Source organism: Melanerpes formicivorus, unplaced genomic scaffold (assembly GCF_026170545.1).
Source record: "Melanerpes formicivorus ecotype bairdi unplaced genomic scaffold, bMelFor1.0.p_v2 SCAF_58, whole genome shotgun sequence".
Taxonomy (NCBI): domain Eukaryota; kingdom Metazoa; phylum Chordata; class Aves; order Piciformes; family Picidae; genus Melanerpes; species Melanerpes formicivorus.
The window spans coordinates 1941745-2082546 of NW_027142410.1; the positions used below are offsets into that span (position 1 = coordinate 1941745).

Below are 140802 nucleotides of genomic sequence, written 5' to 3' on the forward strand. Positions count from 1 at the left end.
CTAGCACAGGTCACACAGGAACACATCCAGATGGGTGTCTTTTTCCACCACTGAGCTTAACCCTCTGCTTCTCCAGTTTACATAGCTTGGTGGCAACAGGGGAATGGGGAGAAGCCAGGGATCTAGCTGGGATCTTGCTGGTGGTGAGCATCAACACTCCAGCCCTGCAGGCTGAGGTGGTTTCTCATCCCAAGGGGTAAGTCAGCATCATGTGCTGCAGTGGGTCTGTCGTAGGAGCATTCAGTTCTCCCACCAGAAGCTGCACCCCTGTGGGGCTGACCAGGAGAGAGGCTGGGAAGATGCTGCCTGAGCAGTGAAAACGGGGTTTGAGCAGAACTGCAGAGCCCTGCCTGCTGCCCTTTGCTGGGCTGCCTGCCTGAGGAGCACCTTGTGCCTGAAGACAGCTGGTGCCCACCGCTGCCGGAGCTGCTGGGGTGGCTCTCTGGAGCACTGGGGCAGGCTGGGAGGCAGGAGGAGTGCTCAGAGCTTCAGAAAGTGCACATTCATCGTCCCTGCCAGTGAGCCAGAGAGTGCCCAGGGCAGGCTGCTGACGCATGGCACACCTGAGATCATTTTCATGGGAATAGACCCGTGAGAGACCGCGGGAGGAAGAGTCAGGGAAACTCTCCCAAGCTTCAGTCGCTGTCAGCATTCACAGGGCAGATTTCACAAGATAAACAAAAGCCTTTAATAACCACACTGAAGGGAGGCTTTGAAACCCTGTGAAACCTCTGCCAGGGAAGAAGAGTGGCAGGCTCCTCGCAGAGCACCAATGCCACCAGCCAGCCAAAGACTCGGGTGGCCACAGAGGGGAAAAAACCAAGGCTTGCAAGAACCAAACAGTGCAGATCCCAGTGTGGGGAGCTGAGCTGCACTCCCAGCTTTGGAGAGTAGCACACACGGTGCTATATATAGCCCTGATGAATATTCACTCCTCCTGCAAAGGGGTTTTCACAACATGGAGCAGATGAAAGATGTCAACCACCCTGGGATGTTATCTGGGCAGCAGTGTATACACTGAAGGGAGGGTGGGAGAAGTTATCTAATGCTGTGATAGCTCCTGTGGGATGATTTGGTTTACTTCTTGTAAGCCAAACAAGTCTGTAGACTAACAACAGTTAGAAACATCCAACAGTTAGTTACAAACATCCCACAGTTACAAACACCCCACAGTAACGTCTTAGATGTATGAGACTCCTGTCAAAGGATGCTAAGCCTGAAATATGGGGGCTTGTGCTATGCAATAAAATAAAACCATGCCTTGGGGAGGAACAGGACAGCTTGCAGCACCTGCTTGGCTGCCTTATAGGTACCAGGAACAGTGGTATCCAACCTTTCCATGCAGTGCATTTACTCACGATCTCCAAACATCTCTGTTCAGATGATGAAGGCACTGCATTAGGTGCTGGGAGAGAGAGTGAGTCTAAACACAGTTTAGATCACCAGAAACCTGGAAGTGCTAACCCAGGCTTTAACATAATTTCCCTGTGTGGTTTTGGGCGAATGACTTTCCTTTTTCCATTTGCAAAAGGGAGCTCCCTCGCCTCCATGGGGTGTGATGCTCATTTATTAACTGGTGTTCACAGCATGCCATAGCAGGGGAAGGGTTATCATAGAATGATAGAGAGTTGTTTTGGCTGGAAAAAACCTTCCAGGTCATCAAGCCCAACCATTATTTAACTCTGCCAAGTCTGGTGTTAAACCATGTCCCTCAGCATCACACCCCTCTGTATTTTAAACACCTCCATGGATGGGGATTCACTCACAGAATCACAGAATCAATCACCAAGGTTGGAAGAGACCTCAAAGATCATCAAGTCCAACCTGTCACCACAGACCTCATGACTAAACCATGCACCAAGTGCCACGTCCAATCCCCTCTTGAACACCTCCAGGGATGGTGACTCCACCACCTCCCTGGGCAGCACATTCCAATGGCTAATGAAGAACTTTCTCCTCACCTCCCTTGGTGCAGCTTGAGACTGTGCTCTCTTGTTCTGGTGTTGGTTGCCTGGGAGAAGAGACCAACTGCCTCCTGGCTACAACCACCTCCCTGGGGAGCTTATTCCAGTGTTTGAGAACCCTTTCAGTGAAGAAGTTTCTCCTAATATCCAGTCCAAACCTCTCTTGCTGCAACTTGAGGCCATTTCCTCTAATCCTGCCACTTGTTGCTAGAGTATTGCCAGGAACACCACAGAGCCTATCCTCATAGTTCTCAAAATGGAACAAAAGATCTGAGATGTGTCCAGACACCAGTATCCATTATTGTCTTCTGTGAGCTTCCAGAGAGACCTGGAAAACCAAACTCTGCAATTACAGCTCGAGCTCTGGGGTTGAGGCAGCTAAGGGAGACATTCAGTATCATTTTAGAGCAAATGTTTCCCACTTTCAAAGCTGCTGAAGGAAACATGAAACCCCATGGGCTGGAAAAATGTTGATGATTAAAAGGAGACTACATGTTGCTGCTTAAATGGTACAAACCTTGGTGATGTGGTGGGAGAGGAGAAAGAATGAACATGGTGTCTTCCTACAGCTAGTACTATGAAGTCTCCAAAGGCAAGTTAAGAGGTGGATCCAAAGAGCAGAATGGGAGACATTCCTGTCTGGCTCCACTGCTCCCACTGCTTGTAGCACAGCCAGAATTATCTGAGCACAACCACAGCCCAGGTGGATGAGGAGGTCTGGAAGCCCAGCAGCAGCAGGAACCATTAGTGAACAGGACTTAGAACTAACTTTACTTATGGGTGGAGAAACAGTATCCCACCCATAGGATAGGATGGGGAGAGGAGGAAGAGGTGTTCTGACTATTGAGACACTTCTGCATAGTTCAGCAGAGAAGGTCAACCAGGCAGGAGCAGCACACTTTTCCAAGGCCAGCTCTCTAGGTAAGCACCTGATGGCCCAGGCAGGCATGCCCAAGCCCATGCTGATGTCTGTGCAGCTGGGCTCTCATGGTACCCAAAGTGACTGGATGGTGCAAGCTCACCACCACCAAGCTCTGATCAAGCTTTCTAACTGAGGTGCAGATAGACTTCCAGATGCAAAAGGATGCCCCTGAAGGACTTGAAAGCCTCCTGCTGCCACTTGCTACCAGGAATATCATAGAATCACGGTATCATAGAATCAATAAGGCTGGAAAAGACCTCAGAGATCATCAAGTCCAATCTATTGCCTAATACCCAACACCTCATGACAACTAAACCATGGCTCCAAGTGCCACATCCAATCCCTTTTTGAACACCTCCAGGGACAGTGACTCCATCACCTCCCTGGGCAGCACATTCCAATGGCTAACAACTCTCTCTGGGAAGAACTTTCTCCTCATCTCCAGCCTAAACTTCCCCTGGCACAGCTTGAGACTGTGTCCTCTTGTTCTGGTGCTGGTTGCCTGGGAGAAGAGACCAACCCCCTCCTGGCTACAACCTCCCTTCAGGTAGTAGTAGAGAGCAATGAGGTCTCCCCTGAGCCTCCTCTTCTCCAGGCTAAACCACTCCAGCTCCCTCAGCCTCTCCTCACAGGGCTGTGCTCAAGGCCTCTCCCCAGCCTTGTTGCCATTCTCTGGACACATTCAAGAGTCTCAATGTCCTTCCTAAACTGAGGGGCCATTTTGCCCTTCCTCTTCCAGAGGTGAGACCAGGATGGGGCTTCTGAGCACCTGGGGTGTTCACTGAGGGGTAGCAGCAGAGTCCAGAGTTCAGCCTTCCTCCTGCCTCCTCTGAATGAATCACCATCCAGTACAGGGGTAGTTTTGCTTCCACTGAATATCAGTGCTAGCTTCTCTGATGCTGCCCTTCTGTGGTTTATTGGCACTTATTGGAAACCTCTGGCCATGTCTGTGGCCTAAACAACTACAACCTGCCAGCCAGAAGGAGCAACACAAGCTTTCAAAGGTTGCAAATGGGACTCTGCAACAAGCACTGGATGCTCTTCCCTAAACTCCTTTCTATATGTCAGGGAGCATAAAAGAGTAGGGAGAGACTGAGCTCTGCTCCCAACCCTCCATCCCAGAGCCTGGCTTTATTGGTAATTAAAAACTACATCTCAGCTTAATTTTCTTCCCACACTTGGCTATACTCTATCTTACCCCCATCTCAAAGAGGCATGGCAGTCCTTTCATATCCTCACTGGAGTTCACAGGGGTTTGCCAGCATTAATCAGAGGCAATTACCTCCGGCTCTTTAGGCAGGGATATCAGCCCTGAGCCTAGGGGTGACTCATCTCAAGTTCACTTCCCCCTGCAAGGTTCTTCCAGACATCTCCTTTGCCTGGAGACCTCAGCTGCCTTTGGTCATTCCCTGCCTGGGAAACTCTCCTGGCAAAGGAGCAAGCCCCAACTACTATCCAGCCCTGTGTACTCCACATCTCTGTCTTTTTACCTCGCCTGGTAGAACTGATAAGAGGGTCACAGGCTGGGCTGTAGCTCTAACCAGAGTTTTCACATTTTGATAGATTAGCTTTTTTTCAGTGGATTTTTGGGTGGAATAGTCCTGTCAATGCAGCCAGGACTGCTGGACCACAGGCTTGTTCTCTGCAGCGGGTCGAGATGGAACCTTGGAGCAACCAAGCCACACGGACCGCTCCTCACTTGGACATCTCCAAGATTGCCACCTTCCTGCTGAGAAGAAATGAGTCACAGCATCACCTTTTGTAGCTCTGATGCCCTAAGAGCCCTGGCTGGAAGGGTGGGAACTATGGGAACTCTAACTTGTTTTGGTTTTTTTTGTAGTTAAAAATCTAAGGATTGTTGCTCTGTTGCCTGTGAGCTGCAGTAGTGGCAGGGGGGTGGGTGGTAGGTATGATCAGTCCTGGGACCCATCTTGTTCAACATCTTTGTGGGTGCCATGGACAGTGGCATGGAGTGCACCCTCAGCAAGTTTGCTGATGACACCAAGCTGTGTGGTGCAGCAGACACGCTGGAGGGAAGGGAGGCCATCCAGAGGGACCTTGACAGGCTGGAGAGGTGGGCACAGGCCAACCTCATGAGGTTCAACAAGACCAAGTGCAGGGTCCTGCATCTGGGTCGAGGCAATCCCAGGCACAAATCCAGGCTGGGCAGTGACTGGCTGGAAAGCAGCCCTGAGGAGAGAGACTTGGGGGTGCTGGTGGATCAGAAGCTCAACATGAGCTCTCAGTGTGCACTTGCAGCCCACAAAGCCAATCAGATCCTGGGCTGCATCAAGAGAAGTGGTGAGGTGGTTGGGGTGCTGTTCCTGGAGGTGTTTAAGCCCAGGCTGGATGAGGCTCTGGCCAGCCTGATCTAGTGTGGGGTGTCCCTGCCCATGGCAGGGGGTTGGAACTAGCTGATCCTTGTGGTCCCTTCCAAGCCTGACTGATACTATGATCCCAGTAAGGTGAAACCAGCCAGTTTGTCCCAGGTCTGTGGTGACAGGTTGGACTCGATGATCCTCGAGGTCTCTTCCAACCTAAGTGATACTGTGATACTGTGATTAGATGCCTTTACTGTTTAAAAGCACTCCCTGCACCATGCTTCAGGATTCAAAGGTGTTTGTTAATACTTGCCCTTCCATCCAAAGCTGTTCCATCCAGTATTCTGCTTCCCCTGATCCCAGAGTACTCACATTGAGGCTATTTATCATGCAAAAGTTAATGGAGCTGTCCTGTCTGTTTCCCAGCATTGCTTGCCCTGCCTGCTTGGGACAAAAAAATAACAGGTAAAGAGTTTATCAAGGGCCTTAATGAGCATTTGGTGCCATGTTTATGGTTCAATGTCTACAACTACCTGAAGGGAGGTTGCAGGCAGCAGGGGGCTGGTTTCTTCTCCCAGGCAACCAGCAGCAGAACAAGAGGACACAGACTCAAGCTGCACCAGGGGAAGTTTAGGCTGGAGGTGAGGAGAAAGTTCTTCACCGAGAGAGTCATCAGCCATTGGAATGTGCTGCCCAGGGAGGTGGTGGAGTCACCATCCCTGGAGGTGTTCAAGAGGGGATTGGATGTGGCACTTGGTGCCATGGTCTAGTCATGAGGTCTGTGGTGACAGGTTGGACTTGATGATCTTTGAGGTCTCTCCAACCTTGGTGATTGTGTGTGATCATAGATCTCATGCCTTGCTTTCCACAGGTATGCCTTTTGAGATCTCTTGGCTTTGTGGGAAGGGAGATTACTTCTATAGAAATACCAGGGTTCAGAGCAGGTCATAACAAAAATCTGCTTTGAAACATTTTGCCAGAAATAGTCCAAAACTAGTAGGACTGCATGTCCCAGAGAAGAAATTCAGTTTCAGCAAAGCTGTAGCACTTGGAAATAGCTTGAACTTTAATTGGTATCATGCACAATATGAAGGAGCTTATTAATAAATGGTTTTGCTATTAAACTCAGCCTACAGCCAACTCTTTGAGTCCTGCCTGTAGGCCCTTCCCACTAAAGCCCTCATCAACCTCATGGGGATCCAGACTCTGCAAATAAGCACTCAGGTGGACTTGGCCATCAACCTGCACATACATCCAGTGCTCCAAACAAGTTTGCTGGAAAGCAAAAGAAATTGGAATGGAATGGAATGGAACGGAACGGAACGGAACGGAACAGAACAGAACAGAACAGAATAGAATAGAATAGAATAGGTGAGGGGTTTGGAGCACAGTCCTACGAGGAGAGGCTGAGGGAGCTGGGGTTGCTTAGCCTGGAGAAGAGGAGGCTCAGGGGAGACCTTATTGCTGTCTACAACTGCCTGAAGGGAGGTTGTAGCCAGGTGGGGGTTGGTCTCTTCTCCCAGGCAACCAGCACCAGAACAAGAGGACTCAGTCTCAAGCTGCACCAGGGGAGGTTTAGGCTGGAGGTTAGGAAGAAGTTCTTCAGAGAAAGAGAGATTTGCCATTGGAATGTGCTGCCCAGGGAGGTGGTGGAGTCACCATCACTGGAGGTGTTTAGGAAGAGACTGGATGGGGTGCTTGGTGCCATGGTTTAGTTGATTATATAGTGTTGCATGGTAGGTTGGACTTGATGATCTCAAAGCTATCTTCCAACCTGGTCTGGTCTGGTCTAGTCTATTCTATTCTACTCTACTCTACTCTACTCTACTCTACTCTACTCTACTCTACTCTACTCTACTCTACTCTACTCTACTCTATTCTATTCTATTCTATTCTGAAAGGGCCTAAGCTTCCAGCACAACCTCTCTATCTGGTCAAGAAGCAGAGCATTTCACATTGCACTTTCCATCCTATGAAATAAGGCTGGAGAAGTACCAGTGATAGAGGCCTGCAGGGATAAGTCTGTGATCATCACTGCTTTTCTATTTCTTCCCTTCCCCTCCCAGCATCCCACCAGCTAGGAGAGATTTCTGCTGCTCTGCAGTCATTTGGATGCATTGTCTGGAGAGCTGGATTTAGGATGCTGCTGTGCAGGTACAGTGGATTGATGTTCTGAGGATGGGGAGGAAAAATGAGCAGGAAGCAAAGCAACTGACTGAAAACAAACCACATCTCAGTCCACTTATGGAAGGAGTCACTAAGGGCTAAGCTAGCTCTGTGCAGAAGAGCTGGAGCCCTTGAAAACTCAGGGAGCTGGAAAAGGGCTTGCCTCTCACAAGGACTGGGGAGCTCCTGAGGGGGAGTCACTCCACATGTGGAGTGCTGCCCTCAGAACTCTGCCTCCCGGCTGCTGACTGAGCAGGGAGGGCATGAGTGCTGTGCTCAAAGCATTTCCCTGTGAAATAAACACCATGCTGGCTGGAAGGAAGCTGCCTGGCCATAATATGCATTGCTGGTTGCAAAGCTGCACAAGGAGAAGCTGGTTTTGAAGCTGGTGAGAGTGGCTCACTGAGCAGCCTGAAACAGGCAGGCGGCAGCTCAGGTCCCACAGACGGTGCTGAACACAGACTTGTTTTCCAAGGCTGAACCTCCACTCAGTGAGCATAAAGAAAGGGAAAATGGACACCAGGCAAAAATATTGTTGTCTTCTGTGTGCTCCTTCAGGACCTGCACAGATGTGCCCAACTGCTGTCAGTGAGGGCAAACCAAATGAGCTGTCGCTTCCATCTCCAGCACTGTCAGTAACAGGAGAACCTTCTGATACTAGGAACAGATTTCCACTTCAATTTTTACTACAATCTCTTTTCATCTTCTAAGCCAACTTGTACATCCCTTGCTCCTGTTCCTAAAGGGTGGTCAGCAGGCTCCTTACTGGTAGGAATTAGCTCAGTGTTATGAAGAGGACAGAGACATGAAAAGCAGGCTTATCTGACAGGGCAAGCCCTTCCATCACTGCAAAACACTGCGGTGCAAACCAGCCTGCAACACTGTTTTGGTGCCCATTGTTCCTTTGCATAAAAGCCTTTGAACCAGAGTTAGTAATTATGGGAGCTGCACTGTGCACAGCTCCTCAGCTGCTGATATGTTTATCAGTAGAGCATCAGTCTGACTTGCTTCCAGGAGGTTTAGAAGGCATGGGGTCATGCTTACATCAGCTAATAAGCTCCTCAGAGCTGGGATGAACTCTTTCTTTTGTATCTGCGAAGCAGACAGCATGAATAGAGTCCCCATCCCTGATTTAAATAGCTGCCTCAATTCAGCAATGACAAGGTGTGAGGCTTTCAGGCAGGGGGCTGGAGAAGCATGGCAAAGGTGCAGGGGTGCTTCCTAGCAGCTTCAAGAGGCTGAAAACAAAGGGTCTTTGAAACTAAATGAACAAACAGGCTTGCTATGAAAGAACTGACTTCCAGCTTTTGCTTTCCTCTCACCCTGCCTGAACTTTTGCTAAGTACTGCTGGACAACTTTGAAACAGTCTCTAACCACAGCAGGGTCCTCTTTGACATCTGCCCTTTCCTGGAAGGAGCAGGGATGCTTGGGCAGCAGGGCAGCCCTTCTGATTTGTCCTGTGGTGAATCAGAAAGTCTCAGCTTCATCAGATACCCTAAGGAGTTCTGAAAGCTCTCCTGTTTTGTGAGACTTGTTGCTAATGGAGCTAGAAGATCCAGTGCTGTAACCATCAGATAGGTGAATGATTGCAGTTTGGCAGCCTGCAAGGAGCGGCTGCGACATAGCCACTGGCCATCCTCCTGAAGAGATTCTCAGCTTGCTCATCTTCGGGATAGAAAAGGCCCTTTTAAGGCAAAATAAAAAAAGAGAGACAATTTTGGACACAATTTAAATGAGTGCAAACTGGACAAGATCCAAGACAGGTTGGAAAGCAGAAAATGGTTTTATTTTTGGTCACAAAACCCAGAGAGCTGGCACAGTGTGAGAACAAGCCCTCCCCCTGCAGACAGAGCATGTCTTGTTTTCATCTTGTAGATGAAAAAGTTGTCTAAAATAGAAGGTAAGTGGACATGAGTCAGGAGGCCCCTTCCAGCCCTGCCTTCAAAAGCAGTTTCAAAGGGCTGACGTACCTTACAATTACAATCACACTGAGGATGGCTCCCAAGCATTGCCCAGCTCCACACTACTCATCTCTCTGAGAAATTTGGACCATTCTCTGTGCAGCATGGATTGTTCCACTCTAATTGCAGAGCAGACAAGCATAGACTTGGTTAGGAACTGAGTGCAGCGTGTCTCATTGCTCCCAGTGGCCAGGGGAGGTTTAGGCTGGATGTTAGGAAGAAGTTCTTCAGAGAAAGAGAGATTGGCCATTGGAATGTGCTGCCCAGGGAGGTGCTGGAGTCACCATCACTGGAGGTGTTTAAGAAGAGACTGGATGAGGCATTTGGTGCCATGGGTTAATTGGTTAGATGGTGTTGGGTGATAGCTTGGATGTGATGATCTCCAAGGTCTTTTCCAACCTGGTCTATCCTATCCTATCCTATCCTATCCTATCCTATCCTATCCTATCCTATCCTATCCTATCCTATCCTATCCTATCCTATCCTATCCCATCCCATCCCATCCCATCCCATTCCATTCCATTCCATTCTTTCAAGAAGCAGCCATGCATTGGCTCATCCCTCACAGCAGAGTCCTTAGGCAGGAGCCTGGCCTTCCAACCATCTTTCTTTTTGTCTCGAGACAGCTGGGCAAGGAACTGATCTCCTCTCTGACTGAGCAGGGACAAGGACTCTGCCACCACCAGACACCCACAGTTTTAAAAGCTGGAGAGCAAAAGTGCAGGGCTGCTTGGGTCCCCAAGAAAGTGGAGAGGGGAGTGTAGCACCTCAGCAGACATCCCTGACCCCATGTCACAGAGGCTGCAGCCTGGTCATGAGGAGGTGATAGCTCAAACTTTGAACTTATCAAGGAAGAGTTGTTTTGTCTTCTGCTCCAAAGAGATGAAAGACAAACTGGAGAGGACATTGCAGTTCAGCTTTGCTCAAAAGGGCACAAAACAGGGGCTCAAAAGCCCCATTGAGCTGGATGAGAAGATAACCAGGTTGTTTTCACTTCCACACAGCTGCTGGAGGTCCTCCATGGATAGGAGCTGGACTATGGGTATCATATAGATACACTGGGGTGAGCATTTTCTTATAGATAGGATGGAATAGAATAGATAGAATAAACCAGGTTGGAAGAGACCTTTAAGATCATCGTGTCCAACCTATCAACCAATCCAACCCACCTAAACAACTAAACCGTGGCACCAAGCACCCCATCAAGTCTCCTCCTGAACACCTCCAGGGATGGTGACTCCACCACCTCCTGGGGCAGCACATTCCAATGGCAAATCACTCTTTCTATGAAGAACTTCTTCCTAACATCCAGCCTAAACCTCCCCTGGTGCAGCCTGAGACTGTGTCCTCTTGTTCTGGTGCTGGCTGCCTGGGAGAAGAGACCAACATCTGCCTGTCTACAACCCCCTTCAGGTAGTTGTAGAAGGCAATAAGGTCTCCCCTGAGCCTCCTCTTCTCCAGGCTAAGCAACCCCAGCTCCCTCAGCCTCTCCTCATAGGGCTTGTGTTCTGAATCCTGAATCTTCCTGTAGAACACTCACCCCAGGCTGGCTCTCTTGGAGGCAGAGGAACTGTTTGTTACAGTCGAGGCACATTTACAATCCTAGGTGTTTCCTACGGTGCATTCTGCAAGGTTTCCAAGCATCCCACTCAGACTGCTCTTGGAGTGCTTTCCACAAAAATCTCTTCAGTGCTTCAAACTGGGGAAAATTATTACCACTTCCATTCCTGACACTGTCATGCAGAAAGTCTACAGGGCCCCAGGGACACACAGAGAGATGTGGTGCTCCTGTGACTGGAGAAAGATGCTATCTCCTGCCTGATGCTGTAATATTTGGATTGTGTCATGGTCTGGTGGTTCCAGACACCTTGTGATGCATGTCAGAAGTCAATGGAGGGGAAAAAAAAAAGAAAGACAGGAAAGAAGGGTGTGCTGGGAGTCAAACAAAGGTAGAGTTTATGGGAAAGTGAAGGGGAGGGGGGCAAACAAGAGCAAGAGGAAGTCAAGCTTTGAACAAGCCCAGTCATGCCTCAGGTACCAGTTTTACCTGCCTACCACCTGACCACAGCCCAGTCTGCCCAGTGACTGCAGTGGGAGCTGGGGTGCAGAGCAGCACCGAGTGAGCAGGGTTTGTTTGCCAGGGGTGTTCCTATGGAGGGCAGGCAGCTGGGACACGCTGCCATGGCTGCGTCAGCTGGCAGCCTTTGCCAGAGGCCCCAGAAGTGCCTCTGCAGAGGACATCTCCACATGACATCTCTGCTGCAGGGCTTGATTGTGGGGCAGTGACCAAAGAGAGGACCTCTGCAGCTGACCTCAGGGTACATCTGGATGCCAAAAGAGGTGGCAGAGGAGGTGCTGGTGACAGGAATAGTTATGTCATGAGTCATTGCAGCTTAGCATCATCCTCTCTTTACAGAAGAGGAACAACTCCCCCCTGCCCAGAACATCTGCCTTTCTCCTGTCCCACAGGGTGTAAGGACCTGGCCAAGCTCTGAGCTTGGTGAGAAGAGGCAGCACTCAGCTGCAACAGCAAACACTTGGGCACATGAGCGCTTCTCCATTTTGAAACAGGAGCTGCATACTCCAAAGCAAATTGCAGGCTGAGATTAACTGTTCTGGATTTCATTAGCTATGTATCAATTAGTTCATCCCTGGAGGAAAAGTCATTAGAAGCTATTGAGTAGAAAGGGCATTAGCTGGATGGAGCCACCTAAGACAGTTATCTCCCTGGGAAGGACAAGCATCCAGTGCTTCCCACCATCCTCATTTCCCTGGCTGCTTCTCAAGGCCTGGAGACACCAACTGTGCGTTTCTGCTTTGTCCTTGCTGAAGGGAGCAAGCAGAAGGGAGACTTGAGCAAGGGCTCTGCAGGTCATCTGAGATTTCTGAGCATCTCAGCTACAAAAACCTCCTGGAGGAACATCACTGGAGCAGAGGGAGTGGAGCAGGGCCACAGGGTTTGGTTCCCTCCAGCCTAGAAACCCGCCGAGCTCTTCAGAGCTACCAAAGCAAACAAAAAAACCCTAAACAGTTTGCTGCCATCACCTGTCTGGGTGTTTGGTTGGGTTTTCTCTTTTTTTCACCCAGAGGGAAATGATGCCCGAATGGCCTTTTGCACCCACTGCAGGGATGATGCAACGAGCCTGTGGACAAAACACCAGAGCGCCTGGGTGCAGGGGTGCAGTCCCCATGAGCCGGGGCTCGGGGCAGCCCTCGCTGCCTGTGGGAGACCTGCTGGTGGTCATACACACACACAAACACACACACACACACACACACACACACCCCCTGGCCGGCAGTCCTCGGTCTGCTGTCTCGCATGACTTATGCCAAACGAGCGTCCGCAGCTGCCCCCAGCACAGGTCCTGCTGGAGGCTGTGTTCCTGGGCCGTCGCAGCCTACTCCCAGTGCTGTCAAAACCCGGGCTGAAGGGAGAAGCTTCACCAGCTTTACATGTGGGTTTCACCACCACCGTTTCCCGGCTCGTCCCTCCCGGCCTCCTTGGAACAGGCTGTCAGAAGAGTTTCCAGCCCACAGCCGGTTAATCACGCACAATTAACATAAACCCGAGCTCCGTGGGGAATAAATGAGAGCTGGGAAAGCCCCCTCTTCTCAGCAGCTGGAGGAGGCAATTTGCTGCGAGCCTGGAGGCATGGGAAAGCAGGAGCCTTTCATGAGGTTGCAGGTCCCTGTGAAAGGGCGGATGAGGGCAGTTTGGGGCAGCACTCCTGGCCTCCTCAGCTCCAGAGGCATAGGCAAGGCAGGACAGCCAGTGAGCTGCCTGCCCCAGCCACCAGCCCCTGCAAATGGTGCAGGGGAAAGGTCCCTGAACCACCGGGAGGGCTGTGAAGTGAGATGTCAGTGGTAATGCCAATACCCGGAGCGGGGACCTGACTTGCAGGACAACAAGCAAGAGCTGGACACAGATTTCTAGAGCCTCAGCTCAGTGCTGCAGAGCCAGGGCACACAGGGCTAGGGGAGATGTCAGGGCTGATAGGTATGGTTTGACATTTCTGGGTTAGCTTCCCTCAAAGATGCTCTCCAACAGGCATGCTCCTGTAGGTTTTCTCCTGCCAGTGCTGGTGCTCAGCTGATGCCCTGAGGAGTTGCTTCCAAAATCTGCACTAGCAGGAAAAAATAATCCCTGAAAAGAGAGTAGGTTTTTGCCAGGATGTTTCAGGTGGGACAGCGCTGTGAAGAAAGCAACCTGTGGGGCAGACTGCCTTGGAATGCTGAGCTGCTCCCTAGAGCTCAACTTTCACCATCAGCTCTGCAGGCTGCTGCTCATACCGGGGCCCTGCCCTGTTTTGTGCCCTTGTCTGGAGGCTCCCATTAACACAGAAAAGCAGCACAGCTGAAAGCTCAGCCAGCAGAGAATCAGAAGGTCCCTTCCAGCCTGCTCCATCAGGCAGACCTGGCTGGTGCTTGGTGAGAGGGGGGACCAGTGCCCACATCACAGTACATTAGAGGCTGGAAGGGACTTCCAGAGATTATCGGGTCCAAACCCCGCTGCCAAAACAGGATCACCCAAGGCAGTCTCCACAGGAATGCATCCAGGTGGGTTTTGAATGCGTCCAGAGAAGGAGACTCTGTCACAACCTCTCTGGGCAGCCTGTTTCAGTGCTCTGCCACCCTCACTGTAAAGAAGTTTCTCCTCATGTTGAGTTTCCCCTTCTGCTGAGGAGCCTAACTCTCCCCCCGTGCGTGGAGACAAACACTTTTGGCAGTCTGGGAGAAGCTGAAGTGCGTTGTGAAACATCAGCTGCGAGGTAGCTCACCCAAGATCTTAGATCAGCTCCTTGCAGCCAGAGCCACCTGGAGGCAGAAAAGCCTAAAGGTGAAAAAATACTGATAAAAACAAACGGCTGTTTTCCTGGGATTTTGGCCTTCCTTCTGGACCTCACCCATTGCCCAGAGGTTGGCCAACAGTGGAAGTTTCCCCAGTACACAATGCTTTTCATATTCAAATGGCAGTATTTGCCTTCCTCGACCATTTCCAAACAAAGTCCTCCAGAGGCTTACTCATTTTCTTGATGGCCAGTTATTTGCATGGGTTTTACCACCTTGTGTGCTTAAGACAGTGAGGTGATGCGAATGCAACAGAAAAGGAAGCAGATAAAGCCTTAGTGGCTGAGAATGTTCATACATTAGGCATAGGAGGTGATGGGAAGAATGATACTGGGCGTACACGGCTGTGCCACCTCTTCCCTGCTTTATCTAGGGGGTGTGCTGCGAGCAGATCCTGTCTCTGACGGGTCTCTTAGCAGCTGAAGGGGGAGATAAGTGGCAGGAGGAGGGTGGGAATTTTCGTTGCTGGGAAGCAGAGGGGTGGTGCAAGGATCAATTAGCAGAAGACAAGTCGGGCAAGAGGCCATTCCTGAGCAAGCCTCTTTTTCATTTATAACAGATGAGCTCAGACCTGGGGAAAGGCAAAAAGACCTCCCCCTCTCCCCGAGCGCTAAGGACCAGAGGGAAAGGAAGCTTTGTTGACAGGGTGTAATTCTACAGCATAAGCAGGGATAGTTTCTAAATATGAGAGAGAGCCAGCTCAAACTGGTTCAACAGAAACTTTGTGCACCAAAAACCTCTAGCAAGGACATTAGAATAAAGACACTTGCATCCTCAGCAGCAGCTCCCATCTGCTCAGCTGCGGAGCCACAGGGTCCATGCAGCAAACCCACAGCTCCCCAAAGTATCTGCCTCTGTCTTTAAACCTCCCCAAGTGTCCCTTCATCCTCTGGTGTAGATTTGCTGCCACCCCCAAGGCAAAGGGTTGTGTGATGAGGCTTGGAAGACACAGCTACCAGCTTCAGAATGTGATGACACTCTACAAAAGGGCTTGCTTTGCTTTTAATGAAGTCTCTGCTGCCTCTGATTACAGGGGAAATGGGGGAAAAACAACTAACCAAGCTGTTATTTCTTTATATATATATATATATATAGTGTGTGTGTGTTGGGGAGAGGAGTGGAACCCAGCAAAAAACGTCTGGGAAACTGATGTATATAGATTAAAAAAAACAAGAGAAAGAAGCACCCAGATGCTGCTGCTTTTTAAAAGAAAAAGAAGACTCTCACTGGCAAGTTTTTCCTGCTGGCTTAGTGACTCCAGAAGCTGGAGCTGGCTCTGATTAACCCATACAAAACCAAGGAAATGCAGATCCAGGGCACAGAGGAGCCACAAGAGGCTTGGAAAACTCAATTTTCTGTTCTTCTGAAGGTTGTATCAGCCATCAGCTCTCCCCGCCTCTCAGCTGGCTATGAGGCTTTGAGTATGATCACAGAATCACCAAGGTTGGAAGAGACCTCAAAGATCATCGAGTCCAACCTGTCACCACAGACCTCATGACTAAACCATGGCACCAAGTGCCACATCCAATCCCCTCTTGAACACCTCCAGGGATGGTGACTCCACCACCTCCCTGGGCAGCACATTCCAATGGCCAATCTCTCTTTCCATGAAGAAGTTCTTCCTAACGTCCAGCCTAAACCTCCCCTGGCACACCTTGAGACTGTGTCCTCTTGTTCTGGTGCTGGTTGTCTGGGGGAAGAGACCAACCCCCACCTGGCTACAACCTCCCTTCAGGTAGTTGTAGAGGGCAATGAGGTCTCCCCTGAGCCTCCTCTTCTCCAGGCTAAGCAACCCCAGCTCCCTCAGCCTCTCCTCACAGGGCTGTGCTCAAGGCCTCTCCCCAGCCTCATTGCCCTTCTCTGGACACATTCAAGTGTCTCAATGTCCTTCTTAAACTGAGGGGCCCAGAACTGAACACAGTACTCAAGGTGTGGCCTAACCAGTGCTGAGTACAGGGCAGATTGACCTCCCTGCTCCTGCTGGCTATGATAATGTGGAACACAACATCACTGTAAATGGGGATGAAGTGAACAGGACCTTGCATCTTATGGACCTCATAGAAGCCTAGGGCATGTCACAGCTTAGCATCGAGCTCCAGCAGTGCACAATGTCCCTGCTGGTTTGGCAGTACAGTGACCAAGGTGACACTAGCTGGGATATTAGGATATTGCTGCCCCCTCTTGTGGAAGTTTCAAAGGAGCTGGCAAACCACATTGGGCAGCTGCTCTGGCTGAACATGAATCATAGAATGGTTTGGACTGGAAGGCACCATAAAAATCGTCTAGTTCCAAACCTCCTGCCATGGGCAGGGACATCTTCAGCTATTTCAGGTTGTTCAAAGCCCCATCTACCCTGGCCTTGAACACTTCCAGGGAGGGAGCATTACGCATCTTCTCTGGGCAATCTGTTCCAGTGCCTCAACACCCTCACAGTAAAGAATTTCTTCCTGATATCTAATCTAAATCTAGAAGTGGGTAGATTCAGATTGGATGTGAGGAAGAAGTTCTTCCCCGTGAGGGTGGTGACACACTGGAACAGGTTGCCCAGGGAGGTGGTGGAAGCCTCATCCCTGGAAATTTTTAAGGCCAGGCTGGATGTGGCTGTGAGTAACCTGCTCTAGTGTGAGGTGTGCCTGCCCACGGCAGGAGGGTTGGAAGTGGATGATCCTTGAGGTCCCTTCAACACTGACAATTCTATGATTCTAATTCCATGATTCTTTCAGTTTGAAATGATAACACCTCATCCTACCACTGCACTCCCTGATAGAGCCCTCTCCATCTTTCCTCCTTCAAGCACTGCAACAGTAACCAAAAGAAAAGCGGAGCAGTGCAGCCCATAGCCATTGGTGGAGGCACAGGCAGCAGGCAGGCAGCAGAGCTTGGATCCCTCCTGGGAGTGGAGGTTGGTGAGGGAAGGGCTCCCAGGTTGGTGAGGGAAGGGCTCCCACGGTGCCTAAGTGCGAGGGACACTCTCATTTAATGTAAAGAAGAGTTTCTGGCTGGGGGAGCGCCAGCAGCTCAAATTCCTGGGCCAGTGCTTCACTAGGCAGACTGGTCACAAATATTTGTGAAGATTCCTGAAGCAGTCAGCATGTGGGTCAGGTGTGTCAGGGAAGAGAACAAAGAAGACACAGACACTTTGTCTTGTGGAAACTTTCCCCTCTTCTTGCCGGAGCGCCTGGCTGGCTCCAGCCGGGCTCCTGGCCTCTGCAGCTCCTGTCAACTGCTCGCTGTCATTTGTATATCCTCTCATGTAGGCTGGCTCTGGGCAACTCAGAGAAGATGGTAATTAAATGTTGAGTCTGCCCTCTGCAGAATCTCCTGGAGCTGTTAACAGGAACCAATGGTGAGTTTCAGGACTCCTGACACAGCTGGAGATGAGGACATCTCTGACAGGCAGCCACGGACTGAGTGCGACAGAAATTCTGCCATGCCTCAGGTGGCAGCTTGCCCAGGAAACACTCATTTGCTTGTGACACTGGTCAGTCAAGGTTCCTCCATGGCCACAGAAGATTGGATCTGCCACAATTTCTATAGCTGACTGTACTTCTCCACGTCACCAGCTATTACAGTGACAGGCAGTTCTATACTTGATGACCTCATGGGGTTCAACAAGACCAAATGCAAAGTCCTGCATCTGGGTCAGGGCAATCCCAAGCACTGATGTAGGCTGGGCAGGGACTGGCTGGAGAGCAGCCCTGAAGAAAAAGAGTTGGGAGTGCTGGTGGATGAGAAGCTCAACATGAGCCAGCAGTGTGCACTTGCAGCCTAGAAAGCCAATCACATCCTGGGCTGCATTAAGAGAAGCACAGCCAGCAGGTCGAGGGAGGTGAGTCTCCTCCTCTACTCTGCTCTGGTGAGACCCCACCTGGAGTACTGCATCCAGTTCTGGAGACCCTATTACAAGAGGGATCTGGAGGTGCTGGAAGGTGTCCAGAGAAGGGCCACGAGGATGATCAGAGGGCTGGAGCACCTCTCCTATGAGGACAGACTGAAGGAGTTGGGGCTGTTCAGTCTGCAGAAGAGAAGGCTCCGAGGTGACCTCATTGTGGCCTTCCAGTATCTGAAGGGGGCTACAAGAAAGCTGGGGAGGGACTTTTTAGGGTGTCAGGGAGTAGGTGTCATAGAACTAGGGGGAATGGGAAAAAAAAAAAAGAAATGGGTAGATTCAGACTGGATGTTAGGAAGAAGTTCTTCCCCATGAAGGTGGTGAGACACTGGCACAGGTTGCCCAGGGAGGTGGTGGAACCCTGAAGGTTTTGAGGGCCAGGCTGGATGTGGCTCTGGGCAATGTGATCTAATGTGAGGTGTCCCTGCCCACGGCAGGGGGTTTGGAACTAGATGATCCTTGAGGTCCATTCCAACCCTGACAATTCTGTGATTCTCTGATTCTATGACCAGGGGAAAGTATGTCCAATGCCTCTCTCTGTTCCTTCAAGGAGAGAAAATAACCCCAACACAACAAAAACCCAACAACAAACCAACCAAACAAACCAAGAGTGTCTGGGAAGATTGAACAGGCTATTTCCCACACAGGTGCTACTTTAGTGAGCAATGTTTTCTTACCACATTCTGGTGCAGCTGTGGCACTTCAAATCTGCATCTGTTCTCTTTAGGAGGCTCAAAGCACACTTCAGTAGAAGCAAGTCAGGTCATTCCTAAGGCTTGCAGTAAGGGGCAGGAAAAATTGCATTCAAGATTGCTCTTTCCATTCTGCAGAGCTTGCAGACAACTCCCATCCCTCCTTCCCCCCAGCTTTAGAACTTGCTTTTTAACCTGAATGAACTGTCTGACCTCAAAGACAAAAGTATTTCTTCCTTAAGCAATAAATTAGGCAGGAGGGCTAAAGTAACATCAGGAAGGATCACACCACCACAGCTTTTGTGCAGGGGACAATATTCTGGCCTGCCACTGTGGAGTCATCCCTTGTCATGCAGAAGCAGCTGCTGTGTTTATTTGCAGAGCCATTGTGCCAAGGGCACCTGGGGACACCCAATATTTAGCTGTGAGCAAATGCTTGCTGCATCCAGCCCAGCAGCCACACAAATCCTGAGAGGTCCCCTCCAGCCTGCTGGGATTAACTCAGCCAAAAGCTTGGGCAAGCCCCTCATCCTGATGGCTGGAGCAAGGTAGGTCAAAGTTTTGCTGGCCAGGAACAGCTGAGAAGCTTGATGGACTTCCTTCTGCAGAGGTGGATGTTACCAACAAGTCAGATTAGACACTTCTGAAGCAGCAGCAGGTTTCTTTCACTGGAGCAACCCAGTGGGCAGAATCTCCCAGTCTTGGAGAGCCTTGCCTTATAGAGCCTTGCTCTGTGAGCTGTCTAAACAATACCCCTGAAAACACTGACCTGGGTGGGAAGAATATTGCCAGCACCCACTGTAAGGACAAGGGGCCAACCCCAGACCTCCTGTGCTACAGAGAGGTTGCACTGGGGCGTTGGGATCAAAGGACATAGCCTGGGGAGCTCCACACCACGAGTAGCAGCTCTGCCCCAAAATGACCAACACTTCATATAACTGCTTGCTTCTGGGCACAGCTGGGGCAGTAGCAGGGACTTGCTCGTTGCCAAGCACAGTGAAACCAGGCAGTGCACTTTGCACTGACAGCAGTTCCTTGATCAGCTGTTCTGGCTCTTGAGGAGTGGGATCTCTGCAAGTCTGCAGGAAGCTTCAAAAGCTGGACTCCTGTTGCCACCTGAACAACAAAGTCATTTGAAAGAGCTGAGATTTCCTGGAGAGCAGAAACCCTGGTTTGTGGCATGGAGTGGAGGGGGTGTGAAGGCTGAAGGCAGGTGGGAGCCCTGGGGGTGCAGCGCCTTTCCCCTGCCACCCCAGGCAGGAGCTGCTGGCACAGCCTGAGCGACACCACACGGCAGAACCCAGGGAATGCTGACACCCGGAGTCTGTGGTTACAGGTATGGGTGTGTGGCCCTGGTGCCAGCCCAGTGTCTGAACTTCCCTGGGTCTCCTGGTACCAAACTGGTGGCACTCCCCACAGCCCCTCTCCCCCTGTGCCCGGGAGCAGCAGCTCGCCTTGCAGCAGAGGGGGCCTGATGGGGTCTGGCCCCTTCACCTGCAGCTGTGTCCCCTCTGTCTTTTTGGGCAGAAGGAGCTTTCCAGGCTGCAAAGCAAAGGAGAGAGCTCAGGCTGTGCATGCAGGCACCACCAGGGCCCTATCTAACACCAGGAGACATAAAGATGTGCTCTAGGTGAAAGACGCTGTAAGACACATAGCCTTCTCTCTCTGAAGACTATCAAGAGAAGCAGCCACGGTTTCTAACAGCACCCTCTTGCCCCATGGGCAGATCATGGCTCAGCAGGGAGCTGCTCCTGGGGCAGCTTTCAGGGCACATGGGGGATAATGTAGGTGTAAATAGCTAGAAACAAACCAGTGGGACTGGTGTAGAGAGGTGGCAGTGACAGAGCAAAACCCCCCAGAGCAGAGGGCAGAAAGCCTTCCAGCTACGGAGCAGCGTTTGGAGGCCCAGCACTGCCAGGTCAGTGGTGCTGGGGTAGGTCCATCTGGTTCCCATATATACCCACTGCTGATTAGCCAAATTTACATTTAACTAACTTTACATTGCAGTGCCTAAGCCATCACCTGCCTGGAGACACAGCTAGAGCAACTCCTGCTTGAAGAACACTGTCTGCTTTTGGTTTCAGACCCAAACCCCAAACCAGTCTGACCAGCTGGAGCCCAGTTTCAGGTTACACCCTGCTTGCTCTCTGGGTGACTTAGTGAGTAATGATCTCACTCCTAGCACACTGAGTAAGGCAGTTGCCTCTGCAGGTATCCACAGATGTTACGTCCCCCACTTCCAGACCTTCCCAAGCCACGGGACTGCAACACCTGAGAGCTCTCCCCTGAGCGACCACAGCCTGGGCAGATGAAAGGGTGTGAGATAGCAGGCATGGGAAACTTACCTCCCTCCTCTGCAGGTCATTGCTTCCCAGACACCACTCCCAAGTCAGATAAGACAAACAATTCCTCTTTATTATCAGAGTGAGCACGCAAAAAAATGAATCAAGATGTTAGGTTTATTGCATAGACCATGATAGGCTGTGGCAAAACCAAAGAGATGGAAGAAATGATACAAGGCAGATCAGGATGGTTGGATTCAATGATCTTAAAGGGTCTGTTCCAACCTAAACAACTCTATGAAAAGCCATGGAGGAATCTGACCAGCCCCAGGGACACTGAGGCAGATGCCTGTGATTGGGAGAAGCGTGCAGTCAGATTGCCAGCAGGCTGTGGGCAGCAGTTTCTTCCCTTCCATCCCAAGCATCAGCCCAATAAGGCAGCTCTCCTGGAGCTTGAGAACCATGCCCTGAGCTTCACCAGAGCCTTCCAAAGCCACATTGCTCTTGGCCCTGAAAGGGTCCAAGCATTGAAACTGAAGTCTGTACATAGATTTATGTTTCTCACACACACACATGCAAACACACACACACTGGTTTACTCTCTCTTCACAGCAGGAGTTTTTCCAAGAGCAGCAGGCACTGGAAGTTTGGGGACTGGTGCCAACCCCACAGCCAACAAAGTGTACCAGGCACTTCAGAAATAGCAGCTTCTGCCCATAACAGCAGTCCTCAGCTCCCAGAAGTACAAGCCTGGACCACAGAGATGCAGCAGTACAAGGATGAGAAGCACCTCACTGCAAACAGCCTATGGGGGAACACACCAGATCTTGCTGAAGTGAGAATGTCACACCTTGCCACGGGGCCAGCACCTCCCAGTGCTGGGCTCATCTTGCACTGGGAGAGACAGGCCAGAAGAAGCAAGGAAGCCCCAGAACATTAGCTGGTGATGTCCAGCTCAGTCCTGTGTTCCAGGAGCTGCCACAGACTCAGGTCAGGCTGTGTTCTTGGAGGGGAGCACAGTAAAATCAAAGCTGCAGCAACGGTTCAACTGCAAGGGAGCTGAGTCCTTCCACCCTTCAGTTCCCATTGTCAGGAGGAGTAGGGACATTTCCTTTCCTTTCATGTGAGAATAAATAGTTATTTTCTCAATGTGTTTGAGGTCAGATTGAACGCTAGAAAAGCAATCAAGGCAACTCACACGGGGAAAATGGTGCACATGTAGGAGGCTGTAATGTGCCAGCCAGGCAGAAAAAAAACCCTAGGTGTGCTTTTCTCTTGAAAAGCGAAGCCTAGTGATTAATGCAGGTATTTCTGTTTCCTTCCATCTTGAAAACAGGAACCACTGGAGAGTGCCACAGGGCCCTTGGAGCAGTTCTGGATGGTTACGTGAATCTCACAGCCCTCAAGAGGCTCACACGGCCAGGAGGAGGGCTGGGAGGCAGGGTCACCCTGCAGAGGACTGGGCAAAGGGAGGAAAACACAAGGCTGGGTGGAATAAGTGGCACTGCCAACAAAAAATTGTTGACTCTGGTGAGCTTGCACCACTCACCAGTGTGAATGCTACCCAGATCCAGTCCCAGGGTCCATCGGTAAGTTGAGCAGAGTTGTGCTCTGGGCTTGAGCAGGAAGAAAGATGCAATTCAGAGTTTCACTGGATGGTTTGGGCTTAGGAAGGGATAGACATCAGTGAACATCAAAATGCTCCCAGAACCTCACTTTCCAGGGCAGCCCTTTAGCCAAGACAATCACAAACACTAGTACTGCCAAATCACGGCTAGATCTTGGCCTCTTGCTACAAATGTCTTCAAAGAGAAACAGTCCTTCAGACACAGACCCGTGCCTAGCAACAGCACTGCAGAAGTGCTGGGGAATGCCCCAGTGCTGGGCTGCAGAGAGAGGCTGCAGGTCAGACTGGTTTGGTGGCACTGCTGTAAAACAGATGCTCAGTGTCCTCCGTGGTGGAGAGGGTCGAGTTGGTAGCAGTGGCTGGCTGACGGCGGCGGCTGTTCTTCTTCCTGTTCTTCAGGAAGAAGTAGCCAATGATCACCAGGACCACCATGATGCAGATCCCCAGGAGCACAGCAATCACAACCTCAAAGGCACCTGTGGGGGATACATGAACACATCAGAAGGGCTGCCCCCCAAGCTCTGGTGCAGCAGGAGTGCTCAGGAAGAAGCAGGCACAAAAGCTGCTGCAGAAGCTGTGCTGGCAAAGAGAAGAGGTGGGCAACAGCTGGCCTGACAGCAGGATGGGCAAAGAAGAAAGAAGGGAACTGCTTGGCATAACGGCATGGGCAGGGCATAGCCAGCCTGTCTCTCCCAGCTGATGGTTCTCATCCTTTCCCAGATGCACCACGCCCTCTAAAGGCTATGTGGTGACTTCGGCAGGCTTGGCCATTTGACACCCCTAGGAATTTGAAGCTCTCTGCAATGCTGGCCTTGCTTTCTTATGCCAACAGGCAAGCCACCAAGGGGTGGTCTCAGAAAGAACCTCTTGTTTGGGATGTCAGAGTGAGCTGTGCTGGACAGGCTGTGGGGAAAGGAGAAGAGGAGGCTCAGGGGAGATCTTATTGCTCTCTACAACTCCTGGTTGTAGCCAGGAGGGGGTTGGTCTCTTCTCCCAGGCAACCAGCACCAGAATAAGAGGACACAGTCTCAAGCTGCGCCAGGGGAAGTTTAGGCTGGAGGTGAGGAGAAAGTTCTTCACTGAGAGAGTTGTTAGCCATTGGGATGTGCTGCCCAGGGAGGTGGTGGAGTCACCATCACTGGAGGTGTTCAAGAGGGACCGGACGTGGCACTTGGTGCCATGGTTTAGTAGTCATGAGGTCTGTGGTGACAGGTTAGACTTGATGATCTCTGAGGTCTTTTCCAACCTTGTTGATTGTATGACTCTATGAAAGAGCTTGTAGCAGTGCTGTGAGCACTTGTTCTTCCACAGCTATCAAACTCCTGCATCATCAGTGGAGACAGTCACACAGGCTGCACATGAGAGCAGATGTGAATCTCAGGCTTAAAGCAGTCTCTGGGGTTGAAGAATGGAGGTGGATAATTTCAGGAGTTCTCTACTGAAGAAAGAGGCCTTACAGCCCTGTGGTAAAAGGCAGCAACCTTGATGCAACATTGTTTTAAGAACTTCCAATTCCAAGCTTTGGTGTTTGTTACAGTGGTAGAGGGGATGTTTAGGGTCATCAGATTTCCCCATAGCCTAGCACCCAACATTACTCCCATACCAATCTGAGCCTCCTTTCTTGCAGCAGTGAGTGGTCCTTATGTGACCTTGGCACTTAGCAAGAATTTTACATGCCTTTTTCTGAGGTTGAACATGCAAGTTGATGGAAGGAAAATCAGGAGCTTCTTAATCATAGAATCATTAAGATTGGAAAAGACCTCTAAGAACATCAAATCCAACCTCCTACCCAACACCTCCACGACCACTGAGACACAGACAAAGGAGAAGCTGGACCACAGAAGCACCTCAGGTTGGACTTGATGATCTTTGAGGTCTCTTCCAACCTTGGTGATACTGTCATACCTCTTGTCACTGCTAGCATCCCACAAATCCCACACTGCTCCCTCAGAATGAAAAGCAGGGAGAGAGATAAGACTACTATTTGCAAGGAAAGACCAAATGTTTTTCAGGACAGGGTAAAAGCAACAAGTAAGATCTGTAGGGAAAAAAAAATGTCACTTACTTAAGGTATCATTCTGGGATTCAAATTCCCACCGCCGGCCAATGACATCCGCTTCTGAATTGGGAGCACAGAGGGAGAAAAAACTGTTACAAAGAAGGCTGGGAACAAGGCACATGACAGGCTTCTGGGGAGCATACTTGTGGTGCTCTGAAGTAGCTGAATAGATAAGAGCATCCCTCTTGACAGCCATGGCACACAGCTCTCGGGGCAGGCTGTGAGGCAGAGTGGAGCTGAGGGCGACACTTCAAGGCAAGCAACAGTTTGCCTCTTAAGAGACACAGTTTGGCAGAATTCCTCCTGTTTCAGCTGCTGGACTCCACAGCAACACACACAAAACTCTACAGTGTAGACCTTTCCCTCTTGTTTCTTCAAAACTTCTGCCTAGTATGTGCTGTTGAGGATTTTCTTACTCGACCCACTCCCACGTGGGGAGAGCTGGAGCCAAGCGGGAAAGCTAAGATTCTTTCCAGAGAGGCCACACAGTATCCCCGGTTGTTTTGTCACCATCTTCTATCCCTTTTGCCACACCGGCACCCAAAATGTTTTCCAGCTCTGAGACATGACAGGCTGCACTGCAGGAAGAGGCTATAGGCACATACTGCTCCCTGTAAGCCCTTGGTCATGCTGAAGAGCGCTGTGATGCATGGCCAGGGATTGAGGGCAGAGCTGTTCTGACTGAAAGCCACTGTGCCTCTTTGGGACCACAGAATTTCACCTGGAGTGATGAAAACTCCAATAGAATCCCAGCTTACTTGTGATGCCTGAACATGATTTCATACACTCTTCCTCCTCTAGAAAGTTGTTGTTGTTGCCACCACAGCCCCCATAGGTGAAGGGGTCACACTTCTCAGAGAATGGGTTATAGTACCAGCGGGGGATGCTCTCAGTGCACTGTCCAGTATCAGGCAAGTCCACACAGTGACCTGGCAAGGGAAAGGAGAGGTGTTCTAATGCAAGCAACATCTTCTGCTGACAAGAGAAGAGCACAAGCACTATTGGCAAAGGGAATCCCATGGCCAGAGCAGTGGCTCTCAGGTCCCCTCTGCCCAGCTGCCTGCTGCTCAAACCTTGCCAAGGTGGGCTGCCACCTGCCCATAAACCAAATTTACAAGGAGGAGAAAGAACCATCAGGCTGTGTGGTGATGCTAGGCCTTGGATTCAATGCCCTGCAGAAATGACCTGTCCTTCTGGGCAGGCAAAAGGGCAAATGGAAGAGCCTGGATTCACAGAAACCACAGTTTGGCTCAGGTGTCCTCTAGCAGAAAGCTTCATTTAAGCTGACTGGGGTGTTATGGGTTTAAGAGCCCTAGAGAAGAAAAGTTCTCCAGGGACTAGATAGCCCAGGAAGTGGACACTGGAAAAAATACAACTTTTTGTTATTTCATCCCATAATTCCTGCATCTGCCCTTTATAAACAGACAGCACAGCAAGAAAGCCAAAGGCATCCTGGCTTGTATCAGCAATGCTGTGTCCAGCAGGAGTAGGGAGGTAATTGTCCCCTTGTACTCTGCTCTGGTGAGGCCACACCTTGAGTATTGTGTCCAGTTTTGGGCACCTCACTACAGGAGAGATGTGGAGGTGCTGGAGCCAGTGCAGAGGAGGGCAAGGAAGCTGGAGAAGGGCCTGGGGAATAAATCTGATGAAAAGCAACTGAGTGAGCTGGGGATGGTTACTTTGAGGGGAGACCTCATTGCTGTCTACAACTACCTGAAAGGACATTGTGGAGAGGCTGGTGCTGGTCTCTTCTCACAGGTAATTAGTAGTTGAACAAGGGGGAATGGCCTCAGGCTGTGGCTGGGTAGGCTTAGACTGGATATTAGGAAAAAAATGTTCACAGCAAGAGTGGTCAGGCACTGGGAGTGAGCTGCCCAGGGAGGTGGTTGAGTCACTGGATGTGTTTCAAGGTGGTTTGGATGTGGTGCCTGGGGATATGGTTTAGGGGTGACCCTTGTAGAGTAGGGTTAATAGTTGGACTTGGTGATCCTGAGGCTCTTTTCCAACCTGAATGTTTCTGTGATTCTTCTCCTTTTCTCCCTCTCTCTGCTCCCAGGTGGACTTTACCTCTTTTGGGGGAGGTTTGGCTTCAGCCTTGGCAGAGATAATTTTTACTGTGTCATTCAGGTCATGGGGGTGGGGGGTGTTGAGGCCTGGGATCGAGGACTGGTTGCAGGGGGAAGGTTTTGGGAAGGTTCTGGCCTAGTGAGATCTTGGTAAAGCCAGGATGGGATAGAACTGGGATGAGGCTAACGATGGATTTGTGTATTTTGTATGGTTTTGTGGTGTTGTATATAGTTGTGAACAGTACTTCCATTTAAACTGCCAATCCTGTGTGGAGTGTTTTCTTTTACTCCTTTGGGGAGGGGTAAGAGACCTTCTGTCCACTCCCTAAACCCAGAGCACTGGGGATATGCTCTCTCAGCCTGGTGACAGGGTCATTGTCTACAGCAGTACAAACCAGACAAAGGTATGGGATCAAGCACAGGAGCACAAGAACTCATGTGATGCTACTGTTGGAGACCTGCTGGGGTGGAAATTGTTTGGGCAGGGGAGTGTAAACCTGCTCTAAACAGCTGTCCTCAAGGTCACAGAACAGGCCCTTGCTCATTTTTAGTACAGGGACTATCCAGATCCCAAACCACCTGGTTTTGGCATTATAGAGGGAAGCAGTTTTACCATAACACAACAGACAAGAAGAAGCCCAAAGCTGGTAGATGTCAGCCCAGGTTCTCTGAGCACTCCATACCTTGCTTGTGTGTGACATTGAGTTTCTGCAGCCTGTTGAACTCACGAGCATCTGCAAGAGAAACATTTCATGTTAAAACTTCTCTCTGAAGACAGAAGCAATGTCTCCATCTATACAGACATGGGCAGGCAGGGCTTTCTTGCTCATTGCTTTGCTCTCAGATGCTAGAGAAAAGTGAGGTACATTTTGAGGTTCTGGAATATCTCAAAGCTATCAGAGGAACCTGGGAGAAATAAAATGTAATAACAAGGAGCTACTCCAAATTTCCAGCCCACAATTACAGAGACTAAAATAAGGAAAACAAAGGATGCTTCCTTGTTTTTTTTTTCCCATCAGAAAGTAAGGGGAAACTGCTCTCACTCCAGGTTTTAAGAGGTGTGACAGAGCACTAGTGTAAGAGAGGGCAAGAGAGACTTAAATTGTGTGCTTGCAACATAAAAAGGCAACAAAACACCCACATATAGGAAAAGGGTGATGAGGTGGGAAGAGAGGTGGGAAGAGAGGTGGAGGAAGGGGTGATTGAGGACTTGGACAGCTTGCCACTGTGCATTTACATTAGCATAGTGTGAGGATGGTAAGGGGACTGTGGCACTGGATAGACTGAGGGAGATCATGGTTTCATTTCCTGTCTCCCAACTCTAGGAGAAAAAGAATATTGGAAGAGGAGGGGAGGACAAGCTCTGAATTCTTACTGACAGGTGCAGAGAAGGGAGTTGAAGGTATTTAAAAAGCAGGAAACATCCCAGAGGGAAGATCAGCTGTGGCAGTCAGCAGGGATGTGGGAGCTGGCAGAACCAGTAAATATAATGCTGCTGAAAGAGGTAAGAACAGAAGGCACCAAGAATAGAATAGAATAGAATAGAATAGAATAGAATAGAATAGAATAGAATAGAATAGAATAGAATAGAATAGAATAGAATAGAATAGAATAGAATAGAATAGAACAGAACAGAATAGAACAGAACCGAACCAAACCAGGTTGGAAGAGACCTTCAAGATCATCGCGTCCAACCCATCAACCAATCCAACACCACCTAATCAACTAAACCATGGCATCAAGCACCCCATCAAGTCTCTTCCTGAACACCTCCCATGATGGTGATTCCACCACCACCTCGGGCAGCCCATTCCAATGGGCAATCACTCTCTCTGTATAGAACTTCTTCCTACATTCAGCCTAAATCTCCCCTGGTACAGCCTGAGACTGTGTCTTCTTGTTCTGGTGCTGGCTGCCTGGGAGAAGAGACCAACCTCTGCCCTTCAGGTAGTTGTAGAGAGCAATAAGGTCACCCCTGAGCCTCCTCTTCTCCAGGCTAAACAACCCCAGCTCCCTCAGCCTCTCCTCATAGGGCTTGTGTTCCAAACCCCTCACCAACTTTGTTGCCCTTCTCTGGACTCATTCCAGCAAGTCAACCTCCTTCCTAAACTGAGGGGCCCAGAACTGGACGCAGTACTCAAGGTGTGGCCTAACCAGTGCAGCATACAACACCTGTAACTGACACTGTACCCAGCCCTGGGCAGATACTAAGTCGTCTAAGCCAGAATGTGAAGCACTTACATCGTTCACAGAACATCTCATCCGATCCATCAGCGCAGTCAAGAGTTTCATCACACTCCAGATAGGCATCAATGCAGCAGCCATCCTTGCATCTGAAGAAGGGGGACTGGCACTTCCCATTGCACACTGCATCAGAAACAGTTCAAATAGCTCATTAAAATTCATTACTTCTGCTTGCCACACAGATGCTTTATGAAGGACTTAAAAGCTTCTGACAGGGCCGGCAAACAAGAAAGGTTACAGCATCTCTTCAGTGCCACCCTAGACTCAAAAAAAAGAGAATATTGTTGTTCATAAAGGAAGCATTGCTCTAGGAACAGCCATGCTTCCTCTCACAGAAGTACAGAAGAAAGAATGAGCTACTCAGGAAGAATATGGAGACGTTGCCCAAGCAAGCATGAGGGATTACATTAGGAAAGCCAAACTGAAACGTGCAGACCGGGCTGAGAGAGCCAATGGAGAAGAGCAGTTATCCCCCTCTGCTCCACAGGTGGTCCCAAGTGCTGAGTACTGTGCCCAGTTCTGAGCTCCACAGTACACAAGACATTAGTACACTGGAGTGGATCCAGCAGAGGCTCAGCAAGGGGCTGCAGCACAAGTTTGATCACAAAGTTATGGAAAAGACAGAGGTAGACTCATTTTGGAGGTGCACAGAAATAGAATGAGAGACATGAGTTGTGACAAGGGAAAGTGATTCAATAATAAGGGAGGGAAATGTTAACAAGGGTCATAGAATCAATAAGGTTGGAAGAGACCTCAGAGATCATCAAGTCCAACCTGTCACCCAATGCCTCATGACTACTAAACCATGGCACCAAGTGCCACATCCAATCCCCTCTTGAACACCTCCAGGGACGGTGACTCCACCACTCCCGTAGGCAGCACATTCCAATGGCTAACAACTCTCTCTGGGAAGAGCTTTCTCCTCAGCTCCAGATTAAAATTCCCCTGGTGCAGCTTGGACACAGTACTCAAGGTGTAGCCTAACCAGTGCTGAGCCCAGGGCAGAAGGACTTCTCTGCTCCTGCTGGCCACACTATTCCTGATGCAGGTCAGGATGTCATTGGCCTTCTTGGCCACCTGGGCACACTGCTGGCTCATGTTCATCTAGCTGCCAATCAGTACCCCCAGGCCCCTTTTTGCCTGGCTGCTCTCCAGCCACTCTGACCCCAGCCTATAGCACTGCATGGGGTTGCCATGGCCAAAGTGCAGCACCTGGCACTTGGACTTGTTGAATGTCATCCTGTTGGAGTCTGCCTATCTGCCCAGCCGGTCATCAAACACTGGCACAGTATGAGCAGAGAAAGCATCAAATCTCCTTTGTCAGAGATACCCAAAAACAGACTGAATGCAGTCCTGAGCAATCCAATATGACTCAAAGCTGGTCCTGCTTTGAGTAGTGGGCTGGAGCAGTTGACCTCCAGAGGTAAGCCCCGACCTGAATTACCCTATGGCATGGAAGTGAAAGGCTCAGTAAAGGAATTAGACTCCAGTGCTTCACTTTCCACTCTGACTGAGTGCCACAGGAATGGATGTGAGACAGTGAGCCTGAGCTCACAGCAGGATTACATAGGGGTACAGGAGGCTCACCTGGCTCTTGTCGCCCACCAACAGAACCTGAAGAGACAAGGGGGAAAAGAAAACAAAATTATCACCACAGCCTTTTGTCATCTGAAGATCAGCTGTATTTTACCTGCCCATCTCACCTAAGAAGTGCATATTTTCTGGAAGCAAGACCTCTAAGAGCTTGGGTGGGGAAATAGAGATTCCCACCACCCACAGACCCCAGATGAGTAGTACCCATGTAAGGCAGGCCTGGAGGAAGACAGGGGAACTTCCCACCACTAGAAAGACCATTCCAGAAGATCTTTCTCTTCCAAAAGTTTTGCCTCCTCCTCCTTAAGCTGTTTACCACAAAGGGGTTGGCAGAGCCCATTTATTTCAGGCAGCACTAACTCACTGTGGAGACTTGGCTGAGAGGGTGCTAAGGATGAACATCATTTTCATTTTGAGAGCGAAGCACTTCTAGCACACACACAGAGCACACACACAACACAGCACAACGCAGCACAACACAGCACAACACAACACAGCACAGCACAACACAACACAGCACAACACAGCACAACACAGCACAACACAGCACAACACAACACAGCACAACACAACACAACACAGCACAACACAGCACAGCACAACACAGCACAACACAACACAACACAACACAGCACAACACAGCACAGCACAACACAGCACAACACAACACAACACAGCACAGCACAACACAACACAACACAGCACAACACAGCACAACACAACACAGCACAACACAGCACAACACAACACAACACAGCACAACACAACACAACACAACACAACACAACACAGCACAACACAGCACAACACAACACAGCACAGCACAGCACAACACAACACAGCACAGCACAGCACAGCACAACACAACACAGCACAACACAACACAGCACAACACAACACTCTCTTTAAGTTTAGGTTTCAGATCTGACACAAATATTTGGTGAGGGTTTTTGCGGTCAGGGACACTGTCCAGGAGAGCAGTGTTCCAGGAGCTGGGTCAGCTGTGGTGGCAGTGTAAGACTAGGACTCCCCATCCCTAATTAGCCTGGCCTCCTGAGTTCTCTGAGCTCTAAATAGCCAAGAAGCTGCCTGACCTGCCCACACAATCATCCCAATGCTATGAGAAAGAGTGGGCTGATTTTCGAAGAAGACTCACCTCTGACATTCTTGCAGGCAAGCTGACACTCCTCCTCTCGTAAGTAGTTATTCTTGTTGGGCTTGCAGCCACCAAAAACGAACTCCTCACACTGCTGAAGGCTGGGGTTGTAAAACCAACGTGGAAAAGACCCTCGGCACCAACCCACCTTCTTAGGAGTCAGGCAGTGCTCTGTAGGAAGGTTAACATAAAAGCCTCTGCTTAGCTTCCTTTGCCTTCACTACCCAAAGGAGAAAACCTTCCAAATGGAAGTTTGTGAAGAGTGTGGACACTTGTCTGAAGGGATTTATAACAGCTTAAGTGGCATGGAGAAGGTGAGTAGGGAATCAGTGTGTGTGTTTTCTTATATGAAAGGCAGGGTCATAAAATCAAATTAGAAGGTGCCACATCCCTAAAGCAAAAGGAGCTGCTTCTTCACACAGCACGTAGTTAAACTGTGAAACTCTTTGCTTCAGGATGCTGATGCTGCTGTCCAAAGATTGCATGAGGTCAAAAAGGGATTAATCCATGGCTATTAAACACAAAGACACTGGCTTCTGCTTAAAAAACATCTCCCAGTTACATATTGTCTGGGGACTAGCCAAGTATAGTAGAGGTTTACTGATAGCTTGTCATGTTCTTGTACTCTTACCAAAGTGTCAGCCCTTGGCCACTGTTGGACACTGTTAGAATAGAATAGAATAAACCAGGTTGGAAGAGGCTCCACCACCTCCCTGGGCAGCACATTCCAATAGCTAATGACGCTCACTGGGAAGAACTTTCTCTTCACCTCCAGCCTAAACCTCCCCTGGCACAGCTTGAGACTGTGTCCTCTTGTTCTGGTCCTGGTTACCTGGGAGAAGAGACCAACCCCCACCTGGCTACAACCTCCCTTCAGGTAGTTGTAGACAGCAAGAAGTTCTCCCCTGAGCCTCCTCTCTCCAGGCTAAACAACCCCAGCTCCCTCAGCCTCTCCTCACAGGGCTGTGCTCAAGGCCTCTCCCCAGCCTTGTTGCCCTTCTCTGGACACATTCAAGAGTCTCAATGTCCTTCCTAAACCAACAGACCCAGAACTGGACACAGGACTCAAGGTGTGGCCTAACCAGTGCTGAGTACAGGGGCACAATGACTTCCCTGCTCCTGAGGACCACACTATTCCTGCTGCAGGCCAGGATGCCATTGGCCTTCTTGGCCACCCTGAGCACACTGCTGGCTCATGTTCAGCCAGCTGTCAACCAGTACCCCTAGGTCCCTTTCTGTCTGGCTGCTCTCCAGCCACTCTGACCCCAGCCTGTAGCACTGCACTTTCCACAGATCTCGAGTAAAGAAGTGGTAGAATGTAAATAAATTACCATTGGATGCAAAAGGGGAAATAATGATAAGGTCCAAATAACCCCATTGGTCTGACTGCTAACATAAGGTTAGTTGTGTAAAGCAATTTTCTCTCTTTTCAGTTTCCTCACTCTAGCAGATACCAGCTGTTACTTCTGTTGGCTTTGCTGGCCTTGGCTGCATCTCTTTGCTCTGGCTAAGTACTAACAGCTACTCTTTGCTCTTCTTTCTCTTGTCCCATGTACAGGGGAAAGGTGTGGGGAGAGGAGGAAGCTGATGGTAAGCCCCTGGTCTTGTAAATACGTGCAAATATTTGTACATATTCATTGCATTCCATATTCCTAGATTGCAGTGTGCTTGTAAATACAGCTTCCTTTGCTTTCAGCTGAGCTGGTCTGGCAATTTTGTGTTGGGGGGAATTTCAACCCACCACAAGCTTTCAGGCTCTTCTGCGTCCTACACCCTCAGCTGCACCCCCAGGCTTCAGCCACCCTGGCGTCACCCAGCAGAGGGCACTGACATGCAGAAAGGAAGGAGTTATTGCAAGACATTTCTTCTGCAGAAAGGCACAAAAAAGGCTAAAATAGACCCCCATGGATCAGGAAACATCCCACTACTGGTCAGGTGCAGGCTTTCCCTGGGAAAAGTTGACATGCAGCTCTAGTCTCTTGGTTGTGCTCGTTTCTCATCTACCCCATCAAGAAGACCACTGGTAACACAAGAGCAGAGCAGCACCCAGGCTTGGGGACTCCAGCTAGACACCCATGGGCTGAGGCTCACCTTCAGTCTGCTCAGAATTCAGCACCATGATGGTGATGTTGGTAAAGTCTTGCTGTTGTGCAGTGTCCGTGACAGTAAGCTGGAAGACGTAAGTCCCCGCCTGCAGGTTGGAGATTTCTACCTGATCTTCTTCGTGATTCTGAGAACACAAAAGAGAGGTTTATGCAGAAGAAGGTACCTCCAAAGAGTCAGTGAGTGAAGCCATGCAAGGGATAGGATAGGATAGGATAGGATAGGATAGGATAGGATAGGATAGGATAGGATAGGATAGGATAGGATAGGATAGGATAGGATAGGATAGGATAGGATAGGATAGGATAGGATAGGATAGGATAGGATGGGATAGGATGGGATAGGATGGGATAGGGCAGGGCAGGGCAGGGCAGCACAGGACAGGACAGGACAGAATAGAATAGAATAGAATAGAATAGAATAGGCCAGGTTGGAAAAGACCTTTGAGATCATCAAGTCCAACCTATCACCCAACACTAATCAACTAAACCATGGCACCAAGCACCCCATCCAGTCTCTTCCTAAACACCTCCAGTGATGGTGACTCCACCACCTCCCTGGGCAGCACATTCCAATAGCCAATCACTCTTTCTGTGAAGAGCTTCTTCCTAACATCCAGCCTAAACCTCTCCTGGCACAGCTTGAGACTGTGTCCTCTTGTTCTGGTGCTGCTTGCCTGGGAGAAGAGACCAATCCCCACCTGGCTACAACCTCCCTTCAGGTAGTTGTAGACAGCAATAAGGTCTCCTCTGATCCTGCATTTGGAGGAAAGGAGTTTGGCTGGAAACCCCCAAGCTGATGTCTGGCATGAAAAATATCTCAGTGCTATACATTCCTCCCAAATCCATGGGCTGGTTCCAAGCTGGAACAGCAGAGTGGAAGAGTACCTCAAGCATCATCAGGTAGTTCATATTTTGGGGCACTGTGAAGGCATGAGTGGAAATAAAAATCATAGGAGTGGACTGAAATACCTGCAGCTTCTATTTTAATTTGTAAAGAATGAAATCTATTGTGAATCATTTACTTAGTGCATATGAGCTGGGTGTATTTAAGAAACACAAACCCTTTCATTTTTTACTAGGACATGGGTATTTCACTGCCAAGAAGGAAATGAGTGCCTATTTCTTTGCTTGCTTAGAAGTTTCTGGAAGACTGAATTGCTGAACTCCTGGCCAAGCTGTCAGCCCATGGCTTGGACAGCAGCACTCTGAGCTGGGTTAGGAACTGGCTGGAGGGCTGAGCCCAGAGACTGGTGGTGAATGGTGCCACATCCAGCTGGCAGCCAGGCACCATTGGTGTTCCCCAGGGATCAATGCTGGGCCCCATCCTGTTCAATATCTTTATTAAAGATCTAGATGAGGGGAATGAGTCAGTCATCAGTAAATCTGCAGATGACACCAAGTTGGGAGCAGGAGTTGATCTGTTAGAGGGCAGAAGGGCTCCGCAGATGGGCAGAGTCCAAGATGATGGCATTTAACAAGTCCAAGTGCTGGGTGCTGTACTTTGGGCACAACAACCCCATGCAGTGCTGCAGGCTGGGAACAGAGTGGCTGGAGAGCAGCCAAACAGAGAGGGACGTGGGGGTACTGGTTGACAGCTGGCTGAACATGAGCCAGCAGTGTGCCCAGGTGGCCAAGAAGGCCAATTGCATCCTGGCCTGCATCAGAAATAGTGTGGCCAGCAGGAGCAGGGAAGTCATTGTGCCCCTGTACTCAGCACTGGTTAGGCCACATCTTGAGTCCTGTGTCCAGTTCTGGGCCCCTCAGTTTAGGAAGGACATTGAGACTCTTGAATGTGCCCAGAGAAGGGCAACAAAGCTGGGGAGAGGCCTTGAGCACAGCCCTGTGAGGAGAGGCTGAGGGAGCTGGGGTTGTTTAGCCTGGAGAAGAGGAGGCTCAAGGGAGACCTCATTGCTCTCTACAACTACCCAAAGGGAGGTTGTGGCCAGGAGGGGTTGGTCTCTTCTCTCAGGCAATCAGCACCGGAACAAGAGGACACAGTCTGAAGCTGCACCACGGGAAGTTTAGGCTGGAGGTGAGGAGAAAGTTCTTCACAGAGAGAGTTGTTAGCCATTGGAATGTGCTGCCCAGGGAGGTGGTGGAGTCACCATCCCTGGAGGTGTTCAAGAGGGGATTGGATGTGGCACTTGGTGCCATGGTTTAGTAGTCATGAGGTGTTGGGTGACAGGTTGGACTTGATGATCTTTGTGGTCCCTTCCAACCTTATTGATTCTATGATGATTCTATCGTTTTGGCAGAACAGAAAGCTGTGTTATTATTGACAGAACCCTTTTTTCCCCCTTGTGTTTCCTAAAATTATTTGGTCACCATTTCCATGCTGTCTGCCTTTTTGGTTAGGTTTCAAGAGAATAGAGTGTTGCCACATGTCATCTTAATGTAGTTAACATAATACTAGAGGATTCTTTCCTTTCCCTGCCTGCTCTCCCCCCAGCCAAAAACATAGTTAAAAAAATCCTTTGGTTGGGCTGGGTGGAAGGGAAAAGCAAAAGAGCGCTGCCAGATTTCTACAGCCCCTTAGCACCCAGTCATTGCTGGTATTCAACTCAGCTGTGGGACTGATGCAACCATTTGCTAATTCTCCCACAAAGGTGTCACAAAAGCTCAGTATGACACCACCCCCCCACCCCCCCCAAGGCTTTCCAGAGCATTTTGCAGAAGCTTAACAGCGATCACTTGCCCTTTTAAAGCCACAATTCACATTCAACATCTATCAGATAGGCCAGGTTCACACCTCGCAGATCTTGGAGGTGTCAGGAGACCGTGACTCCTGCTCCTGCTCAGATAAAATAGGAGGAGCCACCTATCCTCTGAACGGAGATGAAAGTCCAGGAAAAGCCCCATGAGGTCAGAAGCAAGAGCCCGACTGCACTGCTTGGAGTCAAAGGAGAAGAAGCACCAGAATGGAGCAGAGCAAAGCTAAGGGCAGGCCCCCCCAGGGAGCTACAGGAGCTTGAAAGCAGAGGCAGCCCTCTCGCTGAAGCTGCTGCTCCCACTCAGGCAGATCAGGAAAGTTTGAGATGGAACCGTGGTGCAGGGAGCCTGAGTCCCAGCACCTCCCAGCAGTGCGGGAGAGGCTGGCGTCCAACAGGAGGAGCGCTCCCAGGCTCCTGGGAACAGGCTGGTGGGAGGGCTGGCTCCAGGAAGGAAGGACAAGGTGACCTGCGAGTCAGTGGCTGTCACAGCAGAGCAGTGCAGATCAGAGGTGACGGTGAGCAAGCTGCCTCCTCCCTGCAGCTCCCTACCTTCATCTCCACAGAGGTGTCACCAAGGATCTGCTTCCATTCGTATCTGACTATCCCTCGGTCGTCTGTGCTCTCTGTGCCCCTCAGCAACACCGGCTCCCCAGGCTGCACCCTCATGTCCTTGCCAGTGCGGGCGATGGGAGGATGGTCATCTGCAGAGCAAATATAGAACAAGGCTTGGGTAAGAGGCTGAAGGCTCCAGTCCTTATCTCTGTGACAGCAAGACAAGGATTCTTCAAGGCTAAATCAGACCTGAGCCACTGAAAGGAAAACACTTTTACAGGGCAGAGCTTCTTGCAGCTGTTACAGAACACAGAATTAACCAGGTCAGAAAAGACCTCAGAGATCATCAAATTCCACCTGTCACCCAACACCATCTAATCAACTAAACCATGGCACCAAGTGCCTCATCCAGTCTCTTTTTAAACACTTCCAGTGATGGTGACTCCACCACCTCAGAATCACAGTATCACCAAGGTTGGAAGAGTCCTCAAAGACCATCAAGTCCAACCTGTCAAATCATATTCCCACAACATTATGTTCCCACAGGGCTTGCCTTTGACAACCAGGAGGGGGAAACATGTCTCTAGGGGCTCTCAATAAATCCCAGAATCCCATGAGGCTACACAAGGCAGGAGCAGAGGTACAGAAGGAAGCAGCAAAAATTGAAACTCTGGACACCAGAATGATAGAATCAATAAGGTTGGAAAAGACCTCAGAGATCAAGTCCAACCTGTCACCACAGACCTCATGACTAGACCATGGCACCAAGAGCCACGTCCAATCCCCTCTTGAACACCACCAAGGACAGTGACTCCACCACCTCCCTGGGCAGCACATTCCAATGGCCAATCTCTCTTTCTGTGAAGAATTTCTTCCTAGCACCCAACCTAAACCTCCCCTGGTGCAGCTTGAGACTGCGTCCTCTTGCTCTGTCACAGGTTGCCTGGGAGAAGAGACCAACCCCCACCTGGCTACAACCTCCCTTCAGTTAGTTGTAGATGGCAATAAGGTCTCTCCTGAGCCTCCTCTTCTCCAGGCTAAGCAACCCCAGCTCCCTCAGCCTCTCCTCACAGGGCTGTGCTCCAAACCCCTCCCCAGCTTTGTTTCCCTTCTCTGGACACATTCCAGCAACTCAACATCTTTCTTAAACTGAGGGGTCCAGAAGTGGACAGAGCACTGCCTTCACTAATCTAGCAGCTTTAGCTCTTACTGCCCTCTCTAATCTAGCAACTCCGCTGCCCAACGTGGCAGTGCCACTGGACCAGTTGGCTCCCTGCCCACGGGAACAACTCTAAATGGGTGTCCCTGTGGCTATACTGCCATTGTGCTTCCAACTATTGGACCACAGCCTCACAAAACAGCACAGAGCAATTTCCACCCTTCACTTAGGGAGATGACCCAGTGTGGGTGTTGGAAGAATGTGGGACTGACTCTCATCACTCCTACCACCACCCCTAAGCAGTGTGTTAGCCTGCTTAACCAGAGCTGTGCAATGTGGGATTTGGATGGGAAATACCTCTCCTCCACCTTAACTTCCACCCCAGTCTCTGACATGCATGTCTTAAAAATAGAGCACACAAATGCCATCCATGAGATCACTATTTCTGTGCCATTCCATCCATCCTCTGCAATCCCTTACACACTCTTCCAGGCTGTGAGCACTTACACATCAAATGAAAACCAATCCCTGCCCACACCAGCAAAAGCAGCCTGTACAATGACACCATTGTGCCTGACTCAGACCTCCTTTTGGTCTGAACATCTCTGAGCACAGGCTTCCTGCATAACTCAGCCCATAAAACTCCACCTGGCAGCGCCTGTTCCAAGTCCAAGACTCAGTGTTCAAGCTCAACCTAAGCCTTTGGGGAAGGCATCGATCGTCATTTACAAGCTAGATAAAAATCACTCAGCCACATCAACTGTGACTGGAGAAGAGGGTAAGTGCCCAACCCCCTGAGAAAACTACTCCATCAGCTAATTATTTTCACTGTTGTAGACTCACTCCCAATTTCCTGTGTGAGTGTTTCTGGATTCTAGCTGACTCTTGCTAGAGCTTAGCAAAGGGACCTTTAATGCAAGGCATATAAACAAACCAACCAACCTGACATTCCAAACAAGCTGCTTTTATTTCTTTCACCACTAAATTCGGTGGGGTAGAGGGCTTTGCAACACATATTCCAGATCAGTTACCACAACTCAGCCCAGAATCCTCCTGTTTTCTAGTGTCTCATACCAAAAACTTGGGGGTACTGGTGGATGAAAAGCTGGACATGAGCCAGCAATGTCACACTCTCAGCCCAGAAGGCCAGCTGTGTCCTGGGGTGCATCAAAAGTGTGGCCAGCAGGTCAAGGGAGGGGATTCTTCCCTTCTACCCTGCTTTGGTCAATACTCCACCAGGAGTAATGTGTCTATCTCTGGAGCCCTCAGCACTTTAAAGACATAAACCTGTTGGAGAGGATTCAGAGGAGACTACAAAAATGACTGAAGGGCTGGAACACCTCTGCTACAAAGAAAGCCTAAGAGAGTTGTAGTTGTTGAATCTGTAGAAGAGAAGGCTCCATGGAGATCTTATTGCAGCCTTCCAGTACTTCAAGAGGCCTGTGAAAAAAAAGATGGGGACAGGCTTTTTAGCAGGGTGTGTTGTGACTGGACAAGGGGTGATGGTTTTAAACTAAAGAGAGGACATTTAGACTAGCTGTAAGGAATAAATATTTACCCTGAGGGGGGTGAAACACTGGCACAGGCTGCCCAGAATGGTGGTAGAAGCACCATCCCTGGAAATCTTCAAGGTCAGATTGGACGGGGCTATGAGCAGCCTGATCCAGGTGAATACATCCCTGCTTACTGCAGAGGTTTGGACTGGGTGACTTCTATATGTTCCTTCCAACCCAAATCTTTCTATGATTCTGTGATAGTCATTTTATCACGGTCTTTAAAATGCTGCTGCCACCAGGAAGTCACAGGGGGAACAAACCTTCCCTTGTTTACACATTCAAGTGCTGTGCTCAGCCTGCTTGGCTGCAGAATCAGGGAGGGTAGGTGTGCCAGCTCTCTGAGGCTGCCCCTGCAGCTTACCACCCTCATCACCGAGCTGATGGGGCTGCAGTTTTGCAGTATGTGAAGAGGTCAGCCACTCCTAGCTTTGCACTGCTGCAGGGCTTCTAGTTGTATTTATCACTCCAGCCTGTGTGCTCTCTATACTGGTTGTGTCTTTGATTCCATCCTTTTGTGTAAGGAGCAAAATGGCATCAAGCTCATATTGTTGAGCTTGATCCAATCACCTAAATAGGCAGAGGAGACTCAGACAGACTGAAAGAGGCCAGGAGGACAAGCAGAGATGCCCACCTTGGTGTCCTCTCACCATTGGGTGAGACACCCCCTGCCTCAGGGCTGCATGCCAGAGTGATGGGTCCTATCACAAAGACTTCTTCACGAAGACTTCTGAAGACACTAAGCAGGGCCTTGAGACTGGCACTTCTTGGGTTTGAGCAGATCCAGCAGAACAAATTTTGCTTTATTTTCAAGTGGTCTTGCCATTGTTCCTTGTCTTACTACTGTGCACTACCAAAAAAAGATTGGCCCCATCTACTTGACACTCACCCCTCAGATGTTTATAGACATTGATCAGAACTCCTCTCAGTCTTCTCAAGACTAAACAGCCCCAGGGCTCTCAGTTTCTCTTCATGGGGGAGATGCTCAAGTCCCCTAATCATCCCCGTGGCTCTCTGTTGGACTCTGTCCAGCAGGTCTCTGTCTCACTTTAACTGGAGAGCCCAAATCTGGACACAATACTCCAGGTGTGGTCCCACCAGGGCAGAGTAGAAGGGGAGAAGAACCTCCCTAGACCTGCTGGACACATTTTTCTTGATGCACCCTAGGATACCATTGGCTCTCTTGGCCACAATGGCACATTGCTGTCCCATGGAAAACTTGCTGTCCACTAGGACTCCAAGGTCTTTCTCCATAGAGCTGCTCTCCAGCAGGGCAACCCCTAACCTGTACTGGTGCCTGCTGTTATGCCTCTCCAGGTGGAGGACCCCTGTCATGAAAACATTCATGAATAAAAGCCATGACTGGACCTGGCAAAACCTTGCAAACTGAACAGGGAAAAGGAGCCCCATGAGCACCTTGTACACAGCACTGCAATCTCTGGAAAGGGAACACGATCCTGTCATTCCTGCCAGGCAAATGCCATGGGCCTGCCAGGGAGAAATACAGCCTGCTCCCTGGCACCTTCCTGCCAGGGTGAGCCAAGGAGGTGGGTGCAATTGCACAAGGGAAAGACCAGTTCTTCAGCAACACAGAGACTGATCATTACCTGACAGCTCCAAAGCATATTTTTCCTTGACAGTTTTAATAAAAGGAAAAAAGGGGAAAAGAAAGGAAAAAAGGGGGAAAGAAAGGAAAAAAGGGGGAAAGAACGGAAAAAAGGGGGAAAGAAAGGAAAAAAGGGGGAAAGAAAGGAAAAAAAGGGGAAAAAACGGGAAAAAAGGGAAAAAAAAGGCAAAGAGGGGAAAAAAGGCAAAGAGGGGAAAAAAGACAAAGAGGAAAACAAGGGAAAAGAGGGGAAAAAAGGCAAAGAGGGGAAAAAAAGGCAAAGAGGGAAGCCAAATATTTCTCCACAGGCCCTTTTAGTTACTTTGGGTTGTGGACTGCATAGTGAAGTAAAATCAAAGTGAAGTAAAGTAAAATCATAGTGAAGTGAAGTAAAATCTTGGTTCTGATCACCAGAACCTGAGTCAACAACTTTTCTGGATCCCACCTCTGATTAGCCAAATACCCTGACCCTCCTCACCTCCAGAAAAATAGTCAGAGAATTTGCTTGTCTGTGTTGGCTGCTAAGGAAGAACTCTGACTAGAAACTAAGGACTCCATTTTCAAGTCTTTCCCTTTCCTCCTTAGGACATCTGAAAAAGTCAGTGTCTTTGGGGTATTTCTGCTGCATTGACTACATGAAGCTTTCAGTGGCAATGTGGCTGCTTTCCACCTGAGCTTCACAAACAAATGATGCCTGAGCCAGAGGGAATATTGGCCAAGAAGGCCAATGGCATCCTGGCCTGTATTAGGACAAGTGTGGCTAGCAGGAGCAGGGAGGTCATTCTGCCCTGTGCTCAGCACTGGTTAGGCCACACCTTGAGTACTGTGTCCAATTCTGGGCCCCTCAGTTTAGGAAGGATGTTGAGTTGCTGGAGTGTGTCCAGAGAAGGGCAAGAAAGCTGGGGAGGGGTTTGCAACACAAGCCCTATTGAGGAGAGGCTGAGGGAGCTGGGGTTGCTTACCCTGGAGAAGAGGAGACTCAGGGGTGACCTTATTGCTCTCTACAAATACCTGAAGGGAGGCTATAGACAGGTGGAGGTTGGTCTTTTCTCCAGGCAACCAGCACCAGAACAAGAGGACACAGTCTCAAGCTGTGCCAGGAGAGGTTTAGACTGGATGTTAGGAAGAAGTTCTACACAGAGAGAGTGATTGCCCATTGGAATGGGCTGCCCAGGGAGGTGGTGGAGTCACCATCATTGGAGGTGTTTAGGAAGAGACTTGATAGGGTGCTTGGTGCCATGGTTTAGTTGATTAGATGGTGTTGGATGATAGGTTGGACTCGATGATCTGGAAGGTCTCTTCCAACCTGGTTTATTCTATTCTAATATCATGGAGCAGCTGGCAGTAGGGCAAATCTGCATTCCATTTGGTTTGCTCTGAAAATCTGTTTGAAAAATGAAAGTGGCTTCTGGTGTGATGCTCTTCTGACTGTGGAAAGTTTCTGCTGTAAAACTCTGTAATTAGCTGGGAGATTAAAGCTTTATGATGCTGCTCTGTGCTGTGCTCTTCGCTGTGGAACACATGCTCCTGGAATCATGTCATTAAGTGACAGCTTCCATGTATAAAACACATCAGAAGGTGAAATACACTTCCTTCATGATCCCAGAGAAAGGCTTGAGAGAGTAAACCAGAAAAAGCCAAATTTGTGTTTATGACTCAGTCCCTGCTTCTGGCTGGAGTCAGTGGTTTGTCCTGGCTTCATCTGTAACAGTGAGCAAACCTGAACCAAAGCTGAGGGGGAACAGCAATCTAAAAGATGCTCCCACGAGGGCTGCAAAAGTAAGCAGCTAGGTGGGAAGAGAGACCCCACTAAGGACCTGGCTACCTGAACATGCAGGCACTACTGAAATTCCACAGCAGAAAGCACTTGCAAAGCTCCCAGTTTGTGCTCTGCTGGAGCTCAGATACCAGGATTTGCCCTCCAGACACAAATTCACAGAAAACCTGATTTCCTCCATTCCAGTGCTCATGCAGATACACCCTGAGTGCATGAGACCTGAAATCAAGGCTTGAAAATAGCCCAGGATGATTTGAGGTCGTAACCAGAAAGAGCTGGAAAGCTTTGTCACAGTCACCCCTTGTTTGTAAGGAGCACCTTACAAACAAGGTGAGTGTGGATTGTGCTGGGGACACTGAGGCATTGCAAAGGGAAGGACCCCACAGAGGACAGAAGCCACTGCTCAAAGCCACTGGGCAGGCCAGTAGCAGAGACAGGAGCAGAAGTGAGGCCAAGCAAATTCCAGCGTCCATAAGACACAGAACCATGGCGATTTCAAGTGTCAGGAGACAGTCTGCCTGCTGCAAAAAACACCTGGGCAGGAGTGGACAGCATTCTGGCTCTCCCAGAAAAGGCTGAAGCTCAGCTCTAACCTTGCTTCCAGGGAAGCCACTCAAAAGCAAACAGCCTTCAAGGAGGATTCATTCAAGTCTTGCCCACCGACACTAGAAAGCTCTCCATAGTCACAGATAAAGGTAGGGAAGGATGCTGCTGCTCCCACCAGTGTTAATTTGGCTGAGGAGGAGGAGGAGAGGAGAAGGTGGCAACGAGGCACACAGCCTGGAAAAAGAGAAGCACAGGCTCCTTCTGCAGGGATTCGCCCTGGCAAAATGCAATCACAGTAAAGCCTTAGAGGTTTTGCACAACTCCTGCTGACATAAGCAGCTCTCCACATTCAGTTCTAGAGGTTTCTATAGTGGTTTGTAAGAGGTGCAGAGAGCAGGTCAGTTTAACCTCTCTAGAACAACAGAGCACAATGAAGGGATTGCAACTCCAGATCAATGCAATCTGCTGCTGCCACAGGCCCCTTCCATCCTTCCTTATGGTGTGGGAAACCAGCCTGAGTTGCTTTAGTGGGGAACAGCCTCCTGCAGGTCTTTGTGCCATTTTAACAAAGATTGGTCTGTTATGCCTTATACAGCTCCAGAGCCATGCTGTGAGGTAGCCACAACATCAGTAAATTCATGACAAACAGTAGTTTCAGAGGGAGCGCAAGCTGCTCGGAGCAGGGAGCTGGACCAGATGGTCCTTAGCCTCTCAATCTGTGATGTAGGTACAGAACGTGCAGTTTGCCCAGTCCTGGACAGAGATGGGTGCTGGAGGATGAGCAGCTCAGGGCTGAGCAGCATCAGCCATGGGGAGATCAGAGAATAGAATAGAATGGAATGGAATGGAATGGAATGGAATGGAATGGAATGGAATGGAATGGAATGGAATGGAATGGAATGGAATGGAATGGAATGGAATGGAATGGAATAGACCAGACCAGGTTGGAAGAGACCTTTGAGATTGAGTCCAACCCATCATCCAACACCATCTAATCAACTAAACCATGGCACCAAGTACCCCATCAAGTCTCTTCCTAAACACCTCCAGTGATGGTGACTCCACCTGGGCAGCACATTCCAATGGCCAGTCTCTCTTTCTGTGAAGAGCTTCTTCCTAACATCCAGCCTTAAAACTGCCTCAGCCCCAGCTAGGATCCCAGCACCACTCATTTTGATTGAGCTGTGCCCACAGAGCAGGAACCAATGTAGGACCAGAGACCTGCAGAGAAAAGAGTTTCAAACTTGGAGAGCTCTCCTTTTTGAATGCATTGCTTAAGATGTTACTTGCAAATATCTCTCCACAGTGAGACACAGCCTGACCCCTGAGGCTCCCCAAAGCTTCCCATCTCCCCCTCACAAACCCTGAACTGATCAGGAGGAGGACAGTGTCACCGGGCATTTCCCAACCACCACAGAAGGTTCAGTTCAAGAAACGGACAAAGGTTCAGAGAGGTTATTTGCCAGTTTCACACCCAGAACTGGTTTGCCTAGACCAGAGTGAGCCTGATGGTGGTTACTTAAACACTGGGCTCCATTATTACCAATAAAGTGCACGGTGAGCCTGCCCCTCCCACATGAGCCAGGCAGAAAACTCGCACCAAAGTTCAGGCTGGAGAACCATTTAAGAGGACAGTGCCTTTTAACAACAGCGGCAGAGACTGTGGGCTGTACGTTAGCTGGGACAAGCAAGAGGCTGCTGCCCCCCAGCTTACCAAGGACTCAGAAGCTTTTGGGTTCCAAATACTGGAAATACACTCAGATGATGAGCAGAAGCCACATGTCAGCTGTGTTCATTGCTGCCTGTACCCATAGGCTCCTGTGAAGTCTTGACACCGTAAGAGTGGCCACAGTGGGTTATGGCAAGGGTACCTCTGTCCCTGTGCTCAGCTGCCAGCAGTCTCACTGCTCATGCTCAAGCAAGTGCAAGAGTGGTGCCAGCATACACAGGACACCCCCTCTAATGCTCTCCCAGCTTTCAGCTACTTCCAACAGGCTCTGAAAACACTCCAAGGTTAAATTTGCCCACATTCTGCAGCCCCTAGCTGTGCTCTCTCTCAAGTGTTATCTTGTCTTCCCCTGAACATGCATAAGCCTCTTAATTCAACAGATCTGCTCCCTGTAGTAGTAATGTGGGTCTTGCAATGTGTGGCTTTTTTTGTTCTATGTCACCCACTGGGATCACTAAATATCTATGTCACTAGTCACTAAAAAAAACCCACCCAAGCTTTTAATCCTCATTACTGCAGAGGATGTCTGAAGACTGCCACATGGGCAATACCCTGAAGGCTCCTAGGACACCTGACAGCAGCACATAAAGGAAAGAGATGGGTGATAAAGCAGCATATAAGCTTCCTGCAGACCTTCAGAGTCCATCTCAGCAGGCTGACAATAACCTGGGCCCCAGAGCAGCCCCAGAGCTTCACATTTTAGCAGTGATACAGCACAACAGCAGAAGATGATAGCTTTGTCTTCAGCCCAAAGCCTGGGCCAAGACTTATTTTTTTGCCTATAAATATTTGGGAGGAAAGCCTGACATGCTGGAAACAGCTTCCTTAGCACTTGTTTCACTTGGTCTCTTCAGGTAGCCTCAAAAGGGCTGGAAGCAAAAAAGTTTTAGAGCTTCCTTCTGCTGCCAGGTGGACAGGCTCAGTGCCCGGGGGCTCCTTCATCCGGCCTCCTGCACCTCTGCAGCTTTCCCCAATCCCCCTCAGTGATAGGCAGGCACCTGCCTTCTGGCTCAGGCCCATTGCTCCTGCATGGACCCAGTTCCAGCAGCGTGGCTGGAGGTGCCTGGGGTTTGGATTTTTTTTTGTTTGGATCTGAACCAAAGTTGAGACCTGCATTTTTGAGTGTCAGCAACTGTGGGGAGGAAGGCCCAGCTCATATGGTCTGACTTAGCCCCTGTTGTTATTTGCTATTTCTCCTGTAAAGCACATCTTGATTTTCACAAGGTTAGATTAAAATGCAAGGCACTCTTGAGGTCTGGGCTCATAAACAGTAATAATCCTTCATCTCTTCCTGCCAGGTCTCCAGTGTCACTTCAAGGTGATTCAGGAATCACAGAATCACCAAGGTTGGAAGAGACCTCAAAGATCATCAAGTCCAACCTGTCACCACAGACCTCATGACTAGACCATGGCACCAAGTGCCACATCCAATCCCCTCTTGAACACCTCCAGGGACAGTGACTCCACCACTTCCCTGGGCAACCCATTCCAGCAGCTAACAACTCTCTCAGTGAAAAACTTTCTCCTCACCTCCAGCCTAAACTTCCCCTGGCACAGCTTGAGACTGTGTCCTCTTGTTCTGGTGCTGGTTGGTTGAGAGAAGCTTTTGGTATCACTCAAAGACAATGCCTGGAAACGTCAGGGTAGGAGGGGAAAATGTTTCCCATGGAAGCACAGCATGAGTGTTGCAGCCTGATCCCAACATGAAGCAGAAAGCTTCCCAGCGTCCGTCGCTATCCCTGGGGACCTGCCCGGCACCCTGCACCCTCCAGCAGTGCACAGAGAGGGCGCAGAAGGGACTGAGCCCTTCCTCCCCCCGCAGCAGCGTGGTGGCGCAAGCCCCACATGAGCGAGGAGGGGCAGCCCAGCCGCGGCAGGCAGCGTCCCCAGCTGCGTTTCTGGCATGTTTGGCACTTCTCACTGATAAACCCTCCTGGGTCTTCCTGCTCCACCGCGGCCAGTCCACCCCAGCGCTTGTGAGGGCAGCGATAGGGATGGTTTGCAAGGCAGCACCTGCCTACCAGCCGCTGAGATGCCCCAGCTAGGTGCCGCGGAGCGGCAGGCTGGTGGCGCAGGTTGCTCTGTGATCCAGGGACACCTTCCAGAGGCTCACACACATGTGACGCCGCGTCCTGAGACCAGCCTAGGGAGGAGGGGGGGTTGCAGTCTGGGTCTACAGAGGTGAAGAGACTGAATTGCTCAACAGTACTCTGTATTTTAATCTAATCTTGGGAAATCAGGATGTACCGCAGATGATGCATTCCCCTTTCCTCCTACAACAAAGCATGTAGGAGTTCAGAGAGCTGCCAGCATGCCACCTCCAGTCCTGGAAATGTGGGCATCAGTTCCTCACTAAGTGCAGCTCTTGTGGAAAGGATGTGGACCCTTGCATGGAGAGGCTGGACAAGTACTGCAATAGCGAGACAGAGATTTACCAGAAGGCCGTAAAATGGGGTGGGAAGCAACTAGCAGGGACAGAGGACATAAGAAGCACTCCTGCCATATCATTGCTCAAACCACTGACACCCAAGGGCTGCTCCAGAAGAGCTGTGCCCTCCTCTTACTGTTACTTCAGACGAACAGAAGTGGCTAGTATGAGTTTTGGTGCCATTTCACACCTCTGTCGCCAACAAGCCTCACAGACTGGCACATCCCAGCAGGAGATCAAAGACCTGTTCAGCTCACACCAGCCAGCCTAAGCCCATGCACCCCACCCCACCTGGCTGCCCCTTTTGCCACCTTCACAAATCCCTTCCATCCCCACACAGGTGGGCTGGGAGCACACTCGATTAGCCACTGGGCATGCCCTGAGAGCCCCGCCAATGCATAAACATAGAACACTGCTCACGGTTGCCGAAGACCCAGGCAGGCCAGAAACATCCCAGCCCTTTGAAGCTTCCTCAAAAACACGGAAGAGGGAGGCAGAAGATGGAATCCCCAGGTTTGCGGGGTTTCTGAGCACTGCATTTGCTTGGAGATGGCAAGCAGCCAACTCCACAGTAGTTTGTTTTCTATCCAGGTGCGATCTTTCAGAGCGGGGAACCACAGTGGGGAAGAAAAACCCAAAGAGGGGGTTTTCTAATCGGCCTCCCTCAGCTGCTCCCCTCCCTCCCCCAGCAGCAAGGACGGGTCCCAACAAGCACAGCGATCCTGAGACAGCTCATCCTGTCCAGGCTGCTGCTCGGGAGACTCAGGCGGTGGCAAAATGAAAGGTGAGTGAATTGCGTCCTGCCTCCAGTCCCTGAACAATTAAGAGATTAATGCAGCCCTTTAAAACGTAGCGATGTGCGGATTTTCGGAGGGTTTCACTTTCCAACCTCAAAGGCCTGGGGGGAGGGAGAAGAAAAACAATAGCTTTTTTCCTCCACATTGTCAGGTATCAGCACACAGCCTGCATTTCGTAAACACTCGCTCCACCCGCTTCCAGCAGGGGAAAGAATTATTCCCTCTCTGTTTACTAATAGGTGAACTGAGGCACAGATCTTAGGTGAGCTCATCAAAGTTAGGGAGAGCTTTTGCAGCAGAGGGACGCGCAGAAACCTTCTCCTTAACACCACTCTACCCCAACTGCTGGCAGCACAGCTGCGCAAACGATGGCTGGAGGAGCCTGGCACCCGTGGCCATTAGTGCTCCTCCACCCCGGTTTGTACAGATCCATTGCTGCCTCCTTACCACTAGACCCGTGATTCTGCATCGTCTGGTAGGAATCGTACACGTCCTTCCTCAAGAAGTTCACGAAGCCGATCTTCCTGGCGAACCTGCAGACGAAAGCTTGCTCGTAGAGGCAGTTGAGGAGAAAACAGCCCTGGATGCGGTCATCCTCTGTGCCCGGGACCTGCTCCACAAGAGCTAGGTTACAAGCGGGGTCCTTACAGCAGGCTCTCATGCAGTCCCTGCTCCGATGGACCATGGGGGATGATAAGAAAGTGGCTCCATTCTGGACAGAGGCGTCTGTATCCAGCACGAAATCCGGCATCCCTGCTGTAAAGTCCTCCAGGCACTTTTCACCAAAGGGTTTTCCCTCCAGCCCTTCGCTGAAGTCCACCGCCAGCACCAAGCAGACCCAGAGCACAAACCACGGACCGGGACTCCTTCTAGCCATCTTGGCGCCCAGATCCGCCTCACCTGGAGACCTTAAACCTTTCCTAAGGGAACAGAGAAGATAGGTGAAGCTATGAGGAACGGTGTCCGGGTGCTTGCCACCCCCCACTCGCCCTGACGTGGTCAGTGTGTGTGTCCTCCCCCTTCAACTCATGCCCTGGCATGCCCTCTCAGTCCCCCACCTGGGAGGTCTCCGGTGAAGCCGGTGCTGGGAGCGGGGTGTCCCGCTTGGTCCCCCTGCACGTTCAGCCTCAGGTGTGCCTTCAGCTGCGTCCAGCGGAGACAAAGGCTCGGAGTGTGCAGGAAGTGAAAACCAGCTACCTGGGGGCGGGGGGGGGGACCTCGGTCACTCCCCTGCATGCTGAGTTGCGTAAGAGGAAGGGGAGGAGAGCAGGGCTGATACCATCTTCCACTCTCCTGGCGAGAGAGGGAGAGCTCAGTCCCAGTGGGAGCCCAGAGCGGTGCTCTTGCTCACGCAGGTGCAAGGGCATCCACTCCCGGTAAGCATCCCACCATCCCTGTGCATAGAATGCTTCAGAGGACCCACAAGCTGGGAAGCACACAGTCGGAGTCCTCTGGTGGCAGCCCTTGTGTCCCAGCATGGCCAGCTGCATGGCACGAAGCACCATTAGCTCAGGTCTCGCTAACCCACATGAGTCACCCTTGCAACTACATCGACGGTGGCCGCTGCAAGAGGTGTTGTGCTCTGGTACAGGCATCTTGAAATCATGAATTCTCTGCTCTTGGGATACAGTACTCCTTTTGACTGAAAGCACTTGGTAGCATGCATGGAGGCTTGACTGCGTGGCAGGTGCTCTACCACCACAGAAGTGCCAGTTGTTAGGAATCCTAGAATGGTTTGGGTTGGAAGGGATCATCCTAAAGACCGTCTAGTTCCAGCCCCCCACTGATGATCAATATTTCACTGATCTTCTCAATCTCCTATAGATCAGCTGTGGTCCACTTATCATGCCCTTGCCTGGCAGGATGGTGCTGTTATGGTTGCCAGCCATAGCTTCCATGTATTTTCTCCCTTCCTGCTTCTACTTGCAGGTCTGCAGTCGAATTCCTCTGTTCAATAGCTACACCAGTGTCATCCACCCCCTCTGTAAACAGTCCTAAAGCCCCATGGTAAGCTGTTCTCATCCTTCTGTCACAGTCCTTAGGAAAGCAGGGAGTGCTTGCAATTTGCTTGGGCATTATTTGTAATGGAATGTTGCATCACTTAAAGCAACAGCAGCCAATGGGAGATGGTGCTGAGTGGGGTGTCTTTGAAAAGCAATGGTGGACAGCAGCTGTGTCTTGAACAGCACCTGGCTTTGTGGTTTTGAGGACCATTTAGGCTCAAGGTGAGGAGAAAGTTCTTCACAGAGAGAGTTGTTAGCCATTGGAATGTGCTGCCCAGGGAGGTGGTGGAGTCACCATCGCTGGAAGTGTTCAAGAGGGGATTGGATGTGGCACTTGGTGGTGCCATGGTTTAGTAGTCATGAGGTGTTGGGTGACAGGTTGGACTTGATGATCTCTGAGGTCTTTTCCAACCTTATTGATTCTATGATTCTGGTGTCCAGAGTTTCAATTTTTGCTGCTTCCTTCTGTACCTCTGCTCCTGCCTTGTGTAGCCTCATGGGATTCTGGGATTTATTGGGAGCCCCTAGAGACATGTTTCCCCCTCCTGGTTGTCACAGGCAAGCCCTGTGGGAACATAATGCTGTGGGAATATGATTTGTTGATACCTTGCCTGACTTTCTATGGCCTGGTGCTGATGCACATGGGTGGTACTGACTTCTGTTTGGAAAAGGGACTTGCTTTGGTCTGGCTGTGGGCAGGGTATCAACCCAAATGCAAGCAAAGCCTAAGCCATGAAAATATGTGGTGGGGCAGTAGGAAATGTGTGTGCCTGCAGAACAGAGAGATGTTTGTTTCCTTCACTGGCTATATGAACCTTTGTCAGAAGCGGCACAGGTGTCTTCCACTCCACACTCAGACCCCATCTCTACACCAGGACTTTAGGACTCCCCTGCAGACTCTGCAAGCAGTAAAGCTGACCTCACTGTCCTGTATGCCTTCTAAATACATGCAGGAGAAATAAAGACAGACAAAGCTGTCTTCTTCTTTTATTCTGCACTGCCTGAGACACGCTGCTGGGGGCTCTCTCTTGTATTTCACCTGGAGGAGACTTTTTGCTGGATAAATATTTAAAGCCTTTGGTCTGGATCCAGGTCAGGCTCAGTGCAGTTCCCCAGCACTGGAGCCTGCTAGTCAGGCAGCCGCTGGCCTCATCACCTTTGCAAACCAGTAACCCTACCTGCACATCTGCACCGGCAGAGCTGTCCCTAAACAGTCTGGTTTGGTGTTTTTGTGTAACTGACAATAACTCAGTCAATAGCAGCAGTGTTGTGTTACAGAAGCTCTGTCAGGGGTTTCCTGCAAACCTGAAGCATGTGACTTCACTCCTGCTTGTGCCAGGTAATGTTAACTTCCACAAGAGCAGAGCTGGGAGGACACCTAGACTGATGTCTCTAGCCCCTTTTGCTCTCAGCAGAAGGCTTTGCTAATGTCTTGCTGCAAGGAGTGCTGCTGCTCACCTTTAAGGTGCTGACAGTTACCATACATTCAGTTTTCTTGTACAATATCGTGTTTTCATTTCAAAATCTCCTCTCCTTTTGTCATCTTCAGCTGTGTTTATTTTAGTGGAATCATCTCCTAACTCTGTCTCCAGTTTGCTAATGCAAGCAAACCATGATAGAATAGGATAGAATAGGATAGAGTAGAATAGAGTAGAATAGACCAGGTTGGAAGAGACCCTCAAGATCATCACGTCCGACCGATCATCCAACACCATCTAATCAAGTAAACCATGGCACCAAGCACCCTACCAAGTCTCCTCCTAAACACCTCCAGTGATGGCAACTCCACCATCTCCCTGGACAGCACATTCCAATGGGCAATCACTCTCTCTATGAAAAATTTCTTCCTAACATCTAGTTTAAACCTCCCCTGGTGCAGCTTGAGACTGTGTCCTCTTGTTCTGGTGCTGGTTGCCTGGGAGAAGAGACCAACCCCCACCTGGCTACAATCTCCCTTCAGGTAGTTGTAGACAGCAATAAGGTCTCCCCTGAACCTCCTCTTCTCCAGGCTAAACAACCCCAGCTCCCTCAGCCTCTCCTCACAGGGCTGTGCTCCAGACCTCTCCCCAGCCTCGTTGCCCTTCTCTGGACACATTCAAGAGTCTCAATGTCCTTCTTAAACTGAGAGGCCTAGAACTGGACACAGTACCTAACCAGTGGTGCCTAACCAGGCCAGGATGCCATTGGCCACCTGGGCACACTGCAGGCTCATGTTCAGCCTACCATCAACCAGCACCCCCAGGTCCCTTTCTGCCTGGCTGCTCTCCAGCCACTCTGACCCCAGCCTGTAGCTCTGCATGGGGTTGTTTTGACCAAAGTGCAGCACCCGGCACTTGGACTTGTTGAATGTCATCCTGTTGGACTCTGCCCATCTGTCCAGCTGGCCAAGGTCTCACCCCTGTACTAGTAGCAGAGTTTCTAAACGTGCCCAGTTTCTTCTGGAGAGGTTCAGTAATTAAAATGTTAACTCAGATGAGTCCCAATATCAAGGACTTCTCCTGTGGGAACCCCTCTGCTTTAGCAGCTTTTCTTCCAACTAGGTATTTTGTTCTTTGCCCTCCTAACCCAGACACCCCATCGCAGCCCCCATCTTCTGCCAAATGAGTAATTTCCTGTGTGTTATTAGCACGAAGGGAAAGTAGGGTGTGTGGGTTTACGACTTGGGAGTGTTTTTAAAGGGGTCTTGAAGCCGTGAGTCATCGTTAGCGTTTGTCTGCCTTTAAGACGGGCTGCTCTCAGTCTGGCAGGAACCACATGGGAGATGCCTCGGGGGTAAACTGCACCCTGGTTAAATATTTGACTAAGATTATCTGAGCTCTTAGACACGCATGGCTGGTAACAAACCCCGTGCAGCAGCCTGCATCAGCTGCCTTCTCCTGATTACTATGGAGACCCCAGCACTCCTGGGCAGGTGGATGTCCACCTTCCAGAGGAAACAGAGCTCAACAACCAGACAAATAAAGAAGTCCTGATCCAGGTGCCCTTTTCCTCGCCATGCAGTCCAGCGCTGTGACCTCACCATCTGCAGTGACTTCCTGGCAGCAGGTTGTCCCACCAGCTGCTGCAGACAAATCCATTCTGCTGTGCTTTACCTGGGAGCCACTCCATGTGTAATTAACTCTTGGGAGACAGGTTTGCTTGCTTGCTTGCTTGCTTGTTTTGTTGTATTTGCCTCAGGTTAAACCTCCTGATGTGATTCAGGGGTGAGACCCGGATGCAGGTGACGGCACAAAAATGTGGCAAAGGAAGGAGACAGGGAGGGACCTCATGGGGCCATGACTAACCACTGGTTTTTGTGGAGCAAAGCCAGAGACATGATGACAGGCTGCTGTGTCCTCCCAAGAGCCATTCTCATTGCATCCAGGGTAGCTCTGGGGAAGGGAGTTGCAGTGAGGGTATATTGTTTCTTTGGGAAAGTTCTTGTCTACAGTCCTGCATGGCATTGGCTTTGATTTTAATGTTGCTTGTGAAGGTAAACCCTTAAGGGCAGGAGCACTGGGAAAGGAAGAAGGGAAAATAATGTTGAGTCTAGTTACACCAAGAATGCATCTGCATTTTGTTTCTTGTCTGCAGTAGGCTTTTGCAGGGAGATAGGTATGGAAATGTGAAGCAAAGAACCTTCAGTTTGCAGGAACTAGAATGAGCATAACATTCCCCATTGAAGTCCCCAGAGGCAACCTGAGCTGTCCTTTAAGGCACCTGTGAATGGAACAGGATCAGACATGGGGATCTTCTCCATCACTCCTTACAGGTAACCTTCTCCATCACTCTCTACAGTGACCATAACCCCAGGAACCTTCTGATATTCAACATGTCCAGGCTGGCTGCCATGAAAGGCTGATAACCATTTTCATGTGGGTGAGAGCAGTACAGTCCCTGCAAGTGTAATTTCACCCTTTTGAGGGGACAGGGTCACAATGAATTTCTTGGTGCAAGAACTATAGGGATGGCCTCTGTACACCTGAGATGTTGAAGTCAGGCTGAAAACCAAGGAAGATTCCCTTCACCTATTAGGACAACTCCATTCATCTGTTCTTTCCAGCTCTACCATTCAAGGGCTTGCTGAAATCTCTGGGCCACATGAAAACACTGATAATGCTTTCAGTGCCACAGGCCTCTTTCTGTAGGGAAAGAGCAAAGCAATGCAAGAGGAAGGGCAACAAAACAACATGGACAGGTTTTCAAAGATCCCCATATCATCCATTTGGTATCTGATTCACCTAAGTATTAAAAGGAGGGGGGTTTCCTCCTCTGTGGAGATGCTTACTCATCCCTCTACAGGATGTTTGAGAATGGACACAGATAAGCAGGATTAATTGCTTAAATGAGGAGAAGCCCAGGTTCTGCTGCTCCTCTGGTGTGCCAGAGCAGTAATTACAACTGTTTCTTATGTACCTTTCTCAGCTGCTCATGAGCCATTAGCCTTTAGCCTTCACTTGACTCCAGTCCCGGAGGCAGGAGGGAGGGCAAGCAGGCAAGCTAGCTCATCTGACCTCTTATCTCTACTGCTGAGACCTGTCTGTTTTCTGAGGCAATGCCAAAGACTGCAATTTTGGGTTGATCAGTCAGACACTAAGTTGGGAAATGTTTTCCTCCATCTCTCAGCATTCTTCCTTCTCACTGCCTTTTCAGCACCTTATGAAAGGTGAGACTTCTGGGTGAGTGAAAACTACTCCTCCACTGGTGAGAGGTGGGGACTCGGTGAGCTGGAAGTCCCTGGTTGCTTCCTTAAGTACCCAGGAGTTGAAGGTGAGAGGTGATGTACTCTCCTCCTTGATAGAGCTCTAGGGCACTCTTTTTGGTTTTTACACTCCTGTGGAGAGACTGCAGGCTGAGGGAAGAGGATGATGGACATGAAGATGCTGGATATACTGAAGTTGCTCACTCAGTGCTCTGGAATTTTTTTTTTTAACCTCCAGTCCTGGCTATATTTTCTGTTCCACACCTTTTCCTTGCATGTTCCTGCTCACAGGAGAGTGCAGGAACTCTCTACTTTGTGGTGTCAGCATCGGATTGATACAGTCACCTCTGCTGCCTTCCCTGGTATAATTTGTGGTAACTATCATGTTTGCAGCCACAAGGAAAGGGATTGTTTTCTAGAACAGGTGGAGAGTGGCTTCTGGCTGCCTTGAAAGGAAACCTTCCTCTCTAGACTGAGGCTCAAGGGAAAGAGGCCGACCTGCTTCTCTGGAAAGATGAGCTGGGGCCCTGCTGAATTATTGAGCACACACTGCAGTCATCAGCTCGGAGAGAAAGAGAAGCACCAGCTTAGGTCACAGGTGTGGGATGGACATTATTAGCTTCAAGAACAGAGGAGAGTAACCAGATCTGCCTCGTGCAGTTGGCTGCTATGCTGCCTGGATCACTACGATGCAGATGGTTTGGTGGCCCTCTCTGGGGCCAGAGATGGTCACAGAAGCCCACCTCCACCGTATCAAGGCAAACCTCATTCCAGGGCAGGCCTGGAGGAGCAGCAACCCCAGGTCACACAGATGGTAACTGAGGCTCAGTGTCCAATTCTGGACCCCTCAGTTTAGGAAAGATGTTGAGTTGCTCCAAAGTGTCCAGAGAAGGGCAACAAAGCTGGGGAGGGGTTTGGAGCACAAACCTATTAATAGAGGCTGAGGGAGCTGGGGTTGCTTAGCCTGGAGAAGAGGAGGCTCAGGGGAGACCTTATTGCTGTCTACAACTACCTGAAGGGAGGTTGTAGCCAGGTTGGTCTCTTCTCCCAGACAACCTGTGACAGAACAAGAGGACACAGTCTCAAGCTACACCAGGTGAGATTTAGGCTGGATGTTAGGAAGAAATTCCTCATAGAAAGGGAGATTGGCCATTGGAATGTGCTGCCCAGGGAGGTGGTGGAGTCACCATCACTGGAGGTGTTTAAGAGGGGACTGGATGAGGCACTTGGTGCCATGGTTTAGTTAATTAGATGGTGTTGGGTGACAGGTTGGACTCGGTGACCTCTGAGGTCTTTTCCAACCTGGTTAATTCTGTGTTCTGTTTCAGTCTATCGGTCAAATATGTTGGCCACATTTAAACCCCCTTTATTTACCTACATAAATGACAAAGCAGACCTGCAGAGGATGGCAGCAGCAGCAGCCAGAGCAGGGGGTCCAGTGGAGCTTACATGTGCACAACTCTTGTGAAAAAACCAGGTTGTCTGACAGGGATGAGTCAGTTGCTCAAGTATATGCGTTTGCTTCTGAAACCTTTCGGTCCAGGTTGTATGCCTAAGGCTATAAGCAGAGATAGTTAGGTTAAAAATAAGATCTCATCCCCTAACTATGCCTGAGATCTCTGAGATTCCCCCCACTGTGCATGCCCAAATGAAACAGTCAGTGTTGTTCTGTCCCTTTGTCCAGCTGAATCTGTTGTGATGTGAGGAATAGAATGGTAGGGGTTGGAAGGGACCACCTAGGGCAGGTCACACAGGAACAAACCCAGGCTGGTTTTGAAACGCTGTAGAGAAGGAGATTCCACAGCCTCTCTGGGCAGCCTGCTCCAGTGCTGTCACTCCCACAGTAAAGAAGTTTTTCTGCACATTGACAGGATGCTCAGCACTGTGAGAAGAGTTATGTACCTGCTTCTTGTTTGGTGGAAGCTGACACTTACTGGCACTGGCAGGTGCAGCTGCAGGAGATGCTGCCACGTTCACAGGGGACAATATCACTTACCCTGTTTGAAAGATCCTGCTCACTTTTTTCTTCTTCATCTTGCTGTAATGATGGGAGGCCTATTTTATCTTGTAAACATTTATTTCCATACTACCACCTTCTTGTTACAAAGAAATCATGACTAAGCTCTGAAAAGGCAAAGCAGTGTGAGATGAACACCCTCTAACCTGGCTCGGTTTGGCTTATGGCTTTCCTAAGAGGGCCTTCAACACCCTCCTCTTGAATATCTTATCCCATTGTAGGGTGAGATTAGTAGAGCAGCGTGAGGGCAACAGCATCTGATTATTACTTTGTCAACAGAGTACAGACAGTGAGGTGAGTCTGCTTGTGGACCTCTCCAGCTGTGGTATCACAGTGCATTGCTCACTCTCTGGGTTACACATCAACAACAGCTAAAGCTGTTTGAAGAGGGCAGGCTCTGTTGTCTTCTTCCTCTTCTATGCACCTGTCCTGTGACTTCTGGACCATGTACTTCATAAATTCAACCATACTGGCAGAGGATTCACAGGGCAAATTCCACCTTCCATGTAGAGCTGAATTGAACTGATCAACAAAGAGCACCAGAGCCAGTGGAGAGGATGGAGGAAGGGGGCAACTTCCCTGCCAGTGGAGGGGATGGAGGAAAGGAGGGAACTTCCCTGTCAGATGAGGGGATGGAGGAAGGAAGGAACTTCCGTGCCAGATGAGGGGATGGAGGAAAGGAGGGAAATTCCCTGCCAGATGAGGGGATGGAGGAAGGAGGGAACTTCCCTGCCAGTGGAGGGGATGGAGGAATGGGGACAACTTCCCTGCCAGTGGAGGGGATGGAGGAATGGGGGCAACTTCCCTGCCAGTGGAGGGGATGCAGAAATGGGGGGGCAACTTCCCTGCTAGAGGAGGGGATGCAGGAAGGAGTGAGATTCCCTGCCTGTGGAGGGGATGGGCAACTTCCCTGCCAGTGGATAGGATGGAGAAAGGAGGGAACTTCCCTGCCAGTGGAGAGGATGGAGAAAGGAGGGAACTTCCCTACCAGTGGAGAGGATGGAGGAAGGAGGAAACTTCCCTGCCAGTGGAAAGGATGGTGGACAGAGGGAACTTCCCTGCCAGTGGAAGGGATGGAGGAAGGGGGGCAACTTCCCTGCCAGAGGTTGGGATGGAGGAAGGAGGGAACTTCCCTGCCAGCCTTTCTGTCTCTGCAAAGCTTTGGATTGACTCAGGGATGCCAGGTAACTGCTCTTGGTTCTCTTTCTCAGGTTTTAATGCCAGCCTGTGTGGAATTCCTTGGAACCAAAGAAAATACAGGTTGTCTTCCACTGTTGAAAAAGGTCAGTCCTTGAACACTGAGACAGAGCACTGTTTGGAGACAGGAAATCAACACCTGGCAGCGGTGTGTCCTTTGACCAGAGCTACCCTGTGAAAATCTGCCTGTGTTGGGCCAGCAGATCAACCTTTGAAAAGTCAATAGCTGTAAACATGTGACAGGATGATCAATGGGATCCGCAAGGTATCTAACAGTTACGAACCACTGCAGGACCTGCGCTCACTGAGTATGCTGTGAGCCTCTCCCAACACAGATTTTTCTGGGGAGTGTTGGCCAAAGTAAGACAGTTTTAGGAGTGAGATCAGAGGGAAGACACAGCCAAGCAGTAAGGAAAAAAAAAAAATGGATAAGGCTGCTTAGATGAAATAGCTGACATCTGTCTTCTGAATAGAAATATTAAGCTGTCTGAAAAGCAGAGTAGCCACACCTTGAGTCCTGTGTCCAGTTCTGGGCCCCTCAATTTAAGAAGGACATTGAGACACTTGAACGTGTCCAGAAAAGGGCAACAAGGCTGGGGAGAGGCCTTGAGCACAGCCCTGTGAGGAGAGGCTGAGGGAGCTGGGGTTGTTTAGCCTGGAGAAGAGGAGGCTCAGGGGAGACCTTCTTGCTCTCTGCAACTCCCTGAAGGGAGGTTGTAGCCAGGAGGGGGTTGGCTTCTTCTTCCAGGTTGGCTTCTTTTTTCCAGGCAACTAGCACCAGAACAAGAGGACACAGTCTCAAACTGTGCCAGGGGAAGTTTAGACTTGAGGTGAGGAGAAAGTTCTTCCCAGAGAGAGTTGTTAGCCATTGGAATGTGCTGCCCAGGGAGGTGGTGGAGACACCATCCCTGGAGGTGTTCATGAGGGGATTGGACGTGGCACTTGAAGCCATGGTTTAGTTAGTCATGAGGTGTTGGGTGACAGGTTGGACTTGATGATCTTTGACGTCTTTTCCAACCTTATTAATTCTATGATTCCATTCTATGATTCTATGATCACTTTCAGGTTTATTTTAACACTTTATCCTCAGTGATGAGGAAGCAACTTTTGGGATCAGCATTTTGTGGAATTTTCTGTCAGAAAATGATGTTTTGTTTGGATGTTTGTTTGTTTCCCCTCAAATCAATGATAGAAACCAAGCCTGGAATAGAATCTGGCCATACTCAGTGTTCTAGCACCCTGTGTGCAAGAAGTTCCTGGCTGGCTGTACCACCATCCCTCTAGGCACAGGAATGTGGCTTTGGCAGGGGGACTGGCTGTGCCATGGTTTAGTCATGAGTTCTGTGGTGACAGGTTGGACTTGAAGATCTTTGAGGTCTCTTCCAACCTTGGTGATTCTGTGTGATTCTGTGACTTCCCTTGCAAACTGCCCCATGCTGCCCAACAGCAGCTCTCAGAGGGAGAAGGGGGTGGTTGCTTTTCATGTGGTTTATCTAGCTCTTGGTCTCCCAGCTAGAAGTACATTGGCTGCCAGGAGGAGCAGAGACTTACTTGTTTTGTTCCATATAAATCATGGCACTGGGGTTGTTGGATCTGCCTCACGATGGAAGGTCTCAGCTGCTTTATCCATTTGATAGGGCAGGTTGCTGGAGGGCCCTGGGAACAGATGAATAAAGAGGTGTGATGGAGCATCTAGAGGGAAGGCAGGTGTCTCAGTGCTGTGGCACTCCATCAACACAGCCAGCCTGGTTTCTGCTCCTCTGAACAGCACAGCTTGTGCGTACCCTTATAAAACAGCCAGGGGCAATAATGCTGCAGACCTTTAACCTGCTTTCCGGTACGAAAGAGGGTGTCAACCAAGCCATGATAATATACAGTACAGTAGTGGTTTGTGATCTCAGAAGCCCCTTGTGTAAATGATCACAAAGTCAGGCCACCAGGAAGCCAAAATAGATTTACAGGCTGAGGAACAAGTTAAAAACCACGGAGTCATGGAATTGTTTGGGATGGTTAGCTTGGAAAAGACCCTTAAGATCATCAGGTCCTACTGTTAGCCCAGCACTGCCAAGTTCACCACTAAACCATGTCCCTAAGCCCCACATCTATACATCTTTTAAACAGTTCCAGGGTTGGTGATCCCACCACTTCCCTGGGCAACCTGTTCCAGTGACTGACAGTAAAGAATTTTCTCCTAATGCCCAATCTAAACCTGCCCTGGTGCAACTTGGGACCTTTTCCTGTTGTCGTGAAATAGGACTGCTGAGCCCAAGCTATTCCCCTAAAACAGTGGATGTAGCCACCTGACACCAGAACACTTCTCCTTAAGAAGGACATTGAGACACCTGAACGTGTCCAGAGAAGGGCAACAAGGCTGGGGAGAGGCCTTGAGCACAGCCCTGTGAGGAGAGGCTGAGGGAGCTGGGGTTGTTTAGCCTGGAGAAGAGGAGGCTCAGGGGAGACCTCATTGCTCTCTACAACTACCTGAAGAGAGGTTGTAGTCAGGTGGGGGTTGGTCTCTTCTCTCAGGCAACCAGCACCAGAACAAGAGGACACAGTCTCAAACTGTGCCAGTGGAAGTTTAGGCTGGAGGTGAGGAGAAAGTTCTTCACAGAGAGAGTTGTTAGCCATTGGAATGTGCTGCCCAGGGAGGTGGTGGAGTCACCATCCCTGGAGGTGTTCAAGAGGGGATTGGACATGGCACTTGGTGCCATGATTTAGTAGTCATGAGGTGTTGGGTGACAGGTTGGACTTGATGATCCTTGAGGTCTTTTCCAACCTTATTGATTCTGTGATTCCTTATCCATGCTGGGTCCAAACTGCCGAATACACTGCTTCAGTGGGAGCTAAACCCTGCAGCTGAAGGCAAAGTAGTTTACAGAGTCTCATGGAGCTTGAACACAGCAAGGTTTCAAGGCCTGATGCCTGGATCAGCCCTCTGGAATTGCACATGCACATAAGTTATGCCTGTAGGAAAACAGTAATTTAAAACCTGCTGCTTCCCCACCTCTGGGAGCTGCCACGTTAAATATTAACCAGCTTGGTTCATCAATTCCCTGGGTCCCTTGGCTGCTTTTAACAGCAGATGTTATTACAACAACTCCTCTGCCTGCCTCCCTGCTCCTGTCAGCACAGCCCACAGTGAAACCCAAGAATCTGCTGCTGTAACTCTGCCTGCAGAGCCTGGCTGCTGCCCTGCCTGTGGGCTCTCTCCCCCGGGCTCACCAATGCTGCCCGCCCTTGGCACCAGCGAGTAGCTTGTGCTGTCAGCCACAGAGAGGCCTTGCTTAAAGCAGACAGAGAGAAGGAGTCAGGGAGCCCACGGGAAGGGCAGTTGCAGCTGTTGGAGGAGGAGGCAGCGAGCATGGCCAGCAACCCCAGTGCACTGCCCCGGGTGACTTTCCAGACACCAGAGAAACCTGGGGAGGAATCCTCGCACAGGAAGCTGGGCAAGCTAACCATCAAGTACAACCGCAAGGACCTGCAGCGCTGGCTAGACCTGGAGGAATGGATCAACTCCCAGCTGCAGGAGCTCTACCAGTGCCAGGTGAGTGGCTGGGGGGAACCAGCCCCTCTCATATCAGGTGAATGGGACTAGATGCCCTGTGTGCTGGCGCAGCAGTTTGCTTGCTCTGCCTTGCTGGAGATAGCTTCCCATCCTCAGTCTTCACCAGGTATCTTGTTGCCACCTGCTAGAGCACCATGTCTGACCGGTGTGTTTGCAAGTCAGAGAAGTTTGCACCAATATCATCAAACTAGCTTTAAACTGCTTGGTCTTGCACCTGCTGGGGTGGGTGTAGCTCTTGTTCAGGTTAGTAGCAGAACCTAGAGAGGTACAAAGCTGGGATGCTTTCTTGTTGCTGAGCCTCATGTGGTGATGGGCTTTGCTGCAAGCAGCTATCTGGGCAAGAGCTATCCATGTATCCTTGTTCCTTTCAGTCACAACAGCGTAGCTGCAGCTGCTCTTGGAATGAGTTGCTTCAGATAACGCTGTTTCTGTGGCTCCAGGGTCTGGAGACACTACTGGCAGCATGGGAAGAAGGAAAAAACTAAACCATGATCAAAGGTAGAGATCCTATGCCTTCGTCTTCATAGATCCCCACAGCTGTCTTCGTTGCCTGAGATTCCCTTTGTACACCACCAACAGCTCCTCCTAAATTCTTCCTGCCTGAGAGCTGTCCCACTAAGACCCAAGAGTGCCCAGGTCCAGCACCTGGATGCTACCAATCTTTGCTTGACCTGTTGCAGGGTATATCATATTTTTCCTTCAGGGAGGTGTGACATTTAAGTCAACTACTAGCAGTGGCTGGGTACACTGACAATTTAACCTGGTAGTGTCATTTCTATTCATATTTTGTGCTTAGACGGCTGGCACTTCCCCTGGGAGCTTTCAGAAGGGATAGTGCTTTTCTCTGCTGGAGATAATTCCTTAGGAGTGTGCTGCAGGAGAAGGTGAATGGATTTCTGACATTGTACATCATGGTCTTAAACCCCAGGCTAAGGGAGCTGAGTCTCTTCAGCTAGGAGGAGCCTGAGGAGTGACCTCATCCATGTTGAGTCATGAGGTCTGTGGTGACAGGTTGGACTTGATCCTTGAGGTCTCTTCCAACCTTGGTGATTCTGTGATTCTGTGTGATTCTGTGGAGGGGGAGTGTTGGGAGGATGGAGCCAGGCTCTGCTCAGTGATGCACAACGACAAGAGGCAATGGGTGCAAGCTGGAGCGTAGGAGGTTCCATGTGAACATCAGTAAAAACACTTTCACTGTGAGAGTGACAGAGCCCTGGAACAGGCTGCACAGAGAGGCTGTGGACTCTCCTGCACTGGAGACATTCAAACCCCACCAGGATATGTTCCTATGTGACCTGCTTTAGGTGATACTGCTCTGGCAGGGAGATTGGACTGGATGATATTTCAGGGTCCCTTTCAACCTCTAGTACTCTGTGATTCTCAAGACATATTGGGAGAGAAAAATAGTTCATTTCTGGTTTAGTTTATGCAAAGGACACACAGCAGGAAACAAATATGGAGAAGAATGTTCCTCCTTCTGTTCTGTTCTGGGGTCTGTGTTGATAGGTTGGACTCGATGATCCTCGAGGTCTCTTCCAACCTTAGTTATACTGTGAAATGTGTGGCTCCCCTGAAAATGAGTGTAGCACTGCTCCTGTTCTGTTAACCAACATTCTCAGACTTCCCAAACAATTCTATAGCTTGTGTAGTGAAAATGGCAAAGGATGAAAGCTCATCACCTCCTCAAGCCCTACTGGTGAGCTTCCAGTTGTTTTCTATAGTTTATAAAGTGACAGTAATAAATTCTCAGCTGTATCTCAGGCCTTGTGGTATAATACATTGTGAAACATCGTGCAGTGAGCATAGGAGCAGATATTACTGCTAGCCCTATCCAGGCAGGCAAAACTCAGCGTGTCTGCAAAGTGCTGGTCCTGGTGAGTGAAGGCTGTTCAGCAGAACAGCAGCAGTGGTGCCACACTGAAGTTTAAGGGACTTGTTAGCTCAGTTCAGAGGCCTTAGCCTGACTGTAGAGATTTGGCAGAGATGAGCAAGGGGAATGGCTGCTGCTTTGAGTAACAGAACGTCTTGCCCTGTGGGCAATCATTGCTGCTTTAAAGAGATGGTTTGATGGGGTGTTTTTTGAGCTAGGTGAAAAACACATGGTACCAGCAGCACCATCAGTAATGTGACCCAAGATGAGTGTCCCTGCGTTCTGCTCTTACTTGCTCAAGTCTGTGGATGTGTACACTTGTAAAGGTGTCACAAACACAAACCAGGTTAGTGTTATCATTTCTGATTTTCTGAGGTTTACTGCCACCAGGGTGGCTGCCCAAAGGGGATACATTTTACCCTGCTACAAAATCCTAGCAGGCAGAAGTAAGGAATCCAGCCATGCCCTTACAGAATCAGATTGCCAGTGGATTGCCTTTGCTAGCACCTCTGCAGCACAACAGGTTTCCCAACTTCCTGGTGTATTTGGGCCAACCAAAGGCATTTGCTACCAGGAAATGCACAACATGATGCTGGGCCAGGTCAGAGACTGCTAATAGGATACAGCAGGGGCTGACAGAGAATCTTACAAAATAAATACATGTGTCACAATATATTACTTGCAACCACCCAGGTGTCCAGCAGGTCCTCCTGATCTCCTTTGTGGATTGTGGCAAGAGTATTTAGTTAGTCCTGCTAGTCTGGACTTCCTTGGATCCATCTATTTCCATCACACTGTCTCTCTGTCATCTTCTGCCTTCACTCCACCTGCCCTTGGCAGTGCAATGTTCCTCCAGAAATCTGTGTGACAGAGTGAGAATAAACAGCATTGCAGATTCAAATGCCAGCAAGGTTAGGTCAAACATAGCCTCCTGACACAGATAATCTGAATGCTATGCTACTCCCCCTCTACTCTGCTCTGGTGAGACCCCACCTGGAGTACTGCATCCAGTTCTGGAGACCCTATTACAGGAAGGATCTGGAGGTGCTGGAAGGTGTCCAGAGAAGGGCCACGAGGATGATCAGAGGGCTGGAGCACCTCTCCTATGAGGACAGACTGAAGGAGTTGGGGCTGTTCAGTCTGGAGAAGAGAAGGCTCTGAGGAGACCTAATTGTGGCCTTCCAGTATCTGAAGGGGGCTACAAGAAAGCTGGGGAGGGACTTTTTAGGGTGTCAGGGAGTGATAGGACTAGGGGGGATGGAACAAAAATAGAAATGGGTAGATTCAGATTGGATGCTAGTTCTTCCACTATGAGGGTGGTGAGAGACTGGCACAGGTTGCCCAGGGAGGTGGTGGAAGCCTCATTCCTGGAGGTTTTTAAAGCCAGGCTGGATGTGGCTTTGAGCAGCCTGATCTAGTGTGAGGTGTTCCTGCCCATGGCAGGGAGGGGTTGGAACTAGATGATCCCTGAGGTTCCTTCCAACCCTGACAATTCTGTGATTCTACTGCCAGGAGTTTTTTTACAACAGAACTAAGACTGGGGAGACAATTTTGATTCCCCCACCCCCAAGATGATTCCCTGCACGTGGAAGCAGGACACCATCCACACTAAGCTCAGAGAGCTATCAGGTATTCCTGCCCTGTCTTGCCCTTCTGATATATTGAGCTTTTTAGCCAGAGACAAAGCCAGGCTGTTGTCTGAGCAGTCACATGGAAACTATTACTTCTCAGAAATGCTGTGTGGGTCATAGTGCAATGTATTTAACTCCCTCTTATTACTTACTGTGAAGCCAGCTGTGTAACAAAGCTAAACAAAGGTTTTCTGCTTCCTCTCTGGCTTGGTATCAGGGACTGCCCAGGACAAGTTTCTTTTCTTCCTGTAAGCATTATCATAAAAATCTTTATCCTTTATGATAATACTTACAGGAAGAAAAGAAACTTGTTTAATGTTTTACACTCACATCCATAAAGGCTACCCAGCAAGCAGGTACTGTGCTGTTTACTGTGTTAAAGCATCACTGGTGCTGTCTTGTCACAAATTCCGTTTGGAGATGTGTTGGAAACCACAGCCTGCTTTCCTCCCAGTCTTGTAGAGACATGTGGAGCTAAAATGAGTCTGTGATCAAGTGTACAAACATTTCCAGCTGACACCCCCACACATTACAAGATGATTACTGCAATCACCAAAGCCTGGGGTCTCCCTTACATGAAAGGAGACTGTTACATCCCAGTCGTGTCTGCCAGACAAAGCTGGCAAAGTATTATTAGGCCCTCCAAAAGCATCATTGCTTTACTCTCCATTACTGCAAGAAGCCTTAGGGTAAATACCAAGGAGACTCTGAATGCATTTAGCCTAAAAGCCCACAGTCTCCTTTCATCAGTTGTGCCTCTGAGATAAAGCCCCACTGGATTTGTTTGGTGAACACTTGTGCACACTCTCCGTGGCTGAGGGCTGTCCCAGGCTGGCTCACGCTGTGCTGCAGTCAGCAGTCGCAGTTGGCTGTTCCTGAAGAGGTCTTTCCAGGAGGCATGATGATCCCTGAGCAGTGCTATCAAGTGATAAGGTGGGAAAAGATGAAGAATGTGGGCATCAGGATGTGTGGCTGTAGCAGACACCACAGAGGGGCTGCAATCCATGCCCTCTATTTGAGAACCTCCTTACTCTGAGATGGTAACTTTGCAGCAGTTTTTTTTCTAACCACTGCTTTCTCAACTACTCATTGCTTGAAGGATGGCCTCTAGAGTTCCTGGAAGTTTGAATGTTTATTAACTGTGGCTTGGTTATTTATTTGTTTGTTTGTTTCAGCTAAGAGAGGAAACAGAGGAAGCAGCTCCCGAACCACAAATTGATCTTGAAGATCTCCTGGAGGTCCCTAATGAAGAACAGAAGTTAAAACTACAGGTCAGATAGAGGGACTTGGTGACTTTAAGTTAGGGACTTGCTTCATAAAGAGAATTAGTGGTGTGTGGGGTACAGAATCTGTGTAGAGAGCGTGCATGATGCTTCCCTGTCTCTTAGCCTGTCAAATGCAGTAGGATCACAGGGAGGGCAGACCAGGTCAGCTCATAAATACTAAAATGACTCCCCCTTTGTTTTTCAGGAAATCCTCCACGAGTGCTCCAGCCCAACAGAGGTGAGAGAAGCCTCATCAGTATAGACCTCTGCTGTAAGAGTGTGTCCCTGTGGCTGCTTGGTTGAACAGCCAAGACGTTACTGTGCCTAACATGATGTTGCAGATGTGTTGAATTCCCAGTGGGAGGTGTTTGCCACTTTGTGGAAATACCTGCATGGGTGAGCTGAAGGCAGAGCAGGGGAGCAAATAAGGATTTATGCTTTGCAACCAAGGAAAGCTCATTCCATGTTTTGGACATCCTAAACTGACCAGAAAAGCCCCAGGCAGTGATACAGCTCCCAAACCATTTTGTACATTGTTAACTAAACACATTCTTGGCTCAAACCGCTCTAGTGTTATGAGTGGCAAGAATGTAGGATGGCCCTCAGATTTGATTGGGCAGATAACTGTTGAGCAGTGGCCACATCAGTCAGTTTTGCACATGTTTGGGGTTTTTTTATCCCTTGTGAACTTTACAAGTACTGGTTTTGAGTTGGAGAGTTCAAGAGATCCCACAAGCTGTCACAATGCAGGGGAAGTTTAGGCTGGAGGTGAGGAGAAAGTTCTTCACTGAGGGAGTTGTTAGCCATTGGAATGTGCTGCCCAGGGAGTGGTGGAGTCACCATCCCTGGAGGTGTTCAAGAGGGGACTGGATGTGGCACTTGGTGCCATAGTTTAGTGATGAGGTCTGTGGTGACAGGTTGGACTTGATGATCTTTGAGGTCTCTTCCAACCTTGGTGATTGTGTGATTCTGTAATGTCCAAAGGAGTGGAGTCCAACACTTTGCATCCACCACACACAGCAACTGCCTTCACTGCACTGCATGCCTGGGCAAGTGGGGTCTCCTCATCACTTCTTCAGTCACCTCCATTGCCTGTGAACGTTGTGCTTTCATCAGTCTTCACGTCTTGTCAAGCCTATGTGGCTGTACAGTGACAAGGACCCAGAAAATGAGCTGGATGCAAGCTATCATTGAAATCAAACTCATTTTAACAATCATTACAGAGAGTCTCCTAGCAGGGCTTCAGCAGACAGGGCTGGCAGGAGGGAATACTGAAATAGTTTTCAGAGTGTTTGAATTTCAGAGCTTAGGTAAGAACCTCCCCTTTCCAGAGATATAACTGAAAAGAGTTTGCTCTACTGATTCATGAGCCATGCCTTGATCACCCTACTGATTCATGAGTGTCTTGCGAACAGCATGGTATTGCCAACTACAGATACTGCTGCCCCACTGGCAAAAATGAGTGCTTTCACCCTGGTGATCTGGAATGCAGTCCCCTTGAAAGACCACAGCAGCCTCTCTGCAGAAAGCAGGAAACAAACTGGTTTCCTCCAAAGGGACTAACTGCAAAGGATGTGTTTAAAGGTCATTTAAATGTGGTGCTTGGCCTAGGGGTGAACCCTGTAGAGTAGGGTTCTCAGTTGGACTTGATGACCCAGAGGGTCTTTTCCAACCTGAATGTTTCTGTGATTCTGTGTGGTGTGTATGAGCCTAGGCATTTACTTCCAGAGCATGCTGTGGCAGGCAGCCTCTGACCACCCAAGTGAAGAAGCTTCCACACAGCACAAATGGTAACAAGCCCAAATACTTCCAGAGCCTTGCCTAATTACAAGGACATGTAGCTGTCTTGTCAAGTGAAGAAAGGCTGCACACTCCTGCATGGTGGTGTTACTTGTCATGCAGAGGGTGAAGTTTGCACTAGTCACATTGACTCCTGCTTGGAATAACCAGATGGTCCAGTTTAGTTCATAGTCCTGGGCTGTGTCAGCAAAGTAGTTGCAGTTTATCTCCATTAACTGCTCGTCTATCTCTTCTGCCTGTCCTCAACCCCTGCTCCAGGTTATCATTAGTCCTATGTGTGTTTTGCTCCACCTCTCTTCTGCCAGCCACTTCCTTGTCAAATTGGCAGAGCTCTGAGCTGGTTTGCAATCCACAACATGGAGCTGTACAGGTTGAACAAGAGGGACAGCTTGCTTTGCCCTAGATTGGGAGGGCAGCAGAAATGGGCAGGAGGTTACGGTGGCAACAGGAAGCAGTGGAACCTAACAGAGGACAACAGCATCCTGAGGTCATCTCAAAGTGAAAAAATCCCAGATATCTGGGATGAAGAGGGCCAGGCTGGCTCCTGGGGAGAAAATAAACATACCTGCTCTAGTGGGAGAGAGGGGAAGGGAAGTAAAGAGGCTTTTCCACCTTTCTCATCCACCAGAAGGTCTCCTTTCCTAGGCTAAAAGATAGTTCTGCTGAACACATGTCAAAATCCTGGTTTCTGCCTCAACACCAGGGTGAATGTGAGAATAATGCAAGCACCACAGTACTCTCAGGGCTCAGGAGCACTGGAGTTAACATGACATCCTTCTTCAACTCATTCTCATTGCAGGACTTCATTACAGAACTGCTGAGTCGATTGAAAGGCCTCCGGAAAGTCACCAATCCTCAGAAAAAATGACCTTGCCCATGTGGAACACCAAGCTTTGGTCACAAGGAAATGTGCATCTTCCCCACAGAACCCAGGATCAGCAACATCACTTCAGGATATGTTTAGGACTTGCAGTTAGTCAGGAATAGTACCGAGTTTGTAAACTTTGTACCAATGGTTTGAAGTCTCCACTCCTTCCAGAGCTGCACATACACCAGGGAGCAAGATTGGACATTTTCCTGATTCTTAAGGGACACTTTAACCTGGGGAATAGGCTGAGATGTCCTTTTCTTCTAGGAATTTCCACAATGGCTGGGGAGCACTGAATGCAATCCTCAAGCACTCCCCAGGACTTCTTTCTTTCCCTGTGCTGCAAGGAAAACAGGCGTTGGTTATCACTCGTTCACTTGATATCACTCAGTCACTGGATATCACTCATTCACCAAGGTGGAAAATCAGTTACTACTGAGCTGCACCCTGTTTCAGCCTGGCTGGGACCCAGCTGTGACCTTTCTTGCCTGTTACTGCTGCACCCAACTCCACAGCCCTGCACGTACTTTCTAAGTCTTATTAAGCCTTGGCTATTCCTGAAGATTGGACAGGAAATATATGGCAGGACAGAAGGAAGATGTTCCAGTGAACCTGGTCTGCTCAAGGGGAAGGAGAAGTCAGTGAAACAGCTGCTGAAGCTAAGGGGAGAAAGATTTTGTTCCTGGTTTTGGTGGAATTTAGGACTTAAAGATCTGTCTTCTGAAGGAGCGAGATCTGGGAAGGAATTTTCTCCTCATTTAAAAAAGATGTTGGAAAAATGCTTATTTTGTATATTAAACCAGAGAAAACCAGCTATGCCCTGCTTGCTCTTGACCTCTTTTTAAACACTGAAGGAAAAATGAAGTAAAAAAAAAAAATCCCTGCTCCCAATTTCCCTGCAAGGAGCACCTCAGAGCAGTTTCCCCCACAGCAAAGTGCTGGCCAAGCTGTCAGCTCGTGGCTTGGACAGCAACACTCTGTGCTGGGTTAGGAACTGGCTGGAGGGCTGAGCCCAGAGAGTGGTGGTGAATGGTGCCACATCCAGCTGGCAGCCAGGCACTAGTGGCGTCCCCCAGGGGTCAGTGCTGGGCCCTGTGCTCTTTAACATCTTTATTGATGATCTGGATGAGGGGATTGAGTCAGTCATCAGCAAATTTGCAGATGACACCAAGTTAGGAGCAGATGTTGATCTGTAAGAGGGTAGAAGGGCTCTGCAGAGGGACCTCGACCAACTGGACAGATGGGTGGAGTCTAACATGATGACATTCAACAAGTCCAAGTGCTGGGTGCTGCACTTTGGCCACAACAACCCCATGCAGAGCTACAGGCTGGGGTCAGAGTGGCTGGAGAGCTCCCAAACAGAGAGGGACCTGGGGGTGCTGATTGACAGCTGCCTAAACATGAGCCAGCAGTGTGCCCAGGTGGCCAAGAAGGCCAAGGGCATCCTGGCCTGCATTAGGAATAGTGTGGCCAGCAGGAGCAGGGAAGTCATTGTGCCCCTGGACTCTGCATTGGTTAGGCCACACCTTGAGTCCTGTGTCCAGTTCTGGGCCCCTCAGTTTAGGAAGGACATTGAGACACTTGAAGGTGTCCAGAGAAGGGCAACAAGGCTGGGGAGAGGCCTTGAGCACAGCCCTGTGAGGAGAGGCTGAGGGAGCTGAGGTTGTTTAGCCTGGAGAAGAGGAGACTCAGGGGAGACCACATTGCTCTCTACAACTACCTGAAAGGTGTTTGTAGCTAGGAAAGGGTTGGTCTCTTCTCTCTAGCAACCAGCACCAGAACAAGGGGACACAGTGTCAAACTGTGCCAGCAGAAGTTTAGATTTGAGGTGAGGAGAAAGTTCTTCCCAGAGAATGTTGTTAGCCATTGGAATGTGCTGCCCAGGGAGGTGGTGGAGTCCCCATCCCTGGAGGTGTTCCAGAGGGAACTGGATGTGGCACTTGGTGCCATGGTCTAGTCATGAGGTGTTGGGTGACAGGTTGGACTCAATGATCTTTGAGGTCACTTTCAACCTTGGTGGTACTGTGATACTGTGATACTGAGTCTTTTGCAGGCAGGTGGCTCTCACAAATGAGATAGAGGACACACTGTCTTGCTGCACAACCTTTTCTGGCTGCAACTAATGTATGGACTGGAAAAATACCAAGGAAACTGCATCCAGCCTCTCAGCAGGTCAGTAACCTGACACATGTGGCTAGGAAATAAGATGGTAGAGGGAGGCTGATCTCTCAGGCAGAGCAGACTCTCACTTTATGCTCTCATCCCTATGCTCTCACACCTGCCTCTCAAACACAAGAGGTGAGCTGCTGAGTTGCATCCAGAGGAGCAACCAAGTGCCAATATGTTCAAGGCTAGTTTTTGAGTAAGAACAGAAGGACAGAAGAAGCCAACTCTGGAACAAAAGGGACATGCAGATTAGCTAAGTTTAGGAAAGACGTCGAGTTTCTGGAACACGTCCAGAGAAGGGCAACAAAGCTGGGGAGGGGTTTGGAGCACAGCCCTGGGAGGAGAGGCTGAGGGAGCTGGGGTTGCTTAACCTGGAGAAGAGGAGGCTCAGGGGAGACCTTCTTGCTCTCTACAACTCCCTGAAGGGAGGTTGTAGCCAGGAGGGGGTTGGTCTCTTCTCCCTGGCAACCAGCACCAGAACAAGAGGACACAGTGTCAAGCTGTGCCAGGGGAAGTTTAGGCTGGATGTTAGGAAGAAGCTCTTCATAGAAAGAGAGATTTGCCATTGGAATGTGCTGCCCAGGGAGCTGGTGGAGTCACCATCACTGGAGGTGTTTAGGAAGAGACTTGATGGGGTGCTTGGTGCCATAGTTCAGCTGATTAGATGGTGTTGGGTGATAGGTTGGACTCGATAATCTCTGAGGTCTTTTCCAACCTGGTTAATTCTAGTCCAGTCTAGTCTAGTCTGTTCTAAGAAGGACAAACAAGAACTGCTGTCCTGGACCAGTAATATCTTACAAGAGTCTTTCCATCTTTACCAGTAACAGGGTGACTGGGTTAGTGGAACACTGCAACAGGTTGCCCAGGGAGGTAGTTGAGGCCCCATCCCTGCAGATACTCAAGGTGAGGCTTGACAGGGCTCTGGGCAACCTGATCTAGTTGAGGATGCCCCTGCTTATTGCATAGGGGCTTGGACTAGACAACCTTTGGAGGTCACTTCCACCCCAAACCATTCTATGACCACTAATTACCTTTTGCTTCACTCCTGTTTTCCAGCAGAATGTCAGTGAAGAAGCTGTGGGCTGTGCACATCTCTGAGGACAAAATCCAAGCTTCACTAACAACTGTGATGTAAAGGCTTGCTTCTTTTCACATGCTGGAAATTAGCAAGCCATGCAGCTCATATCTTGTCCTAAGGCTGCTCCAAGCAGCTCTCATTCACTGGGTCTCATTCACAAGCCCTATGAGGAGAGGCTGAGGGAGCTGGGTTTGCTTAGCCTGGAGGAGGCTCAGGGGAGACCTTATTGCTCTCTACAACTACCTGAAGGAAAGTTGTTCACAGGTGGGGGTTGGTCTCTTCTCCCAGGCAACCAGCACCAGGACAAGAAGACACAGTCTCAAGCTGTGCCAGGGGAGGTTTAGGCTGGATGTTAGGAAGTGGTTCTTCATAGAAAGAGAGATTGCCCATTGGAATGTGCTGCCCAGGGAGGTGGTGGAGTCACCATCACTGGAGGCATTTAGGAATAGACTGGATGGGCTGCTTGGTGCCATGGTTTAATTGATTAGATAGTGTTGGATGATAGGGTGGACTTGATGATCTCTGAGGTCTTTTCCAACCTGGTTAATTCTATTCTATTCTATTCCATTCTATTCCAACTTCAACCTGATGTTATTATTTTGATTTCTTCTTTGGGGGGGAGCCTGCATGTGATAGCTCACATACAAAACATTTGGAGAGGGAAATAAAAGCCTTCTCAAGCCCTTGTGGCATGCTGGAAAGAGGCAAAGCAGCTGATTACCTTTCTTGAAGATACCAGGCTCTCTTCAGTCCTTGAGTGGATATGACTAGATTGATCTGGCCTCCTGTCAGGAACTGATTGTTTACCAGACTCTTCCCTTGTTTACAAGCACCTTTTAAAAGGCAAGGACAAGGAAGCAGCAACACAGCTAGAAGTGCACTGCACACTTGCAGGTCACACATAGAGTCATAGAATGTTCTGGTTTGAAAAGGACTTGCAAAGGTCATCTAGTCCAACCCCCTCTGCAGTAAGCAAGGGCATACTCAACTAGACCAGGTTGCCCATAGCCCTGTCAAGCCTCACCTTGAATATCTCCAGGGATGGGGAGGTCATGCAGCATTCATCTTTCACAACAGACACCTGATCTAGATATCCCTTCCCATCCCCCCAACATGTTGCTCACTGAAGCAACAGCAGCAGTGGTAATGTATTTTTTAGTGTGTGGGGGGGGGGAAGTGATTGGGCTGCTACTAAAACAGCCAATTAGCTGCAGAAAGCTGGGCAGCCACAGAAACATCCATTAGTGGTGCAGGGAAAGCATCAGCATGCGTGTGTATGACTGAAGAGACTCCTCTGTGCATGACTAAGTCCTATTTCAGGTACTGGGCTGGGTGCATTTCTGGATTCCTCGGGATGGCCCCACAGAAACCAACCTGGGAAACTAAATAAAAGTGCTTCTGGCTGTAACCTGCTCCTTTACTTCTGCTGTGAACAGGGCAGGGCTTATGAGACTCAGGCTGCCCTGCTGCAAAAGCAGCTCAGAGCTTGGTTGTGGCTGATGAAGCATTCGAAGTGTTGCAAGCAGTGCATCAACTCATACTATTATTAAAAGGAAAAGAAATAAAGGGGGGGGGGGGGAAGGGAGGGCAAGCAGCTGTAAAACAGGAATTCAAATGTTAAAATGTGCACCAGCTGCTTGAAAAAGCAGACTGGCTGAAACCCAAGGGAGTGGATGTGGCTTAGAAGAGACACAAGAGCAGGCATTTGCGTTTTCTCCTGCACATGCAAAACACAAAGGATTTAACCTAGACACAGAACTGGGCTGTCTTGCTCTCAGGTCAAATAGCAATGAAAAAGCATCACTCCAACAATAACACAAAGCCAGAACACAGCATTCTGTTTTCTAAGCCTGCAAGCTCCTCAGGGCACTCTCTAAGTACTCTCTACTTGAATGTTGTGTTAACACAGGCCTCATTGTGAGCTCTGGCATCACAACAACTCAAGTAGTTTTCCTATCTCCTTGTCCCACAGAGAGAGGAACTGGTGTAGCAAGGCCTGCCAGGAGAAAGAAGATCCTCCAGAGCAGTCAGGTTTTGTCACCCCTGCCTAACAGAGGAGTTTGGTGGCACTGCTGAATGACCTTGCAACCTTCAGTGTGCTGACCTGCAGTATGACTAGTCTTCCCTTGTCTGATACAGGTTTCTGTTGAAGGACCTTATCCAGTCCAGCATGTTACAACAAAACCATCTTCAGCAGCAGTTTATTTGCTGTGCTGCTCTGGCCAGGGGTGGCTGAGGTGCAGGCAAACACTGTTTTGTCAGCTCACCTCGGAGGCAGTGACCTTGAGTGCAGGGGCAGGGCCCTCAGCTGGGAGTGGCAGTGTCAAACCAGACAGGCAAGATTCATTGGAAACTCCCTGTCAAAGGCAAATCCCAGGCTTCGGTTTTTTTGCCACTGGACTTTGTCAGCCTCCAAGAGCTGTCTCAGAAGCCACATTACAGTCCTGGGAAGAGCTCATGCTGAGGGGATATTACAGCCAGTTTAGGGCAACGTTAATTGGGTGACTGAAGTAATTCTGGGGGCTTTGGTCACTCGCAATTGCCACTTGCATTTGGACTCTCTCTAGGGAGGGATGTGAGCATATTAAACTGAGCTTCACTCATAGCCAGATAAAGAACAGCACACAGGTAACATCTTCATCCTACCAGGGGACCAAAAAAATAAGCACTGTTCAGATAGGACACAGACTCTTCCAGACTACATGGAACCGTGGCACAGCCAGCAGGGACCACAAGGCTGGGCCCCAGGAGCAGGTTACCTCTGCAAAGCATCCAGCATTCTGTGAGCAAAAGGCTGGGCAGCCCAGGCACCTTTTCCAGCCATACCACAGAAACATTTTTGCTGGCTTCACAACCCTTCATTTCTTTCTCTAAGCCACCTGATACTAGGCCTAAGACTGCATTACTTGGGAAAGGGCTGTATCGGGTGTTTCCAGGACGGACTTTAACCACAGGCCTCTGTAAATAGTTTTTATTATGCTTTGGAAGTTCTCATCACACATGTGACCACGACAGAGACAGTTCTCTTAGTGCAAAGTGCTTTGCTGCCTTCTTGAACCAGTGTGTAAGCTGTTAGCAAAAGCAGGAAGTTACTTATCAGCCAGTCAGAACTGCCTGAAACACACATCTTTAATGCTGCCCACACCGCCTCAGCAGCTGTACTTATAGACTCGGATCCGGCTCCTCACACCAAGCCCTCCTTCATTCCCAAGCATGCAGAGCAAACCCTGCACTTCTTTGGTTGTATGAGGACAAAGTCACACACCCTCCAAGCCTCTTGGGTTACAGCACATCCTTTAACTGTCCGAGGCATCACCCGTTTTGGCTGCAAATCCGCTTGGATTCTTCCCATCCGGCCAACTCCTCTCTTTTCCTGTTCTCCATCTCCTTCGCTGCCTGTGAAGGCCATGATCACTTCTACTTGCAAGGAAGATGGTAGCGGGAGGTGTGGTGGTCCTTCAGGTCAAACTCATCGTGCCCTTCCCTGAGAAGCAAACATGAAGTGCAGTCAGAAGTAAAGACACAGGCAGGCAGCGTCCCCTTAGCCACTGCACAAGGTATCTTCAAGGTATCACAGTATCACCAAGGTTGGAAGAGACCTCAAAGATCATCGAGTCCAACCTGTCACCACAGACCTCATGACTAGACCATGGCACCAAGTGCCACGTCCAATCCCCTCTGGAACACCTCCAGGGATGGGGACTCCACCACCTCCCTGGGCAGCACATTCCAATGGGGAATGACTCTCTCAGTGAAGAACTTTCTCCTCACCTCCAGCCTAAACTTCCCCTGGCACAGCTTGAGACTGTGTCCTCCCATTCTGGTGCTGGTTGCTAGAGAGAAGAGACCAACTCCCACCTGGCTACAACCACCTTTCAGGTAGTTGTAGACAGCAATGAGGTCTCCCCTGAGCCTCCTCTTCTCCAGGCTAAACAACCCCAGCTCCCTCAGCCTCTCCTCACAGGGCTGTGCTCAAGGCCTCTCCCCAGCCTTGTTGCCCTTCTCTGGACACATTCAAGTGTCTCAATGTCCTTCCTAAACTGAGGGGCCCAGAACTGGACACAGGACTCAAGGTGTGGCCTAACCAATGCAGAGTCCAGGGGCACAATGACCTCCCTTCTCCTGCTGGCCACACTGTTCCTGATGCAGGCCAGGATGCCATTGGCCTTCTTGGCCACCTGGGCACACTGCTGGCTCATGTTTAGGTGGCTGTCAACCAGCACCCCCAGGTCCCTCTCTGCCTGGCTGCTCTCCAGCCACTCTGACCCCAGCCTGTAGCACTGCATGGGGTTGCTGTGGCCAAAGTGCAGCACCTGGCACTTGGACTTGTTAAATGCCATCCCACTGGACTCTGCCCATCTGTCCAGCCTGTCAAGGTCCCTCTGCAGAGCCTTTCTACCCTCTAACTGACCAACATCTGCTCCCAACTTGGTGTCATCTCCAAACTTGCTGATGACTGACTCAATCCCCTCATCCAGATCATCAATGAAGATGTTAAAGAGCACAGGGCCCAGCACTGATCCCTGTGCCTGGCTGCCAGCTGGCTGTGGCACCATTCACCACCACTCTCTGGGCACAGCCCTGCAGCCAGTTCCTAACCCAGCTCAGAGTGTTGCTGTCCAAGCCGCGAGCTGACAGCTTGGCCAGCAGATTGCTGTGGGGGACAGTGTCAAAGGCCTAAGGTCCAGCAGTCTTTAACCAGAAACCTATTCCCAGGGTTAGTTTGGAAGACCCAACTGGCAGTCACATGAACTGATTGTTCAAGATACTCATTTTTCATAGAAACCTCTGAGGTGCTCATCCTTGCCTGCTGGAAGGGGAAATAACAATCGGTCCCTCTGTCCTTTTCCCTCTCTCAGATTCACATGGCTCATTTTCAGCACTGTGTCTGATTCTCAGGCACATGAGCAACCTCTATGACAACAGTCAAAAGGGCAGTCTGAAAAACAACTGCTGTGGCTAAAATCCCAAGCAGCTGTCTTAACCATGCTTAGAAGCAGGCAGTCCTGAGTGAGGCACAAGCCTGGATCTGAAGCATGCAACTGCTACATTCACTCACCTGCCAGGCTGCTGATTCTGCTTTTACTGGTGTTTGCTGTCTGATAGCTTTGTTTGGTTTTAATCATCTAATATTGACAGCCATATGCTTGCTTACCATTTTCATATGTTCTCCCCAACTCCATTTCCACCTCTCTCCAAAAACATTTGCAGGAAATGAGAGAATATGCACAAAAAGCATCTCTTGCTCTCCCAACCAAATGCTTAGCATCCTGCTGTCCAAATGTCATCCAGCCAACTACCCAATGCTTTAGAGGCATGAAAAAAGGGGATCACAAACATTCAGGTTGGTGAAGACCCTCAGGATCACCAAATCCAACCATTAACCCTACTCTACAGGGTTCATCTCTAAACCATACCCCCCCAAGCACCACATCCAAACCACCTTTAAACACCTCCAGGGTTGGTGACTCAATCACCTCCTTGGGCAGCACATTCCAGTGCCTGACCACTCTCCATGGAAAAAAAAACCTTCTTACTGTCCAGTCTAAACCTACCCAGTCACAGCCTGAGAAGCCACACAAGCTGTGAGTAGCAGTATTGTCTTCAAAGGAATTAACCCTCCATATCTGAGGCACTGAACTTCTTTATCAAAATAAAGGTAAATAAATATCAAGCTACAGATGTTTAAAAGGCAAGACTACAGCTGCTGCAAGGCCTGAGGAAAAAAGGTTCACCCAAATACATTTCAACACACATTTTCTTAGTATCATAGTGTCAGTCAGGGTTGGAAGGGACCACAAGGATCATGTAGTTCCAACCCCCCTGCCATGGGCAGGGACACCCCACACTAGATCAGCCTGGCCAGAGCCTCATCCAGCCTGGGCTTAAACACCTCCAGGGATGGGGCCTTGACCACCTCCCTGGACAACCCATCCCAGGGCTTCACCACTCTCATGGGGAAGAACTTCCTCCTCACATCCAGCCTGAATCTCCCCACCTCCAGCTTCATTCCATTCCCCCTAGTCCTATCACTACCTGAGATCCTGAGAAGTCCTTCCCCAGCCTTCCTGTAGGCCCCCTTCAGATACTGGAAGGCCACAATGAGGTCACCTGGGAGCCTTCTCTTCTGCAGACTGAACAGCAGTATGGGTTAAGACTCCCGAGCCTCAACCTAAGAGAAGCCTCAGGAATTCATCCTATCTGATCTCCCTCCCCTCTTAGGGGAATGCAGCCCAGATTATCCATCAGTGTCACTCACAAGCCACAGGAGTCACTGAACAATGGTCTTGCTTATCCCATCCCACACAATGCAGCACATCAGACAATGCTCCCAAACATGCACTGGAGCAGCTCAGACAGAACAGTTCTGTTCTGCTCAGCCCCTGCTCACACAAAGTGCTTCCATAACCACCAGCGCTCGGCTCAGACCTGAGCTCCTCACGTCTCCCCTCCTGCTGCCTGCTTTTGTGCCCCAGGGGAAGGGGGCAGAGAAGCAGCCCAGCTCACCTGTGCCCCACCCAGTGAGGCTTACCTGAAGCAGCGCTGGCAGTAGAGGTCCCCGTCGCAGCCGTGGCAGCGCAAGGTGGCATCTTCGTTGCAGATACAGCACCAGGGTAGCTCATCCTCGTCACTGTCATCTGCCCTGGCAAGAGCTGTGGTGGTTGGAGTTTGGCTCTAGTTCACAAGGGAAACAGACACAGAATTCAAACCCCAGCAGACAATTTAGGACCTTCATTGTAATACTCTGTCAAGGGCACCAAGCCCTCATCTTCTGGCAGGCACCACAGCCTCAAGAGATGGTCAACCCCTGGCAGGCACCACAGCAATATCAAGAGATGGTCAACCCCTGCTGCAAGAGCCAGTGACCAAGAAGTTTCACAGCCTCACAGATTGCATTGGGCTGGAAGAGACCCTCAAAGGTCATCTTGTACACCCTCCCCCTGCAGTGAGCAGGGACTTCTCTAACTACTTGAGACTGCTCAGGACCACATCAAGTCTGATCTTGGACGCCTCTAGGGATGGGGCCTCGACCACATCCCTGGGCAGCTTGTTCCAGTACTTCATTGTGAAGAACTTCCTCCTTATATCCAACCTGTATCTGCCCTGCTTCAGTTTCAAACCACTGTCCCTCATCTTATTGCTAGATGCCTTTCTAAACAGCCTTTCTCCAGACTTCCTGTAGGTCCCTTTCAGATACTGAAGTGTATCTGTAAGGTTTCCCTGAAGCCTTCTCTTCCCCAGATCAAACAGCCCCAATTCTTTCAGCCTGTCTTCATAGGAGAGGTGCTCCAGCCCTCTGATCATCTTGGTGGCCTTCCTCTGGACCTGTTCCAGCAGTTCCTTGTCTGTCTTGTGTAGGGGACCTCAGAGCTGGACAAAGTACTCCGGGTGAGGTCTCACCAGAGCAGAGCAGCCAAATCAGCTTTCTGTGGGAGGGGAAAGCTGTGGGGAGGGCTTGTTCTCTCCCTGTTACAGAAAGAAAACTGGGACAAAGGAAGTGATTGCCTAAAGGCCCCTGCTATTGATTTGTACCTGAGACTGGGCCCAAAAGATCTTCTGAAACCAATCTACAAATCTATCCATAAGGCCACCTGTTGGCTCCATCTGCTTGACAGAGAACTCTTGTGGAACTGAGCAGCCACACACACACACTGGGACACAGTGTCTGGGCCCTGGCAAGGGCAGCCTCCTAACACCACAGCAACGAGGTGGCACTATCTTTTCCATCAGTGAGGAGTGCAGGGTGGTGTAACCTGTGAGATGGATGCTTTCAAATGCTTACAATTAAATAAGCCCTTCTACTGGGGCCAGGCCTGTCAGGTGCCTGTGAGTCACAGGTCCATTTAACTCTTGTAATACACATTAGAGAAGGTGGATATATCTCCCTAACAGGCTGGAACTCACCCTGAGCATAGGGTATCTTGTTACTAATTCCTTCCTCTGACGTTATCTGAGCACTCAGCCAGCTGATTACTATCTAGAGGTTCTATTCTGCACATGTTGGAAGCACTGGCAAACCTCCCACCTACCCTGCTTCAGGCTGTATGGTACCAAATTGGGGCCTTCTTGGGCTAGTTATACTGGTGAGTTAAAAATTCCTTCTCTAATACTCATCTTGTGAAGCCTATGTTAACTTCTCTGGGTTTAGAGGACACCATCCCAGTGAGCAGAAAGGGAGCCTGAATGGAATTGCACCCAGGGAACAATCCTTAAAAGTACAAGCATGTGGCCTTCCAATACCTACAGGGGCCTACAAGAAGGCTGCAGAGGGACTCTTTATCAAAGGTCTGTAGTGACAGGCAATGGTTTGAAATTAGAGAAGAGGACATTTAGATGGGATGTTAGGAACAACCTCTTTACCATGAGGGTGTTGGAACACTGAAACAGGCTGCTCAAGGAGGTAGTTGAGGTTCCTGGAGATGAGTACTCAAGTTCAGGCTCAACAAGGCTCTGAGCAATCTGATCTAGTGGAGGATGTCCCTGCTCACTGCAGGAGGGGTGGATTAGATGACCTTTGGAGGTCTCTTCCAACCCAAACCACTCTACGATGGCTCAGGGCTGGTCAGCCTTGCAGAAGCCACTCAGCTTGTCTGCTCTGGAGCAGCTGGTTGCTGGGCTTGTTCCTGCATCAAGCCTAAGATACAGCAAACTTGCTGCAGAACTAAGCTCCCCTGAGACACTGTAATTGTTATTTTCAGAGACTGTGACCATCTCACTGACCTTTTGCTTTGCTTTCTTGTGCAGGTTCTGTTGTGAGGGTCCTGGTTGGGTGGTTTGATCTGGGGGAATGTTGAATCCACTTGCTTCATCCAGGGCTGCTTCCTCTGTGAGCTGGTAACAAAAGAAAGCAAGAAGACTTGTTTCAAACAGTTGGGAGCCATATTTCAGGCTCTGAATGTCCTGCCCTTTTCCTTGGTCTCATGCAGTAACAGGAGGTGACAGGTCTGAATACATCTGAGGTTATCCAGACAGATGCGAGCTTGCTCTTTGCACTCCAGTGCAGCAAGCAAGGGCTTTCAGTTAACACACTCTACTTTACAATGCAGGTATCAGGAGACCCTCACCATGATGCTAATCACAGATGCATGGTCTCTAACCTGGCAGAAACAGAAGTACAGAAAGCTGTGTCTGCATGCACGACAATCCGGACATCAGCAGAAGCTGGGCTAAACAGTACACATCTCATCCATGTTCTAGATGAGTGGGAGAAAAGATGAAACAAGTAGTAAGGGAATACCAGCAAAGTGAGGTTGGAGAGGAGACACACTAAGCATGAATGAGAGAGACAATGTGAGGGAGCAGAAGCAATGCTGTCAGTAGCCTGCAGCTGAATGCTCCATGGGAGCTAGCAGTAGAAAAACAACTAGGAGGGGAGGAACGAAACTGCCCAGGAACAGAAACTCATCCCTTCCACACACACACTGGGAATGATTGAGAGGAAGATAAACAAGGCCACAGCTGCAACTTCTGACCTGTTTTAGCACTCTGCGAATGGCTTCCTCCTCAGCCACTTCCTCGTCACTGTCAGGGAGTCGATACATCTCCAGGGTGACTGCAGGAGGGAGACAGCAGACTGTAACCCACACCTGCCTCAAACCTTGGGCACAATCCTTCCTGGTGTGTGCTTTTGCCATCCTGGCTCTGGCACAAAGAGATCCTTTTCAGAGGGGGACTCCTCACAAAAGGCTGTCATTGGTTGGTTTTAATACTGGAAGAAGGAAGGAAGAAATAGCAGTGTGCCCAGGTGGCCAAGAGGGCTGATGGCAATCCTGGACTGCATCAGGAATAGTGTGGCCAACAGGAGCAGGGAGATTATTCTGCCCCTGTGCTCAGCACTGACTAGGCCACACCTTGAGGCCTGTGTCCAGTTCTGGGCCCCTCAGTTTCAGAAGGAAACTGAGACTCTTGAACGCGCCCAGAGAAGGGCAACGAGGCTGGGGAGAGGCCTGGAGCACAGCCCTGTGAGGAGAGGCTGAGGGAGCTGGGGTTGTTTAACCTGGAGAAGAGGAGGCTCAGGGGAGACCTCATTGCTCTCTACAACTACCTGAAGAGAGGTTGTAGCCGGGTGCAGGTTGGCCTCTTCTCCCAGGCAACCAGCACCAGAACAAGAGGACACAGTCTCAAGCTGCACCAGGGGAAGTTTAGGCTGGATGTTAGGAAGAAGTTCTTCACAGAAAGAGCAATTTGCCATTGGAATGTGCTGCCCAGGGAGGTGGTGGAGTCACCATCACTGGAGGTGTTCAAGAGGGGACTGGATGTGGCACTTGGTGCCATGGTTTAGTGGTCATGAGGTCTGTGGTGACAGGTTGGACTTGATGATCTTTGAGGTCTCTTCCAACCTTCTTGATTCTATGAAATCCCCACCAAAACCAGAGCTTTACTTTGAAAAGATTTGTTCACTTCACCAGAGCATGCTAGAATTTACCTCAAAAAAGGTTGCAAGACAAAGCAGCCTGAGCTCACAGCCCTGGCAGACCACTCATGCTGGTCTTGTGGTATCACAGTATCACCAATGTTGGAAGAGACCTCAAAGATCATCAAGTCCAACCTGTCACCCCAGACCTCATGACTAGACCATGGCACCGAGTGCCACGTCCAGTCCCCTCTTGAACACATCCAACCAGCTTGCAGAACTTTACAGACAGAACCAAATCTCAGTCTGCTTCTTGCAGAGGAAAGGCATCAAATGGATAAAAGTCTCTCAGAAAAAGAAATGACTGTCACAGGAACTTGGTTCCTCTCTGGGCACTGCATTCTTGTCTGCTACCCACCTTTCTCTGGGTCCTCGCCTTTGAGTGCTGCCAGTCTCTTGGCGACTTGGAGGATCTTTTCCTGCCTCGTGTTGTCTTCCCTCAGCTCAGCAGCAGCTTCTGCCAGAAGTTTATTCTTCTCCTCCTCCAGCTGCTTTGGGTCCAGACTAGCAGGGCAAGCACAATCTTCACTGTCCCGATTGAGATCGTTCAAGCTTTGGCTGCTGGCAGCTGCAAACAGAGGCACAGAACATGCTGGTGGCTCAGCAGCAGTGCTCCTTGGGCACACACAACACAGCTAAAGCAGTGGCATGAGAGCAGCTTGCTGCTTCCCAGCTGGGTAATACTGGGTGAAGGCAGGCCACAGGAGGATCCCCACTGTCCACAGAGAAGAAAGGGAACTAATGTGTGCTTTACAGTGAGATTCCAGAGAGAGCGCTGCAGCTAGGAAGATGATGGTATCCCAGATTGCATAAGTTGTGGAAGAGAGTGCTGGTGTGTTAGCAGCAGCAACAGCTGCTCCCCAGGGAAGGGTAACCTTAGCAGCAATATGAATAATACAACCCTGAGAAGGAGGAAACATCTCCAAACAAAGATAATGAGAACCAGCCAGATAGGATAGAAGAGAATAAACCAGGTTGGAAAAGACCCTCAAAATCATCGAGTCCAACCTATCACCCAACACCATCTCATCAACTCAACCATGGCACTAAGTGCCCCATCCAGCCTCTTCCTAAACACCTCCAGTGATGGTGACTCCACCACCTCCCTGGGCAGCACATTCCAATTGCAAATCACTCCTTCTGTGAAAAACTTCTTCCTAACATCCAGCCTAAACCTCCCCTGGCACAGCTTGAGACTGTGTCCTCTTGTTCTGGTGCTGGTTGCCTGGGAAAAAAGACCAACCCCCATCTGGCTACAACCTCCCTTAAGGTAGTTGCAGAGAGCAAGAAGGTCTCCCCTGAGCCTCCTCTTCTCCAGGCTAAGCAACCCCAGCTCCCTCAGCCTCTCCTCACAGGGCTGTGCTCCAAACCCCTCCCCAGCTTTGTTGCCCTTCTCTGGACACATTCCAGCAACTCAACATCTTTCCTAAACTGAGTGGCCCAGAACTGGACACAGGACTCAGGGTGTGGTCTAACCTGCCCTTGGTCAGTCTGGGAGTCATAAGGGGGAGATAAGGACAAACTGGACACATAGCTCACCTGTAAGCTAGATAAGGAGGCACATATTCCCACCTCATCACAGCACATACATGATTAGACAAAACAGGTCTTTGGAAGCCAAAATAGATACCTTGAGGCTGGACTCTTGGTCTGTAATGCTCATCAATGGCAACTTCCTCAGACAGCTGAGCTAACAGGTCATCTGTCTGCTGGACCAGACTTCTAGTGTCAGGAGGCTTGTGTACCTAAGAAACAAGGAGGGCATGGGAAAAGGCAAATGAGAGGAAAGTGGCATACTCAAAGGAAGAGTTTGGTAATGAAGAGCATCCTCGGTGGGGGCAGCATAAAAAGGTGCATCCACTGATCTTGACAGTCTCATCTCACATTTATTTGTTGTAAGACTTTCAGGGCTTCATTCCCAGAGGTGCTGAAAGCACTCCACTCTAAAAGCAGTCACCCAAACAAGGCAAAATGGTGCTGAACACACAGCAGTACATGCTCCTGGGTCCCAACCCCAGCTCTGCCACTACCCCTGGTGTAAATAAGGTGCCACTCTCAACAGCACTAGCCAGCAGCCATGCTCAGGCCTATGACAGCAGGTGGGTGTGCAGCACTGCTGAAAGAGAAGCATGAGGAAACAGTTTCTCAGGGACAAGATCATTCATTCACATAGGCCTTCAAAGGCATATATCCAATCTCAGACTAACCACCCTGTGCTCCCATTTCTGGAATGAGTAAGAGGATTTTGCCCAGCTGGGATGCAGCAACACCTACAAGATAAGGTTAGAAGGTAGGGCTGAGAAGCCCCAAACACAGACAAACAGCTCTGAAAAAACTAACAGATGTTAGGTATAGAAATGAGTTGAGTGGAAAAAAACCATGGCATCTATTGTTAAAAATAAACACAACCCACACTTGACATGAAGGAACACACTGCAACAGGGCAAGGGGTGATGTTTTCCAAGCTAAAGGGGGAAGATTGAAACTAGATATGAGAAGGAATTTTTGTTTGCAGTGAGGGTGATGAAAGACTGGCCCAGGTTTGCCCAGAGAGGTTGTCAAAGCCCCATTCCTGGAAACACTCCCTGGCAGGTTGGACTGGGCTCTGAGGAACCTGATCTACTTAGTCCCTCCTCACTGCAAGGGGGCTGGGTTAGGTGGCCTTTGAAGGTCCCTTCCAACATAAAGCATTCTATGATTCTGTGTTGCATTTAAACTGAAAGAGGGAACTGGTAAAGGCTGGCCACTCCCTTCTGCAGCAACAGCACAAACAGGAAAGGAAGACTTCTGGAGGGAGCCACCTGGACACAAAAATTCTGAGTAAGGAAGAACAGCTAACATGCTGAGACACCAGATACTATGTCAGCTTACAATATACTGCTGTCTAAATAGCTGAGGGAACTCACAGGTCTGGGAGCCTGGGAAGGAGGATCCCTCCCCTGCAGGGCAGCCAAGCGGTCCTCCATCTCCTGTGTGGATGGAACAGGTCTCCAGCAGTCCTCCTTCAGAGCAGCCAGCCTAGCCTCAATCTCAGCCTGTGTAGGAATGGACTCTGCAATTCAGAATAGCCCAAGGGGAGGGGGGAAGATTACTTTGTTGCTAAAAACAAAAGGCTTCAAATTTCTTTTCAATTAAAATTGTATTTCTGGAATCAGACTCTGAGAACCTGAGCAAAGCCTTCCCTCACCCCCTGATGTCAATGAGGGGCCATACTGCAGTGACTCTGAGACCACCCTAAAGCTAACTGCTGCCCTTTGCTCCTTGTCTCCTTCACAGTTTATCTCCTGTTTATAAAGTCAGTATTAGAGTAACCTCATTTGGCAATCAGCTTACTCAGGATACCAGGCACAGGCAGAGAACCAAGTGTCATTTAGGCAGTACAGGCCCACATCTCTCAAGGTAAACCTAGGAGGTGTCACAGACTGAAACCCTCCCGTGCCACACAACAGGATGAGGGGAAATGCTCTCATGATGTGCCACAAAACCCTTAGGTTGGATATTAGGAAAAATTCTTTGACAGAAAGGGCTATCAAGCATTGGAACAGGCTTCCCAGGGACGTGGGAGAGTCACCATCCTTGGAGGTATTTACAAGGTGTACAGACATGGCACTTAGGGACATGGTTTAGTGGTGAACTTGGCAGTGTTAGATTTATGGTTAGATGATGATCTTGAAGGTCTTTTCCAATTCAAAGGATTCTATGATAATCAGGTAAACCTCTTTGCAGCACGCTCTCTGCCTTTCAGAGAGCACATATCACAGAATCACCAAGGTTGGAAGAGACCTCAAAGATCACCGAGTCCAACCTGTCACCACAGACCTCAGGACTAGACCATGGCACCAAGTGCCACATCCAATCCCCTCTTGAACACCTCCAGAGATGGTGACTCCACCACCTCCCTGGGCAGCACATTCCAATGATGAACGATTCTCTCAGTGAAGAACTTTCTCCTCACCTCCAGCCTAAACCTCCCCTGGCACAGCTTGAGACTGTGTCCCCTTGTTCTGGTGCTGGTGGCTAGAGAGAAGAGACCAACTCCTTCCCGGCTACAAACTCCCTTCAGGTAGTTGTAGAGGGCAATGAGGTCACCTCTGAGCCTCCTCTTCTCCAGGCTAAACAATTCCAGCTCCCTCAGCCTCTCCTCACAGGGCTGTGCTCAAGGCCTCTCCCCAGCCTTGTTGCCCTTCTCTGGACACATTCAATGTTTCAATGTCCTTCCTAAACTGAGGGGCCCAGAACTGGACACAGGACTCAAGGTGTGGCCTAACCAGTGCTGAGTCCAGGGGCACAATGACTTCCCTGCTCCTGCTGGCCACACTATTCCTAATGCAGGCCAGGATGCCATTGGCCTTCTTGGCCACCTGGGCACACTGCTGGCTCATGTTTAGGTGGCTGTCAATCAGCACCCCCAGGTCACTCTCTGCCTGGCAGCTCTCCAGCCACTCTGACCCCAGCCTGTAGCTCTGCATGGGGTTGTTGTGGCCAAAGTGCAGCACCTGGCACTTGGACTTGTTGAATGCCATCCTGTTGGACTCTGCCCATCTGTCCAGTCGGTTGAGGTCCCTCTGCAGAGCCTTTCTACCCTCTAACTGACCAACATCTGCTCCCATCTTGGTGTCATCTGCAAATTTGCTGATGACTGTCTCAGTCCCCTCATCCAGATCATCAGTGAAGATGTTAAAGAGGATGGGGCCCAGCACTGATCCCTGGGGGATGCCACTGGTGAGTATCAAAACTGGTTTATTTTCCCACAAGCACCACGAGGCTGTCGAGAACCTGACACTTCTGTGAGGTGGGGCTGGCCAGAACATAATCTCACAGAGAACAGCACTGCTGTTGCCCAGGACAATGACTCACAGGAAACCTTCTGGAAAACAGTCTGGCCAAAGACCCCCATTTCAATCTGTACATACATGACACAGGCTTTTACCCAAAACAAAGGACAATGAGAACACGATTTTACAGGTTAAGCTACTGACCCAAAATGGAGAAGTAGTCTCAAGAGAGACCCCAAGAAGCAAAAAGAAATTGGAACATTACTTTAAAATCACTGTGGAGTCTGACCATTGTGGCAGCAGGATGTGGATGCTCTGTCCAATTTTAACCCTCCAATTCCCTAAAAAGAAATGCTTTCAAAGCCCAGCATTTCCCTCTCCCCCCAGGTTCCACGTTTCCCAAGCAGCTGTGTTCCCACCCAAAGCATCTTCGTCATCCTCCAAAACTTACTTGGTTTCCTTTCTTCCCTGAGCCTCTCCAGTCTCTCTGCAATAGCTCTATCCTCTTTTGAGAGCCCCATGTATCTGGAGCCTGTTTGCCCTGGGGGTTTTGTAGCTGCCTTCTGTTGTTCTTTCATCTGGTTTTGCTTAGCCTCAAGAGCTGCTACACGCCTGTGACAAGGAGGGAAGAAAAGACATGACAATTGAGAACAAGGATTTAAACTCTGAGGTATGAAAACATCCCCTGTGAATCCAACAGGCTATGGGATGAACATCAGTGTAGAACAGAAACCACCCCTCCTGTACCACCCTTTCACACATGAGCACAATGAGGTGCTCCCAAGAATAAGGAAAACATTAGCTCACAGGACCAACACACCACTTCCAGGGAGACAAGGCACATTTCACTACCAGCTTCCTGTTTCCAAGCCAACCCCAACCAGTCACAAATAGAGGTAGGCAGTTGGCTGCTCAGAGGTCTATTCAAAAGAGCACACGTGCACCAAAACAAAACCCCCATCCTTTATCTCGTTCTGAGCAAGCAGATACCCACACATCACAGCCCCCACTTTTGCTGGTCTCTCTAGGGGATGAGGAATGAGGGCCTGAAAGGCTACTCTGCAGCAGAAACAACCATCTGACTGACAAGTGCAACTCACTTCTTGTAGTTTTCTGGTGGTGACCATTTTGCTGAACTGCTTGGAGACTCCTGTCTGAAAGGCAAAACAATTTCTTTGAAATGAAGATACTGGCCATGCTCCAACCATCTAGTCTCTCAACTCAAGAGGAATCAGCAGATGTTTCTCAACCTCCTGGTCCAGCTCCTTTCATAATCTCATTAATATGGAGAGTCATCAGGTTATGGAAGAGACTGAGATCATACAGCTGCCTGGGACAGCAGGGGACTTAATTTCTAGTTCTTTGGTCCAGTATCACAGTAGTTCTGCATCTGCATGAAATGTGATTTAATATGGTCACCAGTGACCCAGAGGAGGTGTGGCTGAAAGAGCCTTGCCTCCCACAGCCTGCACCTCCCAGCTGAGAGAGCAGGTAGAGAGCAGTTAGGTAAGACTCTCAGTGTAATTAGCTTCCATACACTCTGAAAGGAGCTGTGGCATACAATGAACCCTGAATTATATAACCCACACACTAAAGAAAACATTACCAAAATGATTATATAACCACCAGTATCATAATGACATCCAGCACCCTTGGACACATAAGATGTGTCTGTGGTGTCCATCTCCTCCTTTGCTGTATGCAGGTTGAGCTGCTAAACTACACACTCAGGCAAGGTAGTTAGCATACTGTAGTCATTATTAGAAGACATAGCTCCACACACATATGTGCTGTGCTAAGGCCTGTACAGAAATGAAGGAATGCAACACTGTTGGATCCCCTTCCCACTTGCAAGGTTTCTGTTCTGAAAAGCTATTTGCATGAAGAACATCAATGTGTGCAGCTTACAAAGCTGTAGCCTACATTATCTACTTGCTTGCCTGTTAGGGAGGACTTTTCTTCCACAGTATCACCAAGGTTGGAAGAGACCTCAAAGATCATCAAGTCCAACCTGTCACCACAGACCTCATGACTAGACCATGGCACCAAGTGCCACATCCAATCCCCTCTTGAACACTTCCAGGGATGGTGACTCCACCACCTCCCTGGGCAGCGCATTCCAATGGCTAACAACTCTCTCTGTGAACAACTTTCACCTCCAGCCTAAACTTCCCCTGGCACAGCTTGAGACTGTGTCCTCTTGTTCTGGTGCTGGTTGCTAGAGAGAAGAGACCAACCCCTTCCTGGCTACAACCACCTTTCAGGTAGTTGTAGAGAGCAATGAGGTCTCCCCTGAGCCTCCTCTTCTCCAGGCTAAACAACCCCAGCTCCCTCAGCCTCTCCTCATAGGGGCTGTGCTCAAGGCCTCTCCCCAGCCTCGATGCCCTTCTCATGTCCTCCTTAAACTAAGGGGCCCAGAACTGGACACAGGACTCAAGGTGTGGCCTAACCAGTGCTGAGTACAGGGGCATAATGACTTCCCTGCTGGCCACACTATTCCTAATGCAGGCTGTAACTCTAGTATTGACATTGACTAGACTAAAAACAACAGAAAACAAAACGCACACAAGAAACATGGAGAAAGGCTGCCCTGTTTCCTTAATGGCTTTGGATTTCTAAAAGGAAACCAGAACATTTCAAAACTGAGACACTCAATACTGCATTCTCACCACCAATAGCTCACACTGTTTTCATCAGCCAGTGCTTCTGAACTGAAGACCTCTGCTAAGGAGAGGCTCTTCTCCTTTAGACACCTGCAAAGCCACAAGATTCCAAACTCACTGGTGAAAATTCCTTGCTACAGGAGAGACAGGAAGAAGAGAGGTAAAAGAGAAATGCAAGAGAAAGGAGAGGACACAGAAGAATTGGTTTCTCAAGGGAGGTGTAATAAGCTTGTGCTCTTGTGTTACTTATGTGTGTAACCCATCCTACTACTGAATCACCTTTTTTGCTTGCCTGTTTGCAGTGGGCAATCCAAAGGTCATGCTTGCAAATATTTTTTCTTTTAAAAGCAAACCTTTTTCTCTTTTAATAGCAAAACAATTTTATGACACAAAACTGTGAGTCTTCAGGCTACACATGGGACCCCTCATCTGTGTCACTGCCCACAGAAGCAATAACACTTTGAGCATCGCCTGTGTCAAGCTGCTCCATTACAACACATCTGAAAAGACTGCTAGTGCTTACAAAGGGGTGTAGATTCCTGGCTGGGGCATAACCTGGTCTTGCCTGGCTAAGATTTCCACAGGCATTCACTGTTGATCCATGATTTAAACCTGGTTCTTTCAGACTATTCTGTTACCATACAGAAGAGCCTCACAAATCCTGCTCCCAGTGCACCTAACAGCAGCTCAGCAACGGACTGGCTGGAAACTCCAAGGTACAGGCAGTGCAGGAGCACCAGTGCAAGGCACAGCTCTGCAACACAACATTGGGTAGCAAAATGAAGAAACAAGGCAGGATGCTGTCTTGGGGGGAGGAAACACTCCCACCTTACCCAGTTAGCCTTCCGTGACACTGCTTGCACACCTTCTGCTGGGCGCTTCCACAGCGGGGAACCACAGCGCTGAAGCTAAGGCAGCCTGAGCAGAAGGACCGGCCGCAGCTCTTGCATCCACACTGCGGAGACACAAAGGAGGGGCAGGACAGGGCTTCAGCACCGAGTCACCACCCACGGAACCCACAGCCCTGGCCGGCCACACGCAGGAGCAACGCCCATGCCAAGGTGCACTAAAAATAACGCTGAGGTTATGCTGATTTTGAAAGAAACCGTATCGAGAGCTGCTGCAGATACGGAGACTCTGAAGAGCATCTGACCACCAGCATGTAACTCCTGCTGGAAACAGAGGCACCATTTCATCTCACAGAATGACAAAGCATGTGTGTTTCTACGGCATCTAATGACACCTACATTTTTTTCCTTGGGTTTTTTTTTTCCTTTTTCTATTTTTCCTTTCAGTAATCGCCCGTATTTGAAGACATACTGAAACCAAGCGCCACGGGAGCTCAGTAAGCAGCACAAGACTGCGATGCTGGCCGGGGAGCGGGCCCGGGCGCCTGGCAAGAGCAGTTCCCCGGTTCCCTTCTCAGACCCTCACGCTTCTGGGCAGGCACCCGCGAGCCCTGTCCCCCCTCAGCCGGACTTGCCTCTTTCTTGAAGACAGAGAACTTGGACGCACACCCATAGCACCGGCTATCCATGACACTGGCACTACGGGGGGGCGAGACTGGGGCGACCCAGCGCTCAAGCATAGCGCTGCACCACCACTGTGCTAAACTCCATATCTCCCCTTCTGCTCTACAGCCCGCAGGGTCCTTTGACAGCACCGACGCGCTGCAGCCAGCGGGGCTATCAGTAACGGGGCGGCTGCGTCATGACCCTCCCACCATTCGCACGCCGGGCCGGCTCCACCCCTCCCCGGCGCACGGCCCGCCGGGAGCTGTAGTCCTCCTCGCCGCCCACCCCGCTCCCAGCTGCCAGGTGACCCTCTGCAGAAGAACTACCCTGCCCAGGGCTCCACAGCACCCCCTGCGCCGGGCATGCCGGGATCTACTGGCCCTGCCAGACAACATCCTGTTCTGCCGCGCGGTGCATTGTGGTACCTGTAGTCTGACGGCAGCGGGAACGCAAGCGGTGGGGCCTGCCAAGACTCAGTTTCCCGGTAGGCACTGCGGTGGCTGGGCGGCGGGGCTGATGGCAATGGCGGCTTCTGGTCGGTGGGGGTGACAATTGGTGTCGTACCCCCTGTGGCGGGCAGGGGAGGAGAGAAGGCTCGGCAGCGACTCCTCCCCGCGCGGGAGGGCGCACAGGGCGACCTTCTTGCCGCCACGGCGTGGATGCTGCTTCGGCCTCGCCGCTTGTCAGGGTTTCCCCCCGCCCGGCCTACCTCTGTTTGCCGTTCCCACAGCAACGCAAAGCGCTGTCACTTGTGAAGGGGGAGAGGGAGGGCCGGCAGGCCGCGTGTTTGGCTGGTTTCTCGTTGTGTACTGAAGTAATTGCTTACAACAGTTAGTAGATTCGTAGAGTCACAGACTGGTCCAGGCTGGAAGTGGCATCCAAAGGGCATCCAGTCCAACCTCCCCACAGTCAGCAGGGACATTCAACTAGATCAGGCTGCCCAGGGTCTTGTCGAGCTTCACCTTGAATATCTCCAGGGAAGGAGCCTCAACCACCTCCCTAAGCAACCTGTTCCAGTGTTCCACCACACTCATAGCAGAGAACCTGTTCCTGACATCCAATCTAAATGTGCTCTTCTGTCTTTGAAGTTCCAGTGCAGCATCACTGCTTACATGCCAATGTATGCCATGCTCTCAGCCCAGCAGGCATAGTTAGTAGGGTGTTGCATTTGGGGCTGTTAGCTGTTGTTGGGTGTTAACAAGACAAAAAAAGTGTATTCTCTAATGAGAATTAACACTGTGCTCAAATTAGCTTTTTTCTTAGGGGGGTGGGGGGTAGAGGTGAGATTCTGGTTCAGAAAGGCACCTAATTAGCTGAGCTGCAAAACTCCAGTCACCCCAGCCAACACTGGTGCCAGTGTCTGTGTGCCTTCAGAAGGGAACGTCCTGCAGTATTAGTAAACAAAAGTGACTGAATGTAGTTCTAAGTATGGTTGGTTCCCATGAGTCCTCCTGTTAATTGTGGGCTTACAATTACATTTTGCATTCTTTCCAGTTTAATAGATAAGCCCACACTGTAAACCCCACACAAATCAGGAAGCTTACTGATCAGTTCAAAGAATCATAGAATCATAGTGTCCAGAGAAAGTGCAACGAGGCTGGGGAGAGGTCTGGAGCACAGCCCTATGAGGAGAGGCTGAGGGAGCTGGGATTGTTTAGCCTGGAGAAGAGGAGGCTCAGGGGAGACTTTCTTGCTCTCTACAACTACCTGAAGGGAGGTTGTAGCCAGGAAGGGGTTGGTCTCTTTTCCCAGGAAACCAGCACCAGAACAAGAGGACACAGTCTCAAACTGGACCAGGGGAAGTTTAGGCTGAAGGTGAGGAGAAAGTTCTTCACAGAGAGAGTTGTTGGCTGTTAGAATGTGCTGCCCAGGGAGGTGGTGGAGTCCCCATCCCTGGAAGTGTTCAAAAAGGGATTGGATGTGGCACTTGGAGCTATGGTTTAGTTGTCATGAGGTCTGTGGTAACAGGTTGGACTTGATCTCTGAGGTCTTTTCCAACCTTATTGATTCTATGATTCTATGAAGTAAGTCTCAATACTATCTGAACAAAGGTGAACTTGGAGGGGAAAAAAAATTAGGGTTTCCCCTCTCAAGCTTTCAGGTAAAGAACAGCAGAAATACACCTGTGTAAAACTTGGTAGCCAAACTTTGCACCCATCCTGCAGCTGTGTTAGAGAGCACCTGGAAATTCCATGCACTGGAGGCACAAAGCTGGGAATCAAGACAAATATAAAGCATACTTTACACAAATAGAAGACTTGGTTTAACGTTGCCTTTGCTCCTGAGCTGGTCAATGGGAAAAGAGCGGAGTCCCTCAGGGATCAGTCCTGGGACCTGTCTTGTTCAACATCTTTGTGGGTGCCATGGACAGTGGCACTGAGTGCACCCTCAGCAAGTTTGCTGATGACACCAAGCTGTGTGGTGCAGCAGACACGCTGGAGGGAAGGGAGGCCATCCAGAGGGACCTTGACAGGCTGGAGAGGTGGGCACAAGCCAACCTCATGAAGTTCAATAAGAGCAAGTGCAGGGTCCTGCATCTGGGTCGAGGCAATCCCAGGCACAAATCCAGGCTGGGCAGTGACTGGCTGGAAAGCAGCCCTGAGGAGAGAGACTTGGGGGTGCTGGTGGACAAGAAGCTCAACAGGAGCTCTCAATGTGCACTTGCAGCCCACAAAGCCAATCAGATCCTGGGCTGCATCAGGAGAAGTGTGGCCAGCAGGTCGAGAGAGGTGATCCTCCCCCTCTACTCAGCTCTGGTGAGACCCCACCTGGAGTACTGCCTCCAGTTCTGGAGCCCCTATTACAAGAGGGATCTGGAGGTGCTGGAAGGTGTCCAGAGAAGAGCCATGAGGATGATCAGAGGGCTGGAGCACCTCTCCTATGAGGACAGACTGAAGGAGTTGGGGCTGTTCAGTCTGCAGAAGAGCAGGCTCCGAGGTGACCTCATTGTGGCCTTCCAGTATCTGAAGGGGGCCTACAGGAAGGCTGGGGAAGGACTTCTCAGGATCTCAGGCAGTGATAGGACTAGGGGGAATGGAATGAAGCTGGAGGTGGGGAGATTCAGGCTAGATGTGAGGAGGAAGTTCTTCCCCATGAGAGTGGTGAAGCCCTGGAATGTGTTGTCCAGGGAGGTGGTCGAGGCCTGGTCCCTGGGGGTGTTTAGGACCAGGCTGGATGAGGCTCTGTCCAGCCTGATCTAGTGTGGGGTGTCCCTGCCCATGGCAGGGGGGTTGGAACTAGATGATCCTTGTGGTCCCTTCCAACCCTGAATGAAACTATGAAACTATGAAAAATTCCAGCCTGTTATAGAGCAAGTTAATGCTAATGCTGCTCCATGATACAAAATACAAGCAGCAACCCAAAGAACCTTCCTATCCAGGGAGCTCCGCCAACAGAGGCGCAGGGCTGCGAGCAAGACAATTGAAGACACTGAACTGATCTATTCACGTGGAGCTCGGAATCGTGACCAGGACAGGAGACGACCTCACTCTCCCGTGTTTGTGGAAAGGGAAGGAGGTACATTCCTGTTGCGCTGCAGGTGTCCACCAGAGGGGGCCCGGCCCCCGCAGTTCCTTCAGCTCCTGCGCCAGCGAAGCCACCTGGCAGCTGAGCGCCAGCAGCTTTTATCTCTTCTCTTGCCCGCAGATGTTTCCCATGATAAAAGGAACGCCAATTATTAAAGTCCCACGTGACGACTTGTCCCAGGAGGTTTTCGATTTCATTTTGAAGTGTAGGAAAGTTTAGATGGTCTTTGGTTCATCTGTCTTCACCTTGCCAAACTCAGTTGTTGGCACAGTAAATTTTACATTCTCTGTCCTACAAAGTTATGGCAGCAAATGCTGCCTGGGTGTCAGGAAGGCCCAGGCACTGCTGGGGATGAATTTGGCAAGGGATGCAAAAAATAAGGGCTTGTACAGGTATGTCAGCCAGAAAAGGGAGGTCAGAGACAGCAGAGCCCCCACAATGAGCAAGACTGGTAAACTGGTAACAAGGGATGAGGAAAAGGCTGAGGTACTTAACTGTTTTGCCTGCCTTCACTGTCAGCCTCTCACCCCTCACCTTCTGAGTCAATCAACAATGAGATGGAGACTGGGGCAGAAAAGCCCCTTCTGCTCTGTGAGAAGATCAGGTTTGTGACTTACCAGAGGAACCTCAGACCTTGAAGTCTGTGAGGAGATGCATCCTGCATGCCTGTGAAAATTGGCTTATGTAGTTGCCAAGCCACTCTCCACAATGCTTGAAAAACTGTGGCAGTCAGGTGAAGCCCTTGGTGACTGGAAAAGGGAAACATTGCACCTATTTTGTTCCAAAAAGCTGGCAAGGAGAACTCAGGGAACTACTGATCAATATAGCCTCACTTCTGTGCTTGGGAAGATTATGGCACAGATCCTCCTAGAAGCCGTGGAGGTACACAGAGAACAAGGAGGTGATTTAAGCCAGCCAGCATGGCTTCACCAAAGGCAAGTCCTTCCTGACCAGCAAAGGAGGACATGGGTGTACTGGTGGATGAAAAGCTGGACATGAGCTGGCAACATGCACTCACAGCCCAGAAGGTGAACGTGCACTCTGGGTTGCATCAAAAGAGCTGTGGCCAGCAGGTTGAAGGAGATGATGTTTCTCCTCTGCTCTGGTGAGACCTCACCTAAATAGTGAATCCAGCTCTTGAGTCCTCAGCACCAGAAGGACATATACTTGCTGGAGAGAAGGTAGAGGAGGGCCACAAAAATTAGCTGAGGGCTGGGATACTTCTGCTGTGAAGGCAGGCTGAGAGACTTGGGGCTGTTCAGCCTGGAGAAGAAAAGGCTCTGGAGAGACCTTATTGCAGCCTTTTGGTACTCAAAAGGAGAACCCCTAAGAAAGATGGGGGCAAACACTTCATCAGGGCCTGTTGCTAGAGGACAAGACATGATGGTTTTAAACTAAAAGAGGGGAGGATTTAGACTAGATATAAGGAGTAAATATTTTACAATGAGAGTATTGAAACACTGGAATGGGTTGCTGCATCCCTGGAAACATTCAAGGTCAGGTTGGGCAGGGCTCTGAGCAACATGATCTACTTGAAGATGAGCCTACTACCTGAAGGGAGGATGGAGTGAGGAGGAGGCTAGCCTCTTCTCCTTGCTCAAGCCACAGGATTAGAGGAAACGGTTTCGAGCTGCACCAGGGGAGGTTCAGGCTGGATATTAGGAAATCGTGTGGCCAGCAGGAGCAGGGAAGTCATTGTGCCCTGTACTCTGCAGTGGTTAGGCCACATCTTGAGTACTGTGTCCAGTTCTGGGCCCCTCAGTTTAAGAAGGACATTGAGACTCTTGAATGTGTCCAGAGAAGGGCAACAAGGCTGGGGAGAGGTCTGGAGCACAGCCCCGTGAGGAGAGGCTGAGGGAGCTGGGGTTGCTTAGCCTGAAGAAGAGGAGGCTCAGGGGAGACCTCATTGCTCTCTACAACTGCCTGAAAGGTGGCTGTAGCCAGGCAGGGGTTGGTCTCTTCTCCCAGGCAACCAGCACCAGAACAAGAGGACACAGTCTCAAGCTGCACCAGGGGAAGTTTAGGCTGGAGGTGAGGAGAAAGTTCTTCACCGAGAGAGTCATTCATCATTGGAATGTGCTGCCCAGGGAGGTAGTGGAGTCACCATCCCTGAAGGTGTTGAGGTCTGTGGTGACAGATTGGACTCCATGACCTTTGAGGTCTCTTCTAACCTTAGTGATACTATGATACTGTGATTTCTTCACGGAGCAGGTTATCAAACATTGGAATGGTCTGCCCAGGGCAGCAGTAGAGCCACTGTCCCTGGAGGTGTTCAAGCAGCGTGTGACCTGGTGCTTAGGGAGGTGGTTCAGAATTGACTCTTCAGTGCTGGGTGGAGGGTTGGACTGGATGATCTTTGGGGTCTCTTCCAGCCAAATGTTTTCTGTGATACTGTGACCCTGCTTACTGCAGGGTGTTTGGACTAGGTGACCTTATTGTGATCCCTTCTAATCCAAAACATTCTGTGATTCTTTAACTGGGGCTGTAGTCATGCAAGCAAGCGTCATCTCCACCACAGTTATTTACTCCTGCCAGGGAAATTGGTTTTAAATTAAACACAACCCCCTCCCTACGAGCAGTGCATTTCTGGTGTCTTTCTGTAGCACTTTATTCCAGGGTGCTTTTCCTCTTGCAGCATTAACAGACAGATCTCTGCTCTGGTTCTTTACAGATTACAAAAACATGGCACTTGAAGGCCCTGATTTGCCTCCCAGATAAGAACCTGGCCAGTCCCAAAGCAGGTAAGACCGAAATACACAGACACAAACACTCTTATCTCTTGCACACACACAGAGGCTTGTGGAAGCAGGTTTGTCTGAGCACAGAGCTGGTTTTCTACATAGTAAAGGTAATCCATGTTTGGGTCATGACAGATGTACATAGGGGAACACACACATATATATATATATATATATATATACATATTTATCACTGCTAGATAACTCATAACAAAATGTGGGTGAAGATGAGCAGCAATGAGCACGAGCACTATAGGAAGAATGCCACTCATCAGGCTGGTTTGTATTGTGCATTTTCCTGTTTGTTGGCCCACAGATGTACAACTTAATTGGAGTCTGCTGGCAGGAAACCAGAGATTTTAGCAATAATTAGAGGAAAGCTGAAGGTTTTGATACCTGCAGAGGGTCAGGAGGTGGTGTGGAGCATGTGTGGAGCTATGTGCATATCCCTAAGGAAAGTGGTTAACAAGGACCCCTAACAGAACTCATGAAAAGCAGAACCTTTAGATCTCAGATTGAAAAGCTTTTCCTGTGAAAGAGAGAACTTATTCTTCACATTCTATTTCAGCCTGTTTCAACATGTTGTTCATGCTCCTTTACCAAATGTCGGTGAACATCTAAAATCTTTGACCCATGCAAAGCCCCCCGTGAGGCCATGGGATGGAAACCTAAAGTCATATGCAAGTTACAAAGCTGTTCAGGGCTGTGTCTTTAAAAGAGGGACCTGTTCAACTTTATAGACAACCAGAGTAGTCCTGGGGTTGTTAGTTTTGCACCTCCCTGAAAGACCTCAGGCCCAGGGAGAAGAATTTTGTGCTTTTGTGCAGTCTGAAGCCGAGGTTAAAAATAGCAATAGTTTAATTTTCTCTCGAGCTGCTGCAATGATTACATCCTCCCAAAAGCTGCCAATCTAAATGGGGAGCCAAATTAAATGAAGGAATATTTTGTGTAGCCAGAAGACAGGAGCTTGTAAGAGCTACAAATAGTTGTTGCCTGCTGCTGGTGCACTTTCCCATTACGATGCAAGCCAGCTCGAGACCCCAGTGTCCACAACTTATCAATTATCATTCTCCTGAGGGTGAGAATTAACCAGTGATTACAGAGCCTTACAAAAACAACAACCCAAACCAAAACCAAACCATAAGTCAGCATAATTCAAAATTTCCTTGGCTGCCTTCCTAAGCCCAGGAAAGCAAATTGACATTTTCTGTGTGCTCCTCTTCACAAAGGTACAATTGGAGCAAGAGCTTTCATTATTTATTGCATTCTGGCATCTTCCAGTTTGGCATTGGCATTTAGTTCTGAATACATCAAGCCCAGGCAAAGCATTAGCTGTCCACAGTAGCAATTTCTTTCTTCTCCTCAGACATCTCCTCAGAGGTGGAAGATTTCTCTCTACAGACACAGTACTTCACACCCAGTGTTGCTGCCTCCCTTTGTATTCAATGGACTTTGCCTTAGGTTTTGATGCCTAGTTTTTAAGAAGTATTTTGGCAACACCCTACAAACAAATTCAATACCTGACTCTAGTGTGGGGTGTCCCTGCCCATGGCAGGGGGGTTGGAACTAGATGATCCTTGTGGTCCCTTCCAACCCTGAATGAAACTATGATACTATGATACTCAGGCCACAACCAAGGGGCAGCAATAGGTGCTTCAGTCTGTTCCCTCTCCCTCACTGCCTGTTCCTGCCACTCTTAACTGTTTAGTTAAATATGTTCCCAGCCCTGGTCATCTCACAGAGGAGTAGTACAATTCTTTGAGGTGAGATGCTATACAAGCATCCTAGTTTGCACCTTCAGTGTAAAGTGGTGACTTCCAGGCTAAGCTGAGGTGCCTACAGGAACTGTTTACATGAGCTTGGCTGCAGAGGTTAATCAAACAGGGCTGAAGGTTTTTAATGCATGTTAAGGCTGGGTAAAAACAGTATCACAGTATCATCAAGGTTGGAAGAGACCTCGAGGGTCATCGAGTCCAACCTGTCACCACAGACCTCATGACTAGACCATGGCACCAAGTGCCCCGTCCAGTCCCCTCTTGAACACAGCATTTGTCAGAACACAAGTTAAAGTTGCTACACAGCCATATTCAGAATTTTGTATGGGCAGAGTTTCTATCACAAGATGTTGTTGAAGATCTCCTCAGACAGTTTCAGTTGTGCTGTTGTAGTGGCCGCGCAGCACTGGCAATGGGAGTACTCTAACAAAAACCTTAACAGTCTCAGGCAAAGGCATCCCATCAGCAGGAGCACTTTTGTTCATAATTCACCATGCAAGTTACACCACTGTAGACATAAGACCAAGCTTCAAGCTTGTTGAAGGTATCAGGGAGCTGTATTTCTTTTTTCTTTGCTGAAATTGGTTGGCATCTTGACTTTTACACTTTGGCTACCTCTGCCTCTTACTTTCACTCTGTGTTTTCCAACTCCCATTTGTACAGTGCTACCTACCAAACGTATAACTCATCACAAATCCAGGAAACTCCCAAACTATATCACTGTGAAATTCAACCAGCACAAAATTCCCAGTGGAAGTGAAGTCTGCCACCTTCTCTGTCCCACAGTAAGGGCCGGCTGCAGGCGATGTCAGTCGGCTTCCGTCATGTATGAGCAAATAGTCATAGGTGCATCTCTGACTACCTTCCAGCTCAAAGAATAATGTTTTGAGAGAGATCTGGAGAAAATACAACCAAAGCACTTTGCATCCAGGTTATATCCTTTTCTCTCACCTTTTGTAACATGCACAAAATGTTTAATTCCACCACCCACCCACCCCTTCTGTGTTTGCACCACATCCTGATCCCCTCTTTTAATGCAAATGAACAGCAAATCATCTGCTTGCTTCATCAGCATTTGTACTGGAAGGAGAAGCAAGGGACAAGATTTATCTAGCAAGCTTTAAATTCTTTTCTCTAGAGAAATAGAAAACCAGCACCTGTGCAATGCTTCAGTCTTCTAGTGGGAGCTCTTACCCAGGGATTACTCTGCACAAACTCTCCTGGTACAAGCTAAATTTGCAAGAGGTCACATGCATGTGTAAAGATATTCCCTTGCTGAGCACTTCAGAAACCAAGATCCAGCACAACTTCTTAAACTAGAGTTTTTTTGTGCTCAGATTTCTGCTCTTGAGAATACCTGCTCAAAAAGCAACATTACCACTGCTGTTCTCCAAGGCAAAGAGGGATTCCGTTACAGAACACTGGTGAAACCCACAAGTGAACTGATCTGTGCCTTACCTTGTATCCCACTGGAGAACTGATGACCCAGAAGCACACTCGGTTTTTGGGGTATTTATTGGGATAGTTTGGAGAGGTGATGACTCCACTGGAGTCTGTGAAAGTATCTCCACAATTCACTGAGGAGCAAAGAAGACAGGCAGAAAAAGGCATATTAAGAAGAGTACTTTGGCAGTGGAAGGGAGCTTGCTTATTACTCTATTGTATTTTCCTTTCAAGCCAAGAAGAAATGTGCCAGCGTGAAAATCTCCTGCTGAACTATGTTATTTCTTTGCTTAGCATTTGTATCAGCAGCTGCACTGAAGGGACTAAAAACATGGCTGCTAAACAACCTTTGGAGGCTAGGAAACAGCTGCATCTAAAGCTGTATCTGTCTTTACAATTGGTTGCTACCGTATCAGTACAGCATTCTAACTTACTGCTCTTTCAGGGAAGAATTGGCTCAAGTAGTGAAGATTGCATTATCAAGCTCCATCTGATGCTATCTGGAAATGACTCCATCAAGACTAATGCAAAAAGAGCACAAATGGCACATTTCTAAGACTTCTTCAGTTTCTGCTTTAAAAGTTTGCATTTTGTGTGGAAACAAGGCAGAAAGAGGTTGTCTGGGCTGCTGCCTTGGAACCGAGAGTGTGCTGCAGCGCAAGAGAATTGTGTCCAGCAGCCTGTGATGCATTTGTGCATTCCTGTAACAGACACCCACCCAAGTGACTGCAGCAAACACTGTTTCATGTAAAAGCCTCTAACTCAGAAAGTCTAAGTGACCCAAGGTTAGTGCCTCTCCTGTTGCATGCAATGCCACCAAACCTTGGAAAGCACTTTGCCCAGGTACTGGCTTTACATCTCATGGGTTGGGATTTCATGTAGGCTTTCTGCAGGCTTTATGCTCTGTGCCTGCACTGCTCCTCTTGGTTACAGTCATTGCATTGGTTTTATTTAAAGGAATTGTTCTAGAGATCTGAAGAAGCCTCAAAGAGGCTCTCAGAAGAATGTGAGTTCTCAGGATTGCTAAGATGAGACCCATGCAGCATGTCGGCAGGATGGCCAAGGGATCAGGCCCAGCCAGCATGGATTTAGGAAGGGCAGGTCCTGCCTCACCAACCTAATCTCCTTCTGTGATCTGGGGACCTGCCTGGTGGATGTGGGGATGCCTGTGGATGTGGTCTACCTGGACTTCAGCAAGGCCTTTGACACTGTTCCCCACAGCAAATTGCTGTCTAAGCTGTCAGCTTGTGCCTTGGACAGCAGCACTCTGAGCTGGATTAGGAAGTGGCTGGAGGGCTGAGCCCAGAGAGTGGTGGTGGATGGTGCCACATCCAGCTGGCAGCCAGTCACTACTGATGTCCCCCAGGGATAAGTGTTGGGCCCAATCCTATTCAATATCTTTGTTGAGGATCTAGATGAGGGGATTGAGTCCACCATTAGTAAGTTTGCAGATGACACCAAGATGGGAGCAGGTGTTGATCTGTTAGAGGGTAGGAGAGCTCTGCAGAGGGACCTTGACAAGCTGGACAGATGGGCAGAGTCCAACAGGATGGCATTCAACAAGTCACAGTATCACAGTATCACAGTATCACAGTATCACAGTATCGCTTAGGTTGGAAAGGACCTCGAGGATCATCGAGTCAAGTCCAAGTGCTGGGTGCTGCACTTTGGCCACAGCAACCCCGTGCAGCGCTACAGGCTGGGGTCAGAGTGGCTGGAGAGCAGCCAGGCAGAAAGGGACCTGGGGGTACTGGTTGACAGCTGGCTGAACATGAGCCAGCAGTGTGCCCAGGTGGCCAAGAAGACCTATGGCATCCTGGCCTGCATCAGGAACAGTGTGGCCAGCAGGAGCAGGGAGGTCATTCTGCCCCTGGACTCTGCACTGGTTAGGCCACACCTTGAGTCCTGTGTCCAGTTCTGGGCCCCTCAGTTTAAGAAGGACATTGAGACACTTGAACGTGTCCAGAGAAGGGCAACAAGGCTGGGGAGAGGCCTTGAGCACAGCCCTGTGAGGAGAGGCTGAGGGAGCTGGGGTTGTTTAGCCTGGAGAAGAGGAGGCTCAGGGGAGACCTCATTGCTGTCTACAACTACCTGAAGGGAGGCTGTAGCCAGGTGGAGGTTGGTCTCTTCTCCCAGGCAACCAGCACCAGAACAAGAGGACACAGTCTCAAGCTGCGCCAGGGGAAGTTTAGGCTGGAGGTGAGGAGAAAGTTCTTCACAGAAAGAATAATTGGCTATTGGAATGTGCTGCCCAGGGAGGTGGTGGAGTCACCATCCCTGGAGGTGTTCAAGAGGGGACTGTATGGGGCACTTGGTGCCATGGTTTAGTTAGTCATGAGGTATTGGGTGATAGGTTGGACTTGATGATCTTTGAGGTCTTTTCCAACCTCATTGATTCTATGATTCTATGTCATTTTCTCTTTCCTGCTGACCATCAGCCCCCACCATTGCCTAGCCTTCTGCATCAGCAATTGCTGTGGAAGGGTACAGCACATGCTCAAACGTTTCAGTGCTTCCCTACAAATGCCATTAACATTGCTCTCCAGGCTCTGCAAGGGAGCGTTCCTACCCCTGTTGTAGGAGGCTCGGAATCCCGCGGCTGTAATGCTCCCATCACTTGCAAACTCTACCAGCATCATGGATCCAGATGCCACCAGGGAGGGCAGTGGCCCTCTCCCGCAGTGTTTGTCCAGCAGCACAGGGGAGCTCTTGCTGTTCCCGTTGTATATTTTCACATAGTCAGAAGAACAGCCTGAGGAGGGTTGGACATCAAAAGCCTCAAACTGCAGGAAAATCTTGGGAAACAAGAAAACAGATGTTGGGTTTCATGCTATACACAGGGAAAGAGTCTAACCATCTAATTGAGTTCTGGGCCCCTCAGCTTAAGAAGGGCATTGAGACACTTGAACGTGTCCAGAGAAGGGCAACAAGGCTGGGGAGAGGCCTTGAGCACAGCCCTGTGAGGTGAGGCTGAGGGAGCTGGGATTGTTTGGCCTGGAGAAGAGGAGGCTCAGGGGAGACCTCATTGCCCTCTACAACTACCTGAAAGGAGGTTGCAGCCAGGTGGGGGTTGGTCTCTTCTCCCAGGCAACCAGCACCAGAACAAGAGGACACAGTCTCAAGCTGCACCAGGGGAGGTTTAGGCTGGATGTTAGGAAGTTCTTCCCAGGATTGATTTGCCATTGGAATGTGCTGCCCAGGGAGGTGGTGCAGTCACCATCCCTGAAGGTGTTCAAGAGGGGACTGGATATGGCACTTGAAGCCATGGTTCAGTTGTCAGGAGGTGTTGAGTGACAGGTTGGACTTGATGATCTCTGAGATATTTTCCAACCTTATTGATTCTATGATTCTATGAAATTGTTATGAGGTGAGCTAGGGCTTTGGTTTCATTTTGCTCTGCCTGTTACCACTGATATGTTAGCTACTGTATAAAAAGAGGACAGATTTTCACCTAGGTACACTGTTCCTGAGCCCAGTGATTGATGTTTGACTCCTGCTTGTCTTTGCACAGCCATCCAATCTCAACTGGCTAAAAATCAAGTTAAATAATGCATCTGATAGCCTTATGAAAATCGTTGAGACTGCCTTTTCATTCACTGCCTAACAAAATAAATGTCATGGTCCCTGAAAATGATTCCCAGAGGGCAGTCATAATAATGAAATAATGCTGTGTCACCTTGTGGTTCAAACCTTTCTTTCTCCCAATAAAGATTACCTTGCCTCGACGGATGCGGATCAGCCACAGGCAGTGGCTGTTGTTCGGGTATGGGGATGGGTGATTCGCAGAGGAGAAGGAGCCTTTGGATTTAGGCAGCACAGAGCTACAGCAATCTGAAGGGAAGAAGCAAACAGTCTTGAAGAGAGTGGAAACTGCAACAAAAGCTTCCCAGAAATGCCTGACAGTTCTCTCTGGCCATTTGCATCACTCGAGCTTATAAAGCGAAATGAATGATGCTTGCAATTATGTTTGTGTTCCTAGTGTGAAAGGTACTCAAAAGCTGTGACTGAAATAAAGCAAGGTAGGGTATTTCATAGTATCATTCATAGTATCATAGTATCAGTCAGGGTTGGAAGGGACCGCAAGGATCATCTAGTTCCAACCCCCCTGCCATGGGCAGGGACACCCCACACTAGATCAGCCTGGCCAGAGCCTCATCCAGCCTGGGCTTAAACACCTCCAGGGACGGCACCCCAACCACCTCCCTGGACAACCCATTCCAGGGCTTCACCACTCTCATGGTGAAGAACCTCCTCCTCACATCTAGCCTGAATCTCCCCACCTCCAGCTTCATTCCATTCCCCCTAGTCCTATCACTACCTGAGATCCTGAGAAGTCCTTCCCCAGCCTTCCTGTAGGCCCCCTTCAGATCCTGGAAGGCCACAATGAGGTCACCTCGGAGCCTTCTCTTGTCCAGACTGAACAGCCCCAACTCCTTCAGTCTGTCCTCATAGGAGAGGTGCTCCAGCCCTCTGATCATCCTTGTGGCCCTTCTCTGGACATGCTCCAGCACCTCCACATCCCTCCACATCCACTATTTGGTAACTTACTTAGCCCATGGTGGCTGCCTACTGGAGGGAGGACAGTGTGAGCAGTCTCCCTCTCTGGCCCCTCCCTGGAAGTGTTCGAGGCCAGGTTGGACAAGGCCTTGAGCAACCCCATGGCAGGGGGGTTGGAACTAGGTGGTCTTTAAGATTCCTTCCAATCCAAGCCATTCTGTGATTTATCTGCTTCAGACACTAATATCTGTTTATAGACAGTAGGGCTTCACTCCTGCATCTTTCATGAACTTCCTTAACCTCAGTCACAGGAGTAGTTTCAATGACATCAGTCCCCTTCAGCAGATGTTATGTATATTCCTAAGTACATGCAAAAATCAAACCCTAAAACTAGATCCTCTCAAGGCAAAGAGGGGTGAGTCCCTGGGGGAAAGCTATATTGTTAGCCATTGGAATGTGCTGCCCAGGGAGGTGGTGGAGTCACCATCCCTGGAGGTGTTCAGAAAGGGATTGGATGTGGCACTTGCCGCCATGGTTTAGTAGTCATGAGGTGTTGGGTGACAAGTTGGACTTGATCTCTGAGGTCTTTTCCAACTTTATTGATGCTGTGATTCTATAACAGACAGCACTGAAGTCAAGCTGCAGCCCTGGTGTTTGGTACACACAATCTGATCTCCTCAGTCTTTCATCTTTCCCCATGCAATCTCCATTTACTGCACTAGGGGTAACTCCCCTATGAACATGCATGACACCTGAACATAGGAATTAGGACATTTTTCTCTTCCTGCTTGCCAGGAGAGAATCAAAATCTGGCCTTTTTTATTTACCCCATGATTTCTAGCCCTTTTCTTCCAAAACATACAGCTCTGATGATGACATGACATCATAATGATATTGAAGTGTGATTCACTCTCAGCCCCACTATCAGGGACAAAGAACATCAAATATTTATCAAATCTATGATCAGGTGACCCGCCTGGTGGATGTGGGGAGGCCTGTGGGTGTAGTCTACCTGGACCTCAGCAAGGCCTTTGACACCGTCCCCCACAGCAAACTCCTGGCCAAGCTGTCAGCCCATGGCTTGGACAGGAGCACACTGCATTGGGTTAGGAACTGGCTGGAGGGCCGAGCCCAGAGAGTGGTGGTGAATGGTGCCACAGCCAGCTGGCAGCCAGGCACTAGTGGTGTGCCCCAGGGATCAGTGCTGGGGCACACCATTATAACATCTTTATTGATGATCTGGATGAGGGCATTGAGTCCATCATCAGTAAATTTGCTGACGACACCAAGCTGGGGGCAGGAGTTGATCTGCTGGAGGGTAGAGAGGCTCTGCAGAGGGACCTCGACAGGCTGGACAGATGGGCAGAGTCCAAGGGCATGAGATTGAACACATCCAAGTGCCAGGTTCTGCACATTGGCCACAACAACCCCATGCAGAGATACAGGCTGGGGTCAGAGTGGCTGAGAGCAGCCAGGCAGAGAGGGACCTGGGGGTGCTGGTTGATGGTAGGCTGAACATGAGCCTGCAGTGTGCCCAGGCAGCCAAGAGGGCCAATGGCATCTTGGTCTGCATCAAGAAGAGTGGCCAGCAGGAGCAGGGAGGTCATTCTGCCCCTGTACACTGCACTGGTTAGGCCACACCTTGAGTCCTGTGTCCAGTTCTGGGCCCCTCAGTTTAGGAAGGAGGTTGAGTTGCTGGAACGAGTCCAGAGAAGGGCAACAAAGCTGGGGAGGGGTTTGGAACACAAGCCCTATGAGGAGAGACTGAGGGAGCTGGGGTTGCTTAGCCTGGAGAAGAAGAGGCTCAGGGGTGACCTTATTGCTGCCTAGAGCTACCTGAAGGGAGGTTGTAGACAGGCAGAGGTTGGTCTCTTCTCCCAGGCAACCAGCACCAGAACAAGAGGACACAGTCTCAGGCTGTGCCAGGGGATGTTTAGGCTGGATGTTAGGAAGAAGTTCTATACAGAGAGAGTGATTGCCCATTGGAATGTGCTGCCCAGGGAGGTGGTGGAGTCACCATCATTGGAGGTGTTCAGGAGGAGACTTGATGGGGTGCTTGGTGCCATGTGTTAGTTGTTTAGGTGGTGTTGGATTGGTTGATGGGTTGGACATGATGATCTTGAAGGTCTCTTCCAACCTGGTCTGGTCTATTCTATTCTATTCTGTTCTGTTCTTCTAGTTGTTATCATCACTAGTTTTAAGACCATTACTTGAATACTTGCCTTATTGGAAGTTAAGAATTTGGGAGACACCCCTCTCAGCAATGCTTTCTGTGCCTAACTACCCAACTGAGGGAGTGCTGGTTCCCACTAATTACTGATGTTTGGTCAATTAAGTTCTAACACAATTCAAAGCAAAGAAAATCTGGTACACTAATATTTAGGCCATGTTAATGATTTTTGCTGGTTTGGAGGAAACTAATTGAAGAATGAGTCAGAAAAGTCACACCTCATATAAATCAATTAGCCTGGGTACCAGGGGCTGAGACAAAACCCAGTGCTCTGCAGGAGTCTGGTGTTTTACCTGTGTCCTGCAGGGTGAGGGAGTGGAATCTGTTGCAAGGACTACAGGCTGAGTTCCTTTTGGGGACGTCTGACACTGCCTACAGACATCAGCTGTGTAAGGATTCACATACCTTCTGTCAGCAGCACTTACTGCACTTGTAGAGCTTGTTGATTTTAGCTACATCCAAGTTACTCAGCCCTTCTCTCTGCCCAATGGGTATAGTGGGGTCAGGAACTGGTACAATAGTTGGTTTCCCTGGAGTGCTGGAGAAATCATACCTGGAGAAATAAGGAAATCACATCTCCAGATCACTGAAAAAATGAAGTTCTCTAACTGCATAAGCATATTCATGTACCACATGCCCAGAATGTCAGTAGGAAAGGGGGAGAAGGTTCCAGTTTGGCAGCCAGTTTGTGTGCAGCAGTGGAAAGCAAGGAATGAGAAAAAGCTGCCCTGTCCTTGTGAAGAGAGCTTTTGCCAAGGTTCTGGCAAAATGAACTGAACCTCACCCTTCCAGTGGCAGAGGAGCAGTAGTAGTTCTGTCTCAGTTACTAATTATTTGCTATCTGCAATTTCCTGCTTCCTGCTAGACAAGTTTTATTTCACAGCTTTGTTGAAAGCTGTTCCTTGCTGGTGGAAATAAAAGAGAAGGCACATGACACAAGCTTGTACATTATGGGCTAAAATGCAACCTTGGAAATAAAGGAGAAGGCACATGACACAAGCTTGTACATTATGGGCTAAAATGCAACCTTGGAAATAAAGGAGAAGGCACATGACACAAGCTTGTACATTATGGGCTAAAATGCAACCTCGGATAATATTCACAGATGAGTGAGGCAGCACACAAGTTTGTAATGATCTTTAAACACACCCATTTTTGTTCTCTCTGTACCTAAATAGCATTGTCTATGATCAGCTGTTCCTACATGGAAGAAATGAACTACAGAGCTGATTTACATCAGTGTCTACTTTTAGCCTGTATCTGGGACTAAATTGCCATAGCAGTTACTCTGTCACCTAATGGCCTCTCCCCAGCAGAGAAGGGGGATGAGGAGAAAGGGAGAAGGCCCACAGGCTGAAATTAAAAAGGATTTAATGAAATAACCAAACTGATAAGGGCAACGAGGCTGGGGAGAGGCCTTGAGCAGAGCACAGCCCTATGAGGAGAGGCTGAGGGAGCTGGGGTTGTTTAGCCTGGAGAAGAGGAGGCTCAGGGGAGACCTTCTTGCTGTCTACAACTACCTGAAGGGAGGTTGTAGCCAGGCGGGGGTTGGTCTCTTCTCCCAGGCAGCACCAGAACAAGAGGACACAGTCTCAAGCTGCACCAGGGGAAGTTTAGGCTGGAGGTGAGGAGAAAGTTCTTCACTGAGAGAGTCATTCATCATTGGAATGTGCTGCCCAGGGAGGTGGTGGAGTCACCATCCCTGGAGGTGTTCAAGAGGGGATTGGAGGTGGCACTTGGTGCCATGGTTTAGTCATGAGGTCTGTGGTGACAGGTTGGACTTGATGATCCTTGAGGTCTCTTCCAACCTTGGTGATTCTGTGATTCTGGTACAGTATCAATAGAAAGCATATAAAGCTGTGCTCAGCCCAGTAAAGGTGCAGCAGCAGTTAGACTAAACAGGAAGGTAGTGCTCAAGAGCAGAAGAGGAGCAGGATGAGAAGAAGCTCAACTAAAAGACTCCCCTCTCTACAGCAAGCTTCCTCCTTTATATTGAGTGTGATGCTCATGGTCTGGGATACACCTGTAGGCAACTCAAGTCAGCTGTGCTGGCTGACTCAGAACTGCTTATGGCCATGGACCATAGCCACGTCAAAGGCCTCTTGCAAGAGACAGGAGTACAGTGAAAGAAAATGTTTTGGTTTTTTTTTTTCCTTCTGTCCATATTGTAAGAGACTAAATCTTGTCTCTCTTGATGTGAACCAACAAAGATAGAATCACCTTTGCTCTTTGCCCAGCCAATGGCTGACGTGTATTGGGCAGAGACACTGAGTAATGACTCTCTAGAATGTGCGTAACAAGATCATCTCTACCTATCAGCTACCCTGGAAAGGGAGGATGGTGAAAAGGACAATGGTTTCACCACCTGGACACATACCTAAAAAAAATGTATGAAAGAGCTGAGCAGCTACTGGCTGGAAAGAAGGCAAACACCTGGGCAATGCCGCTCTGAAGAAAAACAACATACCAGGAGAGAAAAGGACAGACACATCACCATGCAGCCTGGAAGAAGAAGACCAGGAGGAAGCCTCTTTCTGTGTCCACCTGCTGCAACTCATGGAGCTGAAGAGGCTGCTCAGAGAGGGACTTGGACTTCGGGATCTCTCCCTTCCCTCCTCCAGTGGAGCACAGTCAACAAGGCAGCACCCTTCCTAGTCTCAAGCTGCACCAGGGGAGGTTTAGGCTGGATGTTAGGAAGAAGTTCTTCACAGAAAGAGTGATGGCCATTGGAATGTGCTGCCCAGGGAGGTGCTGGAGTCACCATCACTGGAGGTGTTTAAGAAGAGACTGGATGAGGCACTTAGTGCCACAGTTTGGTTGATTAGATGGTGTTGGGTGATAAGTTGGACTCGATGATCTCAAAGGTCTTTTCCAACCTGGTTAATTCTATTCTGTTCTGTTCTGTTCTGTTCTATTCTATTCTATTCTATTCTATTCTATTCTATTCTATTCAAACAAGAACTGCTGTCCTGGACCAGTAATGTCTTAAATACAAGAGTCTTTCAATCTTTACCAGTAACAGGGTGACTGGGTTAGTGGAACACTGCAACAGGTTGCCCAGGGAGGTAGTTGGGGCCCCATCCCTGGAGAGAGTCAAGGTGAGGCTTGACAGGGCTCTGGGCAACCTGATCTAGTTGAGGATGCCCCTGGTTTATTCTATTCTATTCTATTCTATTCTATTCTATTCTATTCTATTCTATTCTATTCTATTCTATTCTATTCTATTCTATTCTATTCTATTCTATTCTATTCTATTCTATTCTATTCTATTCTGTTCTGTTCCGTTCCATTCTCCACAAGATCCAAACTGTCTTGGGTGGCAGGGGGTGGTAATATAATTCCTTCCCTCTTCTCTCTCCCTCTTATCTCTCTCTATTTTCTCTCTCTCCTTCTGTTCCTCCTGTTCTGTTAATAATTAGCCTCTCTGTTGATATTTTGGCCTCATTTGTGCCTCTAATTTCATAACATGGGAATATTCAGAAGAACTGAGGCTCTTTCCATCTCTGGACCGAGACACATATCAACTCTGTTTTCCATGGAGCCTGCTCACAAAGGAAATGATGCCTCTTCACTCAATTTTAAAGCAATAGCAAAAGTCATTCCCTGCACAGAACAGTTGCTTGTTCCTAGATCTGAGCAGGAGATCTGAAAGTTGTTTGCCCCTTTGCAAAGACAAAACAGTAAACAGCTCACGCTCCGTAGTGCATCACTGAAGAGTAGTCGTAGGGAAGGCCCAGGTTTTTGGAATTCACTTTTCCAAAGTTCCCTTGCTCTCCTGTAAGGTAGGAACACAACATTTTGGTCAGAACAACTATTGCTGGTCTAATAGTTCACTGCCTGCTGTCATAATCCCTTAACGTAGGATACAAATCGTTGTTCTCATGAGAACTATCAAAACCACCAGAGCCTTTTGAAGCTCATGGGAACACATTTTCCCTCAGTCCAGTAGGTTTCAGAATATAAACTTAATCAAAACAGGTAAACTTTTTCTATGAACCATTGATCATTTTCACTCTCCAAGTCAAGGTGTTGATCTGACCATCTTCATTAGGGCGTCTCCATATATATTTCTCTGCATTATCTTGGGCATTCCAAGCATCCAACCTGTGTCCCCAAAGCTGCATCCATACCATGAGAGGGAAATCTGCCTACCCAGATCAAAAATTCAGAGTTATGGTGACCGCCAACTTATACTGCTACATCCTCCCACCAGAGGGTTATGAGACCATGAAAGGAAAGGATACAGTTTGCCTGTTCCTTGCCCCAAAGGACATGTAATCAGCCATGTTCTGGCTTTGCCTCAAACCCATCAGCAGTGACCACTGGGGAGCAATATGACTTGCAAGAAGCAAAGGGACTCAGAGCAGACAGAAACATTCTGTCTGAATATAGCTGCTGGCAGAGCCCCTCTCACCATAGCTGCTCAGCACCTCATCGCTTCTCTGTGATGTGTAGATGTTTCTGTTCTGTGATGTTTAAGACTGTTAAGCCTCAAAAAGCCCATATGAGGAAAGAAAGCAGTAAACTGGTACAAGACTGGGAGCTCAGAGACAGATTGGAATCCGTATCAACTACTTCTACTTCTCTAAGTTAGGCACTGAAGCCATTCATTGAGGCTCCTGGGAAGAGAGGAAGAGAGAAGAAAGATACAGCTGGAGAGGGTTTCCTCTGAAGATATCTATTCTCCACTGACCGGAGAACATGAATTGCAGCAAGGATCTCTTGTCCATGGTAAGACAGACAAGCAGTGCCAGAGCGGGGAGCTGGATACAGTCAGCCTGGCATTGAGGCTGATGCCCTAACCACTGAGCACTCCTTTCCAGTTCAACATCTGTACCTTCATTATTACATCTAGTGGTTTGTAAACCACACACCATCTGGACAAGAGTTCAGGGTTGGACACTTGTCAGAAAAATCTCTGGAGCCTGCACAACTTGGCTGGCAGGCTTGCAATCAGAGCCAGCCACTTCCAGTAATGTCCTTCAGCACTGGTCCTAGAGAGGGCTAGAAACTGCAAAGAGAACCTTCAAAATCCTGAATTACAGAAAGTTTGGGGATAAACATGACTTTGGAGCTTTTCACAGCTCAAAAACTCAGTTAAGGCTCAAATGGGTTCTCAGCAGCCTTGGCTTTCCTGACTCTGCTTAGGTTTTTATCTCAGCTCCTCTTATCAGCTCCACTGACTTCAGTAAGAATTATCAGCAAGTGCACAGCTTCTTTTGAGGTGATGAACAGAGAACACAGTTCAAATGCAGTGAAACATTTAAGCATATGGCTACTGTTTGGCACAAGAGTGCTTTGCTGAATTGGTTTGCTAAAAAAGGGAGAAAGTAACAGCAGCCTGGCTGGACAGAGGTGCTGCCAGCAAACCACTGTCTGCCTCATCACACGCCACGGAGATTTGGTTGTCCAGACCTGCACACATGTGGGAACTTAACCCATCTTTTCCACCCTAAAATTAAAAAGGTGATTAAAAAGGAGTTCAAGGCCCTTGGACAATTGATTGATGGGGCAGGAGCTCAGGTGGTGTTCTGCTCAGTTCCCTCAGTGGCAGGGGTGTACACTGAGAGGAACAGGAGAACCCATACCATCAACAATTGGCTCAGGGGATGGTGCCAGCAGCAGAACTTTGGTTTCTTCGATCATGGGGCAACTTTTACTGCACCTGACCTGCTGGGTCCTGATGGGGTGCATTTATCTAGAAAGGGTAAGAGAGTCCTAGCACTAGAGTTGGCAGGGCTCATTAGGAGGGCTTCAAGGAGGACACTGAGACACTTGAATGTGTCCAGAGAAGGGCAATGAGGCTGGGGAGAGGCCTTGAGCACAGCCCTGTGAGGAGAGGCTGAGGGAGCTGGGGTTGCTTAGCCTGGAGAAGAGGAGGCTCAGGGGTGACCTCATTGCCCTCTACAACTACCTGAAAGGTGGTTGTAGCCAGGAAGGGATTGGTCTCTTCTCCCAGGCAACCAGCACCAGAACAAGGGGACACAGTCTCAAGCTGCACCAGGGGAAGTTTAAGCTCAAGGTGAGGAGAAAGTTCTTCACTGAGAGAGTTGTTAGCCATTGGAATGTGCTGCCCAGGGAGGTGGTGGAGTCACCATCCCTGGAGGTGTTCAAGAGGGGATTGGACGTGGCACTTGGTGCCATGGTTCAGTTGTCATGAGGTCTGTGGTGACAGGTTGGACTCGATGATCCTCGAGGTCTCTGCCAACCTTGGTGATACTGTGAAAATCTACCTCTGCCAGAATCTAAGTGTAATTACTCAGAAGAGCTGAAAAGGAAGCTTTGGCTGAAGACTCTAACTATAGGGTTTGTTTCCCCAAAAGTTTGGGGAAAAAAACAAGCTGAATTTCAAGTAGCTAAGTGGACAGCAAGCCACCAGGCTGCATTTTGTCAAAACAAAGGAGCAGGATTGCTTCCAAAGTGAATTGCTGGGTAATAACAAAACCCAGCAAACATCCACAGTACTGCAGTCCTGGCAGGGGAATAACAGCTTGTGTGGGAGAGCCAGGGAGCTGCAAAAGGTCTTGAGGTCTAGTTCTGCACCAGGGAGGTCAGCGGGAGCTCTGCCATCAGCGCTGTTTATAGCAGCAGGCTTTTACAGGAGATGTACACTAGCAGTCCTCATGAACATAGCTGTGTTTCATTTCTTTTGCCCTGCACATCTTTGCCTCTCCCCCCCCCCCCCCCCCCCCCCCCCCCCTTTCTCTACATTGCTTGTGCTGCACACACTCTGCATTCTAACTCTCTTGTCATGCCAATCTTGCCAGCCTTTGCTCCTGGGGAATGCTGTTAACACACTGAAGATAAACCCCATCTCCTTTTGCATCGTCTTGCCGCCTTCATCTTTCCCCCCAGCTCTGTTACCCTTTCGTGGTCCTGTGCCTGAATCAGAGCTTGGTTACAATCTGTATCCTTTAGGGTTACAGATGGCTACATCTGAACATCTGCAAAACCAGCCTAAGATTTTATTTGTGTCTGCTGCCTTTGGTGTAACTTCACGTTTTTAACTCCTGGCTCCCGGCGGTTTCTTTGTGAGCCTGTCAAACGCAGCACACTCTCGTTGTGCAATGGCAAACAATTCATGGCAAAATTATGCCTTAACACTGGAGCTGAGACCTCAATAAAGAGCAGCACAAATGGAATTTACTTAGGATGTCATGGGAATAGCTGAAAAAAAAGGTTGGAGAAGAGTGAGTTAGGAATTTGCAGTAAAAACAAGCAAGTTCCATCTGGAGCAAAAGACAGATGTATTTTCAGCTGTGCATGACACGAGAATTGAATGTCTTGTTTGTTGAAGAGACTTACTAGGATTTTGTATTCAAATGGTCCAGTCTCATTTACTATTATTTTCTGTGATGAACTAAGAACACTGTTCTTTCTCTACAATTGGTCTGGGTTGTCCAGTTCTTTCAGAGCTGACAGATAAGTGATTCCTTGCATCCTTTCTTCCCCTGCTTTCCTTCTGCGTACCACTTTCTCACTTTCCCTTGGACCGCCTTCACTAGATCCTGGAGCTCCATATCACAGTATCACAATGTCACAGCATCACCAAGGTTGGAAGAGACCTCAAAGGTCATCGAGTCCAACCTGTCACCACAGACCTCATCACTAGACCATGGCACCAAGTGCCACGTCCAATCCCCTCTTGAACACCTCCAGGGATGGGGACTCCACCACCTCCCTAGGCAGCATATTCCAATGATGAATGACTCTCTCGGTGAAGAACTTTCTCCTCACCTCCAGCCTAAACTTCCCCTCATGCATCTTGAGACTGTGTCCTCCAACTGGTGCTGGTTGCTAGAGAGAAGAGACCAACCCCTTCCTAGCTACAAACACCTTTCAGGTAGTTGTAGAGAGCAATGAGGTCTCCCCTGAGCCTCCTCTTCTCCAGCCTAAACAACCCCAGCTCCCTCAGCCTCTGCTCACAGGGCTGTGCTCAAGGCCTCTCCCCAGCCTTGTTGCCCTTCTCTGGACACGTTCAAGAGTCTCAATGTCCTTCCTAAACTGAGGGGCCCAGAACTGGACACAGGACTCAAGGTGTGGCCTAACCAATGCAGAGTACAGGGGCAGAATGACTTCCCTGCTCCTGCTGGCCACACTATTCTTGATACAGGCCAGGATGCCATTGGCCTTCTTGGCCACCTGGGCACACTGCTGGCTCATGTTTAGGTGGCTGTCAATCAGCACCCCCAGGGCCCTCTCTGTTTGGCAGCTCTCCAGCCACTCTGACTCCAGCCTGTAGGTCTGCATGGGGTTGTTGTGGCCAAAGTGCAGCACCAGGCTTTTGGACTTGTTGAATGTCATCATGTTGGACTCTGCCCACCTGTCCAGTCCGTCAAGATCCCTCTGCAGAGCCCTTCTACCCTCTAACTTACCAACATCTATATGCTCCCATGTTCCCAGCACACAGATCAAGGGCACATGCCCAAACTATCCTGCCTTCCTTTCCCTAAATAACATTCACCTGTCTCCCATCTACAGATTTACCAGGTTCTGATTGCTCCCCATAGCTCTTTTTCATGGCAGTATATATTATCCTCTCTTCAAGGAGGAAATCATTTCAGGCCTTCCTCTCACATTGTGCCAGGTCCAAGAATTTTACACCTGCCAGTGGCTGCACTTCCATTCTTGTTGTAGGTTAAGGGTTAACTGCTGAACCTCTAGGGTGGAGAACCCCACCCAGGGGGTGGCACCAGCTTAGGTATCACGTTATTCCATTCCCTTTCCTGCATACTCTCTATTTAAGAGTCAGGGCTTCACACTGAGTCTACATTTTAGGCTGTGTTCATTTCACTCACTGCAGTGCCGAGAGGCCACCCTGCTGCCTTCCCCATTTCCAAGGTTTTCCCTTAGATTTGCTGTGAGATTCCCCACCCTGATTCTCTTGAAGATCACCTTTCACCTCACCTCAGCTACAAATCCCATAGTCTTGCCTCCTGCCCAAGTCTTTGCCACATTTTGCATTCCTGATGATCTTGGAATTTTGGATGTGAGTCTAGGCTGATGATGGCAATCAAAATAAGAACAAAGAGCTACTTTTTAGGCTGCATCCACCTTGGAGGACCACACTAATGTAGACGAAGCCACAGAAATTTCCCTAATACAAACACTGAGTGAGAAACTCCATCACACCGACTGTGCTGCTGCTGCTGCTGCAATTCAGCCAGCACTATTCATGATTCTTATTTGCATTGCTGTTCACAGAAGCAGCTTTGCTTTTCTGTTTTTAATCTGAAGGTATGTGTTTTCCCTTCAGCTGTGGGGCACATACCTGCCACGATGTGTTCCCACATAATCTTGACGAAGCGATCGCGATCACTCCGTGCCTGCTCGTGGATGAAGCCCAGTGCGTGGTTCATCTCATGCTGAATTGCTCCTTTGTCCATGCAGCCATTTTTCACCAGGCCTACTGCTTGACGTCCTCCAATTTTTCCAAAGTAAGACCAGCAGCTGCAAAGAGGCAGCCAACAACCAAAATGATCACACTCAGCAAATGCAAAGGAATAGACGCAGTGCTTGTGGCACCAAGGCCTTCCAGACCTGCAGGCACACATGCAACCAGACACCAGTGTGAGATATTTAGCCTTCCAAAAGCTGCCAAACTGCATGGGGGGGGGGAGAAAATACAGCCTTCATGTTTCACAGATTGCATTGGGTTAGAAGGGACCCTCAAAGAATCATAGAATCAATAAGGTTGGAAAAGACCTCAAAGATCATCAAGTCCAACCTGTCACCCAACACCTCATGACTACTAAACCATAGCTCCAAGTGCCATGTCCAATCCCCTCTTGAACACCTCCAGGGATGGTGACTCCACCACCTCCCTGGGCAGCACATTCCAATGGCTAACAACTCTCTCAGTGAAGAACTTTCTCCTCATCTCCAGCCTAAACTTCCCCTTGTGCACCTTGAGACTGTGTCCTCTTGTTCTGGTGCTGGTTGCTAGAGAGAAGAGACCAATTCCTTTCTGGCTACAACCACTTTTCAGGTAGTTGTAGAGGGCAATGAGGTCTTCCCTGAGCCTCCTCTTCTCCAGGCTAAACAACCCCAGCTCCCTCAGCCTCTCCTCACAGGGCTGTGCTCAAGGCCTCTCCCCAGCCTTGTTGCCCTTCTCTGGACACATTCAAGTGTCCCAATGTCCTTCTTAAACTGAGGGACCCAGAACTGGACACAGGACTCAAGGTGTGGCTTAACCAATGCAGAGTCCAGGGGCACAATGACTTCCCTGCTCCTGCTGGCCACACTATTCCTAATGCTGGCCAGGATGCCATTGGCCTTCTTGGCCACCTGGGCACACCTTTATCCCCACAGCCTATGAAGTGGGGCAGGTAGCAGTATATCTAATGCATAATGAAAAACTGCACCAGCTGCCTGCATCTTGCCTCCTAGGATTAAAAAGAAAAAAAGGGGGCAGTTACCTAACTCCAGATCAGACCAGAAGCAAAGCTGAAAGACCTTTTGAGTGCCTCAGGAAGCAGGGAGCTTACCTCTGCCCACGTTCAACATACACATAGTCCGCTTCTGTAGTGCGATTCACAAACTGCACACAGGTCAGCGTGGAGATCTCTTGCAGGGCATCAGCAATCCAAGACCTCTCTGTCACTGCTAGAAAGAGAAAGGGGCCAAGAGAACTCTTCCTTTGTTAAGCAAAGCTCAGGTGCACCGATGGGGTACACTCCTTGGAAAGTTCATAGCAGCCATTAGCTTTTTATCACACCAGTGCAATTTCAAAAGGGCACAAAGCCTTCGGAGAGCTTCAGGTTGACTGAACTTTTAAGGGGAGATGTAAGAAATTATAGCTGGCCCTTAGGCATATTCTAGAGGAGACAGCTGATGGAGAGTATAGGACTGGTGTTGTTTTTCCCATTAGACAGGATGGAAAAAGTTTCAGATACAATTAATTGGATTAAAGTATCCCAAATGAGCGATTGGAGCGTTGCTAAGCACCAAACCCCTATTTTGTTTGTCAGAGATAACAAATGACTGCCACACACCCCTTAGAATCACTGGAGACAGCCAGCATTCAGAAGCTCTGAAGATCACAGTGTTTCTATTCAGGTACCAAATAAAGATCAGAGTGTTTATCTGCTCTGGAACATTTTGCCCTAATTTGGCTTCCTCAGTTATGAATCATCTACTACTGTTTTGTATCTCATTTGCCTCATCTTCAAAGTTTGGGGAGAAGGAGGTAGGTGGAATAACCCTAACCTCACCACAAAAGCATATGTTAAAGTTCTGGAAGCACAGGGGCAGAGGAGCGGTCTGGATAAGGCGAAGCTGGGGCTTGTCCCAGCTCAAATGACAAGGCAGGTTCCCTCTCCCCAGGAGCAGGGATCAGGCACAGGCTACATTTCAATGCCATTCCATTTTCTCTCAGGCTAAGAAGAGTCTGAGAATCCTCAGCAGGGGAGAGATGGAAGAGCTGCACAGCCCATAATGAAATCTTCTGGAACAAAAATGTCAAGATTAAGGCATTGGTCCCGCAGCCTTTTGTACAGGAGAGAGCTGTTGACTCACGAGAAGGAAATAAATAACAAGGGAGGGGAAAAAACCAACCTCCAAGTATTTTTCCCTGCATTTTTGCCTCCACAGGATTTCTAGTGCAGGAATATTTCTGGGGGGGATTTGAAAGAAAATTAGAGGGTACCAAAAAGTGCTCCTAGTGGTAATTGAACTGAAATGTTTGGAGTCTTAGGCACGCTACCACAGAGCTAACAGATTAGCAAAAGAGGCATGTCGATAAATTCTCATTTGGATGAAGATTGCTTTTGGTGCACGCCACAGAAACATAAAGCAACAGAGAGTTTAGGGGCTTGAAGATCAATGCTGACTTTACAGCATCCATTTGCATACACTCACAGAAATCAGAAGAGATGTTAATTGGAACCTTGACCAGTCCGTCTTGTGACTTCGGCCATAAACAACTCTCGCAGTTGATTGCGCTGCGGCGTCCTCTTCTCAAGAGGATGTCCCCCTCATACACAGCTATTTCACCACCTGGCAGGTGAAAGAAGGTAAAGAATATACAAGGCACCGAGAAGACAACTAAGCCATTTTTCTTTTGTAGCTTTGGAAATTTCTTTCACTGGAGTTCATTTCCCAGTAACGTGCAAAGGGATTATTGAACTCCAACTGAGGGAGCGCGGCGTTCACCATCTGCTAGGACTGGCTAGGTCTGCCTTGCTTCCTGGGCAGAAAAGATTAATATTAATACAGCTGTAATCAAAGCCATGACTAAATGAGTGGAAGGCAAAATCTTACAAGTCATTGTTCTCCATGAGAGCTCATGGAATGAAAGAAAACTCCTAACTGACCTCTCTGAAAATGGGATGAGGCACGCAAGAGCAATTGCTATTTTTATCCTGCCCATCGAACCCACGCAAGATGTGAATTTCCAGGGTAGCTGTTCATTTGACACAAGGCACGGGGACATGGTCCTCAGTTATGACTCCCAAATACTTGGAATACGCTTTTCAGGCAGGAGCTATTGGCTGTTATGCCCAAAAATGTACAATAGACTTGGGTACAGCAGACAGGGGAAGTACCTTAGATCACTTCAGAGAGAAATCAAAGTGAAAAGCCTTCTGCTTTGCTGAGGCTACATTTGGGAAAGAGCATTCCATGCAGCAACTGCTCAGTAAGTCTTCTTAATTTCTCTACCCCAACAGCATAAATAATCACATTGAATGAGACTTTAAAAACACATCTGAATGCTATACATTATTTTCCACAACTGCTAGAAAATAGTCTCCAAGCCATACCAGTGAATGAAAATGAGCCTTAGAGAAGCAGCCCCACCAAACCCTATGGTGATTTATATGATAATTACAATCAGACTCACCTAAGTCATTGTTTCTTGTAGCTATCTGCAGGGGAGGGGGGCAAAAAAAGAGAGCATACGTTTCAATACAAAGGATCATCTCCAAAGCAAAAACCTTCTGTCATGTAGAATCACAGCAGCAACAGTTTGTCACTCATTGAAGCCAATCGGAGCAGCTCAGCAGCAGCAGCAGCAGCAATGTCAATTCTCAACACCTGGAGAGCAAGGACACACCTGGACAGGTTTACTTAGTGCAAAGCTATAGAGGAATGCTAAATGAGTTGGCAGAAGCAAGCACTTCATCTTTGAGTTTCCAGGATGCTGTTCCCTGCTCCGCAGCCCGGTTCTCAAAGCTGTGGTTAGCTGACTTGGGGCAAGTTTTATGGGAAAGCTGCTGCTGTTGTTAACAAGTGTAACAGAATTAGATAACAAGGAGTATTTTCACAAGACAAACAAGCTGCAGGACATCTCAAGAGGATTTCCAGGCTCTCATTTCTTATTTATCTTCAGAAACCAGAGGAAGTGGAGTAATAGCAAAGAAAATCATGCAACCTTAAAGTGACTCATCTTCAGTTCTAAGAAGAATCCATGAGCTGCTGCAGGTCCCTTCACTGCCAGCCAAGGGACAGGATATCCGGCAGCGCTCTGTTTACAGCAGAACTCAATGTCAAGGAACTCTTTGATCCATCCACACTGATTACCTGTCCTAGAAACTCCTCAGCTTGCTGCCAGGAGCCACCTCGCCCTGCAGAGCCCATCTGCCAGCCTGTCCTCTCTGTGCACAGCTCTCAGCCAGGCACTGCTGGCCGGGAGCACCGGAAATCTGTTGGAGTCAGAGATGAATCTGATTGTTGGTCAAAACTGTTTTTCCAGTGCTGTATCTTGCAACACAATCATCACTGGCAGTGATTGTGTGTCTTTCTGGACTCTACCAATAAATAAAACCACCAGCTCCCAGAGTCCTTTTTCCCTTTGATGTCAGTGAATAAAAACAAGCCTAGAAAGGCAGGCTCAAGCCTAGAAAACTCACTGTAATCATAGCCTGTGCAATGGGATTCACACACACAGTCACAGAATGCCAGGTTTGGAAGGGACCCCGAGGATCGCCTGGGCCAACCTTTCTAGGTGACAATGTAGTTTAAATGAGGTGGTCCAGCATCCTGTAGAGCTGAGTCTTAAAACTGTCCAATGTGGGGGAATCCACTGCTTCCCTTGGGAGATGATTCCAATGTCTAACTGTTCTCATGGTGAAAAGTTTTCTTCTGGAGTCCAATCACAATCTCCACAGGACTAACTTGTACCCACTGCCCCTTGTTTTTTCCCTGTTACTTCTTGTTCAAACAGTCTCCATCCTCATGGTAGCCACCCTTTATGTACTGGTACATGGTAATAAGGTCTCCTTCCTTTCTCAAGGCTGGACAAACCCAATTCTTTTGGCCTTTTCCTCACATGGCCTTCATGTTGAAGCCACATGAACACACCACAAGCAGGCAGATGTTGCTTTCTTCCCCTAGCTTCAGCCCCTGCACAAATACCTAGGTGCTACAGTATCACAGTATCACTAAGGTTGGAAGAGACCTTGAGGACCATCGAGTCCAACCTGTCACCACAGACCTCATGACTAGACCATGGCACCAAGTGCCACGTCCAATCCCCTCTTGAACACCTCCAGGGAGGGTGACTCCACCACCTCCCTGGGCAGCACATTCCAATGATGAATGACTCTCTCAGTGAAGAACTTTCTGCTCACCTTGAGCCTAAACTTCCCCTGGTGAGCTTGAGACTGTGTCCTCTTGTTCTGGTGCTGGTTGCCTGGGAGAAAGCCCTAAGGATTTGTTGCACCAGATCTCTAAGAAACAAGCACAAAAACCTTCAAAGGCAAAATCCAGAGGAATCTCTGTGGTTCAAAGCAGATCGAGAAGGCAGAGGGTGCCTTTCCAGACAGATGGATGGGCTGCTTGTTTGTTTTTTAAGGAGTACTTAGCTAGGAAAATTTTAGCTGACATTATGTAAAGAACAGTGTGGCTAGCAGGAGCAGGGAAGTCATTGTGCCCTGTACTAAGCACTGGTTAGGTCACACCTTGAGTCCTGTGTCCAATTCTGGGCTCCTCAATTTCAGAAGGGCATTGAGACTCTTGAATGTGTCCAGAGAAGGGCAACAAGGCTGGGGAGAGGCCTGGAGCACAGCCCTGTGAGGAGAGGCTGAGGGAGCTGGGGTTGTTTAGCCTGGAGAAGAGGAGGCTCAGGGGAGTCTTTATTGCTGTCTACAACTACCTGAAGGGAGGTTGTAGCCAGGAGAGGGGTGGTCTCTTCTCTCAGGCAACCAGCACCAGAACAAGAGGACACAGTCTCAAGCTGTGCCAGGGGAACTTTAGGCTTGAGCTGAGGAGAAAGTTCTTACCAGAGAGAGTTGTTAGCCATTGGGATGTGCTGCCCAGGGAGGTGGTGGAGTCGCCGTCCCTGGAGGTGTTCAGGAGGGGACTGGATGTGGCACTTGGTGCCATGGTCTCGTAGTCATGAGGTGTTGGGTGACAGGTTGGACTTGATGATCTTTGAGGTCTTTTCCAACCTTCTTGATTCTATAATTCTAAAGCTTTGCCACTCATATTTTCATCTTACCCCACTAGTGGTTTGCTCCTAAACTTTCTAAAATACTCCGCATTTCTGTGGCTCCCACAGTTCATCTACATTTCTAATTTCCATGCAGATTATATTTCAGGGTCCAGGTACAGACATAAAGGACTTCTTTTGCTTTGGCTGATGAGATGTTGAAGTTCAGAAGTCCTCATTAGTTTGTTACACCAGTAACCAGAGGTCTTCCCGTACAGTTCTGAGCAATCTCAGTGTCTATTCAAGATCAGGCTCAAAAGAGAGGCAGAGGGAATCACAGGAGCACATTTCTGCTGTGACACATCACAAAACGACAGGGGAGAGAGCAGAGTTTATTAGATAATAAAAGCAAGAGAACAAGCCCAGATCACTGTGCAGAGCCTGGAGCTGGGTCACTCCAGGTGTGCAGCAAGGAGGGATGGAAAGGCCCTTTGAAGTTCTGCTGTGCAGTTTTGCATATCCATTCCTTGAGTCAGGAGATTTATCCCATGGCTTAATCCATTTTCCTGACTGACAGGAAGAATTTGGGTATTTGTTCAAGGCTAATTAATAGACCAAAGTCTCGCATCCCCTGGCAACATTATCGGAAGTTGTCTCGTAGATGCAGATTTCCTTTTTGATGAGCCTTGTCTGCGTTGTCTGCTTTGATATTCTAGCAGAACAATGCTCAGGTCCCGGTCTCATTACCCAAATAATTTGATTACACTGCTGTGACTTGCATTCCTTCTCCTGTGTGCCTTTCCTTACACCGCTTTTGGACGTGTCTCGTTCTCAGCCACGCTGTCCTTGATCTGCCAGATACTTTATCGCTCCTGTTAGAAATTTTAATATGATGTTTATCACACCCTTAGTGATGCTTACTTAGTTTCACCTTCATTCCACAGCAGGCAATGAGCACTTCTTTCATCCTGTAATCCAAGTCCCTTTTGGCATAGTTAAATGGCAAATAAATTAAATGGCAAAGGTGGGACCCCCAAACGACAACTGCCTGAGAGGACAATGTAGAGAGGTAGCTGCTGGTCTCTTCTCATAGGTGATAGAGTGGAGTGAAATGGAATGGAATGGAATGGAATGGAATGGAATGGAATGGAATGGAATGGAATGGAATGGAATAGAATAGAATAGAATAGAATAGAATAGAATAGAATAGAATAGAATAGAGTAGAATAGAATAGAATAGGATAGGATAGGATAGGATAGGATAGGATAGGATAGGATAGGATAGGATAGGATAGGATAGGATAGGATGGAATGGAATGGAATGGAATGGAATGGAATAGAATAGAATAGAATAGAATAGAATAGAATAGAACAGAATAGAATAGAATAGAATAGAATAGAATAGAATAGAATAGAATAGAATAGAATAGAATAGAATAGAATAGAATAGAATAGAATAGAATAGAATAGAACAGAACTATCCAGGTTGGAAAAGAACTTTGAGATCATCAAGTCCAACCTATCACCCAACACCATCTCATCAACTAAACCATGGCACCAAGCACCCCCACCCTGAGTCCTGTGTCCAGTTCTGGGCCCCTCAATTTAAGAAGGACATTGAGACTCTTGAATGTGTCCAGAGAAGGTCAATGAGGCTGGGGAGAGGTCTGGAGCACAGCCCTATGAGGAGAGGCTGAGGGAGCTGGGGTTGCTTAGCCTGGAGAAAAGGAGGCTCAGGGAAGACCTCATTGCTGTCTACAACTACCTGAAGGGTGCTTGTAGCCAGGAGGGAGTAGGTCTCTTCTCTCTAGCAACCAGCACCAGAACAAGAGGACACAGTCTCAAGCTGCACCAGGGGAAGTTTAGGCTCGAAGTGAGAAAGTTCTTCCCAGAGAGAGTTGTTAGCCATTGGAATGTGCTGCCCAGGGAGGTGGTGGAGTCACCATCCCTGGAGGTGTTGCAGAGGGGATTGGATGTGGCACTTGGTGCCATGGTTTAGTTAGTCATGATGTGTTGGGTGACAGGTTGGACTTGGTGATCTTTGAGTTATCTTCCAACCCTGGTGATACTGTGATACTGTGAAGGGGGAATGGTCTCAAGCCACACCATGGGAGGTTTAGGCTAGACATTAGGAAAATTTTTTTCACTGAAAAAGTGGTCAAGCTTTGAAACAGGCTGCCCAGGGAGGGGGTTGAGTCACCATCCTGGATGTGTTTAAAGGTCATGTAGATGTGGCACCTAGCGATATGGTTTAGTGGTGAACTTGGTAGAGTGGGGCTAGTGGTTTGACCTGATGGTCTCAAGGGTCTTTTCCAGCCTGAATGATTCTGTGATTCTTTGATCTGTTGGTGTTTGAGCAGAGGGATTTTCCTCTGCTCTGTACCAGTAACAGGTATCATCAGAAGCAACAAGAATAGCAAGCCCAGTGCTCTTTCTGTAATGAGAAAGTACAGAGGGCTCTTTTCCTGGCTAAAGCACTACAGTGTGGAACCTCCAGGGGAAACACAATTGAGGAGAGTTAAAGGCCATGTGCATGTCTTAAAGATCCATAGGAACATCACTCCAATGCTCAGTGTCTCTGCTACTCACACAAAAGGTCATGCAGACAATTGCCAGTGAACAAGCAGTCAGCTAAACTCAGCTGTACGCTCACCTTAGGAAGCTTATTACTTTTCAGGAGGATTCACAGTTACCTCCCTGTGTTTAAACAGGCCAATTGTTCTTACTGCATTAAGAATCCTATTCCTTAAGCCACAACAACAGAAAGCATTGTCCTTACTAGTGGTGTGCCCCAGGGATCAGTGCTGGGCCCCATGCTCTTTAACATCTTTATTGATGATCTGGATGAGGGCATTGAGTCCATCAGCAGTAAATTTGCAGATGACACCAAGCTGGGGGCAGGAGTTGATCTGCCAGAGAGTAGGAGAGCTCTGCAGAGGGACCTCGACAGGCTGGAGAGATGGGCAGAGTCCAGCGGCATGAGATTGAACACATCCAAGTGCCGGGTTCTGCACATTGGCCACAACAACCCCATGCAGTGCTACAGGCTGGGGTCAGAGTGGCTGGAGAGCAGCCAGGTAGAGAGGGACCTGGGGGTGCTGGTTGATGGTAGGCTGAACATGAGCCTGCAGTGGGCCCAGGCGGCCAGGAGGGCCAATGGCATCCTGGCCTGCATCAGGAACAGTGTGGCCAGCAGGAGCAGGGAGGTCATTCTGCCTTTGTACACTGCACTGGTTAGGCCACACCTTGAGTCCTGTGTCCAGTTCTGGGCCCCTCAGTTTAGGAAGGAGGTTGACTTGCTGGAGCATGTCCAGAGAAGGGCAACAAACCTGGGGAGGGGTTTGGAACACAAGCCCTGTGAGGAGAGGCTGAGGGAGCTGGGGTTGTTTAGCCTGGAGAAGAGGAGACTCAGGGGTGACCTTACTGCTCTCCACAACTACCTTAAGGGAGCCTGTAGCCAGGTGGGGGCTGGTCTCTTCTCCCAGGCAACCAGCACCCGAACAAGAGGACACAGTCTCAAGCTGCACCACGGGAGGTTTAGGCTGGAGGTTAGGAGGAAGTTCTACACAGAGAGAGTGATTGCCCATTGGAATGTGCTGCTTGGGGAGGTGGTGGAGTCACCATCACTGGAGGTGTTCAGGAGGAGACTTAATAGGGTGCTGGTTGCATGGTTTAGTTGATTAGATGGTGTTGGGTGATATGTGGCTGGACGTGATGATCTTGAAGGTCTCTTCCAGCCTGGTCTGGTCTATTCTATTCTATTCTATTCTATTCTATGCTAAGCTATGCTATGTTATGCTACGCTATTCTATTCTATTCTATTCTATTCTATTCTATTCTATTCTATTCTATTCTATTCTATTCTATTCTATTCTATTCTATTCTATTCTATTCTGTTCTGTTCTGTTCTGTTCTGCTCTGTTCTGTTCTGTTCTGTTCTATTCTCCTCCAAGACAATTCTTTTTAATCCTGCTGTCTGTGGTGGTGCCTTGGGAGGGAAAAGTGGTTCTGCTAAGGAGCACTTTAAAAGGACTTTGCAGAGGTTAAATGGAACTATTACATCACACTGAAACAGGCTGGAAAGAGTTTAATAGGGAAAAAAAGCCCAACCTGCACACAACTTCCTTTGTGTTTCAAATAATGTTATTTAACAGTCATCTGTTGACAGATCCCGTGTCCTTCAGGATGCAGGGATTAGTGAAAGCATGCAATTCATGCCTCATTATTTACTGATTGGAAGAAGAAAATGAGCTTTCCGGCTTTTCAGTTGCCAGGCAGTTAATCAGTTTAGAATAATTAAACCATTGACCTTGATCGAGTGCAAACCAGAAAGTTCTGCCTTTTGCAGAAAAAGGTCAAATTCACCCCAAGGAAACATGATCAAATGTGTAAATCTGGTCCCTGGTGGCTCTCTCCTTACCTTGTCCCACTTAGCAGGTGGCAAAGGGAAACCTTTCAGAGGAAAGGTTGCTGCTGAGCACAGGATGTGCTTGATGCATAAACACCTGCATGCTAGTTGTTTATACAATGAGCCCATTGTACTGCAGGTTTGAGTACCTTAACACCACAGCATAAGCTGACACATTGCCACGTTTCAGGGGTGGTTTTCACTAAATGATAGATTTATGCTTTGAAAGAAAAACCTCCACTGCAAACACTGACAGAGAGAAGCATAGATACATTTAGGCTGGAAAAGACCTCCAAGAGGAGGCTGGAGACAAGCAGGGAGAAACTGAATGAAATACAAGGCCAAGTGTAAAGCCTTGCATCTGGGAAAGAACAACCCCATGGAGCAGAGGAGGCTCAGGGGAGACCTCATTGCTCTTTACAACTACCTGAAGGGAGGTTGTGGCCAGGAAGGGGTTGGTCTCTTCTCCCAGGCAACCAGCACCACAACAAGGGGGCACAGTCTCAAGCTGCACCAGAGGAAGTTTAGGCTCGAAGTGAGAAAGTTCTTCCCAGAGAGAGTTGTTAGCCATTGGAATGTGCTGCCCAGGGAGGTGGTGGAGTCACCATCCCTGGAGGTGTTGCAGAGGGGATTGGATGTGGCACTTGGTGCCATGGTTTAGTAGTCATGAGGTCCTAGGTGACAGGTTGGACTTGATGATTTTTGAGGTCTCTTCCAAGCTTATTGATTCTATGATTCCATAGGTTGGGGGCTGATGTGTTGGAGAGCAGCTCTGAGGAAAAGGACCCTGTGGACAGCCAGATGACCGTGAGCCAGCGATGTGCCCTTGTGGCCAAGAAGGGCAATGGTATCCTGGAGTGTGTTAGAAGGGATGTGGCTAGTAGGTTGAGAGAGGCTGTGGAGTGTCCTTCTCTGAAGACGTTCAAAACCTGCCTGGATGCATTCCTGTGTGACCTGCTCTAGGTGATCCTGCTCTGGCAGGGAGATTGGACTCAATCATCTTTCAAGGTCTCTTCCAACCCCTAACATTCTGTGAGTCTGTGATCATAGAGTCCAACCACTGACCTAGCATTGCCAACTCCAGCTCTAAACCATGCCCCATGTCCAGACATCTTCCTCTGAGACATGCTGGAAGGTGTAGTTTTCTACAAGGGGTCTCAAGTGAGCTTGGGCTTCAGGGCCTCCTCACCTTGCAGCGCTGCCTCAATGTGTCCATTTCTCACCACAATGTGCCACTCACATGTAGTTTCCAGAGGCTTCTGCTGTGTGTCTAGTTGTCTTAGGATCATTCTAACTCCTCAGGATCCCTTCAGCATTGCACATCATGCTCCAGAGCTTCTTTGTACTTGTCTAGTCACCTCTGGACCCCTCCTGAAACTATGTTATGCCCCAGAGCACCTGTGTCTTCCTCAACATCATCTAGGACTTCTCTACTCTACACCTAAGGACAGCTGTACTCTGCACAGATCCAGTCTTGAGTTAGTCATTGCCTCACAAAATTTTCCTTTGGTCTCTTTGGTGTTGCTTAGCCATGCTTTTAGCTCTGAAATGCCCTTTGGACCTCTGTCCTCCCCAGAACAGTATGTATCTGTGGCCCCAGCTCGGTCTTTTTGTTCTCTCTCTCACATCTGCCATGCCTCCATTTGGTCCCTGACCCCTTGAGGACATCTTTCTATTCTGCTCAGGTCTCCTCCTGAATTCTTTCTGTCCTTCTTTGCCTCTCTGGTCCCCACAGGAGCCCCTCTGCTCCCATCATGGTCCTTCCCAAGAAGTTCCTTGTGCTGCACAGCTCTTCTAGTTTTGTAGCACACTTTGTACCTGTATTTTTCCCTCAGAACCCTCTGTCAGGCTTTCTCTGTGCCTCAGAGTGCTCCTATCTTAATCTTTGCATTTAGGACACCTTCATTCAACCCTCTGCCCCACTGATATCATCTGTACTGTGTTGAAATCCCCTTCAGAGTTTCTCATTGTTTTCTCTGAGGCTTTGGTCCCTGAGGCCCCCTCAGAACTCCTCTGCTCTCTTTTCTGAGCTCTTGCAAGATGTCCCCTATGCCCTAGAGCCCTCAAAGGGGCATTTTGCACCCCCCTCTTCCACTCAGAACCCTCCCTGAGCCTGCATCTTTTATCCTCATTAGTCTTTCTATCCTCTCATCCATTTGGTGCTCCTCCATTTGGTCTCTGGTCCCCTGAGGTTATTGGTGAGGAGAAGGTTCAGAGGAGACCTTATTGCTGTCTACAACTACCTGAAGGGAGGTTGTAGCTAGGAGAGGGTTGGTCTCTTCTTCCAGGCAAGCAGCACCAGAACAAGAGGTCACAGTCTCAAGCTGTGCCAGGGGAGGTTTAGGCTGGATATTAGAAAGAAGTTCTTCACAGAAAGAGAGATTGTCCATTGGAATGTGCTGCCCAGGGAGGTGGTGGAGTCACCATCACTGGAGGTGTTTAGAGAGAGCCTGGATGGGGTGCTTGGTGCCATGGTTTAGTTGATTAGATGGTGTTGGGTGGTAGGTTGGACTCGATGGTCTCAAAGGTCTTTTCCAACCAAGTTCTTCAGTATGAGCATGGCAAGAATAGGAATAGGTTGCCCACAGTGGTTGTGACTGCCCCTGCCCTGGAGGTGTACAAGACCAGATTGGACATTGGGCAACCAAGTCTGGTTGTGAGGCATCCCTGACCATGGCAGGGGGTCTGGAGTAGATGACCTTTGAGGTCCCTTCCAACCGAAGCCATTGTTTGCAAAGCATTGAAACACTTGAGCCACTCGATGCTATTTGGTAGAGAGGCAATGACTGTCGCTGCCTGGGCTGGGAGCGGGGAAAGGGCAGAGGAATGTAAGCCCTGCAGCCGCCGTCAGTTCCCGTCTGGGCTAAGGTGTGAGTCCCCTCCCCCGGCGCTGATTGCTCAGGAGTTCAGGAGATGCTGCCGCCTGCTGACCACAGGGCGCTACTGCAGCTCAGGGGCAGCACCACTGACTTCACGCGATGCCGTTTGGTCGTTCCCTTACCCAGGAGAATTTTGTTTTCCTCTTCACTGACTTATTTTCCACTCTCCCTTCTTCTCGGCATTGATTTTCTATGCCCTGATAGTTGGTCTTGCCTGTAGTGGAAGCAGCCAGGCCTACTCAGCAGCTGAGCAGCTCCACACGTGAGTGGCCTCTGAACTCCCAAGTGTCATCTGATGCTAGCAGGTTCTTACTGCTCATTGCACTGATTTGTGCTAAAGCCCTTTCTTCTGAGCAGCGGTGTTTCCTGAGCTGTTCTTCCTGAACCTGAGATTTCCTCAGCTCAACCTTTGTAAGGAATGATCTGATCAGGATGATCTCTGTTCTGCCAGCCTAAGGGATGCACAGCCTCTCTGCACAGCCTTTCTTCCCCCTTTGCATTCTGCTTATCTACTGATTCCATCAAGTTCCAAGTTTAAAGAAGAATTATCTTTTTCTACCTGTGTTATGCTGCCACTTGTCAGAATTTACACTGCTCTTTATTGTCACCATGCAGAAATGACTTCCATTTTTCACTTCTGCTGCTCTCCATGTCTCAGCACTATTGCTGTCTTTTTATGATGCCTAGGATATTACAACTGTGTATTTTTCATCTTCCTGTGCAACCAGATGCCAAGGGATAGAATAGAATAGAATAGAATAGAATAGAATAGAATAGAATAGAATAGAATAGAATAGACCAGATTGGAAGAAACCTTTGAGATCATTGAGTTCAACCTATCTCCCAACACCATCTAATCATCTAAACCATGGCACCAAGCACCCCATCCAGTCTCTTCCTAAACACCTCCAGTGATGGTGACTCCACCACCTCCCTGGGCAGCACATTCCAATGGCCAATCTCTCTTTCTGTGAAGAACTTCTTCCTAACATCCAGCCTAAACCTCCCCTGGTGCAGCTTGAGACTGTGTCCTCTTGTTCTGGTGCTGGTTGCCTGGGAGAAGAGACCAACCCCCACCTGGCTACAACCTCCCTTCAGGTAGCTGTAGATAGCAATAAGGTCTCCCCTGAGCCTCCTCTTCGCCAGGCCAAGCAACCCCAGCTCCCTCAGCCTCTCCTCACAGGGCTGTGCTCCAAAACCCTTCCCACTTTGTTGCCCTTCTCTGGACACCTTCCAGCATCTCAACATCCTTCCTAAACTGAGGGGCCCAGAACTGGACACAGGACTCAAGGTGTGACCTAACCAGTGCTGAGTACAGGGCAGAATGACTTCCCTGCTCCTGCTGGCCACACTGTTCCTGATGCAGGCCAGGATGCCATTGGTCTTCTTGGCCACTTGGGCGCACTGCTGGCTCATGTTCAGCCAGCTGTCAATCAGTACCCCCAGGTCCCTCTCTGCCTGGCTGCTCTCCAGCCACTCTGTGCCCAGCTTGTAGCACTGCATGGGGTTGTTGTGGTCAATGTTAGGGCTGGGCCAGCCACTAGGCAAATTACAGACACTCTCTATTAACCCCTCTCCTTTCCCAAGGGGAAGAGAAAGGGAATAAGGGAGAGAAACTTATGGATTGGAAAGCTTTAATGAAAATGATAACACTAAAATGAGATGCATACAAATCTATACAAACCCAACACTGAACCCAAACTCCCTGATGGCAATCAGTCACCATCACCACTGATGCTGGGGCACAAGTCCCAGAATGGGTTCAGCAGCAGATGGGAACCAGAATCAGGAGCTGGATTCTGAAACTGGATTTGGGAATATACAGATTGGGAGCTAAGGCAGTATAGAGTCCTCCTTGGACACTGGCCATAGAAGAAGAGAGCTTGACCCTCGTGATCCCTCAGCTTTATAATGAATGTGACTTACATGAAATAGAATCCTTTGGTCAGTCCACTCCTCCCTGCATGTGGGACCTCTTGCTTGTTGCACCTCTGTGATGGGCTATGCCCATCCTGGAAGCAGGTGGGGAAGGCTTGTGAGAGCTTCTGCCCTCCCTGGAGGGTGCTTTCCCCCTGGGAAACTAAATTAGACTGTTCCACTCCCCCTCCCTGCCCAGCAAGGCTATAAAAAGGAGGACACTGCTGCCCACTGCAGGCTTGAACCCATGACCCTGAGATTGAAAGTCTCATGCTCTACCAACTAAACTAACTCCCCCCCTACCTCTTTTTTTATAGCCTTGCTGTTCAATATCTTTATTGATGATCTGGATGAGGGGATTGAGTCCACCATCAGTAAATTCATGGATGACACCAAGTTGGGAGCCGGTGTTGATCTGTTAGAGGGCAGAAGGGCTCTGCAGGGGGACAGAGTCCAACATGATGGCATTCAACAAGTCCAAGTGCTGGGTGCTGCACTTTGGTCACAACAACCCCATGCAGTGCTACAGGGTGGGCACAGAGTGGCTGGAGAGCTGCCAAACAGAGAGGGATCTGGGGGTGCTGATTGACAGCTGCCTGAACATGAGCCAGCAGTGTGCCCAGGTGGCCAAGAAGGCCAATGGCATCCTGGCCTGCATCAAGAACAGTGTGGCCAGCAGGAGCAGGGAAGTCATTGTGCCCCTGTATTCAGCACTGAGTACACTCAGTACACTGAGTTAGGCTACACCTTGAGTCCTGTGTCCAGTTCTGGGCCCCTCAGTTTAGGAAAGATGTTGATGTCCTGGAGCGTGTCCAGAGAAGGGCAACAAAGCTGGGGAGGGGTTTGGGACACAAACCCTATGAGGAGAGGCTGAGGGAGCTGGGGCTGCTTAGCCTGGAGAAGAGGAGACTCAGGGGTGACCTTATTGCTCTCTACAACTACCTTAAGGAGGGTTGTAGACAGACGGATGTTGGTCTCTTCTCTCTAGCAACCAGCACCAGAACAAGAGGACACAGTCTCAAGCTGTGCCAGGAGAAGTTTAGGCTGGAGGTGAGGAGAAAGTTCTTCACAGAGAGAGTTGTTAGCCATTGGAATGTGCTGCCCAGGGAGGTGGAGTCACCATCCCTGGAGGTGTTCAAGAGGGGATTGGACGTGGCAATTGGTGCCATGGTTTACTAGTCATGAGGAGTTGGATGACAGGTTGGACTTGATGATCCCTGAGGTCTTTTCCAACCTTAATGATTCTGTGATTCTATGTTTAGGTGCATTTCATGAATTCAGATGCTGACTCATGAAAAAGTGTATCCAGGATCTCTCAGTAGCAGAACGAGAGCTAGAAGGTAGGAGCCTGAATGTCATCCTTCCCTTTGTGGATTGCTACACTTCCCTGAGAACATCTGACAAAACCCCCAGAGCCTCCAGTCTTCAAGTGTGCCCCAGTAAGCACTTGAAAAGCAGCTGGGTGATACCACCTCTGTTCTAGACAAGAAATTAAGGTCAGGTTTTCAAAGCCGATTGCTGAGGAGCAGAACCTTCTGCCACATTTAGGATCTGCAACAGGTGTGCTAGTTCTCAGAAGTGCTGAATACCCTGTGGATTTCACAGAGTTCAGGGGATCCAGCTTTGAAGCAGTTGTATTGAGGGAGTTGTCTACCTTTGCACACTAGACTCAGTGTTTCTGCAGTTAATCTCTTTGTACTTCCTGATCAAGTACTTTGCCTCGAATCTCAAGGACTGCGGCAGTAGCTGCTGCGGTATTGGACAGCGTGTATCTAACAGCAGGGATGGGGTCTGTTGCACAGGATTTTCCCATGTGATGAGAAGTCTCTAACTATTCCTATCTGCTGCCTCCCACAGCAAAACAAGGCTGCTGAAGCAGAGCCAAAGTGCCCAGAACTGAGAGGAAAATAAATGGCTGTGGTGAAGGCACATTATGCCCAGATACTGAATCTTGTCCCAGCATGTGGACAAGTTCCCCCTCCTCCAGGAGGAAGACAAAAGCCAAGGCATTAGCCAGGCCAGCACGCACCCAGTGCATGCAGCGCTCGTGCTGACACCAAGTGTGGGCATAATTCTAGCTTCAGGCTTTCTATAGGCTGAAGCCAGTTGTTTATGAGAGTGCCCATTGGTCAAGCCCAGCCTTGAGGAATCTATAAGTATCACCCCAGTTGGTAAACAAGTTGCCCCCTCATTCACTTTGTCTCTGTGCTTGCTCGAGAGAGCAACTCTCGAGCTGCAGCCTCTGCCATTGAGCTTATTGTTGTTAGCGTCTGTTATACATGCACGCATACTGAAAGCCTCTGCATTGGGAGAAGCACAGAGGGAGGACCTAGCAACGCTGAGGAGCCCAGCGTCGCTACCTCCAGTCGTACCGACTGGGAGAGCCCACCGTGCCACCGGAAGACTGGACCGACCCCCGAGGGTAAGATCTGCCCAGTTGCCGGGGAGAAGGGACTTGATCGATACTGAGTCCACATATGCCTAGCCCCGCCGTAGCGGGAGAGGAGCCTCCGTATGCCGCTCTGAGCCCTGTGACTCTCAGGGAAGACTAAAGCATTGTTCGTGCCTATACTGCACCGAACCCGGGACCACTCCGAGCGTCCTGCAATTCCTTTAAGCTCAGTAAATGAGAATCCGCCACCTAACGCAGCCACATTCTCTCCCTGAGGCTGTTTGCATCAGCCCCGAGAATCGCCGTGGTTGGGCCGACCCCCATAGCTTTGCCTGCTGCCGCGTCGTCTGAGCCCACCTACCGGCCACCGTTGTCCCGCCCTGCCGTGCGAGCCGACCCTGACCAGGACCGATCCCTGTTGTCTGGAGGGAATCGAATATCTTCCACGTGCTTTCCATCCACTAGCACTCAGTTCAAACTATCCGCGTCTAGCAGAGTAAGCGCTGGCGCATAGAAAGATTGTAATATTGCTGTGTATAGCCAGGAGCCGCCCGCGTCCCGCCGAGTCGCCATCTAGTGGCCAAGCGGCGGAACTGCACCCTTTGTTACGTAAATCTAGAAAGGGTCTATAGATAGTTCAATTAAGTTCTAATCATAACACTAAGCCACTTGTGGAATGTATTTCACGAACGTGCACTAGAACATGTATATAAGTTGGTAATTTATCGGTTATTAATGGTTTAATAATTAATACAAATAATATTTTCATAATTCATATTTCATATTAAAAAATTTAATAACCTCTTCACCACAATGGCCAAAGAGCAAAGTGATTTCCAGCCTGCAAGAGGGCTGTCTGTTTCCAGGTGTGCTGAGGAAGTGGGGCAGAATGGAGACAGGAGACAGTTCACTTCCCCCCTGGGGAAGCTCTAATATCCTTTGCAAAAGCAAAGGGGAGTTTAGGAGCTAATACAACCCACATTACCCTTCCTCAGCTTTGGGGATGTGCATGCTTTCAACAGCTTAAGACCTGATATCACACACAAGGAAAGCTTTCCTGAAAATAAATATTTGAGGCCCTAATTTTATCTCCTCTGAAACGTGGAGTTTCCAGCCAGAAGTACCTCAAACAGCAAGCTGTAAGTATCAGCTGGTTATAATTCACAGGCAAAAAAAAAAAAAAGGATATATTTAGTAACCAGCTCTATTTCTTCTACTTATCTTGGCTGGCTGAAAAATGCTTTTTCACAAGTGTTTTGCTAGTTTTATATTTGCTTTTGAAACCTGATGGGCTTACAGCATCTCCAGGAGATATGCACATTATAAGCTTGATCCTGAAGACTCTCAGGAGTTAGAGATGTAGCAGCTTGAGTCTGGTTTGTTGCATTTGCTGGGCTTTGATAATAGCAGCAATTCAAAGATTAGAGTTGTGTTATCTCAGGAATCTCCAAACCGTGGTGTTTCAGCTGTGCATTGTTGGTAAGCTGTTCAAGCTGCTGGTAAGCAGTTTCCATGATGGGATCAGGTCATACAAGCAGCCCTGTAGCCTGGGCCTGTATGGGGAATAATCGCCAGCTGCATTCTGGAGCCATGCTGCATTCAACCTGCACATAGATGGGGGGAGAGCAAGTGCTGTCGTTTACCTGGACCTGAGCAAAGCCTTTGACACTGTCCCGCACCACATCCTGGTCTCCAGACTGGTGACACATGGGTTTGATGGGTGACCACTAGATGGATAAGGAACTGGCTTGATGGCCGCACCCAAAGAGTGGCTGTCAATGGCTCCATGTCCCAGTGGAGGCCAGGGACAAGCAGAGTCCCTCAGGGATCAGTCCTGGGACCTGTCTTGTTCAACATCTTTGTGGGTGACATGGACAGTGGCATTGAGTGCACCCTCAGCAAGTTTGCTGATGACACCAAGCTGTGTGGTGCAGCAGACACGCTGGAGGGAAGGGAGGCCATCCAGAGGGACCTGGACAGGCTGGAGAGGTGGGCACAAGCCAACCTCATGAGGTTCAACAAGAGCAAGTGCAGGGTCCTGCATCTGGGTCGAGGCAACCCCAGGCACAAATCCAGGCTGGGCAGGGACTGGCTGGAAAGCAGCCCAGAGGAGAGAGACTTGGGGGTGCTGGTGGACAAAAAGCTCAACATGAGCTCTCAGTGTGCACTTGCAGCCTGCAAAGCCAATCAGATTCTGGGCTGCATCAGGAGAAGTGTGGCCAGCAGGTCGAGGGAGGTGATCCTCCCCCTCTACTCAGCCCTGGTGAGACCCCACCTGGAGTACTGCCTCCAGTTCTGGAGCCCCTATTACAAGAGGGATATGGAGGTGCTGGAAGGTGTCCAGAGAAGGGCCACAAGGATGATCAGAGGGCTGGAGCACCTCTCCTGTGAGGACAGACTGAAGGATTTGGGGCTGTTCAGTCTGGAGAAGAGAAGGCTCTGAGGTGACCTAATTGTGGCCTTCCAGTATCTGAAGGGGGCCTACAGGAAGGCTGGGGAGGGACTGCTCAGGATCTCAGGTAGTGATAGGACTAGGGGGAATGGAATGAAGCTGGAGGTGGGGAGATTCAGGCTGGAGGAGAGGAGGAATTTCTTCCCCATGAGAGTGGTGAAGCCCTGGAATAGGTTGTCCAGGGAGGTGGTTGAGGCCCCATCCCTGGGGGTGTTTAAGCCCAGGCTGGATGAGGCTCTGTCCAGCCTGATCTAGTGTGGGGTGTCCCTGCCCCTGGCAGGGGGGTTGGAACTGGATGATCCTTGTGGTCCCTTCCATCCCTGACTGATATTATGATCTACTGTTACCACAATGGTGCATTATTCTCTCCAGTGTGTTATCCATGCCCAAACTTCCTCTGCTTTACCTTTCTGGTATTTGTGATCAGCAGCTGATTTGCCCAGGGAGGTGGTGGAGTCACCATCACTGGAGGTCTTTAGGAAGAGACTGGATGGGGTGCTTGGTGCCATGGTTTAGTTGATTAGATGGTGTTGGGTCATAGGTTGGACTCAATGATCTCAAAGGTCTATTCTATTCTATTCTATTCTATTCTATTCTATTCTATTCTATTCTTAGGCTCTTTTTATCAGCAGAATAGATGAAGTAAGGGGGGGGGGGAAATAATCATGGATCAGGTGAATGAATCTGCTCTCAAAGGTCCTTTCCAACCTGGTTAATTCTCTTCTCTTCCCTTCTCTTCCCTTCTCTTCCCTTCTCTTCCCTTCCCTTCTCTTCCCTTCTCTTCCCTTCCCTTCTCTTCCCTTCTCTTCCCTTCCCTTCCCTTCCCTTCCCTTCCCTTCCCTTCCCTTCCCTTCCCTTCCCTTCCCTTCCCTTCCCTTCCCTTCCCTTCCCTTCCCTTCCCTTCCCTTCCCTTCCCTTCCCTTCCCTTCCCTTCCCTTCCCTTCCCTTCCCTTCCCTTCCCTTCCCTTCCCTTCCCTTCCCTTCCCTTCCCTTCCCTTCCCTTCCCTTCCCTTCCCTTCCCTTCCCTTCCCTTCCCTTCCCTTCCCTTCCCTTCCCTTCCCTTCCCTTCCCTTCCCTTCCCTTCCCTTCCCTTCCCTTCCCTTCCCTTCCCTTCCCTTCCCTTCCCTTCCCTTCCCTTCCCTTCCCTTCCCTTCCCTTCCCTTCCCTTCCCTTCCCTTCCCTTCCCTTCCCTTCCCTTCCCTTCCCTTCCCTTCCCTTCCCTTCCCTTCCCTTCCCTTCCCTTCCCTTCCCTTCCCTTCCCTTCCCTTCCCTTCCCTTCCCTTCCCTTCCCTTCCCTTATTCCTAGGCTCTTTTTATCAGCAGAATAGATGAAGTGGGGGGGGAAATAATCATGGAGCAGGTGTATGAGAGAATCTACTGTGGTATCTTAGTGCTGGTTGACATTAAAGTCAGGCATTTTAGATCCCAATGCTCTATAGGAGAAAAAGGCATCTGAGTTGGTCACTATCTCACCTGGAGACTGAAAAGGGGTTGAAATACCTGTATAGGGATATCTGTCTGTCACTGTCTGCTGAAGAACTGGATACCTTGTGAAGAGTAAAATTCAAGCAGGGAAAGGAAGAAGAGAAAGAGAAGGTGACAGAATAGGAGTCTGTTGTGTCTGAACCTGCGTTTCAGGAAGGTTGACTGCCAGCCATGGGATTGCCAAGGCATCTTTTGCAGTTCTGCTAAGCACAGCACTTTCTCTGGATGCAGTAAAGAACTGAGACCTTCAGCATTTTGCTTTTTAAGTAGATCATATATTTTTCAGCACTTAGAAGAATTCATGTAACTTGTCCCTGCTTTTATTTCTAGGGTAATGCTAATGGCCTATCTCCATGGCAGCTCTACAGCAGGTAAGCCCAGGTCAACTTTTTTCCTTCCAGAGCTATAATTACCAAGGCACAGCTCATGAGAGGAGAATAACATGAAGGGTGTGAAGGAGATGGAAGTTCTCAGCAGTAATGGTCCTACCACATTTGACTAGGATTGGAAAAAGAACTAATTGTACGTACTAATCCCCACATGCATGCTTAAGTGCATGCATAAATGCAGCAGCAGCTTTGCATGTGGGCTCTGCCTCTTGCAAGCACACAGGCATACAAACATTAACATACATTTACTCTGCAGGGGGGGGTTTAAGGGTATATAGTAAGATCTGTAACAGGAATTCAGTCTGTGCAAAACATTTCTGTTTGGTTTCATGGTGAGGATGAGGTAGGAATTTCCTTCCCTCACTCCCCCCTAACCTACTGCTGTGATTGGGTCTGAGATGGAGCTCTATTTCTGTCAAATGGTGGTTATGGATTATATCATCAGCTCTGAAGTGTTGTTATCACCCACTTTGTGTGCAGCTCCAATTAAATATTCATGAATATGAAAGGCACATCCTTTGACTGATGTACTGCCAGGTATTTTTTTATATCCATGCCCCTGTCACTCCTGTTCATCCAGCACCCCCAGTGCATGGTTTAATTCTTGCTGAATTATTCCCTCTTTCATGCAGCTTTTGCTCCAAGTCATTATCTAGGAGCCTCTCTTCTTACTAAAGTGAGACCAGCACCTAGAGAATGAAATAAGGTCTCTTAGAGTTCATTGATCAATCAAAGATGCAGCTGGCTCTAAACCTCATCTATAAAAAGGGTGTCAGTCACCTCTGGCAGCTGGCAATATCTGTGCTGACCATAAACTAGGAACAGTCAGTCTAAAAGCAGATACAAGTCAAGGCATCATACTGTGGGATGGCTCCACCAAGCCTAATGGCCTTTTCCCAATGACTTGAGAGAAGAATCCACTGAGAGCACTTCTAACATCAAATCTCATCTTTTGACAGCAGATACTTTAGGACATGGGTCTATTTTTGCAGTACAAGTTGCCTATTCAAGATGCACATCTGCATCTTAAATGGTAGACAC

General features: G+C 49.2%; 4 protein-coding genes across 10 annotated transcripts; 1 reads left to right on the top strand and 3 right to left on the bottom strand.

Annotated features, from left to right (window-relative positions):
* Positions 1-21153: 21153 nt before the first annotated feature.
* SPINT1 (serine peptidase inhibitor, Kunitz type 1) lies at positions 21154-49935 on the bottom strand. Its single transcript, XM_068161448.1, has 11 exons — positions 49813-49935; positions 49202-49674; positions 37157-37308; positions 33883-34021; positions 31792-31962; positions 30630-30656; positions 29040-29165; positions 27482-27532; positions 25491-25661; positions 24739-24792; positions 21154-23149 (listed from the first exon to the last, which is right to left on the bottom strand). The coding sequence occupies exons 2-11, from the start codon at positions 49629-49631 to the stop codon at positions 22953-22955; spliced, it is 1518 nt and encodes a 505-aa protein (XP_068017549.1). The 5' UTR covers positions 49632-49674; positions 49813-49935; the 3' UTR covers positions 21154-22952.
* PPP1R14D (protein phosphatase 1 regulatory inhibitor subunit 14D) lies at positions 48679-70459 on the top strand. Of its 6 annotated transcripts, none has more exons than XM_068161451.1 (6): positions 48679-48741; positions 58667-58738; positions 62056-62196; positions 66894-66989; positions 67189-67221; positions 69583-70459. In XM_068161451.1, the coding sequence occupies exons 2-6, from the start codon at positions 58673-58675 to the stop codon at positions 69649-69651; spliced, it is 405 nt and encodes a 134-aa protein (XP_068017552.1). In that variant the 5' UTR covers positions 48679-48741; positions 58667-58672; the 3' UTR covers positions 69652-70459. The 6 variants fall into 6 exon arrangements, with proteins under 6 accessions (XP_068017552.1, XP_068017551.1, XP_068017555.1 ...); XM_068161450.1 differs by lacking the exon at positions 48679-48741 and adding an exon at positions 50686-50761; XM_068161452.1 differs by lacking the exon at positions 48679-48741 and adding an exon at positions 54384-54508.
* A 5377-nt stretch (positions 70460-75836) lies between these two features.
* ZFYVE19 (zinc finger FYVE-type containing 19) lies at positions 75837-92462 on the bottom strand. Of its 2 annotated transcripts, XM_068161446.1 has the most exons (11): positions 92231-92461; positions 91581-91702; positions 89185-89238; positions 88536-88696; positions 86216-86361; positions 84940-85054; positions 83668-83877; positions 82369-82448; positions 81617-81727; positions 79428-79570; positions 75837-76379 (listed from the first exon to the last, which is right to left on the bottom strand). In XM_068161446.1, the coding sequence occupies exons 1-11, from the start codon at positions 92333-92335 to the stop codon at positions 76313-76315; spliced, it is 1314 nt and encodes a 437-aa protein (XP_068017547.1). In that variant the 5' UTR covers positions 92336-92461; the 3' UTR covers positions 75837-76312. The 2 variants fall into 2 exon arrangements, with proteins under 2 accessions (XP_068017547.1, XP_068017548.1); XM_068161447.1 differs by lacking the exon at positions 89185-89238 and having other exon boundaries at positions 92231-92462.
* A 7681-nt stretch (positions 92463-100143) lies between these two features.
* LOC137452716 (embryonic protein UVS.2-like) lies at positions 100144-121599 on the bottom strand. The gene is made up of 11 exons (XM_068161362.1): positions 121524-121599; positions 121311-121335; positions 120329-120466; positions 118957-119074; positions 117741-117919; positions 112163-112244; positions 108895-109022; positions 105458-105573; positions 104312-104537; positions 101758-101876; positions 100144-101195 (listed from the first exon to the last, which is right to left on the bottom strand). The coding sequence occupies exons 1-11, from the start codon at positions 121590-121592 to the stop codon at positions 100965-100967; spliced, it is 1431 nt and encodes a 476-aa protein (XP_068017463.1). The 5' UTR covers positions 121593-121599; the 3' UTR covers positions 100144-100964.
* Positions 121600-140802: the final 19203 nt, after the last annotated feature.

Excerpts from the sequence above, each read along its gene's own strand:
- ZFYVE19 (XM_068161446.1), bottom strand. The coding sequence starts at position 92,335 with ATGCTTGAGCGCTGGGTCGCCCCAGTCTCGCCCCCCCGTAGTGCCAGT. Across the intron at positions 88,697-89,184 it reads CCACCAGAAAACTACAAGAA|GCGTGTAGCAGCTCTTGAGG; the intron begins GTGAGTTGCACT and ends TCCTTGTCACAG. Across the intron at positions 81,728-82,368 it reads TTCGCAGAGTGCTAAAACAG|CTCACAGAGGAAGCAGCCCT; the intron begins GTCAGAAGTTGC and ends TTTTGTTACCAG.
- PPP1R14D (XM_068161449.1), top strand. The coding sequence starts at position 58,163 with ATGGAGGAAGGAGGGAACTTCCCTGCCAGTGGAGGGGATGGAGGAATG. Across the intron at positions 58,739-62,055 it reads GTCTTCCACTGTTGAAAAAG|ACACCAGAGAAACCTGGGGA; the intron begins GTCAGTCCTTGA and ends GTGACTTTCCAG. Across the intron at positions 67,222-69,582 it reads AGTGCTCCAGCCCAACAGAG|GACTTCATTACAGAACTGCT; the intron begins GTGAGAGAAGCC and ends TTCTCATTGCAG.
- LOC137452716 (XM_068161362.1), bottom strand. The coding sequence starts at position 121,592 with ATGAAGTGCTTGCTTCTGCCAACTCATTTAGCATTCCTCTATAGCTTT. Across the intron at positions 109,023-112,162 it reads TCAGTGATGCACTACGGAGC|GTATGATTTCTCCAGCACTC; the intron begins GTGAGCTGTTTA and ends TTATTTCTCCAG. Across the intron at positions 101,196-101,757 it reads GTTCTCCAGTGGGATACAAG|ATCTCTCTCAAAACATTATT; the intron begins GTAAGGCACAGA and ends TATTTTCTCCAG.
- SPINT1 (XM_068161448.1), bottom strand. The coding sequence starts at position 49,631 with ATGGCTAGAAGGAGTCCCGGTCCGTGGTTTGTGCTCTGGGTCTGCTTG. Across the intron at positions 25,662-27,481 it reads CAATGTCACACACAAGCAAG|GTCACTGTGTGGACTTGCCT; the intron begins GTATGGAGTGCT and ends TTCCCTTGCCAG. Across the intron at positions 24,793-25,490 it reads ATCATGTTCAGGCATCACAA|AAGCGGATGTCATTGGCCGG; the intron begins GTAAGCTGGGAT and ends CTCCCAATTCAG.